The sequence below is a fragment of the Pagrus pagrus genome, assembly GCF_965226575.1.
Source record: "Pagrus pagrus genome assembly, chromosome: 16".
Classification (NCBI taxonomy): domain Eukaryota; kingdom Metazoa; phylum Chordata; class Actinopteri; order Spariformes; family Sparidae; genus Pagrus; species Pagrus pagrus.
In genome coordinates, this window is record NC_140200.1 from 28,900,903 (window position 1) to 29,045,081 (window position 144,179).

General features: G+C 40.5%; 3 protein-coding genes across 3 annotated transcripts in view; 2 read left to right on the top strand and 1 right to left on the bottom strand.

Annotated features, from left to right (window-relative positions):
• Positions 1-11,810: 11,810 nt before the first annotated feature.
• Positions 11,811-83,047, top strand: lama4 (laminin, alpha 4). Its single transcript, XM_084377116.1, has 40 exons — positions 11,811-12,118; positions 18,890-18,991; positions 19,123-19,250; positions 19,344-19,424; positions 31,868-32,082; positions 33,080-33,180; positions 33,930-34,110; positions 34,496-34,579; positions 34,694-34,845; positions 38,051-38,161; positions 38,509-38,620; positions 38,862-39,026; positions 41,766-41,959; positions 47,928-48,044; positions 48,483-48,631; positions 57,436-57,577; positions 57,658-57,751; positions 57,837-57,953; positions 58,374-58,559; positions 58,743-58,882; positions 59,235-59,399; positions 60,180-60,325; positions 61,752-61,914; positions 62,015-62,148; positions 62,606-62,777; positions 64,487-64,618; positions 64,720-64,862; positions 66,590-66,719; positions 68,735-68,872; positions 69,438-69,571; positions 70,960-71,124; positions 71,412-71,556; positions 71,679-71,872; positions 71,994-72,183; positions 72,263-72,418; positions 80,519-80,678; positions 81,132-81,259; positions 81,375-81,468; positions 82,276-82,395; positions 82,482-83,047. Exons 1-40 carry the CDS (start codon positions 12,011-12,013, stop codon positions 82,625-82,627), a joined length of 5,634 nt encoding a protein of 1,877 aa, XP_084233242.1. The 5' UTR covers positions 11,811-12,010; the 3' UTR covers positions 82,628-83,047.
• A 10,899-nt stretch (positions 83,048-93,946) lies between these two features.
• tube1 (tubulin, epsilon 1) lies at positions 93,947-132,311 on the top strand. The gene is made up of 12 exons (XM_084378159.1): positions 93,947-94,096; positions 96,811-96,884; positions 103,728-103,780; positions 103,857-103,914; positions 104,138-104,253; positions 119,488-119,609; positions 119,778-119,965; positions 123,837-124,009; positions 126,718-126,858; positions 129,239-129,379; positions 130,334-130,508; positions 131,784-132,311. Exons 1-12 carry the CDS (start codon positions 94,072-94,074, stop codon positions 131,940-131,942), a joined length of 1,425 nt encoding a protein of 474 aa, XP_084234285.1. The 5' UTR covers positions 93,947-94,071; the 3' UTR covers positions 131,943-132,311.
• ccn6 (cellular communication network factor 6) overlaps positions 132,027-144,179 on the bottom strand; it is a 23,471-nt gene continuing 11,318 nt past the window's right edge. Inside the window, exons 2-5 of the mRNA XM_084378160.1 lie at positions 141,640-141,916; positions 137,230-137,466; positions 132,897-133,090; positions 132,027-132,798 (exon numbers count right to left, since the gene is read on the bottom strand). Of these exons, the coding sequence (XP_084234286.1) occupies positions 132,517-132,798; positions 132,897-133,090; positions 137,230-137,466; positions 141,640-141,916 (990 nt within the window). The 3' untranslated portion in view covers positions 132,027-132,516. The remainder of the gene's footprint in view (positions 132,799-132,896; positions 133,091-137,229; positions 137,467-141,639; positions 141,917-144,179) is intronic.

The window sequence follows — 144,179 nt, forward strand, 5'->3', positions numbered from 1 at the left end:
CCAATCCAATATCATACATGTATCCTTTGAAAGTCGTGCTTTTGCTCTGTCCAGAGAGTTGTAGAACTACCAGTTAGTGTGTGCTATTAAGGTGTTTGTTGTTATCTAGGTTATAGTTTTCTCTGGTATGTGTGGAGAGTGTAAGGAGATACCGCAGGCTCAGGGGAGAGGGCTGACCCACTGAACCCTCTGACCTCCCAGCTTTCTGTAGAGGCAGTCATGCCACTCTCCTTCTGCCCTGATCTGGAGGTGAACCTAAGCTACAAGATGCATGAGTGAGGAGTAATCCAAAATAAGTTTAAAAATAAATTTGAACATGTCATTTATTCCTCACTTTTCCTGTTGAGTATCTCAAAATTAAGTTCCCAGGACAATGGTCTGTAAGCTGTAATGGATGTTTACAATGGATAGTTTTACTGTTCACCTTTGTTTTCTCCACACAACTTTGATTCAAACAGCTGCTGTGAGGTAAGACGCACTTCAGACACAGAAGTAGGCAGGATGTACTTAAAACACGGAAAACAGAGAGGCTTTGACAGCGATGCCGCAACAAACTGATGTGTTTTACATGAAGAGAAACATCTTAATGTATTGTATTTAATACCGAATTTACAAGAAGGCACCAATGATTTTGAATTTGCTGCAGGCATTTCACAAAGTTTGTTAAGTTTCTCCTCATGTGATTCTTAAAATCACGCAATTAGTAAGGGAGTTTTGGATATTGCCGTTATTAGCTACTTCACTTAATTATGTGGTCCACGTCCATGACTTTTACACAGACAAAGCAGAGCACTTCTATCAAGTAGATCACAACAACAATGATTTAATTTTAATATGAAAAGGTATGACAGCGCATACCCCTGAGAGAGAGACTTACATGTCATCGTCACCGTCAGAGAGTATGGTGCATAGTTGCACTTCAAAACATGTTTCTTTCAACCTATTTATATCACTAATGTGAAAATACTCATTGAGAAATCCATTGTTTATGATTAAAATAATAGTTATTGTTGGTAATGTATTAGAGATCCCCACAGATGTTTGATTTTACTGCTTTCATGGGAGCTCCCATGGTTATGAGATGAGGCAAGATTTGAGGTTGGGTAACTGCTATACATTTTTGAGGACATTACACAGTTTGTTACATGTGTCAAACTGTAGCAATGAAACTGACAGATATTGTGTACAGTTAGTAAATCATGAAATTCTTGCTGCAGGTATGAACAAGGAGCAGCTCTGGCTTCTACCCTCATGGAGAGATGACTAGGCCTTCAGAGCTAGAAGATCCTGCTGTATCAATTATACTTATTTGTACCATGTGTTCTATGAAAACTATGTGGCTGTTTGATGAACACGTTTTTTCTCTGCAGTCCATGTTTTTCCGCTATGTGACAATATATATTTTGTTAGTTTTGTATACAACTATTTCTTTACTATTTCTTTCTTTACAAAAATATTCAAAACACTACAGTGTATATATCTTAGCCTGATCATATCAGTGTTCACAATGTATAATAAAAAATAATCCTAACATGTTCTAAAAAGAACAATGTGTCTGAACCAAGCTCATTGCCCTGCAACACCTTTTGTTTTTTTAGGACCAGAGTTCCAGTCCAACCACACCCAGTGATGAATTAACATCCTTATTCTCATTTGCAGCTGTTCTCATCACAAGGTCCCCCCAGTGGACGTCTGTCTCTATACATTACATTAGCTGACATCTTTGACCATCATTACATGGCACATATTTTCTACACTGTCAACTTTTGCACATCCCATGATGAAGAGGTTGGCCCAACACTGTATAGCTTTGTGACTCTAAAACATACATAGTTGCTATAGTATATATTACTATATAATAAGTATTTCCTTGTATTTGTATGGTAATTTTTGAATTCTATATTTATGGTCGTGCAGTAATTAGCTTTAATTTTTTATGAACCAAACACCAAGGCAGATTCCTTCCTTTAAAAAAGGAGTGGCATTTTAATGTCCACTATTGAAATATTCTTGTACAAAAAAAACTTTGTAATAAATGGCAAAACATGAAAGGCTTTTTCTGATGACAATAACTGAATTTTCCGGCCTGCTGGGAAGGGTTTTATGCCAGCTATACTCAAATGTGGGTTAGAATGGCTGTTTAGCATGCCTGCTTACACAGACCTCTGTTTGTTACACCAATAGAATGAGCTGTTCTCTTTAATTTAGTATCAGTGTACACCTCTAAACTTTTTATTTAGCACTTATTGTGGAACAAAATAATACAACGAGCAACAACAGATGGGCATATTGACCTGAATGTAACATTCCTTAGTAATACTAACACAATGTAGTGTCCAACTTTACACTTGTAAAGGTTAACTAAACAATGTCAATCAGCCTGCAAGCTGTAGCCACCAATTTAGCGATCGCTGTTAAAAGTTTGTCACATGTAGAGTTGTTTAGGTGTCTCCATTGCAAACTGGTCTGCCTTTGACGAGGGGGAGGAGGGCTCTCTGCATCAGCTGTGTGCTTGGCCAGCAAGTGGTATTTGAGACTCGACGTGGTCCGGTGGTAACTCAATTCACATCGACAGTAAAAGCAATTAACTTTGTTCCTGTCGAGAGAATCATTTGGCATGGCCTTTGGCCATTCAAAAGATGCATTTCTTCATCCATTTCTGCTCAAGCAGGTTTGTTTTCTGCTTGCCATCCACAATGTTGCTGCTGCATTGCTTCTGGATTTCCAAAACTACGGAGCGGTAGAGGGTCAAAACGTGCATGCGTTAATCGCGTGTCAAAAAAATGTATACAGTTAAGAGGAATTTGCACTGAAGCCGTTATTACCCCTCATCCAAGCTCGGGTCGGCTTAAGGGTTCTGCACAGCATCTCAGCTGCTCCTTGGACTGTGCTCTTCTGGACAGAGATCTCAGATGTTGTTCCTGGAGTCTACTGGAGCCACTTCTTCAATCTGTCGATGGTACATACCGTGGAGGGGTTTGTCCTTCCATGATGTTTCTTCATGCTCTTCCTTCTCCTCCTCCCAGAGTTTCTACTGCCTGAGGTATTCACTTGTCAGTTCGTCACTTGGAGTCATCTTCAGGATGTACTCATGGATGTTTGTTGTTTCATCCTGGATAATGGCTTTGACATTTACTAGTCCTTGGCCTCCTTCCTTCCTCTTAAGCCCTGTTCGCATGGGACTAGTATTACCTGGGGACCTCATGTGATTTAGAAATTACCCCACCACGTCTGTGTTTCGTGCGGCGCATTCACACGGGATAAGCGAAGTTTGTGTTTTAACTCGAATTTACTGACATTATTCCCCGGATATGATGTCAAGGCTCTGCGTAACCTATGTGTAACGATCACACCGGAGCCCTCGTTGGAGCAGCACAACAGTTAGATATGGATATTTTTATTATAATAATAACTGGTGAGCCTGTTGAAAGATAGAAAAATCTTCCTTACCGCATGCCGCCATGCATGCAATCATAGACGTCGGAACTAGGGGTGCGGGGGGTGCGGCCGCACCCCCTCCTATCCACCCATCCGCTTTGTCCTGGTGCGCTCCGAGGCGGAGCGGCGTTTTGATCAGGAAGGACTCCGCATAGCTGCAGGGCGAGAGCAGGCAGTTCTTGAGGCGGCTCAGGGGAAACGAGTGGATGCGGGTTCCCCGGAACTGACCCCCTTTCCACGAGAGCGGTTAAGCCTTGAGCTGGACATACTGAGGGATGTGTGTAGGGGACAAGAAGTTAGCACCATCCAGGATGTTGTGTCCATCCTGCATACCTTGCAGCCCCAAACCCGCTCCATGCTGTCGGAGGTGGAGAAGCTCATTAAGCTGTGTCTGGCCCTGCCAATATCTGTCGCAGCATCCGAGCGCTCTTTCTCAGCCTTGCGCAAGCTGAAAACCTGGCTGCGCAACACCATTACGCAGGAGAGACTAACACATTTGATCATTATGAACACTCACAGTGACCTTATGGATGAAAACGATGTCTCGACCCTCCTTAAAATCTTCTTCCGTAGGTCACCTGACTTGTTTAAAGAAGGTCCACTTTTGGAAATGCATGAAAGCCCTGAGTCAGGAGCGCAGACTTTTATTTTTTTCATTCAAGGGTACAAATAATGCTGTTATGTTCCTTAAATGGCTTGATTTAGTTATCAAAGTTTCATTTTCTTAACAATAAAGATGCCTTGTTCATCCATTCTAGTTCTCTTATAACTGCCTGCTATTATAAAATAACTTCAAATCAAATCCTTAATCATTGATAAGTGTGCGTGCTTCCCCCGCCCCTCCCAACAAAAATCCCGCCCCCCCTCTCAAAAAATATTTCTGACGTCCATGAATGCTGTCAAAACTTTCATTTATAATTGCCAACGCAGCCTCCATAATTCTCGACCTGGAAAAAAATAAAAAACGACCCCAAATCACAGAGATGCCGATTCGCACGGGACTAATATTATCACATGACCTCTGTGTTTGGCGAAATATGGTAGGTAATTTGCGATGGAATTTTTACTTTACAAATTACGGACATGGCAGATTCGCACGGGATTAAGATCACAGACGACCTCCGCAATTATTGCAAATTACTAGAGGTCCCCAGGTAATACTAATCCCGTGCGAATAGGGCTTTAGTGCACAATCTCTGGATGCTGGACTTGGGGTGTAACCCTCCATGCATTGTGAGGAGTGGCCTCTATCCCCTCCTTTGGCCAGCTTATTACGCCAGCGGGGTATCTGGGGGCGTAGGTGTTGATTGCTCAGACCTTGTTCTTAGCATTCAGCTGACTTTTCAGGCCTTGCCTTACTCTATGTAGGTATTTGACTGTGGCTGCTTTCCTATTGACCTCCTCATGGTTTCCATTTGGTTGCGGGACCCCAAGGTACTTGTAGCTGTCTACATCTGCTATGTTGCCTTCTGTTAGTTCAACCCCTTCAGTTCTGATCATTTCCCCCATCTTTGATACCATCCAACCACACTTATCTAGTCTGAATGACATTCTGATGATGTTGCTGTAGATCCTGGTGATGTGAATCAGTGAGTCGATGTCTCGCTCACTCCTGGCATACAGTTTGATGTCATCCATGTAGAGGAGGTGGCTGATGACTGCTCCGCTCTGAAACCGGTAACCATAGCCACCTTAGCGTCCTGTTGATGTTATCCAGTTGCAGGTTATAGACCAGTAGTTAGATGGGATTGCCCCCTTCTGGGGATCCTTCAGGATCAGGACTGTCTGGCCGTCAGTTAACCATTCTGGATGGGTCCCATCCATTAGCAGCTGGTTCATTTGTGCTGCCAGACATTCGTGGAGTGCAGTTTCCTTCTTAAGCCAGTAGGTATGGATCATGTCAGTGCCCGGTGCTGTCCAGCACTTCATTCTTGATGATCTTTCTTGGATATCTGCCATTGTGACGGTTTCTGGATCTTGTTCAGGGAGGTTGCTGTGGTCTGCTCTTAGTTCCGCTGGCCACTGCGCATCGATGTTATGTGATGCCTTTCTTTCCCATATGTTTTTCCAGTATTTTTCAGTCTCCACCCTTGGTGGGTCTGTTCTCATGTTGTTACCCTGGAGTAACACCTTGGATGGTTCATTGGAGAACACCTTGTTTATTCTCCTGGCCTCTACTTCTCTAGTGTATCTCTTCAGGCAGGTAGCCAAGGCTGTGAATCTTTCTTTGGCAGTCTCCAGTGCCTCCGGTATGGACAGCTTGTTGTACTTCTTAGGTAAACCTGTCTTCGACATACCTTTCTGCAGGTCTGATAACTGGCTAACTTCTCTCCATGTTGCCTTGATTTACGCCCTTAGCCTCCTACGCCATGGAGGATCCTGTTTTTTGTCTGTTGTTCATTTTGTTGCCAAGCATCTCAAGAATGAATGTTGCTGTGGTGTATATCAGCCTGTTGTTTCGGTCGTGGACTCAGTAGGTATGGTGTTTAGTGCTGCATTCACATCCTGCAGTAGTTCACACCCTAGCCATGGTAGGTGGCATTGGAGGTTCCAGGTTTCCAGCTTGGTCATGATCTTCAATCTCAGGTCAGCTGCCCTCATGTTAAGCATGTTGGGGCTTGTTGTTACTGGGGCTTGGCACCCAATCTTAGAGTGTGGGGATGGTGATATATCCCCCCTGACCTGTCGTCCTGGCTCCCCCTTGCTGTAGCATGTTTGTTGTACCTCATCAATCTCTAGTTGTGATAGCAGTTTAAGATTGCGGATGTTGGAACACTGAGCTAGAAGTTATTTCTTTGTCAGTCTAGATATTGGGTTTCAAAGTATCCATACGTATCCATACGTCCCACATCCACTGCATGTAACTCCTATCTCTGGGGTTACACGTGAAGTAGCAATCCAGTAGTTCCATATTCTCTGTTACAATCCATGAATGTCTTCCAATAGGTCTTGTTCCTGTTCCAGTAGCCTAACGCAGTCTAATGCACACTTTGCCATGTTGTGCTTTCAGCATATTTTTTGAGCATGCAGTACCTTTTAGGTTATTCTGAAGAATATTCTGGACAGTATTTGTCATTGTTTTGGATTGTTGCAATAATAATAAACATACATTTGCATAAAGCAAGCATATTTGTCCTCTCCCATGTTGATAAGAGTATTAAAAAATGAAAAAATAATTGAAAATATCCCTTTAAGTTACAATTAGAACAGATAAAAAATGTACATAAATTGTTTTCCAGTTTTATTGTTTTTATAAATTGAATCAAGGTCAATATACGAAAAATCTATAAAACAAAAGAATTATATTTTTAATAATTATATAAAAAACTATTTAATTTCAAAGTGAAAACAGATTTCAGCAAAGTAATGTCAATTAATTAAAAATATATAATGTAAAATAAGTGAGCGCACCTTTGGCCATAATCATAGTATTGAGTCTGTGTTGATATGTCTCAATCAGGCTTGCACATCTGGACACTGCAAAAAAAAAAAAAAAACGCTCAAGCTCTATGAAGTTGCATGAACAGCCCTTTTCAAGTCCAGCCACAAATTCTCTATTTGATTGAGGTCTGGGCTTCACTTTGTTGTCTTTAAACCATTTCCGTGTAGCTTTTGCTGTATGCTTCGGGTCATTGTCTTGCTGGAAAATAAATCTTCTCCCAAGTTGCAGTTCTCTTGCAGACTGAATCAGGTTGTCGTCCAGGATTTCCCAATATGTTGCTGCATTCATTATACCCTCTACCTTTACAAGCCTTCCAGGGCCTGCTGCGGAGAAGCATCCCCACAGCATGATGCTGCCACCACCATGCTTTACAGCGGGGATGGTGTGTTTGTGGTGACATACAGTGTTCGTGTCCGTCAAACACAGCGTCTAGTCTGATGGCCAAAAAGCTCCATTTTAGTCTCATCAGACCAAAGAACCTTCTTCCAGTTGACCTTGGAGTCTCCCAAAAGCCTTTGGGTGAACTCTAGTCGAGATGTAATGAGCGTTCTTCAACAGTGATTTTCTCCTTGTGACTCTCCTTCAAAGCTTTGTCTGGTTAAGAACCCGTGCAACAGTTGTTGTATGCAGAGTCTCTCCCAGCTCAGCTGCTGAAGCTTTTAACTCCTTTAGAGTAGTCAAAGGTGCCTTGGTTACCTCCCACACTAGTTTCTACTCCTTAACTGAACTCCCGGGGATGTTCAGTGATTTGGAAGTGTTTTTGTATCCATCCCGACTTATACTTTTCAATAACCGTTTCACGGAGTTGCTTGGAATGCCTTGACCTTTCAAACTGGAAGTAAAGAATTCATTTAAGTTAAGACAAGAGACAGACTGACAGTAAATCACCTGAGGGTTGATGTCATTAGCTGTTGCTATCTCTGATTTAAGAACTCCCTAGGCTACTTACTGATCAAATCCTGGGGTATGGTGCAGGGTGCTGATGTCACATGACTACCCATTACAGCCTGGTCTTTGCCACTGCCACAAGTGGCCCCATAGAAGAAGATAACTAATGCTAACCAACTTATTATTTTACTCTAAGATATTGGACAATATACTGTGTTCAGGGGCAGCATGGCGCTGCCACTAAGGGTTTTTACCCCCTTTTTTACGTTCATTTTCAGTTTGCACATAAGACTGTGGAAACGCCATAAGTTTTTTTTTTTTAACTAATTAAATCACAAAGACATGTTTACACTTATCAAAAGGTCAAAGTTTATGTAATCTATCATAACAAATTCGGACGAAGTGAAATGGAAACAGACTTCCAGTTTCAAGATTAATTTGTCACTATGTAATATAAGATTGTTTGATGAAATTTCTGTCTGTTTCTCAGACAGATTCCCTAAGCTACATACACACAAAAAAAACTATACAAAATGATTAATGAATAAGAATTGAGTCGGAAAAATAAACTATTCATGTTGGAGTGGAAGATCATCATCAGAATGATGATCAGAATCATATTGCCTCAGTGGGCTTTACAATCTGTACAGTGAATGACACCCTCTGTCCTTAGACGTTTGATTTGAGTTAGGAAAAACTTGTCACACTGAAGAAAAAAAAAACTTTTAACAGGAGAAACAAAAGTTCAGTAGAGTTCAGGAGTTCAGGAAACTCAGCCTGAAGAAAGAAGATACTTCTGTATTTTTTGCTAGACAGCAGCAGGGTGTACAAATATTGAATAGTACAATTAAAAATTGCAGTTTTGATAGATGCTTGAACATGGCTCAAGCTGCCACTCCAAATAAGTTATCTATCCATCTAAAGAAAACAAATTGTTGAAGTCTTCCTCAAATAAATACATGACATAAGCATAAATTCTACAGTACCCTCATATTTTACACATGGCTTTCCATTGTTCTAGCTTTAACTTGCATGATCTTCTTCTGCAATGGTTTACTGGCACCCAACTGCAGAATTAGCACCATCAACTGTTTATCTTGATGCCGCCAACCCCTTAAATAAAGTGGCAGGGATGAAGCTTTTTTAGGCTAACCCTGAAGTTAGCATCACCCTGCATTCCTCAACAAAAATTTATAATTATAACATGTTTTGCTCAGCAAGATAGGGCTTTTTCCTTTTTTTTTCACTTTTGAAGTGTAAATGCAATTACTAGCAATAGAGCATTTTCTTTTGCTGGAGATTTTCTTGCGTTACATTTGGAAACTTGACTACAGAACAGGTCTTGCAATACCATGAAAAAAAAAAGAAATATCAGTGGAATGCTGCTACTGTAAGCAAGCTAGGTTCAACACTTTCCACTTTCCCAATAGAAGCTGGTTAACTACATATATGTGTATGTTGATATATACCCACTTATTTATCTTATTTACAATTATTATTATTATTATTAAATTATTATTAGTGCTTTTGTTATTATTATCAATTACCTACATGTGCCTTCTTGTTCTGTTGTTCCTTGTTTTTGCCTGCTAACTTCAACTTCCTGAGTGGAATAGCCCACAACCTTGGGTTTTCCCTAATGCCAAATGTTGTTAAGGGACAGACATCTTAAATAACTAAAGGTAGACTGCGTACATTTTGCGTGGGCCTGTTGAAAGTGGAAAAAGGACTCATACCAACGTTACAGTATATGCAGTACTTGGTTGCGATTTGCTTCATTCAGTAGTGTACTAAGGAGGTTTGCAGCACAGTGGTGTGTTCATAAAGAACGCAAAGCAAATTTTCACATTGCAGTGCTCACCACAGTTTGACCACAGTTTATTTGTGTTGATTCACATTACCTGTATGAGTGTTTTTTCATCCCAGAATACACAACTGTGCATTATCTATAAACTATAGCGAGAAACATCACGTAATGGGGCCGTGTGCATCTATGTGTTTGAATTCAATTGAGCCTCTCAGTGAACTCAGCAATCATCAGAGATTCTGTTTCTCTTTTGCCCCTCTCATCTTTACACTAATGACATGAAGTACAGTTCTCCTCCAGCTCCAGTCAACAGTCAACATTACAGTACATATGCATCCGGCAACTGAGGTATGCTCTGAGCTCTCTTTTTCCGTCTGTGACTGGCTCCAGATCAGAGCAGAATACAATGTGACTCTGGATGTTTATTCTTCCATAAGGCCTGGCCCTGCACCTGACTCTCTCCTCCAAAGCTGGCTGACTAACCATTTTGCATCATACACATCAATTTGTTTGACTTTGCGTTGAATTTACGTTGATTTTTGTGGGAACACACCATAACACCAGCTTGTATATGTTCAATGCAACACTTCAATGCTGTTTCAATAATTCAATAATGGTCTTATTCCTCTTTTGAAAATTGGGAAAATTAACTGTAGTAACATTATACTTTATATTTTCTTTGACAAAAAGTGATAAGAAGTCATTTTGACATTTTTGACACCTGTTATGATTTAAAGCTACAAGAGATGAGGACCCAAATGCAGGCACACGGGTGAGGCAGGATTGGATAGGGAAACAAAAATCGAGCTTTACTGAACAAAGCTGAAATACAAAGCAGAGAAATCTAGACAAACCAAAATGAGTCACGAGGACAAAAATAAAGTAGCAACAAAAAGCCAACACAAAGTGCAAACAAAAGCAAAGTACAAATCAAAAGAGAAACAAGAAACCAAAACCAAAAACATACCAAACGGGAAACACGAGGAGACACTGGAGGACACGGGCGAAGTCGGAAGAACAAGGAACAACACGGAAGGGCACGGAAACAGGAACGGGACATCACGGACGGAAACAGAACTAACTGACGAAGACATGGAGGGAGAACAAAGACTATATACAGACACACTAATGATGGGATGAGGAACAGGTGGAGTGTTCCAGGTGGAGGGAAATGGACAGGTGAGGCAGGAACAGAAAAACACTGGAAAGAGGAACTGAAAAGCTAGACACGACGCAAGAGGGCAACATTTTCAAAATAAAACAGGAAACCAGAGAACATAAACTGGGATCATACCATAACCCTGCTTCTGTTTGGAGTAGTAAATATAGCATTGCCCGAGGCCTTGTGTGGATGACATCTTTGCTATACATAACTGGAATGTGACAACCTGTTTATTAGTCACTTGATACATATAACTACCACATGGTCCTATGGGCCAGCACCACATAACTTGGACATATTTGGAACTGCATACAACATGGTCTTTGTGGAGAAGTCACAACTGTCTTTTAACCTGTGTAACATGCCAGCTTAGAGGCATCGGTTTCAACATAAGCAACAGTACTTGTTGGTGGCCTTCATAGTGTCCAGCAATTCAGATCTAAGGGAACTACTGTTTTCAGTCTATGACAATACGTTCTTTGTCCTGTAAGTGTCACACTCTGGCTCTTCCCATGAAGAGCCTCACATAATATCCTCACATTTAGGAGCTTTTGATGGTCTGACCTTGGAAAAAACAAACAGAGAGCTCATGTATGGGACTGCGAGTTGCAGCTGTTTCTTTTCTGCCTGTGAAGTGCAGAGTGAGTGTTGAAGCTTAGACCCTCTACCCACCCTGGCAAACAGATAGGGGAGGGGAGAGGGGACAGTGGAGTGGGGAGTGCTGCCTGTTGAGCTCAAGGTGAAAGGGTGTCCCGGTCCTGCAAATTGAGATGGGGAGCTAACACTCAATCTGACTCTGCCAGTCAGAGGAGAGATGTGCAGTTTGGATGGTTGCACTGTCTGCTTCAAGCCTGCCTTCTGCTCAAGAGACAGAAGCCCTCTGTTGCTCATTTGCCTCTCTGCCTGTCGTTCTTTCTCTCTCTCTCTCTCTCTCTCTCCCACTCTCACTCTTTTCCTTCAGTTTCCAGCCTTCCCATCTGTATGTGATTTAGGCACAGGCTCAGGGGAGAGGCAAGTCCGCTAGGGGAGTGGAATCAGAGCAGGGAGGGAGGGAGAGAAAGGGAGGAAGTCCACACGAGTTTGTTTTACAGCACTCAGCCTGGGCTGGGACTAGGTGCAGTGCCGCATCTGGAGGTTGAAGTAGTGGAACAGGGAAGCCAACAGGAGCAGCAGAGCAAGAGGAGTTGCCCAGATAGTTTCCTACAGCCAGGAGACATTGACGGAGACACTGACGGAAACACTGATCAGTGCTCCACTTGGCAAACACACAAATATGGCTGCTAAATCTTTGTCCTGCCTCTGCCTTCTCTGCATCCTCCCAGGGATTGTCTACCCAGCTTCTGCCGCCAGGCTTGGGGAACAGCAACAGTTGGTGCTGAAAGTAAGTATGATTTGCTTTAATCTCTTTATGGCTGGTAAACAGCAAGCCCTAGCAAAGCTATGTTTACTTTATGACTTTTTCGGAGGCTGATTATCATGTATGGAAATGTTAAGGTGAAGGATTAGGCAGGTTTGTGAATGTTTTGGGAGGGATTACTTCTGGCTGTCTGGAGAGCCATTTTAGGACGTCTTATCAATGGTGATATGTTGTGGTTTCTTTCTTGTGACAAATGTACTTATTGGAAGTCGCTTTGGACATAAGCATCTACTAAATGCTCTTAATGTAAATGTTCTGTGTGACTGTCTGGACTACACAATGGTCCTGCTTTGCATTCACACATGTGTGTTTGTGTCATGAGAGGCACCCCAAGGCTAAAGCTCACATGGGCTCTGAGTTACAGTCTACACCACTGTCATGCCCCTCCTGCCCCTCCCTGACAGTTCCCTAATGGAAACCAGGTGCCAAATGTTGAACAACACTCCAGAGAAAGTGAGAGAGAAGGAGAGAGCACAATAAACAGTAGGGCATTAGAAGCCATCCAAGACCACTGGCAAATGTTCCCTTGTTTTACTTTACCTCCAAAAGATCTAGGCTCAGAGGCCAAATTTTCAACTGTGCACCAAGATTTCAGCAAAAATTGTAATTATAGTTCTGTTATTTCAATTAATCTGTTTAGATCTACTAAAACTACAGTTTTAGTATTTTCAGTATAAACACCCATTTTTAATGCTACTTAAGGTTGCATTTCATTTTATTTCAATTCTGTTATGCTGCCTCCCAATATGGTAATTTAATAGTTACTAGTAAATCTGTCTTTTACACATGATTAAAATTGAGAACTCACACAAAAGGATTCACAGGAAACAAAGCATGCATGTACTAGATGTTATGGTGCTTGCATGCATTTCGTGTGATGCAGACAGCAACATTTTGGTATCAGTATCACTGTGTCCTTTTTTTTGCCTCTCAGCTCACTGTTGGTTAGTCTGCACTGTAAACAGATAGCCCAACTGCTTGTCTTCAGTTGCATATCTGACAGAGTACAGCTTTTCAAGGCAAATTTGTTGTGTCAATGCAACTGTCATTTTGAAGAAATTCAAAATGAATTCATTTGCATTATGCAATACAATGTAAGTTTTCACAAGAAGTAAATCGTTTTCTCTTTTTTTTTTCACCATAGTGGCAATACAACTTATTGCTACCATCAGTAGCCAAAGGTGAAGTATTCACATAGTGAAGAATGTAACTCTTATAAACCTCAGTGAGGTCACTGAGAGCCCCATTTCTGAGTCATCTATTGTCCACCCCAGTATTTTAAAAAAATCTGTATTATGTAATATGTAGATATAGGATGATTCCGCACTTCAAGATTTTTGTTATTGTTAAATGAAGTGTGTCCTCAATGTAGCAAGGCAGAAAGTAAGGGTGTAAGGTAACAGTGCTGCATGGGCGTGTAGGGTCTCATTCATGCAGGAGACTTGAGTTCACATTGTGTCAAAGAACTGCACTTGACATTTGGTTTTTCATTAACCTACCTGTGATCTTTACATAGACTTCACCCCATAGGCGAATTAGTCCCTAACCTTATTCATTTTTTGAACGCTGGCATTGGACGTGGAAAAAAATCCATTGAATGTAATGTGGTATTTTGCAGTCGACCAATATTGATATTATTTTCTAGCAATATCAGTCTGAGTGAAACCATTCTTAATGCTGAACTTTACAGCACCATCTTGTTCTCCAGATTGTGTGATTTTGTAACACTTGTTTGCAACGAATCTACCCAAAATTGTGTCCTGATTTCTTGCTTCTTAATAAAATGTATTGGTTGACAATCTTTTTGTACAGTTTTGATGTCATGTTAGTCATCAGTACATGTGCTAGCTGCCTGTAGCTTTAAATACGTAGAACACGATGTCAGGTCATAGTTAAACTACAACTTTACCCTTTTACAGAAATGTTCCATAACAATTTGGCTGTCATTATTTGCCGGCTACTTTGGATGATTTTGGAGTTGATTTTTGTCCAATTTCCCATTAGGACTGTACTGGAAAGCCATCATTTTTGGCAACAGAGATCTAAGTAGCTATGCTTTGGTTAGAGCTTATTCATATGAAGAAACATCCTGGGAAAATGGGCTATAGGTCAAACATGTCATAGAGAATGTGGAGGTTTTTCCAATCCCCAAAACTGGCAATGCTAAATTAGTGCAATTTAAACATCACTACATCATTTATTTTTTGTTGTACATTTCTAAGTCTGAGTTATTTGAGTAGGGGGTCCCTAGAGAAGAGGCCTCGCCTCTGCAGCCAGACAGTCTGTCTTATAGTTATTGACTTACGATGAGATTCTCATGACCCAGGGTCTGTAGTGTCCTGAGGATGTTTGGAGGAGTTAGCATGAGTAAATCCAGTGTCTGAAGCCCTCTTCAAGGGCAGTATACACAGCAGCCAGCTCCAGTTGGGAGGCAAAGCGGAAATGAGATCCAACCTTCAAGCTTTAACATTTAATCCACTTAAATCTCCCATTCTGGGAAAACTGTCAGCGAGTAGATGCACTGTACATGAAAACACACACAAGTACACAAGCGAAGGAACAATCACATTTAAAAGTTATCTTTATAAAACTACATTCCAGAGATTTAACTCTCTGTCATAGAGCTTTCCCACCCTGCATGGAGAGAGCATGGCCACAATTTTGGCACTACAGGATTAGAGTGTGTTGACTTTAGACAGCACGCATCTAAAGAGCCAAGTCCTGTTTTTTTGCTTAATACTAGCTCCATTTGTTTGGCTCTGTATCGCAGAAAGCGATTTTAGTTTTCAGTCTCCACACAGGAAATACACTGATAAATACTAACCAGCCCAAGCGGAGCATTAGAAGAGGTTGCTTCACAAGAAAACACAGAGAGAAGCTATGTATCGTGTTGAATGTCATCTTTGTTCTCCACTGTATTGGGCACAGTGTGAGAGCTGCAGAAAAAAATCACATTACTCAGTATGCTCATAGATAGCAGAAAGCTGCAAATATCAGTTGTTTTAATTTACATAAAAGTTTCTGATTAAGTCACCATCATTTCTAAAAAATAGAAAATTGTATTGAATAAATAATTAAAGAAGAAATGCACAGGGGTTCTTTTTCTTTTGCAGTGTAGAGTTTCCACAGTTATTCCAGTTGTTCCACTGTTACCTGGGGATAGCGACCAAGGCAAACAATGCCTCTTCCTGTTTTGCTTCCTTAGTGCTGTAATTTGACCTTCATTTTTCCAGCCCATCGGCAGACTGAAAAGCATAGTAAAAGCGATTTTTATAGGGAATTGACCAAATGCAGATGGTGTTATTATTCCACAGCCATTACATTGTGCAATTAGCATTCACTTCAGAATGATAAGTGATGATAAGTTTATAAGTTTAAAGATTTGTCAAAATACACTTATTTGCTGTGTTTCTGAGAGTAAGATGAGAAGATTGATATCACCCCTAAGTCCGTGGAAGTTAGAGTAAGTCTAGTTTAACAACTAAGGAGGAAATGGGTAGCCTAGCTATGTCCATAATGAAAGTAGACTATGACTACCAACAACTCTAAAATTGTTTATTGGGTATTTGGTTTTTACCCATTGGTTCTCAAAGTGAGGTAACCGGCAGGGTAAACTAATAATAGGCGGTGTTTACTAGAGGTTAACAATATTTATATAAACATTAAAACTATGTCTAGCCTACATTTTTGACAGGGAGAAAACTTAAAACTATTGTGATTCAAGCAAGCATGTTTGTCAAAACCAAAATATAATGTAGCCAAGGTAAACTTTGTGTTTTTTGGGGGGAAAAGTCTGGTAATTTGACATGCATTTTCATTTCACAAAGCTAACTCATGTAAAGGCAAGCATGCATGTCATGTTTTGGACATTGTTATATATAAACAAGCAACCTGACTCACTTTTGTACTTAGATTCTACATGGTTTCAACATATCAACACCTTATAAAGTTTGTATGGCTTATGTGGTCCAAAATAGTTGCCTATTTACACACCCAGAAGGTAAGTAGCAGCATTAGCATTGATTATGTGTTGTGTTTGCAGATACTAAACCAATGCTATTCAATATTCCCTCTCCTTTATGCTCCGTTTCCATCTCTCCAACTTTGTCGTTCCACTGTTTGGTGCTGGGCAGCAAGTGCAGAGTGGATTTATCCGCTTCTTTCAGCAATGTACTGTAGCTGAAATATATTGGGTCGATGGAGAAACTGCAATTTATCAAAAAGTTGTTTCAACGCCCCTTAAACCATAAGGAGTTGTTTTTACATTTAATTTTAAGCTCTGGTTAAATAAATTAGATACCTCTTGTTTAAATGAATTTCCACTCCATACAACTTTCCAACTCCATACAGATTATTTACTAACTTCAGACAACGTTCTGACTCAAGTCTATTTCCCAAAATGTTTAAGAGTCATCCAAACATGGGCTGAAAAAAGGTTATTCCACAAGCTATGGGGTTGTAAACTTGAGATACATTCCTTTAACTTTAGAGGAGTCTAAAGAGTCCATGTCCTACCTCAAGACCATATGCTACAGTTCCCTCTAACCCTCAACCCTACAGTTCCCTGTAACCCTCAACCCCGTGCCCTGTGCTCCCCTGTGTATACATACTGCAGCTGTTTGACCCATCACAAACTGTCACACAGCTAATGGGCCTGAACCATGGCTTTACAAATGGTAACTAGCTCAGAAGTGGTTTCCCATAAATTTGTGGTTTAATAATCCTAATGGCTTGGACCATTTGGAGCCAAAACTCTTCTCATTTATCTGTGAGGACCAAACCCATTTGCATGATTAGCTGTATTTTCAGGATTTGTTTACATGACGGTTTAATACAGTGACTGTTTATATGGTCGTGATGGATGGATCTGGTATGAGTGTATGTGCTCTGGTGGTCAGGGAAGCCACAAGAAAAGGGCTTGTGGGACGAATGCTGCTGTTCACAGGATGTTTCACATTAGACAGCTATAGCAGCATGTCTTTGTCTCACAGCCCATCTGTGAATAAATCAAAGGAAAATGTGAGTCATACTTTAAGTAAGCATACAGTGCTGGGAGTCTATGGAATGTTCCATCTTCTGCCTGTTCTGGATGAACAGCATCAGTGTTGTTCAGTTGACTGGGTGGAACAAGGAGGTCAAACTATGGAGTTCTTACAGACTGCTGCAAACAAAGCGCTATTGTCTGCCTCATTGAATGGTGCTGCTTCAAATGTTCAAAGATGTTCAAGGGCTGTTTGCGTGTGTTTGTGTGTGTGTGTGTGGGGGGGGGGGGGGATAAAGTTGGTGCAGTTTAAAGAATGAATTATAAAATTAAATTATATTACCTTTCAGATATAGACAGATAGCTTCACATCACATAGTACACTTTTTATGCACTTACAGCACGATAGCTATGTGTACAATGGCGAAAAAAAGATTACAAAAATAAGTATGTGTTTGGCCTTGACTAAGGTATGTCATTCAGGCTAAGATTTGTGATTCCTAGTGAGTAAAGCAGATTACTTGATTACCAAGAAGATATGAGTTGGACTGATTTTGAACTGCCTGTAAATTTTAGACTGAACATATAAAGTACATTTTCGACTAAACGGATGGTAGGTCAACAAGGTGAATGAGTTTTGGTCATTTTGTCAACAAGGGGGATGGCATCCCGCCTTGCATCTCCTGAAATCACATACTGTGTATAGCCATGATAACATATTCACCTTGATAATGACCATAATTTCCTCTGGAAAAGTTAATGTTGTAGGTCTGTAAGCCTACTGAGACACTGTATGTCACTTTGAACAATAAACATGAAATTAACTTGATTTTTGTCCAGTTTCTAAAAAAGTTGATTCAGTTCTGTGCTGTTAGTAACTAGCTTGGGCCCTATTTAGATGGCATATAGCATATGGTCTAAAGCGCAGCGCGCTAGTGCGTTAAGGGCGTGCCCAAGTCCATTTTGCTACTTAAACGGTGGATAATCTGGATTCAAAGTTTGGCGCAGGTGCAAAGAGGTGGTATTTAGACTCTGAATTAGTCATGGGTGTGTTTTGGGTGGGACATAAATCAAACCAATCTGAGTGTTGTCTCCCATTCCCTTTAAGAGCCAGGTGCACCAGTGCATATAAACCAGTGGCACTCTTTGCAAAGAAACATGTATCTGCAACAAGATGAGACAAACTTATAGGATATTGTTAGCCTGCAGATGAGAGTAAACCCAAGTTATGGGAATTCCCGGTATTTACTTTCTCAGTCACTGAATGATTTACTGTATGGTTTATAGCCAAAAGATCTAGCTTTTATTGCAGTATTTTTGCTGGCTGCCGATCGGACCTAATGGTGATGATTAGTCAGTGGGTCAGTGTCCCCTCCATTTGAGCACACAGTATAATTAGTATCAAAAGTAAGTTTAGTTAGTCAACCGTTAAAAAGTACTAGCCATGTGCGGATATTGATTGCCAGGTCAACACCTTGGGCTCTTTGTTGTGTTCCTCAGGCCGTTCCTGAGCAGTTTTTGTGGTGTGTCAGGGAACATTGTCATGCTGGGGGGGCCACTGTCATCAGGGAATGCCGTTGCCATTAGGGGGTGTACTTAGTCCACAACAGTGTTTAGATGGGTCATGTGTCTGAAGTGGCATCCAGGACCCAAGGGTTCCCATCAGAGCATTGCATTGTGACAAAATGATCAATGTAAATCACATCACATGTAATGTTGTGGCTGATCAGTGTTTATTTCTTTATCCACTGCAGGTGTGTATGATGGGATTTTTCCGGAGTGAGCAAAACTTGTGCTTACCGTGTAACTGCAAAGGCCATGCAGATTACTGCGATGACGTCACTGGTGTTTGTAAAGTAAGTTTTCTCAAATTAATTGTCATTTAGTATGTATTAGATCAAGCAAGACAATTTAATTTCTTGTACTGTTACAGAGATTTTTCAATTTTATCAAATAAGCCACTCACTTGTAATATACCTCCTTCCAGAACTGCAGGGACCACAGTGCAGGTGATTTCTGTGAAATGTGTGAAGATGGCTATATGCTGGCTCCCAGCCTAGACAGACACCACACCTGCCGACCCTGTGCCTGCCCCCTCTCTGTCCCCACCAATAAGTAAGCCAGTCCATTCTTGTTTCTGCAGCCACAAGACTGTGTTGGCAAGCAGTGGGTAATGTCTGAAATACTTTCCCCTGTGTGTCTGGCCAGCTTTGCAGTGCACTGTGACAGAGGAGGTGCCATTCTGCGGTGCAAGTGTCAAGAGGGCTACGCTGGACATTTCTGTGAGAGGTTAGTGCTGAGACGGCTTTGAACAACCAATCAAGAAGGTAAATAAGTCAATGTAAGCTATGATCCTCTCTGGACACATTCAATACAAAGTAAAGACTGAGGTTGGACTGTATCTTCCATTGGTGATTAAACTTTTTTTTTCCAAAGTTTTATAGAACTAATACAATAACAGGTGAATTGTAACAAGCAGGAGACATGGTTCCGTTTAAAATTTACTAGTTTATTAACAAATAGCAAAAAGGTTGATAAGGGCACTTAGAAACACCATTCACAGACAGAATTAATAGGGCCTCATCAGAGCTGAGACTTACTGGAAAAGGTGTGTCGATGAAGAATGAGAGGGATCCCAGAGAAGAGTCACATGCAGTCACTTACTTTACAACTTGCAGATTGATCAATATATAGAAAACGTGTATAGTAAGACACTTTGTGGCGGTGACCTTTAATTCATGTGACCAAATTGTAGGCTGTTTCTAGCCTAACATTAGTTTTTTACTTCACAAAATTGGTGTTCATCTGTTCGTATTATCTTGCTGAACAAATCATGTAAGTATCATAAACTTGTGTTTGCCACAGAGCTTATTTCAGCAGATTTTCCAAAATCCAATTAAAAATATGTCATTCCTACCCCTATTACAGTAAGTGGGGTGTGATGCTATGCTCAATAAGCTCTCTTAGCTTTTTTTTTTTTTTAAACATATATTTATTGGCAGAGCGGTCGTCTATTGATCGGAAGGTCACTGGTTTGAATCCCGGCTCCCCCCAGTTACATGTCGAAGTATCCTTGAGCAAGATACTGAACCCCAAATTGCTCCTGATGAGCAGTTGGCGCCTTGCATGGCAGCCTCCGCCATCAGTGTATGAATGTGTGTGTGAATGGGTGAATGTGGCATGTATTGTAAAGCGCTTTGAGCTGTCTGAGAGGACTGGAAAAGCGCTATAGAAATGCAGACCATTTACCATATATATATATATAGTATATACATTTTCTTTCCTATTACCTCACTCTCCAAATGCCTCTTCAATATCACCATTCTTTATCAGTTCCATAAACAACTTCCAAATGTTATAAAATTCAGAAGCCCTCTTTCTAACAATATAGGTCAGTTTCTCAAGAGCCACACTTGATGTTAAGTTATTTAACCAGTCGTCAAGAGAGGGGCAACCAACATTCTTCCAACATAATGTAATAGAACGTTTGGCCTGGACTAAACAAAGGTCAACCATTTTTCTTTCCTTACAAGATAAAGAACAGTCATCGGGATAAACGCCTAAAATACATAACTTAGGACATAAAGGTACAGGGGAAGATGTGATCTGAGAAATATATGTTAACACTGAGCTCCAAAATTTTTGAATCTCTTCACACTTCCACAAACAGTGATATAGTGGACCCTGGTGACTGTTACACTTATAACATAGGTCAAGTATATTAGGATCGAATTTATTTATTGTACAGGGGAGATATACGTTTGCATTATCCAGTTAAATTGTATCAATTTCAATCAGGTGTTGATGGTTTGAGTGTGTGTCTTTAAACATATTTTACTCCACTCATTGAGTGAAATGTCTTCTTGTAAGTCTCGTATCCACTCCTGTCTCTTACTTTCGGTGTTATCCTTATGGTGTCCAACCAACATGTTATAAAACTGGGAGACCAGTCTTTTGCCGAAACAATTTTTTGTAACATATGTTTCTAAGATGGAGATAGAAGTTGTTGAACTGAATTCTTTAAGTGTGCCAGAATAAAGCTTCTAAGTTGTAGATATTTGAAGAAGTGTTTCTGTGTTACATCAAACTTTGCCTTAAACTCATTGAATGTCATTAGATTGTAATCCTCATATACATCCTGTAGTTTTACTATGCCCTTGTTCAACCATGCTTTAAAACCCATGTCGTTTCTTCGGTGAAGTGATCATTACCGCAGATTGGGGAGAAACAGGACAACCCTGGGGAGTCACCCAAAATGTTTTGTTCTACATACCAGACAACAATAGTGCTTTTTACAAGAAGATTAGCAGTACTTTTCCTTAATTTCTTAAAAATGCTGAGTATAGATAGCTATTCAGTTACAAACCCTTTGAGGACAGTTTTTCAATTTCTAACCAGGGCAAGAGAACATCCTTAGAAAACCAAAACATTGGGCCGCCCAGTAACACCATTCTAAATTTGGCAACTGTAACCCTCCCCTATCATAAGGTAAATATGAGAGAGAGAGTCTGAGTCTTGGCTTCCTATTGTTCCAAATGAAATTAGATAGAAGCTTTCTGGCCTTAAGGGAAAAATGAAGGAGGAGGAGCTAGTGGAATTGATTGAAAAACATTGAAATTTAGGTAGTATAGTCATCTCTATTATGTTTATTCTTTCCAATATAGATTGAGGCAATGTTCTGGTCTGAGATCTGGTGATCTCTTCAGTCCATTTTGAACCCATGCTAGTAGAATTGTCGGAACTAAGATTACTTATCTTTGAGGTTATTCTGATACCCAAGTATTTAAATCCTTCTGTGACATTCACAAATAGGTGAGATATTACTGGTTTCTTCCTCTTGTTTTCATTTAGAAACATAATATATGATTTTCTTTGTTCACTTTGAAACCAGAGATGCTACCAAATGTATTTATCAACTCTAAGAGGGATGATATTGATTCTGCAAGATGTGATAAAAACACAATAGTAACATCAGCGTACAGTGCTATATTGTGTTCCATGTCCCCGATCTTAATACCATCGATTGAGGGGTGTGATCTAATCGCTAATGCCAATGATTCCATGGCTATTACAAAAAGTAGAGGTGAAATTGGTGACCCTTGTCTTGTGCCTCAAAATAGTGTAAAAGGCTGAGAGGTGAGGTTATTAGTAGATACCACTGCAGAAGAATCAACAAGTATAATTTCAACCCATCTACGAAAATAATCACCAGATCCAAAACGTTTAAGCACCTTGAGGAGATAGGGTCACTCGACTTGGTCGAATGCCTTTTCTGCGTCGAGTGATAAGGTTGCGGTGTCAGGGGACTCTTCGTAAGCATGGATTATATTGAGAACTCTCCTCACGTTGTGGAATCCCTGGCAATTTTCTGGTCCCTGTGTATAATGGCTGCTAGGACCCTCTGTAGTCTCATAGCTAGAACTTTAGCTATAAACTTTGCATCAGAATTCAAGAGTGATATGGGTCTATAAGAACCCCGTTTGGTTGGCACTTTAGCTGGTTTTAGAATAAGAGTGATCAGAGCACTTCATAATGAAGCAGGGAGGCAACTCGTTTTAAAGGATTCCAAATAAACCTCTAACACTGGGCTATTAATTTCTCTTTAAATAATTTATAAATATCTATCAGAAGCCCGTCTGGACCTGATGCCTTACCTCCTTTCATGCTTGTAATAGCGTTAGAAATATCATCCAAATCTAATTGCTTCTGCAATTAAATTTTTATATCCTCAGGAATACAGGGAATGTCCAGTCCATCAAGGAAACGGTTTTGGTTTACCAGGTCTAGTGGGCAGTCAGAGTTATAAATGGTTTTATAGTATGAAACAAAAGTGTTATTAATTTCTGTAGGATCTGTAGATAATTCTCCTTGTTCATTCCTCCTTTCGTTGTATTAATGGCTCTGTCAGACTCAAGCTTCTTTATTTGCCAGGCTAGCAATTTACCAGGCTTTTCACCCTGGACATAAAACGTTTGTTTCAGTCTTAATAGACTGTCCTCAGTCTTAAGCATGGAGAGCTCCTAATATTTTGCTTCAAGGGTAAGTAGTTCTTGTTTTGTTTGCGTCTAATTATCTATGATAGCCACTCTCTCTAATCCTCTAATTTTGGAGTCTAATTCATTCATTCTCTGTTTGAATTTATTAGATTTAGAGCTGGTGAAGCTTATCATTTGTCCTCTAATATATGCTTTAAAGGCCTACCACCTAATGGCTGCAGTTGTTTGATTTGTATTTATTGAGAAGTAGACATCAATGTGCTCACCTACACATTTCATAAAGTCAGAATCTTGTAACCATTTAGGGTGTAAGCGCCAATTAGCCGAGTATCTATTCAATTGTACATCATTGTAAAATAGTGAGGTTGGGGCATGATCTGACAAAACAATGCTATCATATATACAGTTAGTTATACTAGGTAGCAGAGAGGATGAGATTAAACTAATAATCTATTCAGGAGTGGGTTTAAAATGATGCTGTATATTCCCTTTTGCTGGGGTTTTGAGTTCTCCATGGGTCACATAAATTCAGGTCTTTTATATATTGTTGCATTTTCTTTCTAGTTTGAGGATGGGGGGTATCCATCCCTGACGAGCGATCAAGCTTTGGGTCTAAAGTACAATTAAAGTTACCCGCCAATATTATTTTACCAGGGAGGGTGGCCGACAGCAAAAACAAATTCTCAAAAAATGATGGGTTGTCATTATTAGGGCCATACACGTTAACCAAATTGATATTTTCTCTTAAGAGAGTTCCTTGAACCATCAGAAATCTACCAGCTTTATCATAAATAGGGTTGTTAACTTGGAAAGGCACCGAATTGTGAATTAACACCATAATACCTCTAGAGTGGGAAGGGAAACAGGACGCCAGCTCTTTGCCTGGCCATCTCCTTCGTATTTTCACCAAGTCCTCTCTGAGTAAATGAGTCTCCTGGATAAAAACTATCTATGATAATAATCTATGATTTAAACTGCTTAAGCCTTGTAATAATCTGCTTTAGCTTAGCCAATTGTACCATCCCCCTTACATTCCAAGAAGTGAATTTAAAATTCTTATTTGAAGTCATCTAAATTTAATAATACGTCAGAATGTCCAGCATAGTATCAGTTAGTTGTGGGTAAACCTGTTGATTTTCCCTGTGTCATATTGGGAGTGCACCAGTAAAAACCAACACATTGTGAGGAGTACAGAAAGACAAACAAAACATAAAATCTGCCATTAACGAATCCCCTTAGCTGTCAACCTGAACAAGACAGCCCCACGTTCCCTCCCACCCTCCCCTTGACCTCAGGGTGCAGTTAACAGTGTTGCCAACTGTCGCTATATTTAGCGAGTTTTCAGACCCCTCTAGCGACTCTTTTTCAAAAAAGCGACTAGCGACAGATCTAGCGACTTTTTCTGGTGTATTTGGAGACTTGTAGAGACTCTGACGTGAAAGCACGTATCGTTCAATGAGCAGCGGGTGCTGCCGTGGGACCATCCCAAAACACTCACAGGTGGCCCAGTCCTCACGCAACAGTCCCTCCCAGCTGCAATCAGAGCAGGAGAGGTTCACCCCTCGCGTCCAGACTGCGAGTCCCGCATGCGCGAAGCCGCCGCTAGCTGATCCCACCCTGGGTTACAGTCAGGGCTGGATGTAAATGTAAAATGTTCTTTGTCCAAAATAAATCACTGTACTAAAATAAGTTCATTTGTAGTTCTAAACATATTAAGGGTGTTTTTTATTTCTCCCACAACGTTATTCCTCTCTCCTACAGTGTCCATTACAATTAAATGCACATGGCAAGTTATGCAAATTAGGTGATGACGTCATTTAGAGACTTTTAGCGACTTTTAGGACAGCCAATAGCGACATTCCTTACTGAGGAGTTGACAACACTGGCAAGTTCACATACTGATCCAGTGTAAACAAGGGCACAGTTAGACCAAACCAAGCAGTCCTTAAAGTAATAACTAAATAATAAATAAATAATAAGTAGTAATAAGGGAAAAAAACAAAAAAACAGACCAAAACAAAACTAATAGGATATTTGTGTCCCCTGGCAAAAGTACATATTCTATACGAACAAGCATTTATGAAATGTTCAACATAGTCCTTCTGGCAGCCTAATTCTCTTCCCGAAAAGCCGACAGTATAGTGAATATCCACTTCTCCAATAACCAGATGTAAGCCCCTTTCTATTTACAAGGCTGTCTCCTTTCTTTTTAACTAAATTAAAATACCACTACTGTTACAGAAGGATAATCAATGATTCAGCAGTTCGCTTTAATTAATCTGTGTGTCGTTTGTGTTCTGTAAACCTTGGATAAACTTTTCAGCATCTGCTGGGGTTTCAAAGTCATGTGTTTGTCCGTCAGACGACACTCGAAGCTTGGCTGGGTAAATATATATCCCATCAAAACACCTCCTTCGCCGGTGGAGCTCCGTCAATAGATCCGGGAAGAACATGATCTCTTGACCACCACACATTACTTTGCCTTTGGCCCTGGCTGCTCGCATCACTCAGACTTTATCTTGAAAGTTTAAAAACTTCACGATGAGGACTCTTGGGCTGGATTGCACCAACAAGGTTTAACTTTAAAATCAGATTAAATCATGGTTTAAGTTTAAATTCTGTTGCACCAAACTTCATACCTAGTTTAAAATTAAAACAGATTAAATTTAAACCACTCTTTAAACCTCAGTTTAATTTTTACTTTAAACCAAGTTTAAATTTAATTCTGTTGCACCAGAACTTTAAACTCCAATTTAAACTGTGATCGAGAATTAATTTTAAACTGACAGTTGGGAAGGTTTAACTTTAACAATGGCTGCATTTTTGAGGTGGATAGAGCAAAATAATGAAGTTCCTCGAAGAAAACTGAGAGACAGGCTCAATCCTCTTGAATTTTACGATGAAGAGGAATTTTTGGTGAGATACCGGTTTACCAAGGAAACAGTTTTGGAGCTGAACAGGAAGACTGGACCAACTGTCAAACATGGCAGTGACAGAAATGCAGCTGTACCACCGATGCTACAACTCCTGGTTGCCCTGAGGTTCTACGCTACTGGCTGTTTCCAGAGGGTGGATGGAGACCTGTTCGGTCTACACAACTCAACTGTTTGCCGTATTGTCAGCAGAGTGTCTCGGGCCATTTCATCTCTGAAGAACCAGTACATCCGATTCTCTCCAACAGTGGAAACAGCTGCTGGTTTCTACAGGCAAGCTGGATTTCCAGGGGTGCTGGGTGCTATTGATTGCACACATATCCCGATACAGAATCCTGGTGGTGTGAATGGAGAGCTTTTCCGCAACCGTAAGGGATACTGCTCCATCAATGTTCAAGTGGTGTGTGATCAAAAATCTGAAATAACCAACATTGTAGCACATTGGCCAGGATCAACTCATGACAGCAGGATCTTTGACAACAGTCAGCTTTGTGCCATCCTCGAGAACCAAGCTTATGAGGGCCATCTCGTTGGGGATAATGGTTATCCATGCCGCTCATACCTGATGACTCCACTTCTGAACCCTCAAACACCAGCAGAGAGAAGGTACAACTCCCGTCACATTGCAGCCAGAGGAGTGATAGAACGACTCTTTGGAGCATGGAAAAGAAGGTTTCCCTGCATTAAAGATGGACTGCGCACAAAGCTGGACACCACCTTGACCGTCATTGTCGCAGTTGCAGTTCTCTACAACTTTGGAAAGAGGCGTGGAGATGAGCTACACTTTGAAGCAGATGAGGACCTACATGAGGACATAGAGGACAGAGAGGATGACCAGGAGCACAATGCCAATCCAAGTGGGAATGCTGTGAGGCAAACTCTAATACAGAACCACTTTTCAGAATAATTATATAAATACATGTTTTTGTAAATAATTGCTGACATTGTGGTGAAAAGTCAATTTCCACATAATTGAATTACTGCCAACTATGTCTGGTTGAATACTGCTTTAAGCAATATCAATAAACTAATAGTAGCTTGACCTGTCAATAAGTGTCTTTTTCAAACTGTGAAGCACAGAGAAGATGCACATTGAAGAAAAGTAAAAATAGAAATTTTATTTGTAAATATTTCAGTGCAGATAGCTATACATTTTTTTTATTACCATTCATTTTACAATAGGGGTAGGCTACATGTTAAATCAGTGAAAAATATTCTCATTTTATGATAAAAAAGTGGCATCAAGGGTGAAACTGTCGGTAAGCATCTTCTTTTTTTTCAGCAGCAACACTTCCTTCTGCAGCTTTAATACTTCTTTCTGTAGTATGGCATTTTCGATTTCCATTTCAATCTTCTCTTTCTCTAAAACCAAAATTTCCTGGTGTGTCACGTAGGGTCGCTTGTTTCTCCTGCAGCTGTTCAAATCAGATGAGGAGGATGATGACAATACAAAAGAGGAAGCTGCACCGTCTTGCAGATGCTCCTCTTGCTGCACTGGCCGCAGTGTTAAAATGAACTCTATCAAAACAAAAACCAAAATATATGGCGAAAAAACAAATTAATTGGATAGGACAAATAATAACTGATTATTGACTGAGGTCAGTAAAGCGTGACTGGATTTCTTACCATCTTCCCCGGGTGAGTCTGAAGTGAGCTGGTCCAAGATGCCGTCGTCGTCATACGGATTTTGCAATGGCTCCATCTGCTGCGGGATGAGGGAATTGATTTTCTCCACCAGTGAATCATATTTCTTTGGCGGAGGACCTCCTCCTGTGATGAACATCTCTCGTCTCACAGTCGCCGCATCTTTTTTGGCTTTCGTTTTTAAGTTTTTCCAGCAAGCTTTAAGCTGCGCAACGTCTCTTTTCTCCTTCCCTCCGGTCGATCCGTTAAAACTGTCAGCCAGTTGCTGCCAAGCAGTATCTTTCTTTTTCACCGTGCTGTTGTCCGTTTTCTTGTCTTCTATAATTTCCCCATATTGATCCATTAATTCAGTCAGCAAGTTTTTCTCGAAGGAAGAAAAGTTTGAACTCCTCTGCCGAGCCATAGTAACGTTGCCGATCTGACGTTAGGCTAACGTTTTTGCTGGCTAGCAACAATGTAACGTTTAATCTGAAAAGCCCCCGTTGAAACAGTCTCGCTCTTTTTTTATATAAATCCGGGTTCCTGACAGCACGCTTCCGATGTAGCCTATATATTTAATTGCATATTTAATTATTAATTTTAATTTCGATATCCACAATTATCCCTATTGATTTAAATCAGTTTAAACTAAGTTTAAATTCAGATAAATTGAGTTTTATTAAACTGAGATTAATTTTAAATGGTGCAACAGAGCTCTGCTTAATTTTAAACCTGGATTAACTCATTTTAAACCTAGTTTTACTAATCTCTGATTAGAGCTAATCTCAGATTAAATTAAACCTTGTTGGTGCAATCCAGCCTTGGTGTGGTGGATCAATTATGCTGTGTCCGGCCGGGCAGCCTGTAGGCTCTTTCGATGAAAAGTGGTGTCAGGTAGCCACTTCTCCAGGAAAAGCAACCACATCATTCCCTTCCATTTTCTCTGGCACGTTAAGTAGTCGTAGGTTAGATCGGCGAGAGCGGTTTTTCAAGCTCATCAAGTTTGTTCATGAGGCGAGTCACTTGTTTAACCAGCGCATCACACTTGCCTTTCTCCGAGTTAACTGTGTCCTCCACGTTGCTATTGCGCACCTCTGCTTCATCAATGCATGCCGAGAAGTCCCTCTTAACGTCTTGAATTGCTTTCAAGACCACATCCATCTTCGTGGCATTTCTGATCCCGTCGAGTTTCTGAATAACATCCATGTTATGGACCATTCCAGTATCCACATCCTCTGTTTGAAGCATGGGGCTAGCATCACCTGTTGAGTTAGCTAGGCTGTTAGCATCTGAGACGTCGTCCTCGTCAGTTGGGAAGAGTTTGCTTTAAGCTTGTTTTGTACTTTCTTCGTAGGCATATTGTCGCTGGCATACTGTAATAAGTCGCCACCAACGTTTAGTATCGCTGTTCGTGAGGTTGAAGGATAATTTACAGGATTCTACATCAGATATTGCCAGAAGCTCACAAAAAGACGTGTGTCTAGTCCAGCGCCATAACCCTCTCTTCGCTTTTTTAGTCTAACAAATACATACAAAAAATATCAACTCTGTTAAATGCAACATCAAATAAACACAGGTACAATAGCCGCCATGATTGTTCCCATGACGGAAAAAGCTACCTTGTGCAACAGTTATTCCTTACTGCTGTGGCTGTCTGCTTTGAGCTACTGATTTAGCTGCTGAACAACAGTCTGTCACTGCAGCTGTCACCCACTCTTTCTTTGGCAGTAGGGGTTTGATGTGCACTACTGTTATCTAGCTGCTAAACAACAGGCTCAGGGCCTGTGTACTGTGAGCGCAGCGCATTGCTGTCATTGCTTATCATATCCAACTAGTTACCTCATGTCTCAGTTTTAAGAAAACACCTAACATTATCATAGTGAACATGAACCACGGACAAGGCTATTGTTAGTACTTGCCACTTTCAAGCTAGCATGTTAGTACTTGGAAATTTTGGCTGCACTTTCTGTTCAATTCTTCGACTACCTTGCTAATGGCTTTTGCAATATATACACCTTGCCTCCAGTCATGCCCAGTGAAGATGCAGGCAGAGTAGGCAGGCAGGTAGACAGAAAAGCACCTATCCAATATTTCCACACAAGACAAATTAAACAACCAGGCTTATTAGATGCCTGTGACAGCCACAAATACTGGATTTTTTTCTCTTGTTTTTTTTTGTCAGAGCATTTGATTAATTGATAACTGTTGGGATGATAAGTGATTTTCAACAAATGTAACAAAATTGCTTCTAGAATAACTTACCAACCCTGCTTTAAAACTGGAGCCAGCCCTCAAAATCTACAAATATAACAGTTAGACATATTTACATACACAGTCATGTACACACATACATACAAGCCCATAACTCAACACATATCCGTACCATTAAAAACAACTGCAAGAATTTTCTTTGAGCAATTCAGCCTTTAAAGCAACACTAGGTAGTTTGGACTCATTACTACCCCCAGCTGGTTAAGAAGCGCAATTATCTGTTACTAGTGTCGTAAATACTGTCACTGTACGAGTATCCCTGGGGAAAATGAATACATGTGAATTTGTTGACGGAGCCGGCGAAATTGTCTGAAAAAACCTCAATCGAGTGCCAACAACAAGCTAGATTCAGAGATAGCAGTTGGTAGTTTGTTAGCATATAGGCAACACAGCACATTAGCATTCTATAATTATTCTCATACCGAGTTGGTTATAGTGATTGCACTGCCTAAGTTACTTCCAAAACACAACGCTTGGGCGTGAATGTGATTAGTAATGTCTGAAAATATAACTACGTTTTCAGGAGTTACTAAATACAATCGCAAGTTGACGTTTTGTTTGGTGTAATAACTACAACCAACTCGGTACGACAACAGTAAGTAGCATGCTAACGTTACCGATAATAACAATAGCCTAACGTTACCTCCCGACCACACTGTTCAACAATTACGTTGATTATCTGCATGAACTAAGGAATCTGCAACTTTTCAAGACAAGACGTTCATAGTGTTTTAGTAAGTTAGTCATTGTTTACAGTCACTACATGAAAACATGCAAGCTATCGAAACAGACAGCATTAGATTATCTCCCGGCTTTATTACGGTTATAAACTGTGGACAAATAGTGCCCCAATGAACACCACAACAAATCAACTCAAAGTAAAAGTCGGTAAGATAATAAATATGTATATATGTAATATATGACTTACAAATCCAGTAGCATCAAGGCTAGGTCGCCATCAGTCTTGAAACCCATTTCTTACTCAACTCGCGCCACCAAGTGTAAGCTGGTCCAATATTTATCCGTGTCCGGGCTCTGTTCTATCACTTTCTCTTTTTCTTTTCTTCGCCTCCTCAGACAATACTTTCTTGGCTAGTTTAGCTGGCTCGGCCATGGCGTTGGTTTACGAAAAATCCAAGTAGCTGCTGGCTAAATCCACCGACGAATAAACATGTGACGTATGCCGTAAAGCAGGTCGCACTAGATGCCTTTACGTCAGATAGGTTACGACCCGCTCTGTGAAATTACACAGTGCGGTTTCTGCTGGCACGACCCCCCTCGGGCTGCAGAGACGTCACCATTCATCCTATTAACCGTTTTTCTACCACTTAATTGAGTTTAGAAACATTATTTTAAGGTCAAAAAACTACCTAGTGTTGCTTTAATAACACCATATGATACCAGAGAAGAAAGCTTTTAAAAGAAAGTTTGAAGGTTATTACACATTATGGTTACAGCAATACCGAAGGCAGCCTCCCCATATTCTGTCCTATAGGCTACCTTAGCGTTTTTAGGGTGTTCCAGTCTTGGGATCTAGTTGCATATCTCATGTTGTTGGTTGACAAAAGATTATTCAGGTACATGGGAAGTTTACTAATTAGTGCTTTATAGAGAAAGACTTTACCATGTTGCTTCGTCCACTGACCCAGGGCCAACCAACAGTGCTATACGGAACACAGTGGTGCACAGTCTTTCTATTGAGCATGGTTTGTCAGGATTTATTCCTATAAAGAAAACAATTTTAGGTTTAAGTTTGCTCAATAATTTTGAAATATGTGACCTAAAAGACAAATTGTGATCTAGCCAAGTACACCAACAAATGTTGAACATGTTAAATATTAACATTGTTTATAGTAGTTATATATATATATATATATATATAATAAGTTTGTAATATTGTCCCATCCAGGTGTGCTCCAGGTTATTATGGCAACCCAATGGCTATTGGTAATTTCTGTAAGAGATGCGACTGCAACAGCAACTCTGACCCTAACCTGATCTTTAATGAGTGCCACAACGTGACGGGCCACTGCCAGCACTGCTGGGGAAACACCGCTGGTGCCAACTGTGAGAGGTGTGCCCCGGGTTTCTACGGTGACGCCATAAGTTCTAAGAACTGCAGAGGTGGGAGTAATTTCGGCAAACTAAATTTTCATTTAAGAGATGTTTGATCAATCATAGACTCATGACATTAAGAAGAGCTTCCATGTTCAAAGGTTGTGCTTGAGTGAAGATATTATTACTTAATCTTTTGTGAAACCTGTACAATTACACTTGTCCATCTTAAGCGAGCAGTAAGAGGTAAGAGGTAAAATGAAGCATGTAAATTCATTGAGTTTGTTGATGCAGTTGTTCTGGCAGACTGCTGAACATTCCTCTCATACGCCAGTGACAGCAGTTCAGCATTCTTCCAGGATTGTGTAGTACAGCACAAGATGACCTGACATATTACACTGTCACGCAGTGGTAGACTCAGCATATGAATAGCTTTGACGTATTATCTGTTATGTTTTATTTTTTAATCACATTTATTTGTATTTCATCTCAGTTATATCAAAATAATTATATACAATATTTCAGATAAAAACATTTTTTTAAACTTTTTTATTATGCAAAACAAGATTTTAAAAATTTATTTTGTAATTCACATAAACGAACAAAAACAGACTAATTAATAAACAATAATCAATAAATTTACAATAACCAAGTCAGAAAAAATAAACTTTTCATGGTGGAGTGTAGGGTATGGATTCAGGAGTTTCATAAACTGAGGAAAGAAGCTGCTCTGTAGTCTGGCAAAAGATACAGAAGTATCAGCGATAGCTGATACTTCTGTATCTTTTACCACCAGACGTCAGCAGGGCAGGGAGAACAAACTATGGCTGGGGTGGGTGTTGTCTTTTAATATATCCAGCAAGAAATGCAGAGTTCATTTGTCACTATTATCAATTTTGTGTGTGTATTTCACCCCAAAACTAGACAAGGTCACAATTTAGGATCAAGGATTACCATATGCCTTTCAAGGCTGTGCTAGTTCAAAAACAACCCTTTCCACCATGCTTGTGACATAATTTGTCTCATCAATGTTCTTATCAGTGCATGTGTCCTGTGTCTGTCGCAGAGTGCGAGTGCAATAAATGTGGTACCTCTTCATGCGACGACAGAACAGGAGTGTGTCATTGCAAGCCGGGTGTCACCGGGCGACTGTGCGACCAGTGTGAGGTGAGAGGAACTGTATGGACACTGTTAGTCCAGTTTCTTCTAGGAATATCTGGAAATTCACATGAAGCAGCAATACAAGATTGTATAATGACATTTCTGTTTGTGAGTCCCTAAGCTACATACACAGACTAATTGAGAAATAATCATACATATAAAAATTAAGTCAGAAAAATAAGCTATTCATGGTGGAGTGTTGAGGATGAGTTTAGGAGTCTCACAGCCTGAGGAAAGAAGCTGCTCTGTAGTCTGGCGGTATGGCAGTGGATACTGTATCTTTTCTCAGATGGCAGCAGGGTGAGAAGACGGTCGCTGGGTTGGGTGTTGTCTTTTAGTGTCTATTGGACGGACATCTCACTTCACTGATATCACTATATATACTCTGTAGAATAGTACTAATAATGTTCTGGGTGGTTTTAATCACCTGTTACAGAGCCTTCATCTCCTGGGCCATGCCCAAACCAGTTTGTGATGTTTCGAGTGAGGATCCTTTCAATTGTTCCTCTGTAAAAGATGACAAGAATTTCACTCTGAAATTCTTAAGTTTCCTTCAGAAAGTAGAGGCTTTTCTGGGCTTTTTACCAGGGTAGTGATGTGTGATGACCAAGTAATTGGTAATTACTTTAGTGTGTATGATGTTTTCATAACATAAACAACGTAAAACGTAAAAATTATAGCCAAAGCTACCATAGTAGTATAGTAATAGTAGGAACAACGTATTTCATACAGTGTTCTTCATTCATGTTATCTAGGAGGGCTACTCTGGTTTCTCCAGCTGTCAGGGCTGTCAGAGGTGTGAATGCGGGCCAGCCTCTATCCGCTCCACCTGCCATCCTCTTACCCACAGCTGTCCGTGCCGCCCGGGGGCTGGAGGTCGTTACTGTGAGCGCTGCCTCCCAGGCTACTGGGACTACAGCCCCTCCGGTTGCCAGAGTAAGTCCTTTGTCCGTCATATGACATGTCCGATGTTCCATGCTCTTACTCCCAGACCATTTGTGGAAACATTCAATGCAGATAACGCTTTCCCAGAGGAAAAGGCTGCGCTAAGTATTCATGTTCCCACACCCACGACCACAGTAGTGCGCATGATGTCAGAGAAGCATCTGCTGAGAGCTGTTGACCTGTGGCCTGAGACTCGAAGACTTGGGCGGAGAGCTGAATGACATCACCATGCAGCCTAAATCTATAAACACACAGCTGCTAAAGCCATTAGTCCCACAATAGAGAGGCTGACCTGTTTCCAGCTGATCAAGTATTTAAGATGATATGCAAAACTTTCTGTCTCACACTGTGTGATGAATTGCATCTGCTTTTATAGAGTGTGACTGTGAGAGCGGCCATTGTGAGGTGCATACAGGAGAGTGCCTGCCAGAGGCTGCAACAGTCAACCTGTGCAACATCAGTAAGTGGAGTGACTGAAGCAGAGATTCTGCTACAGCAGAGTACACTTTTTAGAGACAAACTATTTGAATTTATAACATAGATGCTGTAATTGACATCTCTTTTTTGCATTTAGGTTGTGATGAGTGCATTTGGCATCTGATTGGTGACTTGCGGCTGTCGAATAAAACACTGGACCAGTTGAAAGTGGGAGTGTTGAATATCTCCACGGGCGCTGCTGCCAATGACAGGCTCAAATACTACAACTACACTGCTCAACGACTGCAGGTTCTGTACATACACACAAAATGAAGACATAAATGCAAGATCAAATAGAATTACAACACACATTCAATTAATGCTCATTATTCATTTTTTATATGAACAATGGATCCAAGGACAATGTGTAGTGTGAAAGTTTTCACTTGTAGACAAACCCACAGAGAATTATCATTCGACTGCAGTTCCCCTCACCTGTGAATGTATTATTAGCCTTTTTTAGCTCATAGTTGTCACACATGCAAAAACAGGACCCAAATGCAGACACAGGAGCAGGCAGATTCCACACAAAAAGCGAGCTTTAATGAACACTGATAACCAGTACAAATCAGGACAAAACACGAGGAACAAAAAAAAAACAGAAACATACCACAGGGAGATACAGGAAGCTGCTGGAAGACATGGGAACAGGCTCAGGTGAACAAAACAGGACAAACTGAACAGATGGACCAACAAAGAGTGAGGGAATACACAGGCTTAAATACAAACATACCTAATGAGGAGATGAGATGCAGGGGAAGTGAGGTGGAGAAACACAGGTGAGGGTATTAAACGGAAAAAACACTAGAAACAGGGAAGGGGCTGATATGTTGGAAAAGCTGAAAAAACAGGCAGGAGGGAAAGGCTAATGAGGGAGATACAGTGCAGGTGTGGAGGGAAAGCATAGAACAGGGCAGGGCTAATTAATCAGATTCAACACAGGTGTGGAGGGAAAATCAGGTTGGTGAGGACCACAAGAAAACAGGAGGGAAGACAGAACACTGGAAAACAGCAAAAGACAACACAAAACCAGAAAACACATATAAAACATGCACAAAATGAAACCAAAATGACAGAACCGTGACAACAGTTTTGGTTAAATTGGACTGCAAATGTTTTGCTTGGTCCAGTGTCATTGCCTTCATTCTTATGTCCATTCAGCATGCATTACTTTTCTGTTAAACCGCTCTAATAGTACACTGCCTGACTAGCACCACATGAGAGACAATATTAGTGACTAGCAAGTGAATGTGGATCATTTAGCATCAAATGGGCAAAGTATTATTGTTAGGAGCTTGGAGAGACCAAATCTATGGAGTCCCCCACGGGTCATATGTTGAAATCTGTACAAACGTAAACATTGAAACAGATTGGTATGCTGAACGCACTGATAACCAATCCACTTGTTAATCTGCTTGCATAGGTCACGTTTTCTGAATTGTTTCCCTTGATTTATTAATCCATATAAACAGACTTCCACATCACTACTGTACATCTTTTTCTACTACATGACCCCTGCCCTGGCGACAAACAAAACAGAGCTAAAAGGAGAGTAAATATTGGACTTCATCAATTCTACTGAATATGTAAACAGGAAATAGTTTGCCAACACACTAACCATATAACTTTACAAGCCATAATACAGGGGTCTCAAATTAGCTTGGGTCACTGCTGGTCTTGTGATCTTGTTGGAGGGCCACTTCAGTTTTCAAGTACTACAAGAAGCACAATATTTCTGAAAATGTAGTTTTTTATTTCCATTATGAACTTAACAAAACAAAAATACAAACAGCCGTTTGTATACATTTTTATATGATTAGTTATTGCAAATCTTTTTCTCTACCCCTAAATGACTTATTAAGACCTTGCACTGAACAAGCAAATGCAATACATTTGTACTTTGTTTTTAGGTTTTAACAGTGTAAATCTTTATTCCTTATGAATAGCTTATTTGAGTCTTGCAATAAGCTTGCTGCATTAGTCGGCATCACCATTGTTACACTGTGGTTGGGGTTACACTGATTACATTACTTGCCCACCCTCGCTTTCATTTTTAATCAAATCACTAGTCTACACTACGATTACAAACTGCCAGAGGCATCTTTTCCGTGCAGCAGTGGGGCCAGCAGCAAAGTTGCAGCACAGAGTAATGGGGTCACAATTCACTTTTAGCGTCAAAAGAGTTAGGAGAGCTGACACACAAGACGATGGCGGAGTTGTCAATATACATATATATATATATATATATATATGGCAATATGTCCGATGTAAACACAGTGATAATAGAGAACCTGATAACGTTAATGAGAGAAACAGAGTTGTAGCCGGCAGCTATTCATCAAACAGCTCCTTCTTTGTCGTTACTCCCAGAGACTGAATAAAACTATTCCCAGACATATTTCAAACTGATCTGCTGTCTACAAATGCCTGTTTTGTTCTGTGGATGCATTTTTGATGAAAGACTGTGGTGCTAACTGAACACATTGCATTTCCTGTGATTAATCTACTTCAAAATAAAAGTCAACTCACTTTTTTTTTAATAGAATTTTGTTTTCATTTCAATTGCATATGAAAGTGTAGTTTAAATTGATGTGAAACAATGAAAAGAATACTCTTTTTCGTCTGTAAGTTTGATCAATCATTAAGTTCACGGTCCACAAAATTACGCTGTAATGCGTTCAACTGCTTCTTTGCTTCTAACATTTCTCCTCAACACTAAACTAAATTCTGGCCCTTAGCAAACATGTTTAGCTCAGCATCGACTATCTAATGTTAACATTAGCTTGCTACTAGCTTTGTAGGTAAAGGAGGTTCACTTGATTAGATTAGCTGAATATTTTGAAAAGATGGGTGTTTGTTTGCTGCCACACTTGTTCTCAGAGTGCTGCTTTGCCATGTACTATAAAAAAGTTTTGTATTTAGCTATTGTAGCAGTGTATTTATGTTGCAAAGCAAAATACAGTTATTCATTTTAAAAGGAAAGCTTTCATTGTGTGTTTTTTTTCATATTGCATTGCAATAGCCTGTTTAAAGAGGTCATATACCAAACAACTAATCAGTGCTGATAATACTCTATACTAATAGATAAAGGAGCGATGATAAAACAGTGCATGCTTTGAATTCCTTAGATATAACTGTGCAGTGTTTAAGCAGACCAGATAGCATGCAGGAGATGAAAGAACGCTCATTACAACCATAAGAGACTTAAGACTTGGACTTGTGACCAAAGACTTGAGACTTGACTTGACTTGCCCCTCAAAGACTTGAGGCTTGACCTTGCAAAAAAAATGACTTGTGAGCATCTCTGGTGAGACAGTGTTACAGTACATAATTCTTGAAATGCAGTGAACAATTTATTTTTCCTTTACATGTTCTTTAACTACACTGAGCTTTTAACCATTTCTAATCCATTACAATGTGGTCTAATAAATAAATGACTTTGCTTTCATCCCAGACCCAGTTTCTAGGCTGGAGACATAAGTCCTCTGTGATGAAGGCCCAGACTGGGGAGCTGGAGGAGGCCACAGAGGCTGTAGTGTTGGACATCAAACAGCTGAGAAAATTGGTCAGTTAAGCCATCAGTCATTTTAAAAGCACATTAACCATTTAAGAGATGGCTTAAAAGTGTAAGCCAATGTTTTCCCCTTGAAATACATGCATGCACTTTTTTAAAATCATGTGCATCCGAACAATCAGACTCTTCAACACCCAGGTTAAACAGTATATTGATGTGCTCCTATACAATCTCAGTCAAATAATATACATTATTTAAACTGCAGTGACTTGACAAAAAGGTTGGACCTGATATGTTCCAGTTATTTCGAATAACTAATTTCTGTAAAAGTCTTTAAAAACAAGAGACCTCGGTCACAGATTGAAGTGTCATTTATCAATTTTGTGGTGGTTTTCCAGGAGAGCATGGTGAAGACTCGGGGAACCAAGTTGGATAACGACACGCTAGAGACCTTCACCCTGGCTGAGCAGCTAAGCACAAACCTCACTGATCTTAACCAGCGCATTGAAGGTACCAAGCAGGTCTACTCAAGTGCAAATTACTCTTCTGTCCTAGGAATCTCTCATGTGTTTGCTGCAATCATGATGTCTTCATACTTGAGAGTTGAATTTGCCAGCTGAATACCGTCATTTTAAAAAACACATTATACACACAGTATCTTTGGAGTGTTCAACCATATCAAATCATATCACCTCTACACTTACACAATGTAATCTGAGTGACTTATGTATTTTGTTTCCCATGTGCACAGAGATGATCCATGACTGGGAGCTGTACAGTGATCACCAGGATGTTGATCCACAGGTGGTCAGACAGAACACTGAGATGGCCCAGGGAATGGTGACCTGGATGAGGAAACTGGATCTGTCCCCACGAGAGCCCATCGCTACTGACGAGTCCACTGAAGCCCATGACTGTGAGGATACATACAGCAATTCACAAAACACAACAGTACAAACAAAACAAACACAACTGCAAAAGTGCACAAAAATATTGTGGATATTTATTCCAGTTCCAGATGATGGAAGTACAGCCAGTAGGGCATTTCAGGGGGATAAGTGAGGATGCTATCCCCTTTGTTAGCAAAATGACCAAAATGCATCACCCCAGCTCACTTGCTATCACTCTCCATCTCCCAAGATCACTAATAGGCAGATCCAAATGACTGACTTTTATTTATTTTATTTTATTTTTTTAACCTTTATAGGGAGAGTGAAGACAACACATCACTGATCGTCATATGCAACAACTCATTTGTAAGCCACCAACATTTTTCCAAAACAGCTGCAATCTTTTTCAAGTTTGAATGCCAAAAAGAAAGAACATGAACAGGCCTGGAAAAGGTCAATTTGTCCAGTCATCGGTTTGAGTGAGGGAGAAAAATAGTGATCTGGTAGTGCTGAAATTACAGTACTGTCCAGTAATGGACCACTATGAACATTAACAGCAGCTGTACTTAGGCTTAGTGGTGCATTAATCTAGATGCAAGGCTTAGTGGTGCATTAATCTAGATGCAAGGCTTAGTGGTGCATTAATCTAGATGCTAAACTTAGCATGCACATTTTCTTATTGTTCACAACATAAATCTGACAAATGTGATGTTTAGCAGGCAATATTTATCATGGTCACCATCTTAGTTTGATGTGTTAGCATGCTAAGATTTTCTAATTAGCACTAAAAAAGATATTTGATCAAAATTATTGGACAATTGATGGTAAGATGGTGGCGCCCAAAGACAGTGAGTGTAACAAGTAGTATATGGACAAATGCAGCACACAGGAAACCAGGATTAGTGACTTGTGGGGCCAAATGTATAAACCATGCATACACATAAAAATTTTACTTATGCCACTTTCCACGCAGGTTTCCAAATGCAAAAAAAAAAAAATCAAAAAAATCTACGAGCAGTGAGAATGTGTGTACTGGTACACATCTTTAACACCGTTTCTTTGCTAAAGCCAGAACTGAAGCCACCCCCCTCCAAAAATACTTTTCATATGTCAGTTTGATCAATTATTACTTTAAGTTCACGGTCTACAAAATTACATTTCCTGTTCAACTGCTTTTTTACTTCTAACATTTCTCTTCAACACTAAACTAAATTGTTGCCCTTTATATGCATACCAGGTCATTGGGGGCGTGTTCAGAGCCATTTATAGTGAATTGTGGTGCTGGTCAGACAGCTTGTGCATGTTTGTATGCATGTTTCCTGTTCTGTGTGTACACAGATTCTACACCTGACTATACACAGAATTTTAAACATTTGGCCCGTGGAGCTTAATGAGACTCAACAGAAACAGAGCACAACTAGCAAAGTCACCAAAATGTCCCTCTACAAAGTCTCTGGCGGATCCACTGATATAGCAGACGGAACAGGGCAGGATAATAGCTGGGTGAGCAGCAGACTGTCCAAACTCACTTGCAGCCCAGAAGATCAAGGGCAATAGGAAGAAGCAGTGGAGAGCAGGCGATGAGCTCATGAAGACGGAAGCCAGAAGGTGAATGTGTATACGGCGTACTCACAGCAGCAAGCAAGGCAACACAGGAGGAGACTCTGATCACCAGGAAGTCACAGGGAAGCACAGTAGAAAACTCACACAGTAGTGAAGCAGCAGAGAGCTTTCGCTGGAGCTTTTTGGGGACAGAAGGCTGGTTAGTTTTCCAGTGATCAAACAAGGCAGGCTGGTTTGAGGCAAGCAGGGTCAGCAACAGGTAATCAGTCCAGAGAAAAGTGCTGGAGAGTCTTGCATGAGGTGCTGGAGAGTCTTGCATGAGGTGAAGAACAGTCTAGCAATGAGTGTCTGTGAGGCTGGAGTATACATACCGGGTTGATTGGTGATGAGGAGCAGCTGTGAGAACAGGTGAGTGGAGTTGGCTGATAAGGGAGAATGGCAGGTGACAGGGCAGGCAGAAATGAGCAGGTGACCAGCTATGCTAAACTGTTACAGTCAGCACATAACTATATAACTAGAAATCATCCTGAGGTAACATGAATGTATGTATCTAATGTCATGGTATAAAAAAAACTTACCAGAACATTTCACACTGTACAAAAAATATCAACCTGCTTGTGGCACTAGATAAAAAGGCAAGGGGTCATGATATTTTCTTTAGATTCATTTTTATTAGATTATTTAAAAAAACAACACTGTGGAAAGAGAAAATGTGATGTTTAAAAGAATAGTTCAACAGCGTTGCAGCATTCTCCTAAATGACTAACGTAGATAGGGAGTTGTTTTAAAATGTAAAATACAAGTCTAAAATACAAACGTAAAATACGAAATAATACTAAATCATAATGAAAAAAACAAACGTAAAATATGAAATAATACTAAATCATAATGAAAAAAACAAACTTAAAATGGCTCCATGCAGCTCTTCCGGGGTAAATCCAAGTCTCTGAAACCCTAAAATCCCAAAATGATTTATTTTTTAGCTTTGGATGCACAATCACATATACACACAGATGAAGATGCAGTACATATTTAGATTGCATTGTGGCATCTGCAGGGATCCAATAACAAACCTATATTTGACTTTGACTCAACAATAGAGTATCAGAGATGGTGTCTACAGCCGGAAGTCAAATCACTTAAATGTGACACAAATTATGATATTGTCAAGTAATGGCTTGTGTTTCTGATTGTGTTTCCAGTGCTGAGGCGTGTTCGTCAGTTGGAGAAGAAGTTGATGATCACAGATGGCCGCCTTCCACCTGTCAGGGAGGTTCTGTCCGGCTTTTCCACCAAGCTGTCTGACGCTCAGGACTTTCTCCAGAATGCAGCCAGCACCGTCCAGGAGACAGACAACAGGAACAGAGCCAACATCCTCAAATTCCGGAGGAATGAGGTGATTTCCCATGACAACACAGGAGACGACCGGATGTTGGCTTGGCCTTAAAAGACGCAAGAGCCTATCATGAGCATGCATTTTACAATTGCACAAGGCTGCAGTGAGAGAGAAATCTGGTTGTTATTTGTCGGGCATGTAAGAGATGTCTATTACTTGTGGTATTTGCTGAGAACAGAAACAGAAAACCATCTGTGGGAGTTTTGGATACTATTATTTTCCCCATGATAATATCCAGAACCTTCACACAGAAACATTTACTTTATTTTCCCATGATACAGCCCACTGCCCAACACACAGAATTATTATTGTACAAAAAAGATTCATCTTAATTTCAAGAAAGAAACCCACTGGCAAGCATTTAACTCCTCAGAAAACACTATTTAGTACGATAGATAGACAGCCTGAGGAAAGAGGCTGCTCTGTATTCTGGTGATATAGCAGTGATGGGCATTGTCTTTTAGTATTCTTTGGGCTCTGTAACAACAGATGCAACAGACCACAGACCTTGCAGCAGTTTTATGTAGGAACTATTTTCTTTCCATGTCACTGTGCAGAAGGAAGTGTACATGTTCGAGAGAAAAGCTAACCAATACTGCTTTTCGACCAAAATTAGTGGGTCTACACAGGTTTTTTAAACGTGGGTACAAAGCAAAAATGTGCCTATTGACCCCATTCCCACTTCCGCAGGCAAAGCAGCCCGTGTGTGATTTTTATCTGAAGCATTACGTTGTATGTCACTGACGTCATGTTTCACGTCACGAATGCACCGGAAACAGTTGTAACAGAAGAGAAAAAACAATAGGACAATTGTCTGTAAAACGTTGGATAACTGATTTTGAGTGTCACAACATTCACGAAATGCCTTGGTTCGCTTGAGCCATTCAGTTCAATAACATTTGGAAAGTCTAGAAGAGTCGCACAATTAAATTATTTTATCCCCCTTCAAGTTAGCCAGGCGAGAAACTGGAAGTTAGCCAACTTGGTCCACGATCCAGGTATTTCACAGCCGGGAAGTCAAGCTTTTTTGGCTTCAAAACACCACTGAGCAGCTTTCATAGGAATGAACGGAGCTCTGCCTCCATCACTGTGTCCAGTAATAAAACGTCCTTGAATAGATGCATTCCAAATTCCTTCTTTATTTACACGCCACCACCGGATGTTGATCACACATAACTACTTCGTGCCACAGAATTTAGTGTGTTCACCTGGGTCTTCCATTTAGATCAAAGCCGAGCCAAGCCGAGGTGATTAAAATGATCATTAATCATTAATGTTTACATCACACCAGCGCTGTTGAATATGAGAGTTGCGACACTCCCATAGACTCCTCTTGAAATTGGAGAATGCAGAAGTGAAGCATGTCATGAGGCTGCCTATAGTTCCAAAGATTAAATAGTTCCAGCACTGAACCGCATTCATTGTCAGTGTTTCCCAAGCACGCTGACTGGCTGACTGCATTTTGTTGACATTTTAACACATTAACTGACCTGTCATGAATCTACACAATAATGGTATTATACATCCAGCTTTGGTTAAGGTTTGTCATAAGGTAATAGCTAAGTAGATAATAATTAAAATTCGCTAGTAATTTCACATCGACAACATTTCATGAGCTAACTTATAATTATTTTTAAAAAGTGTAATGTTTTATAATTAGATGTTAGTTGGACTACATTTACCTTAAATTAATTGCAGTTATTGGCATTGGCATGCAAAGTTTATCTTCGGTTATTAGATTTAAGCTCATAGTGTGTTTAACAGGCCCCAGATTTTCTTCCAGCTGTTGTGGTCCAAGTATGCAATGGCCATTTTCAATCGTTGTATGCCTTTCCTGGCATATATATATATTCAGTCTCCTCTTTAGCAGGTAAAAGGCATGATCAATAGGGTTTAAGTCTGGAGATTGACTTGGCCAGTCTAAAACTGTCCACTTCTTTCCCCTGATGAACTTCTTGGCTGTTTTGGTAGTGTGTTTTGGGTCGTTATCTTGCTGTATGATGAATGATCTCCAGATCAGTTTGGTTCCATCTGTCTTTGATTGGCAGACCAAATGTTTCTGTAGACTTCTGAGTTTATTTTGCTGCTGCCATCAGGCTAATGTTACATTATCAATGAAGATCAATGAGCCCGCCCCAGAAGAAGCAATGCAAGCCCAAGCCATGACATTACCTTCATCTTGTTTCACAGATGAGCTTGTGTGTTTGGGATCATGAGCAGATCCTTTCTTTCTCCACACATTAGCCTTTCCATCACTTTGGTAAAGGTTCATCTTTGTCTCATCAGTCCATAAAACTTTGTCCCAGAACTTATGAGCCTCGTCTCTGCCAATCTGGCCTTACTATTCTCATTGCTAATGAGTGGTTTGCATCTTCTGATGTAGCCTCTGTACTTTTGTTCCTGAAGTCTTCTGCGAATGGTGGATTGTGATACCTTCACTCCTGCCCTCTGCATCTTGTTGGTGATGTCACTAACAGTTGTGTTAGGGTTTTTCTTTACAGCTCTCACAATGTTTCTGTCATCAACTGCTGATGTTTTCCTTCATCTACCAGTTCGACATTTGTTGCTGAGTACATCAGTAGTTTCCTTCTTCACTACATTCTAAATGGTTGTACTGCAATGTTTGTGCAATGGCTCTGATTGAGTTTCCATATTCTCTCAGCTTCAAAATTGCTTGCTTTTCTCCCACAGACAGCTCTCTGGTCTTCATGTCGTACACCTTTTTAACTATAAATGTAGTCTGCAAAGGCAAAACCCAAGTCCAAACTTAGAGAAGACATTCAGGGATATTTATTGTTTGAATAATCAATTAATCAAAATAAGAGCTTTACATTGCACCCCATTGGATTTTAGAACTGGGTTCTTAGCGGGGGGCTTATAATTTGAAAGTAGCGACCATTCGTAGCTTGCCGCTACACAACAAGCTGACAGCAGCTACTAGCTGTTTGGTTGTGTCCGCTAGCTGTCAGCTACAGAGACCGAGGAGAAGCTAGCATCCTGGATCTCAGCGGCTTTCCAGTTGCTCATCTTGACGTCTGCAGATGAAGTGATGGACTGATTGCTGTGATCAGCTGTTTCCTGGTTTTAAAACTCTCCGGCTGTGGGCCAGACACACATCCCATGTATGGAGGTGTTCCTCCGCTGTGTCAATGTGACGTCATCAAACGACTTGTCGACTCGACTACGACTTTATTGACAGATAAGTCGACTTGAAAAAATCTGAAGTCATTAATGCCCTAGTTCAAACAAAAGGTGCTATCTTCTAAGTTTTTTAACAGATCTAGATGTAAAGACCTGGAAATGGACGCCGACATGCAGATCTTTTGTCTCATATTCATCTCAAACCCAAATGTTTTCAGTGTACAGCAAAAATAAAAGAACTGACCTTGCTGTTCCAATAGTTTTGGACGGGACTATATATATACACACATATATATATTGTTTGAGAGCTATATGGTGGTGGTGGTGAGATCAAAGAGTATCCCAACTCTTATATTGAACGGCGCTGCATCACACATGGTCCAAGCACAAGCATCTTGGCCGTAAGTGGATGCATTTTCTGGAAATTTGAGCGCCATTCAGTCCCATTATATTGGAGATATTGGAAAGCCGACATCTCTCACACAAAACTCACACAGAAATAATATGGATTGCAGGATTACCTGCAGTATTTGATCCAAGTGTCCAAGCCTCTATAAGTTTGTGTTTATAATAATAATACTCTAGAGAGGTGTAGACTGCACACTGTGGTTCCCTCCCCCACTGTGTTCCCTCCCCAGACAGCTAACAACCATTCGCACCTGAGCTCACCTAGCCCTAGCAACCCACATGAAGGCCAGTTGGGTCAACGACCCTAACGACTCTGAAACTCAGAGCTCACACTTGTCCTTAATAACTATGTAAGGACACTACCACACAGAGTTTAAAAACCTGCAAACTCCCCTCCAGTTAGTTAGTACTTAAGAAGCCTCTTGGATGAGAGGTGAAACATCTTCAAGAAACTGACACAAGTCCAGCTGCCTACAATACAGCACTTAGAATTACTACAAGAAAGTGCAATATTTCTGAAAATTTAGTTTTGTATTTCCATTATTAACATAATAATACAAAAATGCAAACAGCCATTTGTATACAATTTGATTTGATTTGTTTTTAACAATTGCAAATCTTTTCCCCACTACTCTTAAATAACTTGTTGAAAACTTGCACTGAATTAACAAATGAAATACAATTGTACTTTATTTCTTCTGAGCATTTCTGCTCATATTTTCTTCATATTTAAGGAATGACGATGTTGTTACATTTTTCTCCTCCTCTCTGTCTGCTCTGGATCTTTTAGAGGTTTTGACAAAGGACTAATGAGTACATGAGCCCCCGGTGTGATGACATTTAATGTTCCTAACAGCCTCTGTTTACTCACTTTTCGCAACCGCCTTTTTCATACGCATCAAATATATTTATTTATAAAGTTATGTGATGTTTACCATTGCTATGGCAACAAGTGCCAACTGCCATTAGCACATATTAGCTAGTTTAGCCCCATTGTCTGAAGAACAATAACCCATGAAAATACAATTTGGCGTATTTGAACAAAATCAACTGCAGCTACGTCACGGGTTAGATTGTCAAAATTAGAAAAATAACAGCTTAAATCCCTGAGGAGCTATATCAGCATTAGTGACGGTTGCATCCACAAGTATGCAGTTACCTATAGTTCCTTCAAACAGTGTAATAAAGATGCACATCAGAGGGGATTTAGAAGTGGGTATATTCAATGCAGACTGAAAAATATGTAATAACACATCTTTAGTTTATTTAAGCGCTGTTAAAGTTAAATATTAGCCGAAGCAGTCATATTAACATAGCGTTAGACTACATACATCCGCTTCCTGTGGAGTCAACCAGCCAAAATACAGACAGCACCACTTTGCCATTGCTAAACACATGTGGTCAAACGGGGCGTAAAGTAAATTTGTGTCATCAGGATTTTACTGTCATCATCAGGATTCAAGCACTCTGATGCCACCTGGCATCTACAGTTATCAAGTGCAGCCCCCCCATTACCACTGCGGTGTCACAGTGGTAACGCAGTGGCAAACAGGTCATATGAAAGGAGAAGCATCTGTTAGTTTAGTCATTGCTGAACACATATTTGTTCGAACGATCATTTTCAACGTTATGCCATGTTAAATAAACAGAATTTAAGGTCTTTTGAAAAGGAATACTTTTTTTGCCATCCTGGCAAGCAAGCAGACACTGATACTGTAGTCAAAAAAGCTATTATAAATATTATAAAATATTCATATCATAAATATCCCGTAATTACGTAGTTGATGACCACTAAAATGCAGTAGTCGTGAATGCCTTAGTATTTACTAACATATTATATGTTGTAGAACACAAAATCTTGTTTGATGCATCTAACTGAAAACCCATTCAAAAAGTCAACTAAATTTGAGACAAGGGTAAAAAAATGATAATTTTTCCACATTTAAGGACTCATTCCTTCTGCATTCTCAAGTTTTAGCCTGAACCTCCCTTTTATAGGCACAAACTGTTGTTTTACGTTTCCCCATCATAAAATGATTGCTAATGAGCTTTATACAGATGGAAGGTTTGGACTTCTTAGCCAGGCTAGCTGTAAAATATTGTTTGCGCTCTTCATGCCAAGCTAAACTGATGACCTCCCAGCTTTAACTCCAAACTTAACACACAGATATGACAGTGGTATCGATCTCATCAAACCCTCTGAAAGAAAGCCAAAACATGTGTTGCCTAAATGACAAACTATGCTGAACATGTGATTGAAACGTCCCCTGTTTGAGTCCAGCTGGAGATCCATTTTCTCATTTCATACCTATCCTTACTGTATCCTTTCTAATAAAGACAACAAATATCACAGTTGCATTGGAATAACTTCTGAAGCTTGAATTTTGGATAACTTTGATCTTGTTTCTTTGTGACCGAGGCGAAGCAGCAGAGGCTAGCAGACGACCACACTACTGTCAACAAAACACTGGATACAGCCAGAGGCTTCATCTCTGAAACAAAGAGGACTGTGGTTGAGGTGGATGCTATAGTTCAGGTGAGGCCTACATAACTGTGAGGAAACGATGGCTGTCAGGAAGACAGCCATCATAAGCTTGGGTCAACAGTGAGAGTGGAAAAATCTCCCTGCTGCCCAATAATGCTTAGGTTTTCTTGATAGCTCACTGAAGAAGAAGGTCATGATATAATAGACTGTGATATGGTACTGCAATATCTCTGGATCCTGCATAGAATTTAGTCATTAAAATTCATTCCGAGATGCAGCTTATGTCAGATTCTAAAGCTGGCCAATTTAATTTGGAAACAATTTGTGGATTGCTTAAGTTTGAATAAGCTGTGTTCTCAAACAGCTCTCCCTTTTTAGTCCTCCACTTCAGGTATAAGGATCCTGTGAATGGGACATAAATATAAAGCATTAAAATGTCATTGCAAATTGTATGTATATGGATCTGTGTGTTTGCATGTGACTGTACAGAACGTGACCGGTTACCATGCAGCAATCGATGGCGCCAGCCAAAAGCTGACAGAGAAGACTGAGAGACTCTCTCTGTCTGACAGAGATCTGGTGCAGAGGGCTGACGAGCACGCTGAGGAACTGGAGAAACAGGCCAACCAACTGGAGGAGTGAGTACTAGACCTATTAGTTACAAATAATCAGACCGATGAAAAGAAAGCAAAAGCATCAATCATTTCTCAAGACTTTTCTAACTAGTCTGTGGCACTAACCCCGAAGCCCACTGGATCCTACTAAAGATATAAACCTTTAAAAATTAAATATACCATCTGTTTTCATTTAAAAAAACAGCTCAATAACATCCTGAAATGGGACTGTCATTTTGAGAAAACTTTTCTTGAGGCAACATTATATAACTTTTTTTTACCATAAAATAACATCTTCAAAATCATCATGGTATAGTGTTTTGTAATAGGGGTGAAAGGTGTCTCTGTCACAGCCACTCCGCCCCCCTATCGCTTGTTTCTGCAGTATGTAACTTCAGTGAGAGGGTAGGCCAGGCATGTCCAAAGTCCGGCCCGCGGACTTTGGACCTCTGTCAAGCCTCTGTCATAAAATCAATAATATGCGGCCCGAAAGCAAAAAAAAAACAAAAAACATATGTCCAAAAAAAGCAATTTTATATTTCACCAGAAGATGGCAGCAGACCTGTGGCCGCACTCTAACCGCGCGACTCTTGACCCTTCCAGCCCATTTCTAAAATGCAACTGTAACAAAAAAAAGAAAAGTTGACACTGAGGGCCGCCGCTTCCAGTACAAGTGGAAATTGGAGTATTTTTTTTCTGAAATACACAGCAACTGTGTCTGCCTAATTTGCCAAGAGGCTGTGGCTGTTTTCAAGGAATTCAATATCAAGAGGCACTACCAGACAAAGCATGCTAACTACGACAAGCTAACTGGGAACGAACGCAGTGACAAATTGAAGCAACTGGAAGCTGTTTTAACGGCACAGCAGCGCTTTGTCACAAGAGTCCGTGAGTCAAATGAAAATGCCAGAAAGGCAAGCTACGAGGTGGCAACGCTGATTGCCAAGCACTGCAAACCTTTTACTGAAGGTGAATTTATAAAAGACTGTGTGATGAAAATGGTGGAGAAAATTTTTCCTGACAAGAAGCAAGAGTTTGCCAATGTTTGCCTGAAGACGTTTCATCTGATATTAAGAGACAGCTTGAAGCAAAGGGAGCTGAGTTTGACTTTTTTTCGTTAGCCTGCTCAGTTATTGATTTTTTTGAGAGGAGTGGACAATGAAATGAACGTGAGCGAAGAGCTACTTGACCTCCAGAGCCTTAAGGGCCAAACAAGAGCAACAGATTTATTTGTTTCTGTTTGTTCCGCCATTGATGACATGAAACTGCCGTGGAATAAAGTCACTGGGATTATTAAGGATGGCGCACCTGCCATGGCTGGCACGCGAAGTGGATTATCAACCCTCATCTGTGACAAAGTCAGCGAAGAAGGAGGTAACGCTATAAAACTCCATTGTATTATTCACCAACAAGTTCTCTGCGCCAAACATCTGATGTATGATCATGTCATGAAACCGGTAATTAAGGCTATTAATTATATTCGCTCCAAAGCCCTGTGCCACCACCAGTTTCAACAGTTTCTACTTGACATCCAGGCTGAATACGGAGATGTTGTTTATCACAACAACGTAAGATGGCTCAGTCGGGGGTCTGCACTGCAGCGCTTCTACTCTCTTAGGGAGGAAATCGGACAATTTTTGGCAGAAAAGGGACACCCGATGCCAGAACTATCTGATCCTGTTTGGCTGGCTGATTTGGGATTTTTAGGTGGCATAGCACGGCATCTGAACGTGCTGAACACGAGCCTTCAGGGGAAAAATGCAGTGGTGAGCGAACTGTATTCACACATCAAAGCCTTTGGGACCAAGCTGCAACTTTTCCAAAGGCACCTGTCACAAACGCAGCCCAATACGGCACACTTCCCCGCGCTGCAGGAAATAATGACCAGTTTTCCACAGAACAATTTCAGTGCGCAAATGAGGAGATATGCAGCAGACCCCTGATCCCTGGCTGAGGAGTTTCAACAGCGCTTTCAGGATTTTGCAGCTATTGAAAAGGAGATCACGCTTTTTTCTTCTCCTTTTTCCGTGGACCCCGATGACGCTCCAGACCACCTGCAGCTGGAGCTCATTGAGCTGCAGTGTGACGCCGAGTGTCGGAGTCGGCACCAACAGCTCCCTCTTGTCAACTTCTACCGCCAGCTGGATAAAGGCAGGTTTCAAGAGATTCGGACATTTGCTGAGAAAATGCTGAGCTTGTTTGGCTCGACCTAGAAGAAGGAGAAGACATTCTCGGTTATGAACTTTAACAAGAACTGCGTGAGGACAAGACTAAGTGACTCTCACCTGTGTGACATCCTGCGCATCAAAAGCACTGTCTTTGAGCCAGACCTGGCCTATTTAATGCAGTCGAGATCCCAGTATCACCCTTCACATTAGTGCAGGCAAGTTGTTTGTTTAGTTATCCGAGGTGAATAAATTCTAAATTCACTCAGTGAATTGTTTTGTTTTTTTTGTGATGATCAAAACCACAATTTTGAATATGCACTGAGTCTATGGCCCTCAATGTTTTGTACTTCTGAATAAGATAACAGTTAGTGTTGAATTTAGGAGTTTACAGTGAGCATTTAACAGTGAGTAATGTGCAATGTTTCAAATGATGTTTTTGTGATCAAATGTTTATTTAACAAGAATACAAGTTACAACCAAAAAACATGACTCATTAATTGACAATAGAGACAGTACAAAATTGACTGTTTCAAATGATGTTTAAGCTTCCTGAAAGTTTGCTTTTTTCCCGAGGCAGACTTGCAATAAAAAATGTATTAAATAGTTCATTTGCATTTAATTTTAATGGTTCAAAGGATGTCAGGCTGAATGGTCGGCCCCTACACATATTTACCTTACCAAATCTGGCCCTCTTTGCAAAAAGACACCCCTGGGGTAGGGTCACAGCGTTACATACATGTTTACTTCAAGAGACAAGTTTTCAACTACGTTAAGGTGTAATGACTTTTGTTTATAGTAAGCACCTACATTATGTATGACAATTTTTTATAGATGCTGGATTTGTATTTACGTCAGTGGTGTTGCACTCAGAAACTTTGGGGGGTGCCAAATTGCATAAAATGCCAATTTCTACATGCTTCTTTAAACAGGAGTACTGTTTATACTACATTTGTGGGGAATAATTTTCAGTCCCTGATTAAGACAAATTTGGCACACTAGCAACACATTATTGTCATAATGTCAGTGTTCTGCTGGGAAATCTTGGGTCCTAGTATTCATGTGGATGCCACTTGACAAACATCACCCACCCAAACAGCGTTGCAGTGGCTGGGCTGCTTCTTCCTGAAGTCGACAATGATCTCTTTGGTTTTGTCCACACTCAGGATCAAGTTGTTATTGCTACACCAGCCCACCAGCCCACCAGCTGCTCCACCTCCTCCCTGTAAGCCAGGTCGTGGTCATCCCTGATGAGGCCCACCACTGTTGCGTCGTCCACAAACTTTACAATGTGGTTGGTGGTAGCCCTTGGGACGCAGTCGTGAGTCATCAGAGTGAACAGCAGGGGGCTCAGGACACAGCCTTGAGGGGAGCCTGTGTTGAGGGTGATGACACTGGAAGTATTCTGACCGACCCGCACTGACTGTGGTCTTTCAGTGAGGAAGTCTAGCAGCCAGTTGCACAGGGGGGTGCTGAAGCCCAGGGGTCCCAGTTTGTCTACCCGATGCTGTGGAATGATGGTATTAAACGCTGAACTGAAGTCCAGGAACAGCATCCGGCCCCTGGAGCATCTCCTCCAGAGGCCGGATCTACTAAGATCCCAAATTACTTGTACTAATCTGCTTTCGCAATCTAGAAATTTGCGTGTGGAGTTTGCAGGTGATTTACTAAGAGTGATTGCGTTAATGACAACAGGTGCAAACATGTTGGAGACATGCCTATTTAAATGAGGGTTTAGCGTGTTTCATGGTTTTCAGCATGGCGAGTTTGAGAGAGCGAAAGCGCAAAGTGAAATTCGACCCTTTGGAATTAGAAGTGTTGGTAGAGGAATCGAATAAACATTTCAATGAGCTGCAGCAAAGGAATCTGACGGTCGCGCAAAGGAACGCCGTGTGGGAGAAAATCGGTGAAAAAGTTAATGCTGTTGGAAAAAACAGGCAAGCAGTGGATGAAGTGAAAAGGAGATACCAAGACATCAGAAGAAGAACAAAAGAAAAATTGGCGTATAATAATATAAATATAATAATAATAGTAAACTTGCAAGGAGTTTTGTTATTGCAGGTATTGCGTGACTCCTTCTAGTAGCTGGCTCCAAATCCGCTCTGAGTTCCTCCGACAGCTCCAAAATGGCAAGGCTGGATAGGCGACACGTTCTAATGATAGTTTCCTCATTCATTCCAAAAATGTTCACACGAGGGTGAGAAATGCGTTCTCGGCATCTCCTTCCATTGTTTCGATGTCAACAATAACGGCAGCCATGTGTGCGCAATTATGCATACAAACCGTTTGCACTTCCCTTTGAGACGTGTAAAAAATAGACGCAGTTTCTATCGGCAAAATTGCTTTCAGGTTTGAGAAATCACTTTGCATGTGCTAAATTAATATATTTACATTTTCTCCACCCACAACGCGCACAATTGCATGTAAACGGCCCATGTTGCATATTCATTGCTGCAAACGTACTTACTGAATGCATACGTGCTATTTTGCACCTTTGACAGACGCAACCCTTTTTGCGCACTGTTAGTTAATCAGTTTGTACATTTTTTTGCGTGTGCAAGGAGTTTGCACACGTTTTAATACACGCGAACCTTTAGTAGATCCGGCCCCAGGTGTGCAAGGCTCAAGTGAAGAGCGGTGGAGATGGCATCCTCAGGGGTCAAACGTGGCAGGGAGTCTGGAGTTGATGTGCTCCTTTACCAGCCTTTCAAAGCACTTCATCATAATAGGAGTGAGTGTGATGGGCCGGTAGTCATTGAGTGATGTGATTTGAGGTTTCTTTGGCACTGGGATGATGGAGGCAGTTTTGAAACATAATGGGACTTTGGCTTGTTAGGACACAAGCCAGCTGATCTGCACATTCCCTGTCAGGGCACGGATCCTTCCGTGAGTTGACACTCCTCAGAGACCTTCGCACCTAAGCTATGTCAAGGCAGAGTGCCTTTTCATCCTGATGGGGAACAGTTTTCACAGCAGGAGTGTTGTTTAGTCCCTCAAACCTCCCAAAGAAGTTATTTAGTTCATTTAGGAAGTCCAAGTCATGGTCACACGCAGGAGGGGCAATCCTGTAGGTGATAGTCCGTATGCCTTGCCACATATCCCTTGTGTTAGCGGGATCATGGAAAAAGTATTGGATTTTTCAACTGTGAGCACACTTTACTAGTCTGATGGCACGGTTCAAGTTGGCTCTTGCTGTTCTCAGTGCCATCTCGTCGCCAGACTTGAAGGCTGAGTTCCGTGCCTTTAGCATTTTGCGTACTTCATCAATCATCCAGGGTTTTTGGTTGGCCCGGGTGGTGATGGATTTGCTAGCGCTGACGTCCTCCATGCATTTGTTGATGTAGGCTGACACAGACATGGCATACTCATCTATGTTGATGTGATCGTTGTAAGTGGCAGCTGCTTTAAACATATCCCAGTCAGTGCACTCAAAACAGTCCTGTAGTGCCTCCATAGCCCCCTCAGACCACACCCTCACCTGCCTCACTGTAGGTTTTCCTCTGACCAGCAGGGGCTTATATGCTGGAATTAGCATAACAGATAGATGAGCCAAGAGCCAAGATGGGGGCGTGCGGCTGCTCTGAATGCATCTTTCATGGTGGTGTAAGCCATGTCTAATGTATTTACTCCCCTAGTTGCACAATCCACATGCTGATGGAAATGTGGGAGAACTGACTTCATGTTGGCCTGGTTGAAATCCCCAGCGACGATGAAAAAGCCCTCAGTGTGAGTAGATTACAACTCACTGATAGTCCGATAGAGAACTTTTCACGGCCTCTTTAGTGTCAGTTTACATTCATCTCAAGCTCAATGTCCAGTGAGCAATGGCTTGAGACAAATGTCACGGCAAACACAACCCTGAAGAAAACAATGCTTTTATTGGACTCGCTCATCTAGGGCTTCCAGGGCTCATTCGCCGGGCATGTTCCAAGAAGAGCGTTAGGCTGCCAAACTAGGTAAGGTAACTGGGCTTAACTGTTGTCTCGCGGCCCTGGCACTGCCCTGGTCCGTCATTCGGTCAGCCCGCTCTCTGTGCCCCGCTCAGCGTCGGTACGGTAAGTACAGTTCAATTGTTAACAGTGATACACGTGGACAAAAACTATAAACCAACTCCATGGGTAGAAGGAAGGGCCCCGGCCCTCTCAGCCCCGGCAAACAAAAACTCTCCGGTTCACACACCTGCTCCAAAAACCTCCAGTAATTCCTCCGGGCCGCCCCTTTTCAAACCACCACCGGCTCTCGAGGTAAGCCCACCCCCCTAGCCTAACAGCCATGCAGGACAGCCAATCAGAATACAGTGTGTGCCGTGACACAAACTTAGCATTTATACAGCAGTTGTTGTTGATGTAAATGCATAGACCACCCCCTCAGGATTTACCGCTGCGTGCGCAGCTCCTGTCAGCACGAAAAGTAGCCAGTCCCTCGACGCTGACAGCATTGTCCGGGATTGATGAGTTTAGCCATGTCTCTGTCAGAATTATTGCTCAACAGTTCCTCATCTCTTGTTTACTTGTTAATTCCAGCTGCAGATGATCTATTTTGTTTTCCAGGGAACGAACGTTTGAGAGGAAGATAGGTGGAAGTGGTGTTTTATAGGGGTTAGCTTTTAGCTTAGCTGTTAGTCCTCCCTGACAGCCGCCCTTCCGCCCTCGGTCACACCGCCTCCGCTTGCTCCTCTGTCGGCTTGTGATGATAGGAGCATCGATAGCAATTGGGTCTTGTCGGTGTAGCACTCAGTCACAGTGCCTCCACTTGCTCCTCTATCGGCTTGTGATGCTAGGAGCGTCCATAGCAACTGTGTCTTTTCGGCGTAGCACTCTGAGGCTCCCGATACACTCCCGAGAAGTCGTGTCTATGAAGCCGAAGTCACTGGATGATCGTAATTCCAGCAAGAGATGGCGGTCATATATTCATTTGTAGAAATTTTTGCCTGTTTTTGGCATCTTAGGCGGCAGATTATTGATATAAATATTGTAAACTATCATGAGCCAGTGTAGCCACAGCTGGACAGGGGCGCCACCATCTTGGAGCCTGAAATAGAAAACAAACCTCCATGGATTAAAAATTCATAATAGAAAGAGTGATAATCAGCCTTGTTTGTAGTTCATAATGTCTTGTCAAGAGTTCTCTTTTAAAACGGCAGTCTAAGGGGAAAATGCTTTTTGATTTTTTGCTGCAATAGTGCGAGTGGCCACCATGCCAGATTGGAAGTAAGGCTGAGCGGCATCCTCTGAGGCCTGGGTAGTTCAACCTCTAGCCCCATTCACACTGCCCTTTGAGTACGGGAATCATGTGCCGATTCTCCGCATCGTCCTCTGTGTGAAAGTTTCAGATGCGGAGAGTGGGGAAAGTTTTGCTGCGGCTCTGTGGAGGTAGTATCAGAGCGGCAGTAGAGGCGAGCCGGTGTCTGTGTGAATGGATAAGCCGGAGGCGCCGAGCAGGGCCGTGTCAATCTGATGGTGTTCACGGTCTGACAGCTAAACAGATCCTTCACTGTTAAATTAAAGAGAAATGACCCACAAGCAACGTAATGTGGTAACTGGTAGTGTCATTGGCTACTTACACGAGGAAAAAAATACCACAGTTACACGTGGAGAAGCCTCTGTCATCCTGTCTGTCCTACCAACCCCTGGCACAATGTATATACTGACGTGGCCATGTCCACCACCTTGAGTGTGAGCTCCACAAGCTCACGTCCACCATCTTGCCACTCTCTCTCACTCACTCAAACACACACATATGCTTGTTTGTTGGATGCCTGAGTGTGCCGTAGTGTTTAGTTGCTGTCGCTGAATAATAGATGTTTATGAATTGAAGTATTACTGACGATTGATCGAGTTTGCTAATGATAAATTAACTATCATACTGTACAGAGCAGTTGTCTTTGATTCTTTGTGCATATGTTTTGTGGTAAAAGCTAGTTGTGACAGACAGTGTTCAGATTCATCTCCTTCTCCTTGTTCCTTTAAATGTTAAATATTTCTACAAATATATACATTTTAAATGAACATCCTTCATGGAGACTGTTTTCCCATTTGGATATTGGTCCCTGATTCCAGGGTGGTGCCTCGTACTTATTACTATTAATTAACTATTATCATAAACTAATATTAACTATTAATTTTGTTATGATTATTAATGATAATTACTATTAATAATGATTCATTGCTAACCATAATAACCAAACATGCCCTACCAGCGTACCAGCAGTGTTTTCATGGGATTTGTTGACACTAACAAAAATTTAGAACATTAGAGTTTTGTTTTTTTTTGTTTTGTATTTCGAATATTCACTCTTCATTCACTTTACCAGCTAGTTGCGGGTTCATCAGAGCTCTTTCTTTTTCAAAGAACACCTCCAATTGTGGGTCCAAACCAAAACATAAAGTTGTGGTCACAACAATGAGCTGAAAGATTGCTAAAATGTTATACACAGCCAAGGAGACCTGAAGAGTCACATGATAATACTCTGTAGGTTTGTGACTACGAGCAACCTTTTTGCGTTACACCCAGTCATTTAATCAGCTGTTGATATAAAAACATTGATAAGTGAAACTTGAATTCAATATTATTTCCATGAGCACTGGGGATTCTTGATGGTAGTATGCACAATATGGCAACGCTCACACTAGACTGTAACATCCATCATCTTGTCTCCTCCAGGGATCTGAGAGAGAGTGATGCCAATGGCTTTGTGCAGAGAGCCATAAGTGCTGCCAACGTCTACAACAACATTGTGAAATACATCGATGATGCCAATATCACCTCGCTCACCACCCTCAACTTATCCCAAGGAGCTGAAGATGTATGTAAAATTTCTGAAATACACAGCATGCATACACTGTATTTCACGTCTATAGCTTTGTTATGTGCTCTGTGTTTTAGGCCATCACTGGGATCAATGTGCAGCTTGGGCATCTGCTGACACGGAGCAACAGTGTTTTCAAAGAGTCTGTTTCATTGCACTCAGAGCAATTTGGTATGGGGATTTCACTGAAAGAGATATCTGTCAAATATATTATATTGGATGTCCCTTTGACAGTTACTGTATCTCTCTATGTCAGAGGTAGAAACTGAGGTGGTCGACAAGTTGAAATACATTGAGGAGACCAAGGAGACCATGGATAAAAACACCAATAAACTTGCAGAAATAGTGGAAAGTATTAATGGAATTCATAAAGGTAAGACAATATGTAGTTATCTTAAAGTGACAGTGTGACGTTTGCTGCCAAACCCAGAGACAGATGAGAAAATTTAAAAAATATCACATCTGTGTGTCAGTACAGAGGGAGGTCGGCACTGTGTTTAGCCTAGCTTAGCACAAACAATGGAAGTACTTGCATGGCAGCCTCTTTCATCAGTGTATGAATATGTGTGAATGGGTGACTGTGACAAGTAAGCATTATAGAAATCCATTTACTCTTTATCACAAGAAACAACATTGTTGCCGTTATGTTAAAGACATCTATGAACTGTGGTGCAGAAATGCCTACTGAAGTTAGCATGCTAACCAGCTAAACATTGCCCATCCTGTTTACCATACAGCGTTGATTTTGATATAACAGAATTTTCTCTTTCTCACCCTCTGCATACATTTTTAGACAGGACACCGCAGCGCCTAGAGTTCACCCTAAAGGTGGCTGAGGGAACTCTAAACCGCTCAGCAGAGGTACTTCAAAACATCACCCCCATCACCAGTAAGGTGGAGGAGTGGGCCAGCAACATGAGAAACAATGAATACTCTACAGCTGCTTATGAACAGGCCGTCTTGTCTGCTGGGGAAGCAGGTATCTTAACCACTTCAGTGTGTTCTGCAACACATATGTACATCTTGGATATTTTAAGTAGCTACCATATAACAAACATGTATTAAGCCTGTTATGCATTTTCTCACTTTCCCATTTCCTTGTATATCCTTGTATGTCATCCAGTATAAATTCTTATTTCCTCTTATTTGATGTAATTTACAGTTGACAACCTGAATGTGCTCGTTCCTGAGCTGTTGGATAAGCTGAAGGTAGTTGAGGAGAAGAAGCCTGTCAACAATGTGACTACCAACATCATGAGGATCAGAGAGCTCATAGCCCAGGCCAGGAGTGTGGCCAAAAAAGTTCGTTCATTCCTTTGAACCTGATTTCAACATGCTTGATTTCGGAAAGTCAAATCGTGCTCCCTTTTAGACGTGTTTCCCACTTACTAACCATTAAGGATTCATGCATAGAACAAGACCAAAAAGTTTTTTTATTGCATGCCTTAAGATTAATAGACATCCATTGACTCTGGCTAGCTAACATTACACTTGGAGTTCCAGTGAGTAATGAAACTCAAAAATCAACTTTTCGCATTGGGATTGTAGGATGCATCCGAATGCGTCAGTTTTTGACGAATTGGGAATGACACTCAAAAATGTACTTTTCTTACAAATGGCACCCTTAAGTCATTCTGGTTTGCTTTCTACCCAGGTCCAAGTGTCCATGAAGTTCAACGGTCAGTCCTCAGTGGAGGTTCATCCTCACAGCAACCTGGAAGAACTGAAGACAGTGACATCCATCAGCTTGTTCATGAGAGTGGACCCTGACAAGGATCCCATAGAGGACCGTTTCATCTTATACCTGGGAGACAGAAGTGTGAGAAATCATGGGAAAACCAAAATGGTTGCTTTGCCATTTGGGTTAATGAGTTACTATAAAACAAATGCCTACCAGGAGGAATTCAGAGTGAATACAGATGGAACCCATTACATCAAGTAAAAAAGCTAGTGCATCTGTTGAGTATGTGAGTTCTACTTAGCAAGGAAGTGTTTTTGGCTCAGATCTGACGCTGAAACTTCACCAACTTCCACCGAGAGGCCCAGGGCAAAGATGAAAGGCAGCAAGCAGCTTGTGGACATGAATACTTTGTTGTGGTCATGAAGGCAGGAATGACAGGCTTTGAAATCACACAGTTGCCACTTTCAAAAGGTCTCCAAGACAGGCCTGTGACATAGTGGATGTGTGCTCCTTTAAAGTTGGAGTTCATTCACATAAATAGTGTTTTTTTCCCGCCTACTGTGGAACAGAAAACAGTGCAGCTACCCAATGTGAGGCCTCTTTGTTCTCTTTAATGACACTTCATCTAGTGATTTCACTGCCACTGTAATTAATGCAGTGGCATTTGCCTTGGTTTTTCACTGTGGAATAATAGCCTTAGCATGCGCACTATTAGATGTCGAAAATGAAGGATGTTGGTGTTCTCGATCCTTAAGGTGACTTCACATAAAATATTATCATCTCCATGTTGGAAACTCATGCAGCAGTAGTGAAGCATTGTAAAATGACAGAACAAAGGCCATGATGGGAAAATGAACAGGGTAGGAACTCACCATGATGCAACATATGATGAGGTTTTTCTGCTGTTTTTGCTCACAGGGTAGAAAAGACTACATGGGACTGGCCATCAAGAATGACAACCTGGTGTACGTGTACAACCTCGGGGGTGAAGATGTTGAAATCCCACTGAGTTCAAAGCCTGTCAGCCAATGGCCTGCAGTCTTTAACTACATTAAAGTAGAGAGGTAATTCAATTTAGGTTTGAACTTTAGGCCTATTGCAAGAATCACTGGGACAAGAGGCACATATAATTGATTTAATAAAACTTGTCAAATGATTTTTTCAAACAACTATGATTTGAAAGAATGTGGAATGTTATGTGTTACTGCAATCAAGGACAATACAAATATAAGACAAAATAAAACAGATCAACAGAAGTGTTGGCATAGCAATGAGCAAGAAAGGCAGTGAAGAAGAAGAATGTCAACATGTTTGTTAGACCTCAAGGATACACACAATGGGATTTGGTGAGTAATACTGAATGAAGACATAACTTTTGACTTTTTAAATTAAAATCCAAAGACCACCTTTAATTTATAATGTAAAATATCATTATCATCAGGGCTTGCCAATTTATCAAAATAACTTTGATAAAACTGAGAATTTTTCTTGTTTCTGTGTTTGTTTTGTCTTTCCCATTTTCTTCTTTTTTTTAGACTGTGATTTTGATTGGTCAGTTCAGTATTTGCTACAGATATTTTCTTTTTTTGCCTCGGGCCTCTTTCCAGGTTACTATCCACAAGTTAACATCACCCACTATTATTCTCCAGCCTATCTTGTTCGTCACACCCCCTTCACCAACCCCTTTTAAGTTACAGACCACTTTGCTTCAGCATAGCTTTGCTCTGATAACACATCTTTGGCAGCTGTTGTAACAATTTCCAGCAGCACTACCTGTAGTTCTGTGGTGTTAAATTCTTCTTCCTACTCTTGGTAACATTTTTGAGAACAAACCGTAATGGAACACATAGCTTTATGTAGAACTTTGGAAGCACTGATTATGGTAATGATTGTGTTAATGATCTGATCTCACAGTAGATACAGATTGATGCAGCAGCCAGTTGCACCTTCAAATTTTGCTACATTGTTGGTTTTTTTGGCTTTACTGCTGAAACATGTACAGCCTTTGTCAGAAATAAACTGATCAGCATTGGAGAAGAAAGCGCAAGTTTTGGATTAAAAGCAGAATTTTGAGACGATCACTGTCTATGGCATCTTTTGACCATCCAGCCTGACCATCCGGACTGCCCCAGGGAGGAAGAGAGTCGTGATAAGAGTAATGCTAATCCAGCTTGGATTTTAAGGCTGCTCCTGGCTAATGTCCAGTGGCAGGAAAAAGAAATGGACAAGTGGGACACGCTGGTCAAACAACAGGAAGTCAGAGACTGTTGGGCTCACATCCTTAAAGAGACTAGTCTCCACCACAGCATTCTGGATCAAGCTGTTACACTCGACAGATGGACCACGCTCTGAGCTGACTGAGCGCACATGCTCACATGCAGTCAAAGTGGAAAAAGCAGACTGTATTATCATCACCATCTTGTTGCCACCGTTTACAGTCCCCTCGTGCAATTTAAAAAAAAAAAAACCTTTTGTGCTCTTTGCTTGCAGGCTCGGCAGACATGGGAAAGTCTTCCTGACCATTCCCAGTCAGAGCTCTACAGACGAGCAGAAGTTTATTCAGAAGGGAGAGGCTCCAGGCACTGATTCACTGTTTGACATCGACCCAAAGGATATAGTGTTCTTTGTTGGTGGTGTCCCACCAGATGTCAGGGTAATGGCTTTTCCAAACATTCCTTGATACAAATAAATCCTTATAAAATCATCCTTTTCTTCCTAAATGATGACATGTTTGTCTTTGTTTAATTACACAGCTTCCACCTCCTCTGAGTCTTGCTCCTTTTGTGGGCTGCATCGAGTTGGGTTTGCTGAACAACGATGTCATCAGTCTGTACAATTTCAAACAGACTCACAAAATCGATGTCATTACATCAACGCCATGCCCCAGGTACAGATTTGCATGGCCGTATTAACCAGTTAAAGGGAAAATAACATTTTACAGCCACCATTAATAACTTTAGTTAATAGTTATTTGACTGTTAACAGACAATGTATAAACATCAGCACCAACTTTATAATAACTATCTAAATAATGTTTAAAGATGAAATGCACAGAAATTTACAGTATTAACCATTTACAAAGTATTATAAAGATTAGCTGCAGGATTACAATTAACAATGAATATTGGTTTAGAAACCATTTATTAAGCAATTGTTTAACAGTCAAATCAAATGACAAAACCAACTCACTGATACTCAGTCAACCTGGCACTTTTGGCTAATTCAGCCCTCTCATTTTACTTTTTTTTTGTGTTACAGTATATGAGATGTATACAAATGTATTATTTGAAAAACAATTTCAAAATGTTGAAAGTGTTAAATGATGTTTCTTTCTCTGCCCTCAGGTACAAGTTGGCTTTTTCCCAGAGTCGTATTGCTAGCTACCTGTTTGATGGAACAGGCTACGCACTCATCAATAACATTGAGAGGAGGGGCAAATTTGGTGTTGTAACAAGATTCGATATTGCAGTGCGAACTGTTGCAAACAGTGGTGTCCTTTTCCTCATGGTCAATGGGGTAAGTCGAAAGACTACAAAAGACCTAAAGACACCTTTTGCACTGACATATAAGCACAAGTCTGACAGCTCAGGCTGACCATTTTTACAGAAAAAAATGACCATTTGGTGAATGTTGTGTCACTGTGACCCCTTATATGACAATATTTGACCTCAATGTACTTAATTAAGAGGATCTACAGAGAAATACCCACATATACACACACATATATACACTATAGAGTTAGCTCTTGAAAAACAAAAAAGCAGTAAAATTAGGAAAATATTCCTGAAAATAAGCAAAAGTATCTGCTAATAGAAAAGAAAATTGCCAATTGCTCTTGTCAAGATTTATTTAAACAAGTAAAAATATCTCAAAGAACCCACAGTCAAGTACCTATTACTTGAAACGAGACTTGTTTCAGGACAATCACAAGTGAAATACACTAAATATAAGCAAATAATTCTTGATTCAAGTATTTTTTCATTCTTAATCTTAGCATAATCTCAGAAAAAACATCTTAAAATAAAATACCACATGTCCACATCTAAATTTGAACCCACAATCTTCAGACTAGTAGATATGTTCACTAATCACTGTTCTACCATCCTATAATGCATCATATGGTGGCTTTCATAATAATAATGTCCATCAAAGGGCCTAACACTTACAAATGTTACAAATGTTACAAATCAAAAGATCTTATCAATTATGAGATGGATGGCCATGAAACTTTGTACAGATATTTATGTCCCTCAGAGGAGGACACTCATTGACTTCTACGATCCCCAGACTATTGCTTAGCACCACCAGCAGGTTAAAGTTCTCAGTTATTCAGTGAAATATCTCAATATTTACTGATTGAACATGTGGTTCACATTCATGTTCCCCTCAGGATAAATTGTATTAACTTTGGTGAGCCGAGTATTTTTTAATCTATAGTGCCATTTCAGGTCAAAACTTCGATCCATCCAATACATCGGTTTTTGACCTTTAAAGCTAATGACATTCCCATCAGTGTTCATCTTATATTCAGTACTGATAGTACATGTCAGCATGCTAAAACACTGAATTTAATAATTATACCTATCAAACACCAGCAATGTCACTGTGAGCATGTTAGCCTCATTGATCCACTAGCATGGCTTTACAATGGACACATTTGACCAATAATAATAATCATCATCACTTGCATTTTTATGTGCCCAGTACATCTTTTTTATTGCTATGGATGTCTGATGGCTGACATTATGCACCCTGTGGCTCTTTGCTGCATGTCATCCCCACTTATTCTCTCCTTCCATTTTCTTTCACTCTTTCTTGTCCTATCACAATAAAGCAGTCAAATGGCCCAAAACATTTAAAAAGATATTACACATCCCTCAAGCTTTATGATTTTTATTTTACTTTTATTAACACATGTTGGCATACACATAAACATTGCTGTCTGGCAGAGTGACCTAGAAGTTTGAGCATACTGTACAACTCATGCCTATGCACTGAACCGCAAGATCACCAGATTGAATCCTGACTTTTGGTAAGGCAGTGTGAGGGAATTTCTACAATTCCAGTAATTGCATTTCTGCATTCACACTGCATTTTTAGCAGGAAATGCATTTTCTAGTAACAACTGATGAAGTGTAGAAAGAAGCATATATTTATCTTTCTTTGTTCAGTTTGGCTCAAGTGTCACAGACAGATCTTAATGCATTTTGACCTCTTCTTTTCAGGATAAATATTTCCTTTTAGAGTTAAAGAATGGCTTCCTGCGCCTAATGTACAACTTTGGCTTCAGCAGTGGGCCTCAACTTTTGGAGAACAACTTACCAAAGCTGCAAATAAATGATGCACGATACCATGAGGTAGATTATTTGTTCTGATTTAGCTTGTCAGACAATTTCAACTTGCACTTGTAAATGAGTTACGTGTTGCTGTAACTGTTAGTGTTGGGCTGTTTGTACAGGTGTCAGTGATCTACCATCAGTCAAAGAAGGTTATCCTACTGGTGGACAAGAGCCATGTTAAATCTATGGAGAATCCGAAAACCACTCTACCTTTCTCAGATATCTACATAGGTGGGGCTCCCTCAAGCATTCTTAAATCCAGGTGAGTTTATCTCTCTATAAAAAGATGTATTACACTCAAGACAATAGTAATCTGTTTTCAGGAACATATTTCCAACGTGTAGACCAAAACACTTAAAGGTGAATTGGGCCTCACCCTTTGGATACCTTAAGTGGCAGCTACAGTAAGAGCACATATGAGGATGAGTTCAGGAGTCTCAAAGCCTGAGAAAAGAAGATGCTCTGTACTCTGGTGGTACGGCAACAGATACCTTTGTATCTTTTGCCAGAAGGCAGCAGGGTGAACACATTGTGGCTGGGGAGGGTGTTGTCAAGTCTGGCTCCTTAGCAGCTACAGTCTCCACTTGTTAGATGATAATGTTGTAATTCTGCTGTTTTATGCTGAACAGGGTGTTTACAGTGGGTATAGTGGGTCTTTTCACTGGAAACAGCAATAAATGCAGCTTAGTGTTCTTTATATTATGCAAATAATGAATTAAATATGCTTGTGTAAATGTTATCACTGACAAATCCACAAAGAATTATTACCAAACTCTGCAGCTCTGCAGAACTATTTAGACTCTTTACAAGATCATTGTATTTGTTTTACAACCCTCATATTCTGTGCTCATCAATTCTGTTTCCAGCAGCAGCAGCAGAAAGTTGTTTTCACCCAAAAGGAAAAAAATAAAGCTCTAATAAATAATTTTGCACAACATGCACAGCACCAAACAGCAGACACACAGATGTTGATGGAAACCAAATTGGAGCTGAAAGGGGAGCTATAATTGTCAGGTGGCCAGAAACATGACTCCAAATGATGTTATTTGTCTCTGCTGGATATGTTTGCTAACATGTGTTGTGAAGTTCTTTTGACCCCAAGTGGCCCAAAAAGTATTATTGCAGCCTTTAGAAAGAAATGTTGGAATTCACTTTAAAGGACACGTTTACCCAAATGCTGGGTTCACCCACATGCTGATAGAAAGTCATCGTCATCATCAACAACAACCATTGTTTATTCAGGGAAAAAAATGTTTTACAACAATTCTCTGAATTCACATTCATATGGGCTAGACAAGCACATTTGGTAGTAACCATGGACCAACCAACAGAGTTGATCAACCAAAGTCAGGTGATGTTTCGTTGTCCACAACACAACATTTCTTAAGCTTCACAGCAAAACAGTGTTGTAGCATTGTCCTAAACAACTGAGGTAGATGGGGACTTGTTTTAAAAAGTAAAAAACTGAAAAAGAAAACATAAAATGGCTCCATACAGCTAGTACGGCATTATCCAAGGCTCTAGAAGCCCAGAGATATTGATCTGAAAAGACATTATTTACACCCTTGCGGAGCTCATGCACCCAATTCAGATGTTTGTGCTAACACTTTTAGCTTAGCAGCTATAGTAACATCTTATCAAATCAATTTGGGATCTTCGGGTTTCAAGAGAGGAGGATTATGCCAAACGAGCTGTAAGGACCCATTTTATTTTGCTTTGTGGACTATCCAACAATCTATTGGCATGGGGTTGTGTAGATAATAACTGAATTTTGATTTTTGGGTGAATTTTCCTTTAAAGTTTCAACTCATTACTTCATGTTTGTCAAGAGATTTCCTCGTAGTTCCTTTACTCGACAGTAATAATTTGAGGCAACTATGTGACTCCTAGAGTTTTAGATAAGCCCCACTGACACCACAAGAAGGATATATTTTACATACGAATTTAGAATTTCACTATAAGATATTGACAGTATGTGTATCACCACAGGCCTGAGCTGTCTGCTGTCACAGGCCTGAAAGGTTGTGTGAAAGGTTTCCAGTTCCAGAAAAAAGACTTCAACTTGCTGGAGGAGCCTGGCACCATTGGCATCAGCAGCGGCTGCCCTGAGGAGTCCTTTGTAAGTGCTCCTTCCACCACCACAGACTGTAGCTGCATATGTCCTCCGGCATCAGTGCCAAATACGAATGAAATGCAGATTGCACATAGGGGGTTCTATGTGACACCAAAGTGGCACACAGAGAACACACAGAGACCAGAGGGTCCAGCAGCTGAGACCACCTTGTCCCTCAGTGAAAACAAGTGTCACTATTTATTAGCAATGTGCCAGGTCCTGGTGCCCCTGGTTCATCAAAGGAATGGGAGATGACACTCGGATTGGTTTAATTTGTTACATTTAAAACACACCCATGACTACTGAAGAGTCTACATACAAGCCCTTGCCACCCTGTGCTGTACTTTACGACCTGATTATCTGCTATTTAAAGCAACACTAGGTAGTTTGGACTCATTACTGCCCCCGGCTGGTTGAGAAGCGCAATTATCTCATACCAGTGTCGTAAATATTGTTGCTGTATGAGCATCCCTGGGGAAAATGAATACACATGAATTTGTTGACGGAGCCGGCGAATTACAAAGCCTTGTTTGGAAACATCAACAAGCTAGATTCAGAGATAGCAGTTGGTAGTTTGTTAGCATTTAGGCTGCACAGCACATTAGCATGCTAGAATTATTCTCATACCGAGTTGGTTATAGTGACTGCACCAAGTTACTTCCAAAACACAACGCTTGGGCGTGAATGTGTTTAGTAACGTCTGAAAATGTAACTATATTTTCGGGAGTTACTAAATACAATCGCAAGTTGTGACGTTGTGTTCGGCGTAATAACTACAACCAACTCGGTATGACAACATTAAGTAGCATGCTAACGTTACCTCCCGATCACACTGTTCAACAATTACGTTGATTATCTGCATGAACTAAGGAATCTGCAACTTTTCAAGACAAGACGTTCATAGTGTTTTAGTAAGTTAGTCATCGTTTACAGTCACTACATGAAAACGTGCAACCTGACGTTGTGTTTGGTGCAATAACTACAACCAACTCGGTAGATAACAGTAGCTAAGTAGCATGCTAACATTACCGATAACAACAATAGCCTAACGTTACCTCCCGACCACACTGTTCAACAATTACGTTGATTATCTGCATGAACTAAGGAATCTGCAACTTTTCAAGACAAGACGGTCATAGTGTTTTAGTAAGTTAGTCATTGTTAACAGTCACTACATGAAAACGTGCAAGCTATCGAAACGGACAGCATTAGCTTATCTCCTGGCTTTATTACGGTTATAAACTGTGGACAAATAGAGCCCCTATGAACACCATATAACAACGAATCAACTCAAAGTAAAAGCCGGTAAGGTAATAAATATGTATATATGTAATATATGACTTACAAATCCAGTAGCATCTAGGCTAGGTCGCCATCAGTTCTTTCAGCTTGCACCACCGAGTGTAAGCTGGTCTAATATTTATCCGCGTCCGGCTCATGTTATATCACTTTCTCTTTTTCTTCAGACAATAACTTCTTGGCTTTTTTAGCTGGCTCGGCCATGGCGTTGGTTTACAAAAAATCCAAGTAGCTGCTGGCTAAATCCACCGACGAATAAACGTGTCATAAAGCAGGTCGCACTAGATGACTTCTTTACGTCAGGTATGTGCCGACCCGATCTGGGAAGTTACACAGTGCGGTTTCTGCCAGCGCGACCCCTCTCAGGCTGCAGAGGCGTCACCGTTCATCCTATTAACCATTGTTCTACCACTTAATTGAGTTTAGAAACATTATTTTAAGGTCGAAAAATTACCTAGTGTTGCTTTAACTAGCAGAAGGGAGTTGGACACATCCCAAATGCACTTGCACCATGTGCTTTAGACCAGACCATTTAAATAGGGCCCACAGACTCACAACCATCTGCACACAAACTTTCACTCTCATCTGAGAGAAACTTATTGGCTGTTCTCAGCTTCCACATGAGTCAATTGATATTCCCATTGGGGCTCACTGAACTGTAAGCTGATTGGAGAATTAAAGGCAATAGGTGATGAAAGCTTGGTATGTTTTTATTGTTACAGATGTCCCGAGAAGCCTATTTCACTGGAGAGAGCTACCTGGGTTCAACAGCGAAGATTTCACCCTTCGACAACTTTGAGGGAGGACTCAACTTTAGATCACTGCAGCCCAGCGGGCTGCTTTTCTATCACAGTGAAGGGGTATGCATTAATCTATGTCTGGATGCAAATTCTAGTGCAATTGAATACATTGTGATCTCGTTGATCTGCTCTGTACATGCGACATCTATTGCACGTCTGTCCGTCCTGGGAGAGGGATCCCTCCTCTGTGGCTCTTCCTGAGGTTTCTTCCGCATTTTTTTTTCCCTGTTAAAAGGGCTTTTTTTTGGGGCAAGTTTTTCCTCACTCGAATCGAGGGTCGAAGGACAGAGGGTGTCGTCTCTGTACGGATTGTAAAGCCCTCTGAGGCAAACTGTGATTTGTGAATTTGGGCTATACAAATAAAATTTGATTTGATTTGATTTGATTTGAAATGGCAAACAGTTGCATTTCACAAAGTGGTATAATGCTGAATTTCAAATAGTTAGGTTGGAAGATTGGTTTTTGGTGCAGTTTTAATTTCCTAAAGAATTTGGGGTTAAAACGAGAATTTTCACAATAATCATAAGTCAAGACAAGAATTGACCATTGATATGATTAAAAAAATAGATGAATGACTTTCCTGTGCTGCTAAGTAATAACTATAATCTAATTTTCTACTCTTCAGTCTGATGAATTCAGCATTTCCCTCGAGAACGGAGCAGTGGTGCTGAACTCCAGAGGCACACGAGTTAAATCTCTCAAGAAGCAATACAATGATGGAAGGACACACTTCTTAGTGGCCTCAGTGAACAATCAGAAGTAAGTTTTCACCTTCACAGGTGCAGGGTCTTTCTAACACCTTTTGTGCACACCTGTGTTGGGTTTTGATTTCAGCGAAATCTTCATCGTGTTTCCTCTCAACTGCAACACATTAATTAGACGTCACTTCACTTTAGACATAAAGAGAGAGCAGAATTACTATTAAATAGAATAGTTATTATAGTTATCCCAGTAATTACATTTTAAGATTGTTTAAAGGATAAGTACCGTTTTTTACAACCTGGACCTTATTTCTGGCAAAACATATGGTCATTTACTCACCCAGATAACTTTGGTGTCATTCGGCGTCGTTTGGACGAAATTAGATCCAGTGTAGCGGCGATATATCCATATAATGGGAGAGACGGGGCAGCGACACACAGCCTCTATATAACGCATTATCTGCCACGAAACTAGTTCATTTCATCAATATTTTGTTATGAAATGCTAGCGCTATTAGCCTCTGAGTCCGGGCTCGTCTATTGTCAACATCCGGGGTCTGTAGGCTGATCTACTACCTCTGACCTGGAAGATGTCGTCTCTGAGCTGCGCGCGCACCCGCGACAGCGCGGCTTGTTTACCTGTAGCTGCTACTGCTAGTTTGACCCCGGATGTTGATAACGGACGAGCCCGGACTCAGAGGCTAATAGCGCTAGCATTTCATAACAAAATATTGATGAAATGAACTAGTTTCGTGGCAGATAATGCGTTATATAGAGGCTGTGTGTCGCTGCCCCGTCTCTCCCATTATATGGATATATCGCCGCTACACTGGATCTAATTTCGTCCGAACGACGCCGAATGACACCAAAGTTATCTGGGTGAGTAAATGACCATATGTTTTGCCAGAAATAAGGTCCAGGTTGTAAAAAACGGTACTTATCCTTTAATTGCTCAACACATATGTATATAAGAAGATTAGGGCCGCAGTAAAAAAATAAATTGAGCTCGGACTATTTGTTTCAGAATTCTGACACTTGTTTTTTTGAGTTTAATGTTAAAATATTGATGTTTTTTTCTCTGAAAGAAAAATCCTAATTCTGACTTTAAATTCAGAATTCAGGGGAAAAAAAGGTCAGAAGTCTGAGTAATTCCAGAAAAACTCCTATGTACAACTGAGGTCTAGGTTGGGTTGGTCAAAATTGGCTGACAAATTACATGTGATTATTCCTTTTTACAAAAAACAACCCCACACAGGTTTGAACCATCCAAATATCCATTTTTTGTTCACAAGAGAGCAAACTGATACAGGAGAGACATGTCTGATAGTGATAGTGATAGTGATAGTGATACACTAGGTAGGAAGTTAGAAAAGAAGGTGACTAAGTACTGCTGACTAAGGAAAAGTAAATGTTAGAAGTACTGACTGTTTCAACTTTTCACCTTAGGTATTCACTGTTAGTCGACGACAAAGACAAGCAGGAAAAGAAACGTCCATCATCAGCTACGAGATCCTCATCAGGCTCTGCAGTAAAGACCTTCTACTATGGAGGGTCTCCAAGCAGCAGCTTCAAGAACTTCACAGGCTGCATCAGCTATGCCTACATCAACAGGTAAATAACCACTGAAGAGTCACTACAGCCTAGAATAAGAGTGGTTGAAACTACTTTGCTCTACAGGTTACACCAGGCCAAATTGACCCCTTCATATCTCTTCAGACTGCAAGTGAGTTTACTCTGAGAGCTCTCTGCCCCACCTCCCTCAATGCGAGGAAGAGACTCACAAATAAAGCTGTGAGCGACTAGTAAAGGACAAAGAGTTTGTTTCTATGGTTACGTGTTGGTGTGTTAAAAGCGTAAAGCCAGCTCTCTGCCAGTCACTCCTACCTGTATTCCTGTAGACAGGACCGGGACATTGAACCAGAGGACTTCCAGCGGTACACAGAGAAGGTCCAGACCTCCTTACAGGACTGTCCAGTCCAGCGCCCCCCTGCTGCTCTGCTGTCAAGGCACAGGGAACACACTTCGAGAGCCAAATCACATAAGGTAAAATGAAAAGAATGTCTTCAGTATACCCAGATGAACACTGTTTTTATGGGGATCTATCTTTTTTTTCTTTTGGTTGCAATGATCTTAGCCATCCTGACATCCAATAAACGTTCTTATAGGTGAGCAGGGAGAAGTCCAGCCTCCCTCTGGGCCTGATGGAACTGAAGAGTGATGACCAAAAACCATCAGAGGGGAACACTGAACCCTGCTACCTCTCTACAAGTCCTAGAGCAACTCGCCAAGCATTCCACTATGGTGGCATTGCCAACAGCAGGCAGCACTACACTGCCCTCCCAGACTCCCTTTCTGAGAGGTATGTCAACTCTTTCCAAGTAACCTCAAGGTCAAGTCTTTTTAAAAGCTAACTCTGCACATGTACTTTCAAGGTTTCTTTCTGTCTGCAAACATGACAAAATGCACCTACCACCTCCCAGGTCTCACTTCTCCTTGTCCCTGAAGACACACTCATCCTTTGGCCTCATCTTTTATGTATCTGATGTCCAAGAGGACAACTTCATGGCTCTCTTCCTGGCCCACGGGAAGCTTGTATACACCTTCAACGAAGCAGAGCAAAGAGTAAAAATCAAGAGCAAGGAGAAATACAATGACGGTGCATGGCACAATGTAAGTTCTCTCAATCTGTATGTATGCATGAGTGGATGCATGTTTAGTTATGTGTCAACAATTTCTCTTCTCCCCTAAGGTTATTTTTATCCGTGATGGGAGCATGGGGCGGTTAATAATTGATGGGCTCACAGTGCTGGAAGACAATGCTCAGGGAAGCAACGCCTCCTGGCATGTCAGCAGACCCATTTTTGTTGGAGGGGTTCCTCCAGGAAGAGCCCTGAAGAATGTTCAGGTATTGTTTCAAGTTCAAGAGATTTAACATGAAAAACTATGGAGCCAGAACGGTGACTTTAAAATTTGGCATCCAAAAAAAAAACTGGCATGGAAAACAAAACCAGAACTGAAAAAGGAAACATTGGCATTGAAACATTTGTATTGAAAACAGTTGTATTGGCATTGAAACAAGTATTGGCACTGAAAAAGATAACTAATTAAAAAAATTAAAATCTGAAAATCTTATTATTTTATTTTATTGGGATTTTTTGTATTTTTCAATGACAATCTTCAGATTTTTTCTTCATGTCACTTTTTTTTCAGTGACAGATTTTTTTACAATGTAAGTTTTTTTTCAGTGTCACTGATTTTTCAGTTTCAACTTTCTGTCACTGTTTTGGCGTCGAGAGGGAGGGGTCTGAGGGGAGGGGCAAGTAGAGCGTGGTTTGCATATAATTTGCATATCAGCATCCTGAAGAAGTAGCAACCTGCCATCAGCCCGAAGCCTCTGGCATGGTGGCATTACTAAAATGTCCTGTTCACCGGGAACTTTCAAACCGCAATGAAGTCTGTTTTTTTCTCTGCTATTTACATGTTTATTCACATGCAACCCGGCCTGTTTGGTTAGCTTTTAATGGCCGTTATGCTGTTTTTGTAGAGGTCCGCTGGAACATGTAAGTTTCTAACATTAGCCGTGTTGGCTAACTTAACCTGTGGTTAATGCAGGATCAAAAATAAACACCCGCCAAGCGCCGAACACGGCTAAAAGTCGGTTTTGGCAGAAGAATAAATTAACGTCATGTGTCACTGGCCTGGCGGTAAATAGTAGCGGCTAACAGTAACATAGCCTGGGACGTTAACATTGACATGATGAACAGCAGGGCTTCAGCTGTGTACGTTAAGCTACTGACATCCCCAGCACACGCACACACACACACACACACACACACACACCATACAGCCTCTCATCTTTGAGCCGCTAGCTCAGCTTCAACGCAGGTAGTACACAATAACTCTTACAAGGGCCGCTTCTGGTGACGATAAAAATGTTCCAGCGGACTCTGTTTCCAGCGCAGTCATGGAGAGTCTGAGCAGCTAACTTACTGAGCTGTGACTACCAGCTCTGCTTTTCTCAGTTTACCTGCCACTGGCAGATGAGCCAGAAAGTTAAATGTGGACCCTGGGTAAATGGTAGCTAATGTTACAGTAGTAGCCAACTCGAAGTTCCCCCGATTCCCTGGTAGGACCTCTGCGGGACCATGATTGGTCCGTGGCAGCTCCGTGATGGGCTCCCGCTTGGCCCGTGGGGATAATTTAATCCCCCGCGATGACGTAGTGAATGCAGCCACGACTGTTAACGCCCCTCTGCAGCCTGTGTGAAAATCAGCTGCAGCGCCTCATTTGTCCACGGGAGGAGCAGTGATTTTGACCCGAATTAATCTGTCAATCACTTTTCCTCCTTTCTTTTTTCCCTCAGATAAATTGCCTCCAAAACAGGCGATATCAGTAGCTTCAAAGATAAATAAACACAGAGCACAAATAAAAATGTATATCACTCACAGTTTACTTGTCTACAGATTTTGCATTCTAGTAAATGTTTGCCTTGTGGTGGTTTTAATGTTAACACTGAAGCATACGGTGCGCAAATAAACCCTAACGAATAAATAAACAACATGCCGACGTGTCCGTGAATATACACGCATGAGACTGTATGTGTAAAATGAAAGTGTGGTCCTAAGTGACCGTGTAACGCCCGCCAACGTAATAATGTCCGCAAATGTAATAAACCACAAACGTAATAAAAATCTGCAGCATTTAATGTAATAAACCCACTAATGTAATACATTTTCCACAAGCGTAATAGCCGCTGCCTACTACAAATGTAACACGCACTTTCCCACAAATGTAATAACTATTACGTGTGCGGGGATTTATTATGTTTGTGGGGAAGTGAAAATCTTTATTACAATAACTTCCCACAAATGTAATAATACCATGAATAATGGTTGTTGTGGTTGTTGTTTGTTTGTTTGCCTATACGCCTGCTAATACTACTGACCGTGGTTGCAAAATCCAGCTGCGGACTCTCCGCGCCGCTATCACACAACGGATCCCCCCCCCCCCCCGCTGGCAATAAAAATCTGAAGAAATCTGGATATAGCCTATTGCTCATTTGTAAACACAACACTTATCAGTCTATGGGCAAGAATCTAAAGGTTTATTGATTCAGTAATAATAATAATAATAATAACTTTGAACATTATCACAATTAAGTTATCAATTTGTGATGTAAATAAATAACAAAATTCAATCATTAAAGACACCTTCAAGGTGTTTCAAGGTGTAGCCTATATAAAATACTTTTCTTTGAATAACAATGTGACTGATATAGTTTTTCACACACAAAAAGTTACATTATCTTGCTAAAATCCTTTTCTTTGGTTCAGCACCGCGGACAGCAGTGAGAGAGAGAGAGATGATCCTCAACACTAAAACGGCCAAGATGGTCATTTTGACCGTTTTCAAATGTATAATTTGATAATAATAATCTATAATTAGTTTATAAAATTTGTATTATATAATTGTATGTTGTTTTATTGTTCTATTGCCTAAACTCCTTTCTTGGCTCTTTTTTTGTTTTTGTTTTAGATCAGCTCGTTTCCAGCTTTTTAGATTATTATTTTTTTTATATATATATATATTATTAGGCCTAAGTGTTAAAATAAAACGTTTCATAATCAAATAAGATACTTTTAATTGTTAATTTTCTTGTTCTGAGTTTTATCTATTAAAATCTTGTGTTGATATATGTAATAATTACGGTTTATATGTGCGATGACATGAATATTGATAAATGTATAATTAAACTTGGGGGGATTGACAATATAGGCTAGTGTTATAACTAGTGAATTATAGTGAAAAATCACTACATTTAATCCAGAGGAAGTACAGCGTTAAAGATAAAAATGTTTAAAGCAGGACCTTCTAAAGAAATTCATGCTCATTTTCTAATCAATTCAAAGTCAAAGCAGTAGTGGGGGATGCTTGGAGATGGTGATGCTCTGGAGCAGGTGTGACTGTTCAGTAGTTTAGGGTGTGTTGGGGCTGCATGCATACCTTCCAGGATGATAATCAGAGAGTACAATAGGTTAGCCAGACAATTGTGTGACTAGTGAAATGTGTGAATGTGTAAACACTTTATATTGGAGTAAATTTCCCTAACCCCACCACTTCTCCTACAGGTTATCTACAACCTGATAATATATAAACATTCAATTTTTTTTCCATTTCGGAATGCCACCAGCAAGGACAGATCCTTGTGTGCTGGACAGGGGCGTCACTAGACCTAATACTGTACTGGGGCACACCTGGGGCACAAAGAATTCATGTGAGCGTGCAAAGCGCGCAAGCAAAAACATTTTTAGCACTTATTTATCATAAAAAAAAACATAAATAGTGCTTTAAACTATGAAATCATATCAGATTATGTTGTATGGATCTTTGATTAACCACCTGAAATTAACTAATGCATTTGGCCTACCTGTGCACTTTACTCTAGACTTCTAAACTGCTACTGGTAAAAGCAAAAAGGAAGAGCAATGAATCTTTTTGAAATATTTATTGCAGTAATCATCTGCAAATTGAAGTAATCATCTGCAAATTGAACATTTACAAAAGTAAAACAAAAAATAAAGCACCCCTACATCTCTGGGTTCTTTTATATTATTTCCATTTCCATTTATGGCAATGTGGCAACAAAACCAGATGCTTTAGCTTTAGCCATTTTTCTAGTGACAAAACAAGAATATTTTAGCCAAAGGCAAACCGACTAACAAGACAAGTCCATATTACTGTGCTATTTTATGTGAAATAAATTTGAATGTTTTAAAAATTTGGGTCACGACTTGATGATTAAGGAAAAATGTTTTTCTTCCTGAAGATAGACCATTTGAGAACCACTGTAGTATCCCTAGGCCATATCTGTCAACTAACACAAGCTTACTCAAATTCATCATTGATGCAGAGGTCCTGACCAGAACCAGCTGACCATAACCAACATTATGCCACAGTTAGAACTGTTTCATAAACTCACTGGAAATTCCCCTTGGGTCTGACTGACAGCTCGTCACCACTTTGGTTTTCCCATCCTTATCTAACAAAAGTCACTATCTGTACAGCAAATTAATACGGTTGTTTTGATACAAGGAATCGGTTAGCTAACTTAGCATTAACACAGATTTATGTTGCCTAGCTAGCTAGGACTTACCTCTCTCATTCCTCCTTGCTGCTTTATCCCTGCTGCGAGTGAATGACTTTCTGATATCCATCTACAGGAGTAATACTGTTTTAGTCAAATCGAAATCAAAATAATATATTTACCAAGTTGTTGTCGGCTAGCGTTACGTACCTCATGCAGCGCCTCTCTCTCTCTCTCTCTCTCAGCGGCTTCGAGTTGACGCCGAAGTCGCTACACGTGAATAAGTTACCATTTTAAGTAGCCATGTGCGCATTGTGTATGTGGCGTGAATAGAGTAGCAATGAATTATATTAAGTAGCTATGTGCGCATTCCGTAGCCTATGCTATGTAGACTTAAAACTCTGAAGTGAATTTTTTTACTGGTGAAATCTTTACTGGGGCACTGCAGATCAATACTGGGGCACGTGCCCCAGTGGAATCTGTCTGGCGACGCCGCTGGTGCTGGATGTGATTGTTATCATCCAAAATGGATAGAGTGATGTGGACATGATATTAGACACTGATGCAAGCCATTCAGAGTCAGGTGACAATACCTGTGGACAAGTGGACAAAGTACTGTAAACCAACAAGCCACTTATTGCCCAGACAGGGTGGACATTGAGTCCAACCAAAAAACACGCCATTCTCCATGACTGGTATCACTAGTAGTAATATACATATTGGTCCCAATAATATTCTCTCCGGTCCAGCTCTCACAGAAGACGTAATTTCCCTCCTTACACAATTGGAATACTTCTGGAAGTTTGTGTCTGAACATATGATTTAAGCTCTGACAACAAACACAAATGATGTTCAAATTTGAGCAGCCAGCTGCATTGCAGGATTGCATGATTTGTGTGACAATGGGTGACCAATAGGTGGCCCATTAGCGCAAACAAAAGGTTGAGCAATGATAATGCTAATTCCCTGGTCGAAGGCATGTACTGAATACCTGCAACTGCAAACATCTTCCAAAAGGCTTTTCATCACTCCCTTAGTTTTTCCTCTTTAAATGTAGATTCACAGTAAATAAATTGTGATTAAAAAAATTGACAGTAGGTATTATTAGCTACAACAATTTATTTCCAGATAAAACAGTGGCCAGCGCATCTCCAGCAGCTAGGTCTGTTATATTTTCACTTCTTAAATCAAACATGTACTCGTGGTTCTATGAATTATGTGAATTTACACTCACCGCCAGAGGCCACGCTTTAAATGCCGCCTCTGTCGATATGTACTGTATTCTGTGAGAGAAGCGCCATCCCCTGGTCATGTCCTGTATTTCATTGAATGGGTGGAGTTCCAGTAAAAACTAGTCACGCCCAGGAAAAGGAGGGGGTCACTCCAGCCGCTGGGACTTTTCTGGAGCTCTGCTGGGACTGATGGGAGCAGCATGGCAGCAGGCTGGGAGGGGAACTTCTATGTGGCTACCACTGTTAGTCTCCAGACCTGTGATGTTTTGCCGTTGTGTTTTTCACGAAGACCCTGGCCGAGTTAAAGTTAACTTTGAACGGCTGTTGTGCTGGTTTGGCAGCGGTCCACTGAAACAAATGCTAAGTTAATAGGTGTTGGCTAGCTAATCTGTGGTTAATGATAGTTAGCCGTTCAAAGTAGGGCCCGACCGATATGGATTTTTTGGGGCCGATGCCGATACCGATTATTAGGGGGGAAAAAATCCGATAACCTATTAATCGGCCTATTTTTATTTTTTTTTATAAAGTTTTAAAATTTTATTAATTTAAGCAATATATCTACATATTTACTTTTTTTTTTTTAACAAATGGCTGCTTTTGAGCATTTCAGACACTTCTACAAAGAATTAAAGGCAGAAAAATAATTTCAAATCCTTTTTATTGCTGAGTCAAGCAGCATATTAACATGACAACCATCCAACATTAGGCCTACAACAAGGCACCATTAGCTACTGCTCTTCACGCCGACAGGAAGACCGACTGATCATCTCAGTAATATACCGGATTTATCATGAATCAAACTCGGACCAGAAAAGTGTTTTCAACTACTTGACCACTCTCCTCCGTGCGTCCCTGTCGCTGCCTGCTCCAGATCAGTCACTCTGCTGTGCTGTGAGGTGGTTAGTGGATAGTGGATGGAGTTTGTCATGAGGTCGGTGCGCCCTCTACAGGATAAATAGCCTAATGTCGGGGGATCTTTTCAAATGGGGGAACATTTTCAAAGTAAAACCAAGTCTTATTCCCTGCATTTTATTTCTGAAAATATCGGCGACAATCGGCGAGTTTTGGCCGATTACCGATTAGTCTCAAACGGGTTATAATCGGCCGATTTAATCAGCTCGCCGATAAATCAGTCGGGCCCTAGTTCAAAGTCAACTTTAACTCGGCCAGGGTCTTTGTGAAAAACACAACGGCAAAACATCACAGGGCTGGAGACTTAACATTAGCTACCATTTACCCACGGCCCACATTTAACTTTCTGGCTCATCTGCCAGTGGCAGGTAAACTGAGAAAAGCAGAGCTGGTAGTCACAGCTCAGTAAGTTAGCTGCTCAGACTCTCCATGACCGCGCTGGAAACAGAGTCCGCTGGAACATTTTTATCGTCACCAGAAGCAAATTCGCGGCCCTTGTAAGAGTTATTGTGTAGCCTACTACCTGCGTTGAAGCTGAGCTAGCGGCTCAAAAATGAGAGGCTGTATGGTGTGTGTGTGCTGGGGATGTCAGTAGCTTAACGCCGTTAAAAGCTAACCAAACAGGCCAGGTTGCATGTGAATAAACATGTAAATAGCAGAGAAAAAAACAGACTTACTTGCAGTTCCCGGTGAACAGGACATTTAAGTAATGCCACCATGCCAGAGGCTTCCAGTGGATGGCAGGTTGCTACTTCTTCAAGATGCCGATATGCAAACCACGCTCTACCTGCCCCTCCCCTCAGACCCCTCCCTCTCGACGCCAAAACAGTGACAGAAAGTTGAAACTGAAAATCAGTGACACTGAAAAAAAACTGACATTGTAAAAAAATCTGTCACTGAAAAAAAAGTGACATGAAGAAAAAATCTGAAGATTGTCATTGAAAAATACAAAAAATCCCAATAAAATAAAATAATAAGATTTTCAGATTTTAATTATTTTAATTAATTTCCTTTTTCAGTGCCAGTACTTGTTTCAATGCCAATACAACTGTTTTCAATACAAATGTTTCAATGCCAATGTTTCCTTTTTTCAGTACTGGTTTTGTTTTCAATGCCAATTTTTTTTTTGGATGCCAAATTTTAAAATCACCGTTCTGGCTCCATAAAAAACAAACACAGCAGGGGTAAAATTAAATGCATGAATATTCAATAAAGGTCTGTAGCTCTGAAATAAAATCAGTAAACTCTTACAAAACTCTTTAATTTATAAACTTTTGGAATATTCCAGAACATATACGGTCATACCAGCAGACGTCTAGTTCCACTCAGTTCTGACTGCTCTTCCCACAGACTACAATGTAGCAATCCTAAAATGCAACAGAAGGGCATTCTCTGATTTCTTTAAAACGGTATATACTGTTTTCACATTACATTTATTTGACCCATTGTTAAAGTTCCAATGAAGTCAAAATCGATGTATCACATATATTTCATCTATAAACCAGTGTCAGGCCCAACAATGACAAAAACGTTGTTTTGTGGGTTTTTTGCACTTTTATATAATTTTTTATGCTTTAAGTTTTTGTGGTGCTGTTATGTATGAAAAGAAGGATGCTATCAGAGTGAAGTTTGTCTGGGGGCCAGACCTCAAAGATTACAGTGCAGAAACACAACTTTATAATTTATTTAGTTCAACTTTTTGTTTGTAAAAGAGACCTGAAACTAAGACCTGAAACCTAAAACTGAGTTTAAACATCTGATGTTTGTGTCTCTATAGAGTAACTCTGCATACAGTTTAACCGGCTGTTTGAAGAACCTTCAGCTTGATGGGCAGTGGCTGTCCTCCATGGCAGGGACTTTTGGGGTCACTCCATGCTACGAAGGACTCTCTGAAGCGGGAACATACTTCTCAGAGGAAGGAGGATATGTTATGCTGGGTACAATTCTACTAGTTTTTTAATGAAAAAGAAAAGAGACAGGCTTGTTGTACACCAGCTTCTTACTAAAACTAAGAAATTGTACAATTGTATAAAAGAAAAGTATTGATTTTGTGCAGTCTCAAATGTGACACCATGTGCATCTGTTATATTACATGGCTCATGAGATTCTCCCTTGGAAATCTCACAAGCCCCTCTGGCCTTTTACCATTGTGTGTGCATGAAGAGGGTTTGATTGGGGGAAGTTGAGAGGGAACATGATGCCCTCAGTGCAGCTGTGGTGAAACAGTGTCTCTGGAGGGTGAAGGCCCCAAGGAACTTGGGCACTGAGCTGTAGCTGTTGCACACACGGCAGAGAAACATGGCTGATTAATGTGACAAAAAGGTGAAGTCCAGAGAGGATCAGGTACCCTGAACTCACCTCATCTCGTTCTTTCTCCTTCTCTCCTTCAGATGAAACTTTTGACCTCGGGCTAAGGTTTGAGCTGGTGATGGAGGTGCGCCCCCGTGTGTCATCTGGAGTGCTACTGCATGTGCAGACAGCAGAGGGCTATTTCACTATGTACATTCATCAAGGGGAGGTAAGCCATTGGTACTCTCATCCAGAGAGATATACACATCCAGGTCAAGTTATGTTAATCAAACATGCATCTTCTGTTCAGAAAGTACGGAAACAGTATTGGTGTGTGTTTTCAGGTGGTGGTTTTTGTGAACGATGGCTCTCACGAGTTCTTCACAAAGGTGTCACCAAGACCTGGTGTGTGTGCTGGCAACTGGCACAGAATCACTGGTGAGCTTTTCTGAATTAAAACTGCGAAAATAAATAATGAAAAAGAATAACACTGAAAAGTTGAAAAAAGTCAACAATGGCTGGGATTTGTTGTATAGATATGATGTTTTTGTTGGTAACTTAACACAGCGTTTTTAAATGTGTTCAATACCTGATTCCAAATCAGAACAGGTCACAGTGTTGAATGGATCTGTGTATGCACAATTGGCAGAATAAATGTTGGCAATGGTGGTCTCTGCAAACCATTGATTTGTTAAAACTTTACATTTTCTTATAATGCATTTCTTTAGGTTCATAAACATGTAATGTGAACGTGATATGACATGTTTTGTAGGAATTTCAATATGATATGTAGCTTATGACGCGTACAAATGTGAACGTATCAGTGGTTTGCAAAATTGTTAATTGCCAACATTTTATTTTGGCATCTGGGCTGTAATAATTATACCAAATATAGACCTTTCATAGATCCTGGTCTAAAGCTTTGCAGCAGCATATTCTGCAAGGAGTATGAAAAGTTATCATTGCACAGCTTCACTGTTGTTGTTTATTAAAGTTTATTTTACAGCTCATAACTTTTTAAGAACTTTTTAAGGTAAGTGTCCCCCATCAGCTATCTAGGACCACTTAATCTCACATGTATGTATCTTTGTACTGGAATAAGGACATACAATTTATAAAGACTCATAACAGAAAGTCAGAGTGCTTGTTTTCATTTTCAAAACAGTTGTTTCCTTTTCCAGTTTGATTAGAGATTCTGTAGAGCTTTTTGTCTAATCTGATGCATTCTGTCCTGCTTGATCTCAGTGATCCGGGATGCCAATGTGGTCCAGCTGGATGTGGACTCTGAGGTCAACCATGTGGTGGGACCTCTAAACCCCAACTCCACATATACCAGGAAGCCAATATTCATTGGTGGAACTCCAGGTCAGCCAGGAGCACATTCCTGTTGTTCTCCTGTTTTTCTAACTCTACACATTTGTAATCATGTGATGTACTCTTCTCTCTCTCAGATCTTTTCCTCCCAGAGAGCATCACCACCAGAAAGGCCTATGTGGGCTGTATGAGAAACCTGACCATCAATAACATCCAAGTGAGCTTTAGCAAAGCTGTTCTGGTCAGTGGAGCAGTCAGCGTTGGAACCTGTCCAGCAGCATAACACTTAACTATCCCCAATCCAGCACTGACCAAACACATTAAAAACCCTTTCTGTAAGACATAACCATTAAGAGAATTATTGTCACCGCTCTTTTCACTCTGTGTCAATGATTGTAATTATTTTATCTTTTACTGTAATTTGTCATTTCTTGTTCATTGTTTTACGTGAAAATGTCTCACACCAAAAATATGACCAAATCCCTAAGAAATAAAGAGAATATAAACAGATTTCAGGTTCAGATCCATCCTGAGGGACCTACAGTTTATCCAAGATTTAGACTTCAATTATTTCTTTTAACAGAAGGTCTTTACTTTAATTCTTTATAACCTCAATGGCACATTTTTTGTACAAGCTCATGTTCAAAACTTTCCTTTTTCGTACTGTTTTATTTCTGATGAATAAAAAATATTTAACATCCAATGTAAGCTTGGCATTTTTCTTGTTTATCTTCATATAATATTAATAATAATAATAATAATAATAATAATATTTTAGTAAATGAGAAGGGAAGCGTGTTGTTTTTTGGTAATCTGAAGAAATGTCACTACATGCTTCCTGAAGCACTTCCCACAGGTTGGATTGGCTTGATAGGCACTTCTTACTTCTTACCGTACCCACTGAGCAGCCAACATCTGTGGACGTCAAAAACAGGTTGATATCATGTCCGTCGGGCCAGGCCATGATCTGGACGTCCATTGACAGCCAGAATTAGTCGATAAATGACGTTGAGAAAAGACGTCCAGTCAGGCCATAATCTAGACATCCACTGACATCCAGAATTAGTTGAGAATATATGTTCACACTGGCTATGATCTGGATGTCCACAGACAGACAGAATTAGTCGACAAACGACATATAAACGTCTATGCAACGTCCAGAAAATATGTATAAAAAACTTTCATTCTGGCTCCCCACCTCTTTCAGACGTCTTGGATGTCCATAAATGACCTCTAAAAGACGTGATCTAGACCACTTTTTGCTCACTGGGTTTGGTCATGCAGGCCCTTGATTGTTAGGCCCATGTGGTGAGGTCGCAACATCCCCCTTTGGTCCAAAGAGTGAGTATAATATCTAAAGGATATTGAATAAATATGTGTATTATAGAACACTACCCCATATAAAACAAATAAATAGCCTATGTAGTATTATTATTACTCCCCTTTATTGGCAATGATGTGGGTAATTTATTTCAGATGCCTTTTTGTACATAGCCCCCTCTGAAACGCCCACTTCCATGTGCTGGGCAGAGTTAGGAAGTATTAGGGGGTGGAGCATCAGGAGGTTGCATGCAATGCATCCTGGTACATGTAGGCAGGCTGTGCAAGCAGGAAAACTCTAATAACCCAACTTTCTATTTCAAGATACCACACACTGAGGATTTTATTGCCTCAATCAACTACATTTACCGTCAACACTGATTGTTATATCCACATAAATACAAACACATACATGGCGAATTCCTCTAAGTTTTTTGCAGTGCCCGGTTTGTTAACTAGATGAAGTGAAGTGACCAATAAATGACAGTAGAGAGCAGGGTGGGTGCAACACTGAAAGTCTTCCCCCGCCGCTGTAGGAAACAGCCAGTTGGACGCATTCAGAACAAACGCGGAAGGTTTGAATTTAACTACTGTACAGTGAATGTAAAGTGGACAATGGCAGAGGAATGAGCTGGCCCTAGTGATATAAGGAATAGTGAGGATGACATGTTTTGGGAGGAGGTGAGGAGAAAACAAGTGAGACTAAGATCAGAGTCTAGCAGTAGCAATGAATCTGTAGACACAGTTAAAAGGAGTAAATCTGAAATGAGATCTAGAACCAAGGAACCAGATAAAGAAGTTTGGAAAGTAATCATAGTTTTTATTCAACAAGGAGGGCCAGATCTACACCCCATTCATGTTACCAAAGCTATTGCTAAAGAAATAGGTAAAATCAATCATGCTCGCTTTATGGGAAATGGTAGGCTACTGATTTTTGCAGCGTCTGAAGCTCAGCGAGATAAGATCTTAAAGAGAACTACATTAAATGGGTCTAAAATAACCTCACACATTCCAGGAATAGCGGCAAAGAAAAGAGGAGTCTGGGATCCCAGTTTCAGTATCCATTGAAGAGGTCAAGAGCAATCTGAAAGGAAGAGAGATAGTTGCAATAGATAGATGCAAAACGCCTGACTAAAGGTAAAGAAAAAACAGAGAGTTTGTCAGTTCTACTTTCTTTCAAGAACGAAATACCTGCCAAAGTACAAATGGGTTTTATGAGCTACCCAGTGCGAGAATTCATTCCCCCTATAATACGATGTTTTAAATGTCAACGTTTTAGTCATGTAGCAGCACAATGTAAAGGTAAACTTAGATGTGCAAAGTGTGGAGGGGAACATGAGTATGGGAAATGTGGGGAGAATGTTCAGCTAAAATGCTGTAACTGTGGAGGTCAACATAGTGCTGCCTATGGGGGATGTGAGAGACAGAAGGAGGCGAAAGAAGTTCAGAAATACAAACTGACTCATCAGGTTTCATATGCAAATGCACAAAAGGAGATAAATAAAGCTAAGAAAGACGATAATGTTAACAGATTTGTATCTCCAACAGAGCAAAACGTTTGGACTCCAAGACAGAATAGTGGGAACCATACTGATGAACAGATAAAAGTAGGCCTGCCTAGATCTAATCCAGTGACAGAATGTTGTGAATGCAGAACAAGAATCTCAAAAGAGACTCTGCTGATGAAGAAAACAGATTTCATAGCATTCATATGTTCTATAGTTAATGTCACAATGCAGCACTCTAGGAAGAGTGACAGAATTAAATCAGTTGTGGAAGCTGCAAATGGATTTTTGGGCACCACAACTAAAGCTGATGAAATTCATGAAATGTTAAATTACAAAAATGGAGATTCACAAGCTGGTTAAATATCTAATGGTGCTAATCATTCTTCAGTGGAATGCAAGAAGTCTGATAGCAAATGGACAAGAGTTTAAAAGGTATGTACATGAATTAAATAGTAAACCAGATGTCATATGTATACAGGAAACATGGTTAAAACCACATTTAGACTTTGTCTTAAAAGGTTATACCAGCATTAGGCAGGACAGGGATAAAGACAGAGGAGGAGGGTGTATGACCTTTATTAGAGAAGGAGTGTCATACAGACAGTTGAGTACAGCTAAAGAACATGAATGTACTAATATTTTTAATGGAGATAATGGTAAATACACAATTGTTAATTACTATAATCCATGTAAAACTCTAACAAATGAGTTACTGAGGAACATTATTAAAAGATCTCATAGAGAAGTATGGTGTGGGGATTTTAATGCACACAATAGCTTATGGGGAAGTAAACATACAGATTTAAATGGGGAGGCTGTTGAGGAAATGATAAATGATAGAATGCTAGTAAGTTTAAATAATGGTAGTGGAACACGGATAAATATATACAAGAATGAAACCTCATGTATTGACCTTACCTTAGTTGATAGAAAAATAGCAAGTATATGTGAATGGGAGGTTGAACAGAACACAAGTATTGGTAGTGATCATTTTCCTATCTTTTGTAAAATTGAAGTTGAACTGAAGACTGAAGAAAGTTACATTCATCATAAATGGCATTTTATGAAAGCAGACTGGGAGAAATATTTAACAAATTGCAATGAAGAAATTAAGAATATTCCAAAAGTAGAACAAACTATTGATCAGATGAATGACAATTTAAGCATCCTTATTCTTACTGCAGCTAGTCAGGCCATCCCTATAAGTAAAAGTCAGAAGATAAGAGTCAATGTTCCATGGTGGAATGATAAATGTAAAGAAGTCATTAAAGACCGAAATGAAGCTTTGAAAACACTGCGTAAAACTTTAACTACAGATAACCTTATAGAATACCAAAGAAAGAAGGCTCTAGCAAGGAAAGTAATTAAAGAGGTTAAAAGGGAATCTTGGAGGCAGTTTTGTTCCACAATAGGAAGGGAAACTACCTTAGATAAGATATGGATGATGGTCAAAAAGATGTTAGGTAGATACAAGCCTGCAAGTATTCCTGTGCTAACTGATGATAATAATCTTAAAGCTATATCAGATAAGGAAAAGGCTAATATGTTAGGAAAATGTTTTGCCGATATACATAAAGGAGATCATTTGGACGATTGCTTTAAAAGAAGGAAAGAGGTTATTTTAAAGGCGAATAAAGGTATACTAAATGCTAAATCTTAAACAGGGTCTATACTTGATGATAGCTTTAATATGTCAGAGTTAAAAATGGCAGTAGATAATAGAGGTTACTCCTCACCAGGATGTGATAAGTTGTGTTATGCTATGTTCAGGAAACTGCCTGAGGAAGTACTAGAAAAGATTCTTGAGCAATTTAATGAAATCTGGAAAGAAGGAAAGTTACCTAAGATATGGAAAAAGGCAACAATTCTTCCATTTCCTAAGCCAGGGAAAGATCCTTGTAATCCAGGTAATTACAGACCCATAGCTTTAACTTCACACCTAGGAAAGCTCATGGAAAAGCTGGTAGTGGGCCGTTTGAATTATTTTTTAGAAATAATTCTAAAAAATGCCTGCTTAAAAATTATCAAACAGGATTTAGAAGGAGTAAATCAACAACTTATGCTCTTGTTAAACTGTGTAATGAAGTTGAAAAGTCTCATAGTCATGAAGGAGGTGATGGCAGCCGTTTTCTTCGACATAGAAAAAGCTTATGACACCATGTGGAGAGAGGGCCTATTAATTAAATTGGAAAAAATTGGAATAAGTGGGAGGATGTTTAATTTCATTTTAGATTTCTTGTCTCGTCGTACTTTGAGGGTCAGAGAAGGCAATGATCTATCAGAAGAATATGTGGTGGAAAGTGGAATACCCCAGGGGAGCGTTATCAGCCCTATCTTATTTAATATTATGATTAATGATTTATTTGAGAAAGGAGGCGAAGATCTGTTGTATGCAGATGATGCTGTTGTATGGAAAAGGGGGCGGAATGTTCCATATATTGTAGAGAATTTACAAAAAGAAATGAAAATATTAGAGCAATGGGGAAGAGACTGGGGATTTAAATTTTCTTTACCAAAGTCTAAGGTAATGTTTTTCACCAGAAAGAAGGTCCCAGAGAATTTAAAAGTAATGTTATATAATCAACAACTTGAAAGAGTGAATAAGTTTAAATATCTTGGAATTTGCATGGATGAAAGAGTGACATGGAAGCATCATATAGCACATGTAGAAACTAAACGTAAAAAAGTATTAGTCACTAATGAATATATACAAAGCATTAATCAGATCAACCATAGACTATGGATGCATAGTATATAGTTCTGCATGTGCAACATCTCTCAGGAAACTTGATAGAGTTCAATTTAAAGGTTTAAGGATTGCGTTAGGAGCATTTAAAACAACTCCTACCTGTGCTATATTAGTAGAAGCTGAAGAAACCCCACTTAAATTAAGATTTGATAAGTTGTCTTTAACATACTGGGTGAGACTTAAAGGAAGTATAAATAATCCTGATGGCATATTAAAAATACAGGAAGAAAGTATGGAATTAAAGATTTCAAGTTTAGCCCTGCTCTTGTGTTGAGTTCAGTTCCTCTGTGGATGCTGCCTGTTCCATCCATTGATGTTGAATTGCTGAAGGAAAAAGCAAAACAACCTAATGAAACAAGCCTTGCAGGATGCAGCCAAAGACACCTTCTGTCTAAATATTATTGTTTTATTAAAATTTTTACAGATGGGTCAAAAGATCTGCAAAATGGTCAATGTGGAATTGGGATATATATTCCTAAATTTAACAAAAAATATGGCTATAGACTGAGCAATTTTCTATCAATGTATTCTATAGAGCTAGCTGGAATAGTAACTGCCCTGAGGTGGATTGAAGAAATCAAGCCACTTCGATCTGTCATATGTACTGATTCCTTGGCAGTGTTAATTAGTTTTGAAACAGGAAAATCAGTAAGAGAAGATTTGGTATTAGAGGCAAGACATATTTTATTGAATGTAAAGAACCTTGGAATTTTAGTTCAGTTTTGTTGGGTTCCAGCACATGTTGGGATTAAAGGATAAGTACCGTTTTTTACAACCTGGACCTTATTTCTGGCAAAACATATGGTCATTTACTCACCCAGATAACTTTGGTGTCATTCGGCGTCGTTCGGACGAAATTAGATCCAGTGCAGCGGCGATATATCCATATAATGGGAGAGACGGGGCAGCGACACACAGCCTCTATATAACACATTATCTGCCACGAAACTAGTTCATTTCATCAATATTTTGTTATGAAATGCTAGCGCTATTAGCCTCTGAGTCCGGGCTCGTCCGTTATCAACATCCGGGGTCAAACTAACAGTAGCAGCTACAGGTAAACAAGCCGCGCTGTCGCGGGTGCGCGCGCAGCTCAGAGACGACATCTTCCAGGTCAGAGGTAGTAGATCAGCCTACAGACCCCGGATGTTGATAACGGACGAGCCCGGACTCAGAGGCTAATAGCGCTAGCATTTCATAACAAAATATTGATGAAATGAACTAGTTTCGTGGCAGATAATGCGTTATATAGAGGCTGTGTGTCGCTGCCCCGTCTCTCCCATTATATGGATATATCGCCGCTACACTGGATCTAATTTCGTCCGAACGACGCCGAATGACACCAAAGTTATCTGGGTGAGTAAATGACCATATGTTTTGCCAGAAATAAGGTCCAGGTTGTAAAAAACGGTACTTATCCTTTAAAGGTAATGAAGTGGCTGACAAAATAGCTAAAGAAATGCTGAAAAAAGAACACATAGGAATTAATATTTCAATGGGGAAGGGAGAAGCCAAATCTAAAATTAAATCAGAAGTTCTACTGAAATGGCAAAATGAATGGAAGGTAGAGTACAATGCAAGGCATTATCATTTGATTCAGGAAAATGTATGGAGGAAAAGGATAATATTAGATCTCAACAGAAGGGAAAAGGTGGTTTATAGTAGACTAAGACTGAGTCATACAGGTCTTAATGGTACACCACGGTTAATTGAGAAGAGCAATGGTTTATGTACAGAATGTCAAGCTATAGAAGATGTAGATCATATTTTATTTAATTGCAAAAAATACGCAGAACACAGGCAGCTATGGAAAGAAAGAGAGGCTGAAAATGGGATAGAGAATATCCTTAAGGAAGAAGGAATGCAGAGAGATAGGATCAAATCCTTATTTATTTTTCTGAATGATACAGGTTTAATTAAAAGGATCTAGGATCCTTCTTTTTTTTTTTTGGGAGGGTTTTGTTTGTTTGTTTGTTTTCTAAATTTTAACTTGTCAGCCTTACAAGTAGAAATGAACGAAATGCCATTAGAAATTAGAAGAAACCAGATTTCACTTACATACTGGGCAAACTTAAAGGGCCATAAGGACAGTCACCCCACTCAGGAGGTTTTACAAAAGTGCCAAGAGAAGGAAAGGAGACAGCTGAAGAGCTTTGGTTGGACGGTGGTGGGGGATGCGGTAAAAGAAATAGGGATAGGGGAACTAGAGATAAGCCCCACTGTACTTTTTTCCACTGTCCCACCTTGGCTAGTAGGGGAGATAGAAGTAGATATACATCTGTTAGAGAAGAAGAAAGGAAAAAGTATAAATAGGGATCAGGTAGATAGATATATAGAGGAACAATACTCATCATTTACTAAAATATACACAGATGCTTCAAAGACAATTAGTAACAGAGTAGGAGTAGCATTCACCATACCAGAGTTAAATATTATGTCAAGTAAAAGAATAAATGACAATCTATCAATATTTACGGGAGAAATGATAGCTATTCTTTTAGCACTTGAGTGGGTAGAAAGAAATGGACCAAACAAAGTAATAATAGGATCAGATTCAAGCAGTGCATTAATCAGTCTCAAAAATATGAAGTCAGAAACAAGACAAGATATTCTGGTAGAAATAGCTCAAAGTGTATATAGAATTACCAAAGCAGGAGTAAAAGTGAAGTTCACTTGGATTCCAGCCCATATAGGTGTAGATGGAAATGAAATGGCAGACAAATATGCAAAAGACGCAACAAAAAAAGTAGAAGTAAATATGACAGTTAAATATAGTAAGGCAGAGGTTAAAAGCATAATCAAAGTAGAAATGAAAAAGAAGTGGCAGGAGTATTGGAACAAGGAAAACAAAGGTAGAGTGTTTTACAGTATCCAAAGGGAAGTAGGAAAGATGAGAGAAAATAGTAGAAATAAAAAAGAAGAAGATATAATATCAAGAGTGAGATTTGGGCACACTGGACTTACTAATACGATGAAATTAATGGGGAAACATGAAACTGGTTTGTGTGAACACTGTAATCATACAGAAACAGTTGAACATGTAATTATATATTGTCCTAAGTACCAGTGTCAAAGGAGGTTTCTAAAAGACAGACTAAGTAGGGAGCAAATTAAATTTAGTATTAAAGAAATATTACAACTGAACTCAGGGCATGTAGGATATAAAGCAATATTTATGTATTTAGAAAAGACAGGACTTATTAAAAGAATATAAGTATTAAGGTATTATTAGTATGGTATATGTTCGATAACATATTTATTTAGGTTTTATTTATTTATTTATTTATTTTTATTTGGTTTGATTTATTTGTTTATTTATTTATATTTTCATGGTATATATATATATATATATATATATATATATATATTTGTTGTTGTTTGTTTGTTTTGTTTTTTGTTTTTTCTCATCTACCGATAATCATCAAATTCCATTCTGATCCACACTCCAGTTCAGAAGGTGGCGGAAATGCACAAAAAGTTGTTTGCCAACCGCCATTAAAAAAAAAAAAAAGAAGAAGAAGAAGAAGAAAGTATGCCAAGTCCCTTTGCACACTCCTGTACAGTAGGTGGCGGTATGCACCAAAGAGATGTAATCCGCCAATAAAACAAAGAAGAAGAAGAAGTAGAGCGCAGCGTACGCTTCGGAGCCATGGATCTGTTCGGAGCATACAGCCTGCCGAAACGGCATTCGAAGAAGAAGATGAGGCACTCTACAGCTGCAATTGTAACATCCTTAGTGTAACTCCACGCGAAGTCTGAAGTTGAAGTGTGTAGGGATCGGTCCGGCGTCTACTTTTTTTTTTTTTCTTTTTTTTTTTTTCCCCAACAACTTTATTATTGTTTTACAAAATACACAAACCGTGCATAAACCATATGATGAGCATCATATTAATAACAATAGGATAACAAGTAGACGTGACAACAAAATAAATACATACATAAATAGAAATAAATAATAAGAAAAAGAAAAAGAAAAAAAAAAGAAAAAAGTAAGATACACCAGGGGACGAGCAATGAAAATTAAATTGAATTAAAGATATTAAAGTGGGAGCACAGATTTATAGTTTTGATAGCTTTCTTGTTATTAGCAGAGGAAATTGACTTGAAATACATCTCCAGTTCTTTCATGAAAACACAAAAAATGGGTTTTACTTTGGCAAATTTACACTTGTGGATATAAAACTTTGCAAGAATTAAAATGAGATTAATTAAAAAATATTCTTTTTCAGCTGGAGCGTCACTCTTTATAAATCCAAAAAGGACATTTTGCAAGAGGAGCTCAAAATCACAGCAGATATTATCTAAAATGAATCTACAAATATCTTGCCACAGTTTACGGGTATATTCACATTTCCAAAACAGATGAATAACAGTCTCAGTATGGGAGTCACAAAAGGCACACTTCAGATCAAGATCAACATATTTGAATTTGATAAAGAAGGATTTAACCGGGTAACATCTATGAATAATTTTAAATGACACTTCTTTCACCTTATTAACCACAAAAAAATTTTGAGGAAGAGACCAGATTCTTTTCCAACATAAGTTATTTACACAACTATTCCAGTGAAATATTACAGGAGAAACAGAGGTGATATTACATTGGAAAAGAGCACGAATTTTACGATTGTTCCTACTAGAAGATGGGCTAAAACATACTTTACCAACTGGTGAGTCAGTTACATCAGTAAAGGGAGCATCAAGTACAGAAACAGACATATTACTTTTGAATAACATGAGTACACCAGATGGAATAGCATCAAAAACTATGGCATACTGTTTAGGAGTAACCGGTATTCCATAATATTGAAGAAACTCCTCATAAGAAAACAAAACACCATTGCCGTTGAATAGCTGTCTTACCCAAATAATATTATTGCTAAACCATTCCCCAAAGAATATAGATCTGTTCTTGTAAAGTATATCTTTATTATTCCATATAGAGTAACGGTGTGGTGAAAAATTGTGGTTGTATATCATTGACCATGCAAGCAATACTTGTTTATGAAAGTTGGAGAGACGAATAGGGATTTTTTCTATGTTATAGTTACACACTAAGAGGAATTTTAGTCCACCAAATTTAGAAAAAATATGATTGGAGATACAGTTCCACATTGAGTTTGTTTTTTTCAGAAATTGTTTGATCCAGTTGATCTTAAAGGTGTTGTTCAAAGAAACAAAGTCCAAAAAGTTAAGTCCCCCATTCTCATATGTGTTTATGACAACAGATTTTTTTATGTAATGCGTTTTATTTTTCCATAAAAAGTTGAACAACATCTGATCTATACACTGAATGGTTTTACTTTCGATATGTAATGAGAGGGCAGCATAAGTAAGTCTAGATATTCCTTCTGCTTTTGTTATTAGAGTTCTGCCTCTCAAAGATAGATCTCTTAGCAGCAAGAGATTAAATCTTTTTTGAGCTTTTTCTATAATCCGAATAAAATTTAAATCATTTCTGGCTTTCTGATCTTTAGTGATGGAAATTCCTAAATATGTTACAGTATCTTTGACAGGGATATTCGCTATTGAGCGAGTAGCCGAGTCTTTCACTGCCAATAACTCACATTTGTTTACATTCAAGTATAGACCAGAGGCTTTAGAGAACACATTAATTATATTTAGAGCATGAGGTATTTGAGAGGAGTCTTTTAAAAAAAAATGGCTGTATCGTCTGCTAGCTGACTAATAACGATTTCTCTTTCTGCTACTGTAATGCCTTTCAGAGTGCTTGATTTAATATGGATGGCTAAAAGTTGGGTGACAAGGAGGAAAAGATAAGGGGAGATAGGACAGCCTTGCCGAATTCCTCGTTTGACATCAAAACGTGGGGTTGTGCCAGAACTCAATTTAATAGAGCAGTTACTATTTGCGTATAATGTTCGAATAGCTTGGCTAAAAAAATGCCCCAAACCAATTTTTTCTAAAGCGCTAAAAATAAACTGGTGTTCAACAGAATCACGGTCCGGCGTCTACTGTTCATGCCATTTCCATGGTAATACGTCATCAACACTCGACCAAGCAGAGAGCGGACGCGCGAGTCCAAGGCGCGAGCTAAAAGACGCGATCTGAAGTTTTAATAGACAATTGTGGGCAAATATTACCATAAAGTATGCCTCAGGTCAGCATATTAATTGTATTGTTGCTGCCATGACGCAATCAGTTGTTGTCCAAGGTGAGTAAAACCCGAGTGCAGCTCACTGAACTGAAGAAGTTAGTATCCAGAAACAAAGTTACAGCTGAGCTAGCTGTCATTTGCTATGTTGTGGTATTGTAGATACAGTTACGTTAGCTCCACTATAAGTTGAACAGTCAGAACTTAAATATAGCGTCTCGACTAGTTGAGTTGGTTTACTTAAGCATTATTACACGAGTGATAATGCGATTATACAACAACCACCAATATAAATAAAATATATTAGAAAAATGTGTCTATAATGTGGAACAATACGCTCTCAAAGTGTAAGTGTTTTGCTAGTGTTTGTCCCCGTTTCAATGGAAATACATGACGTCTGGCGTTAACTAGTCCCTGTCAGCTACAGCCAACTTCAGCTTATGCTTTCAAGACTTCGCAATTTCCCAAAACTGAATAAATACCACACATAGGAACACACAACTGCTTTGCTAGCTCAGTCATGTTGTAACTAAGATATCCGCTGGAAAAAATATTTTTTCATGGACTGATATAGTTATTACGTCTGCTGACTTTACAGTCAGTTTAAGCTAGTAATGTTACGGTAGCAGGTGCTGTGTCAACGACTCATCAGCACAGCTGATCTTTATCTACAATGATAAACAGTTATACTGCTTTCATTAATCAGCAATTTTATAGTTTATATGATCCATTTTTAGGCGACATTTACTACATCGTCTCTTACATCTAATTATTTATTGCTTCTGCTTATTCTGCATAGGCTACAATAGCTATATTAATCTAACTGTTCTTCTACTGTACTGATAAACCACAAGGTGAAAATATTAGCCAGGTAACATCCAGACTGTTTAACCACATAACACTTTTATTTTCTACTTTATTATGTACACACATCTCATTCCTGTATGCAACTTCACTATTTTATCTTATATCTTAGATTCTTCTTTGTGGTCGTACATGTGTGTTGTACTGGATCATATTTTATCTCATTTTTACACACCATTTAGTATCCAGTAACTCATCAAGGAGAAGTTATTTGTAGAAATTGAACTGCAGACTGCCATTAAAAGAACAGTTGGTGAAACAGTTATCCATAAAGTCCATACTGGATCTCAGCCGTTTCGCAGGTGATGCTGTAGAGGTGTTTGAGGGGCTGGTCTCCGCCGGCCTGACGTTTCCACGGCTGGTGCACAGCATATTGCTCCACAGTTTTCTATTATCCAGAGAAGGTGCTCAGTAGCTGTGTAATGAACTCTCAGACTTGTGTCCGCTAATGGCCATTATTTCTCTCGTTTACTGTCCGCACTCGGCCAGTTTCTGGATGGTAGTGCTCCTGATGCTGTGATTTGTGTAAATCACTGATGTGCTTGCATTTTTAGAGATGCACTTTAGCATGGAGCCTAGGTAATTTACACCCATCGGTTCCAAAGAGTACCACACCTCCCCTAACCTTTCTCCTCTTTTTGGATGGAGGGAAAAAGCTTTAGCCTCGTTTGGGATTTTAGACAGGTACTTTTCAAATTATGAAACCGGGCACAATTCACTCCCTGGATCTTCAAACATTACCCCCGTCTACTTTGACGATCCCTGTCATGATGTTCTTTGTGGTTTTTTGTATCCTCATTGAAGGTGAATGTCACACATTTGTTGCCTTAAGACAGAAATAAAACCGTAATCGGACACATTTAACCACGTTTCTTCTTAACAGAGTGTTATTATTTTGATACCATTGTGCTATTAATGGCACTTTGCAAGTCCTTTAGCCTATTTGATTAACCCACCTGTTGAATCTCATTTTATTGCGAAAGACTGTGGTGTAAGTTTTCACAGACCCTCTTTTCCTCTCCTCCTAAAATGTAGCTGGATGTCAAACCAGACTTTGTGTACCAAGCCCCGTGGTGTGTTTGGGTTCATTGCCTCCAAGTTCCTCAATATTATCAAGTCCTCTTCGGTGATGGCAGGATGATGTTGAGTGTTGTCTGAGAAACTTTATGAGCCCACTAAATACATTTTTTGACGTAGTGAACTCACTGTCTTTCATGATAGACCATGCGCGACTAAGAGGAGGGTCGTTAAAAAAGCGGTTAATGCCAGCTCTCAACCCGACGTAGCTACTAATGGAGTAATACTGACCCTGGTTATTTCTAACTGAACCATAAAATTCATGGAGAATCTTGTTGAGATCTTCTTTTGTTATAGTTGCAAAATCCACAGCTTGTTTCCTGCTTTTTAAATAGTCCTGGAAACACTTGACAGCCCAAGATGTTGATCGTATGTACTCTTCATTCTTCGACTTCTCTAACTGATTGAGCTCCTCACCCGACAAAGCAGCAAATCTCTTGTTTCTTGGTGTTATGTTCTCCTTTTCATCTTCTTCCAGCCATTCCTCAAAACTCCACCATATAGATCAAAATAAACAGCAAAACTATCCATTTTGTGTCAGGTCAATACAGCCGTTTTAGCTCTATCGTTAGCTAGCTGTGTTTCTTGCTAGCTGCCCCTGCGTAGTTTAAAATACAGGCGGAGTGATACTTTCAGTGATGAGGCATTTTTCATTTGAGCACGGCTAACTGTGCTGTGATGCTCATTTGAGCACAGTCTACAATGTCTGATTGACCAATCAGATTGCTCAGTCAGATCTACGTGTTGTATAATGCTGATTTAACCAGTTGTTAAAACATTAGCATAATGCCAGCCTATGTTAACTAAAGTTTGAATGCGTTTTTTTTTTTCAGTTGGACAATGTGGCAACCAAGTCGGCTGCAGGTTTTGGGATCTTGCTTTGCGAGAACATGCTCATGTCAATAAAGTAAGTGCTAATTCACACACAATGCAGCAAAGGCATTCTGTCTACCTAGACATTACAATCACAAACTACCGTCAAACAGAAACCCACGGGCAGTTTACTTGCAGCCTACACTGCGTTTGCCTAAATTGTGTTTGATAATCTGAGTTTTTGGCCACAATAAGAGGTCTTTTAATAGCAGACATTTTGATGTGTCATAGCAGGAAAGGCACATAGGCAAATGATAATAATGATGGCAGAATTCAGGGGTAGACAATAAGGGAAATTTGCCACTGGCCCTCTGGGGCTTTTGAAGATCACTGGCTCCAACATTGTAACCACTGGCCCAGGAATCGATCCCCAAAATAACGAAAAAGAACAATTTGATTTAATAACATTTATTTTAATACTGCAGTACTGAGGTCAAAAAGTGCAAATACATAAATCAAAAGTGCAAACAGTGCTGCATTACTCAAGCACAATCCGTTCTTCCTCCATCTCCTCCTCAGTTGGTTGATTTTTGAGCCCCCCTCCGGGTTACAGAGCGTTTTACTAAAAAAATAAGATAAGATTTACAGCCTCACCCCACACCAAGTTTAAATATTTGACCAACAGTGTTTTACAGGAGGATGATCTGAACAGCTGTTCTATTCACACTTAAAATGTTTTTTGTCTTTTCAATGTAATTTTCAATCTATGAAATCAATCTGTGCCTTTTTTTTGCCAAGCTTCCCTCAAGTTTTACTGTTTCAAATAATCAACCATCTACAGAACTTTTCAGTACGCTATTTTTCTACTTCTTCTTCTCATCATCATTATCATTAATTATTATTATTAATAACATTGTTTAAAGTGAAAAATACATCATACAAACAGCAACTGGGGCGGCTGTAGCTCAGTGGGTAGAGCAGGTGACTAGCCACCAGAAGAAAAATACATCATACAAACAGCAACTGGGGCAGCTGTAGCTCAGTGGGTAGAGCAGGTGACTAGCCACCAGAAGGTCGCTGGTTCGAACCCCGGCTCCCCTGGGCGGAACTGAGCTACATGCCGAAGCATCCTTGAGCAAGATGCTGAACCCCTAAATTGCTCCTGATGCGCAGTTGGCACCTTGCAAGGCAGCCTCTGCCATCAGAGGGCCCTGGATGAACTGGCGTCTCATCCAGCTGTGTACCCTGGCCTTCGCCCTGTGAGAGCTGGATTTGGCCCCAGTAGCCCCGCAACCCCCCGAAAGGAGGGGATAAAAAGCGGCAACACCCCGCGACCCCAATAGGGACATAGCGGACAAGAGAATGAGATGAGAGAGATGAGATGAGAGACAAACAGCAACTTTTGCAGCCTTGTCAGTCTGATGGCGAGTTATCACCTTTCTGTCATCATTAACATACTGTTAATCAAAGAAGCTCTGAGGCTTTTGTTCTATATGTTCTAATTTCAGCATTGAGCTACAATCAGGCTACATTCATGATTCTGTACAGTCAAACTAACCAAAAACTTCTTATTGATCATCATTATAAAGTTTCAGGGCGTTCCTGTAACCGTGGTAACTCACGGTGCCAGAGGGGAGGGAGAGACGCTGAATGAAGCCATTTACACAGATACACTGCAGACAAAGTCCAGACTATAGTTGTTGTTTCACACATGTAGCACACAACAGGAGACTCTCCGTGTCAGACGAGCTCTCACGTGCTGACTAAACTCAACTGATAACGTAGCAGCGCGACGAGTCCTTGCTAGCTAAGCAGCTAAACTTTAGCGCCGCTCCGTGTTGAGATCCCGCCCTGTGTGGGTCTCTACACTGTCATTGGTCAGGCGCGTACACGCTGTTATCAATACAATTGGCTGTAGAGTGTGACAATCTGTCAATAACAATCAGCCAACTGTTCTCCTCCGATCTACATTGATCTCACAAGTCGCCTCTGTTAGGTTTGAATGACGGAAATCCGTCGTAGAGACGGAGAACTTTAATCCATGCTGGCCCCACCGGGCCAGTGCTTGGAGCGTTCTGGTGGCCCTGACGGTTTTAAAAGTACGTCCGGGCCACCGGGCCATTTATATTGTCGACCCCTGGAATTTCCTTTTCTTCTCACATAGTTTAGGTGCACGAGATCAACATCCTCATCAGCCCCTCCACTCTGGTGTTCTTTCTCATATTTACTCCTACACATTCCTTCCCTGCCAAAATTAAATAATAAAGAAATCTGATACATCACAGAGCAAGTTGAAGATGACGTGGGCCTCTGGGAAATTCATGAGCAATTTTCTGAAATGCTGGAGAACAAACAATCAAAAATAATAATCCACAGATTTGTCAATAATGAAATTATCTCATTTACATTATTGCACGTGTATATAATGAATTTACACTAAAACAAATCCAACTAATAACATGTGATGGTGGTGAGCTAATGAGAGAAGCTGCAATTTAAGGGCACCAAAGCCTAATCTGGCCTAGGTCCCAAAAAAGGGGTAGCACCGGCCTTCTTCTGAATGTGCTGTCAGCAGGCTGACAGGAGAGACACTCCATGTTGCGCCTTGATTTTATAACTGAATTTTATATGAGCAGCATTTTTACGTAATTGAGATATGCACACAATACGCAGATGGTCTGAAATGGTGACCTGCAGATTTTTTTGCTGTCATTATATCGAGTTTCCTTTTATAATTATTTCAATACGAGTTCTAGAGGTGTGAATCTTCACTGGCCTCACGATTCGATTCAATTATGATTCAACGATTTAAATGCAAAATGATTCCTCGATGCATTGTGATGCATCTCAGTGTATGGCATGCTCAGTGATCAATATCACTGCTAATGGCTACTTTTCATCATTTAAATTCCCCTTTTATTCAGAAAGTCCCTCCTATAATCAGACTATAGTAGTCTACAAAATGAAAGCTGCATCTTTTCAATACATAAACATTACAAAAACAATTAAAACCGCAAGCAGTGATGAACGTGCCCTCGCCCCCCCACGTACGTTGGGCTGTGGCGCCGTTGGAGGCCGCGCGCCCAGATGTGTGCTTGCCTGTTGCCTGTCGAAATTTCCTACCTAAATGGGATACGTGTCACACAAAACACAACAGTGGAATATTCAGAGACTGCCTGTGTCCAGTGGGTGGCCCTATAGATATGACACAGTATTGATGCAGAGGCGTATTCAGGGTGAGCTCCTCTACATGTGTGAGCAGTTTGATGCAGATGGGCAAGTGTATGTTGAAGTTATAAGGACTTCCTGCGTATTGGCGAAGGATCACAATTGACCGCACCGCCATGCCCATCAGGTGTAACACAAGCTGTTGAAGGTATGAGGATGCTACTGAGTGAATGTGAAGTCTGTGGTGTTAAATCTGTAGGACGAGTTAGTTAAAGTATGAGGCATAGAAATTGGGTTCACACAGAATGGGAATAGCCATAAGGGGGTCATCGAAATTGAACGCACCGTTGCCACGCCTACCAGGAATAACTTAGGCAAAAGCTTTTGACAAACCATCATCTTCAAGGTACGAGGATGCTACTGAGTGAATATGAAGTCTGTGCTGTGAAATCTGTAGGACCAGTTAGTAAAGCTACGAGGCATAAAAATGGGTTTTAAATGGGAGAAAATGGCGATGTTCTGAACTTTGAACCAAAATGGCAGACTTCCCGTTGGACTGAGGGTATGTGTCCAAGAGGGTTTTTTGTGCGTCTGGTAATGATACATATGTATACCAAATTTTGTTCATGTACATGCATGTAGGAGGCGGGGCTGCATGTTAGAAATATTCCAGGGGGCGCTATAGAGCCATCTTTTCACTTAACACAGTATTGATGCATAGACATAATCATGGCCAGCCCCTCTACATGTGTGACCAATTTGGTGAAGATGGGAAATTGTATGTGGAAGTTATAAGGACTTCCTGCGCGATGGCGAAGGATCGAAATTGACCGCACTGCCACGCCCACCAGGCACAACGCAGGCTGTTGAAGGTCTAAGGATGCTACTGAGTGAATGTGAAGTCTGTGGTGTTAAATCTGTAGGACGAGTTAGTGAAAGTACGAGGCATAGACATATTGGGTCCGTACATAAAGGGAAAAGCCATAAGGGGGGTCATCAAAATTAACCGCACCGCCACGCCCACCAGGGATATCTGAGGCGAAAGCTTTTGAGAGGGTGTCATCATCAAGGTCTCAGGATGATACTTAGTGAGTGTGAAGTCTGTGGCGTTAAATTTGTAGGACAAGTTACATAAAGCATGAGGCGAAAACATGACTAAAAATGAATGGGAAAAGCCATAAGGGGGGCGTTAGGGGGCGCTACTGAGCTGTTGTGCCACCCATGGTGGCAGATGTGGTATCAAATGAATGTACTCATGGGTAAGGAGCTACAGGCCAAATTGGGTGAGTCTGCAAACATCCTAAAGTCCCGAAAACAGCGTCGGAAATATGAAAATTGCCGCACGCCATTCAAGATGGCCGACTTCCTGTTGGGGCAAAGATTCCAACAAAAATAATTCCTGCCTAAATCCTTGAGACCCATGAGTCCTATAAATTTCAAGACGATCCGAGCAGGTTTTGGTCACATGACTTGATGTTAGGTGGCGCTATGGAGTCCCCTGGCCACACCTACCGCCAATTGTGTTGAATTCAGATGTGGGCACGCACATGTGATATATGTTTCAATTTTGATGAGTTTTGGGGTATGTTCAGGATGCAAAATATGCAGTCGACTGGAAGGAAGAAGAAAAAGAAGAATAATAATAATCCTAGCAGATACAATAGGTCCTCGCACGAGATTCGTGCTTGAGCCCTAATTAAAACTGCAAGCAGTGATGAACGGGCCCTCACCCCCGACGTACGTTGGGCTGTGGCGCCGTCAGAAGCCGCGCGCCCAGATGTGTACTCACCCTTTGCCTTTGGAAATTTCCTACCTAAATGGGATACGTGTCACACAAAACACAACAGTGGAATATTCAGTGACTTCCTGTGTCCAGTGGGTGGCACTATAGATATGACACAGTATTGATGCAGAGACGTATTCAGGGTGAGCTTCTCTACATTTGTGAGCAGTTTGATGCAGATGGGCAAGTGTATGTTGAAGTTATAAGGACTTCCTGCGTGATGGCGAAGGATCACAATTGACCACACCACCACGCCCATCAGGTGTAACATAGGCTGTTGAAGGTCTGAGGATGCTACTGAGTGAATGTGAAGTCTGTGGTGTTAAATCTGTAGGACGAGTTATTGAAAGTATGAGACTTAGAAATTGGGTTCACACAGAATGGGAAAAGCCATAAGGGGGTCATCGAAATTGAACGCACCGTCGCCACGCCTACCAGGAATAACTTAGGCAAAAGCTTTTGACAAACCATCATCTTCAAGGTACGAGGATGCTACTGAGTGAATATGAAGTCTGTGGTGTGAAATCTGTAGGACGAGTTATTGAAAGTATGAGACTTAGAAATTGGGATCGCACAGAATGGGAAAAGCCATAAGGGAGTCATCAAAATTAATCACACCGCCACGCTCACCAGGAATAACGTAGACAAAAGCTTTTGACAACTTTTCATCATCAAGGTATGAGGATGCTTCTGAGCGAATGTGAAGTCTGTGCCGTTAAATCTGTAGGAGGAGTTAGTCAAAGTACGAGGCGTAGAAATGGGTTCCTACAGAATGGGAACAGCCATAAGGGGTCATTGCACTGCCACGCCCACCAGGCATATCGGAGGCGAAAGCTTTGCACAAGGTGTCATCATCAAGGTCTGAAGATGATATGTAGTGAGTGTGAAGTCTGTGGCGTTAAATATGTAGGACAAGTTAGATAAAGTATGAGGCGAAAACATGACAAAAAATGAATGGAAAAAGCCATAAGTGGGGCGTTAGGGGGCGCTACTGAGCTATCGTGCTGCTCATGAGGGCAGTAGTGGTATCGAATTAATGTACTCATAGGTAAGGAGCTACGGGCCAAATTTGGCGAGTCTGCGAACATCCTAAAGTCCCGAAAAATGCGTCGGAAAAATGAAAATTGTCGCACGCCATTCAAGATGGCCGACTTCCTGTTGCGGAAAAATTCAGAGAAAAATAATTCCAGCCTAAATCCTTGAGACCCATGACTCCTGTAAATTTCAAGACAATCCGAGAAAAAATTTGCGGGGACAAAACGACGTTAGGTGGCGCTATGGAGTCCCCTGGCCACACCCACCCCAAATCATTTTGAATTATCAAATTTTTCACCACATGTGATGTATGTTCCAAGTTTGGTGAGTTTTGGGGTATGTTCAGGCCGCCAAAAATGCGATCTCGGGGATGGAAGAATAATAATGAATTCCGCCTACAGATACAATAGGTCCTCGCACGAGATTCGTGCTCGGGCCCTAATTATCCATTTGTAGTGCCTAACAAGTTTGTTGTAATCTAAAATAATATTGTTTTCACATAGCAGCTTTAAGATAAGGCATGTATTGGCTGTACACACCTCTCTCATAGTTGGATGGCAAAGTTGACAGAGCCTCCTCAGATCTTGGCTGATTAGCTGGGCTTGCTGTGACAGTTAATATTTATGGCTGCCGACGTTAGCTTCAGGTGAAAATGGTTAACAATTGTTGTGAGGCAGAAGTTGATAAAATCCAGCAAAAATACATGGCAAGTTTTTTTTATCACTCCTGATCTCTGCCTCCCTCCAACATACCTCCTACATAAGTATTGTTAGCCTAAACTCACATAGTGGTTATGATAATATTGTTATTGCTGAGAACTGAGATCACTATCCTTTGAAGTAAGCACGTTCTTTTTGTTCCTTATCTCATCTTATACTAACAAACTTGTTTTTAAAATCACCTTCCATGACTTTTAAGGGAACCTAATATCCTGTGTCTTCTCCTGTTCAGAGAGGATTGTATGATGAGGCCCTCAGTAGCTTTTTCCGAAATGTGGACTCCAGGTAATCACACCTGCTTTCATCCAATAACTGCTACAAGTGCCTCTGTAGCCCTTTCATATTTACTGTGCTTTTCCAGGAAAAGTGAGGGGGAAGCCTGTGGCATCGGTGGAAAAATCCAACATCTGAAGGCCAGGGTAAGTTCTCCCCATGACCAGAAAACAGCTTGAGTGAAAAGTTTATTTTAGAATCAGGGTCAATGTCAGGGTTGGATTCTGCTCAATGAAAGGTTTGGTGTCCATTGGTTAAGGTTAGAAAGAGGAGTTGTGGACTGATGCCACAGGGTCAAAGTTGTGTGCTCAGCGTATAATAGAACAAAATATATGTTCTGTCCTCACACTCACATATTTGAACCCATAGGCGGTGCTGGTGGACATGGAGGAGGGTGTGGTCAACGAGATCCTGCAGGGCCCATTGAGAGAAGTGTTCGACACTGGTCAGCTCCTCACAGGCGTGTCAGGTTCAGGCAACAACTGGTGAGAGACACACTAACCACAGGATGTTGGCGTCACAAACATGGCCAACAAAGGTGCAAATAACAAAAAAAAGACTGCTGGTTATGTCAGCATAGGAGAAAGATGCAAAATTAATGATTTGTTCACATCAATAAACCACTTCAGCCACAGTAAGTCAAAACTCTTACTGCTTACATCAACTCCCTCACTAACTACCCATCCGCTGTGGCGCCTGTTCACCCCAGCACCAAATCAGAGCTCAATGATGATGGCAGTGAACTATCCCTGGACAAGTTGGAGGCTGGGTTGGCTGAACAGCACTTTAGTCTCATGGAGGTTATGTCAACTTTAATTTAGAACTGTATCACTCCTCTGAAGGCATCGGTGGATGCATTCCACAAGACGGTTAACTCCTTCCAGAGACACCACCACAGTTGAAAGTACCACAGATGAAAACCTGGAAAAGCTCGCCAAGGCGGAGGATGACAACCAATTGTGCTGGAAGGTATGAAAATAGACAAGATGCTGTTCAATTTGTTTCTAAATTGCTAAAGGAAATCATGGCCCAAAAGTGTTTGACAAGCCCCTAAACTCAAGAGGGTCCACCACTCTCTCCCTCCCAAGCCTAGAGGAGTAGCTGCCCCCAGAACCATCTTACCTTGTTTTTATTGGTACCAAGACAAAGAATGGGCACTGCGCTGGGCAAGACAACATGAACTCCTTTACTAGGACAACACCATAAGACTTTACCTGGACTTCACTGCAGTCCTATCTAAAAAAAACGTGCCACGTTTAATGAGATCAAGGCCCTGCTGAACCACAAAGGAATACACTTCGGACTCCTAAACCCTGCTTGCCTCCATGTTGCACACAAAGATGGAGAAAATGTTACTTCCTTAGTCTTAGTCTTTCCACACTGAGCGGTTCACATAAACTGCTGTTACAACATCATTATTGTGAACTTCATGGGACTATTTTCCACACAGATTGTGCACTATTGGGACCCTGCTACACCGTTGATTTTGACTGGCTGACAGGTACCCAAATGGAAGACAGAGGAACTTTAATTTTTTACTCAAAAGAATTAAGGGCATCCTTCATTGAACTCTTTAATTTAAATACTGCTAAATCAGTATGATTTTCAGTTTGATGGGACTATTTTGTATGTAGCCTACTTTTCAAAAGGATCCCATGCCATGGTGGTGATTACTGTCAGCTGTTTTCTTTACTTCTTTGCTTGGACCAACTGATTATCACCCATACCTAGGAGCCTTCTCTCCAGCTGCAGGATATTATCCAAGGTATTTCAACTTGTGGTCTGCTATATCCCTGATTCTATGTGGCACAGTGAAAGAATCACCATGTACTGTTTTCCCTCTTTTTCTGATGATATGAGTGGATTAATGCACAAAGCAGAAAAAATATTACCAGCTTGGGACACATGTATTCAGTTGGCTCCATCTGAAACAAATTAACCAATTTAAATATCTTTAAATACACACAAACATGAATCCAACATATTGTAGCGACTGGATAAATGGAGGTAGATGTTATCTTTCAGTCAGAAATGCACACATTCAGCGACACACAGGAGCTCTCTCAAGCTGGGCACTAGTTCACTCACAGCACGAGACTAGCGCTAAAACGCTGCAGCTCCTATCCACAACAGCCAACTACTGAGGCCAGTATATTATTATGCCAAGTGTATGGACATTTTTATTAGCGAAAATGGATCGTTTTGTAACTCGACCAAAAAACTCCACAAGCACAAGAGAGATACCCTCCACCTCAGCAACCACCGGTGAAAATGCAAGTAGCGAAGCGGCACCTGCTGCTGATGTAGCGGCTGATAAGGGTAAGCGCAAACGAGAGAAGATCTGAAAATATACAGATAATTATCTGAAGTTTGGATTTGCCTTCAAGGAGACCGATGGCAATGAATTACCAATGTGTGTCATTTGCTCTACTGTGCAGTCAGACGAATCTATGAAGCCATCAAAGCTGCAGCGTCACTTGGAGACTGTCGTGTTGTTGGGATGCTTTGGGATTGCCGCTACGTTTCCTTTACTTTACAACCAGCAGGTTAAACATGTCTGCCCACGTGAAGGTAACTAAGTGACCACCAAGCCTGTGACCCGGAAGCTCTATAAGCCTGCTCCATGGCAACCCCAGTGTATCCGGCGGCAAAGGATTACATTACACCACATCCCCCTTTCTTTAAATTTAAGTGACCCTTAACTAAAGCTTACACTCAACACAGTTAATGTAATAAAACTTTACCAACTTCTATTTCTTTTTAGCTGACTTTGTTATAACAAATCATATTACTTAACATACCAGCAAATTCATATTTCTTACAAAATCTTGCAACATAACTATTAAGGCTTCTTTTTAGCTGCCTTTGTTAAAACAAATCATATTACTTTACATAATAGCAAATTCATATTCTTGCAACAAAATTATTAAGGCTTCTTTTTACGCACACATAAACCAAATACACAGTCTTTTTATTTTTGTTTCACAGGTCAGAGTTTCGCCCAGAAAACTTGCTAAGCCCGGTGGTAGGGTGGCCCACCAGCGGCCCACCGGTGCCCAAGCATGTTTTTTTGTGTCAGGGGCCTGACCCTGACCACTGACTGATGGCAGGGCCCTATAGGTAACAGATTCATTAATGGAGTAGTAGAATTTAGAAAGAGTGGCTTTAAGTAAGGCTTTAAGATCAATGTTAAAAGTTGACTGGAAATTTGAAAATATTATCATTATCATGTGTTATTATAAGACATTTATGTAAAACCAGGTCTTACAGATTGCACTCTTGAAATGCTGTTCAACCAACCACAAAAATAAATAAATAATAAAAATACTATTAAGATAAATAATATCAACTGTCTGGTGTCTCCAGAGATTTTGATTTTTTTCCTCAGAGATTTTTACAATCTGGAGTCACTTGAACGTGACCATGCGTCTGTTTCCGGTCAGTCGTCATGGAAACGTGACAATCACGGATCTACCAAAGATACTCTGTAATCTACTGTTTGGACCAGAGAAAACAAACATGTAAACGTGAACCGTACGAGCAGAAAAATGAAACTCTGGGTCATTTTCACATCTGGTGAAAGCACCTCGGCTCACAGAAGTCCGGAGCTCTGATGCTGCAGGGGACGACGTGCTAACGGCTAACAGCTACTAGCCGCTACAGCAGCTGGCTGAGCCTCCAGAGCCGAGCTCGGCTCACGTTAATGGCTACGAGGTGGGTCAGCTGGTGAAGCAGTGGGCTGATGAGCATGATGTTTGTGACATGTCCCGTTATGCGCGACGAAGTTGTGACGTTGTCAGGTGATGAAAAAGACACCTGATCAGGTGTTGATGGAGCGCAAAAACTGATTTCAAGAAAATAAATAAACGATGCTTAGCCTGGCGGGGGGGCAAGTAAGACCTGGCGGCCCGCCAGGCTTATAATACACTGGGGGAAACCCTGCAGGTTAAGTCTCTGCGGTTTTACCACTTCTCTGCCTGACCTCGTTCTTACAATGCCAGGCGTATTTTGCAGTTTGGCCACAAAGGTAGGAGTCTCTGAAACTGTCTCTTTAGATACATCCACATCAGGCGGGCATGACTGGCAAAGATTTTGGTACAAGATGACTGTGATTACTCCTCAGTGTCCCATGTGGCCCGCTGACCAGGTACGAACGCGGGGTTGGGTGGACAGATGTCACTGTACCTTGTGCCTTTGCATCAGAGATCCAAACAGAATCTCCTGGCGACAGTTTAGTCAGAGCCTTAACTCTGTGTCTCCTATTGAAACTTTGTGCCACCTCCCAATCTCCTCACCCCCTCCTCCTGACAGAGTTGATGCAGGTCTGGGAGAGCTGGCAGCAAAGTCTCTGGAAATGTCGGCAGCGTGGTGTGAAGGTGACATCCCATGAGTAGCTAGGCCGGGCTGTAGCCATTACTCAAGGGTGGCTCTGTAGGCTAACAAAGCACGATAGGAGTCTGTGGCCTTTTTCAGCAGGCTTTTAATTTTTTGAACAACACGTTCCACTTCACCATTACTCTGAGGGTATTTAGGGCTGCTGGTCACATGTTCAAACCATAATTGTCTGCAAACTCTTGCATGTTGTGTCCAGAGAACTGTGGCCCATTGTCAGGAGGAAGAGACGTTGGACTGAACTGCGCTATCTCTATGTACCTAGAGAAGTACTCAACCACTAGCATATAGGTGCTGTTTCTCAGGGTGAATAGGTCGGCACCTAATTTTTGCCAGGGCCTCTGTGGCAGCTTGGTCGGCATCAGGGGCTCCTTTGTAAGCACTCTTTCTTTGATGCACTCTCCGCACCTTAGGACTAGCTCACTTATTTGATTACTTAGTCCAGGCCACCACACTGTCTGACTCGTCTGCTCCCTGCACTTTATCACTCCTTGGTGGCCTTCATGAATCTTCTATAAGACATTATTTCTCATGTTTGCAGGTATAACTAACCTAGTACCTCGCAGCAGAAGTCAATTATACACACTTAAAACAGCTCTCTCTGGCCAGTAGTGTTTGACCGCTCCTTGTAGTTGGTTTCAGTCTGGCCAGCCCTCCTTACAGTACCTCATGACTTGAGAGCAAACACTGTCAGCACACAGTTGCCCTTGGAGCTCAGCAAGATATCTGTCACTTGTGGGAAGACTATCCAGCACAGACTCAACATAAATATTGGTGTCCTCCATCAGGTCTGTGTCAGCATGTATGGCCCCATCTGTGAGCGGCAAGCAAGATAGCATGTCAGCTGCCTTGAGGCTTTTACCTGGGGTGTGCATTATTGTGTAAGAGTACCTCATCAGGCGCATTCTGAATCTCTGTATTCGCGGTGGCAGTGAGTCCAGAGCCCGCCCCCCCAGCAGACTCACGAGAGGCTTGTGGTCAGTTTCCAGCTTATAATGTAATCCCAGAATGAAGTCATTGAACCTTTCACAGGCCCAAGTAAGTGCTAGCGCCTCCTTTTCCAGCTGAGCATAGCACTGCTCTCTGTCTGTCAGTGACCTGGAAGCATAAGTGACTGCTGACCACACCTCTCCATCCTTCTGTAGCAGCACTGCCCCTAGCCCATATGATGAGGCATCAGCAGATAATTTCTGTGGCTTGTTAGGATCATATAGCTGAAGTACCTTGGCGGAGGAGAGCTCACTCTGCAAAATGCCCTCTGTTGCTCCTGCCCCCAGCACCATTGATTCTTTTTGGAAAGCAAGTCGCCAGGAGATTCTGTTTGGATATCTCGGTCTATGGTTGTAAACTCTAGCTATTAACTCGAGTCTCACCGAAGCTGGTCTGCTCAGTAGCGCCGCACATAGATTTCTCACAACATAGATTTTTGTCTGTGGTGCTCCTCTCTCCATATGATAGAGTCTCTGTAGCTGAGCCCAAAACCAGTAGTTTAACCCTACCAGGACCGTAGAGTGTTTTTTGAGCTTTTTCGAGTTCTTCACCTCTGTGTCTTATTCTTTTGAACGTCTGTTCAGGAATGGCAGTAACATCAGCTCCAGAGTCTAGTTTGAATGTCACTTTACTGCCCCTTACGTTAATGTCAGCTGTCCACGGTTCCTCCCCGGTATCCAATTCTCCCAGAAAAAGTCCACCCATGTCCTCAGCAACTTCATCTACTGTGCTGTTTGACCTGCAGACTCTCCCATAATGTCCACGTTTACCACAGTTATGGCATTCTGCACTCTTAGCAGGGCACTGAGACGCTGAGTGTGAGGGCGTTTTACCACATTTGGGACATGCTTTGTTTCCCACTTTATTTTGCATTGTCTTCTTAAATATCTGTTGTTCCGTGTGTCTGTTCCTTGGCTTTATATCTGTGCTGCTTTCCCCTTTTAACAATCACAACATCCATAGCAGCCTTGGCAGCACTCAACTCCCCTCTCAACTCCCCTCTGTTGTCGTTTAATTTCCTCTGATTGTCTAGCCATTATAACAGCTTTAGTGAGAGTGAGGTCTTTGTTAAGCTGCATCCTCTAACAGTGACGAATCGTTAAGACCCACTACTAGTCTGTCTCTCAAAAGTTCATCATGCAGTTCTCCATACTCACAGTTCTCAAAAAAAGGCTCTGGGGGTTAGATGTTGAAAGTCGCCGCCGGAGGTGCCGCCATCGCCGGCCGAGGTCCCTCTGCAGGTGTCGCTGCCTCGCCCTCCATGAAGCCGCGTAGTCGCTAGCGGTGCTGACTTTCTTCGCGTCTGTCACTCAAAATGATCCCGCTTCTGACACCATGTCGTGTTGAAATAAAGGCGGGATGCTTTGGGATTGGCGTTACGTTTTCTTTACTTTACAACCAGCAGTGTTTCAGAGGTAAGGTGTAGGGCTAGCTCTTTTAAGGTTGTTACAGCGGTCAAGATGAGGTGCCGGTCAGGACACAGTAATGAGGCTTGCAGGTGCCGCTGATGGTGGCATTTTTTGTGCACTCAATGTTGTTGTATAGTTCTGCAAATAGTAACAAACCACATAGCCATTATAATAAATGTATTTAAATAATAAAGGAATAGTAACTGTTTACACAATCAGAAAATATAAGTGTCTTTCCTTTATATGCAACAGTAATGCATTCAAACCAACAGGAGCACAGGTATAGGTTAACTAGGGGTCAATAGCTCCCTCTCCTGGCGAAGCAGGGTATAAACAAAAGACGACACTCAGCGCACATGGCGGCCTACAGCTGATAAATTCACGACCCAAACAACGTTGCGTTACGACAGCTAGCTTGCTGGACACACACAACACTCGGCTACCAGCGTTCACAGTAGATTCATGAACAATGTAAACACCACGGACCTCCATTACCGTCCGGCGGCAGAAAGCACACGAGATTTAGCTAATTGTGCTAGTAAACACAGTATAACACAGTATGCAACGATACTCACTTCGTTCATTCACTTAAACATTTGGAGTGGCACAATAACACTCTTCAAACAAAAAACTACCGTGCTTCAGGCAAAAAATACTATAAAGTCCACAGTGAGCACAGGTGGGAAAAAAGGAGGAAAGGAGAAAGGGAACTCTGTCCGCTCGACGTTTTCGGTGCGCTCTCACTTCTTCACTGGTGGTGACTGCGTAACCTCTTGAGGCGCTCCTTCACAACAAGAGCACGCTCCTTCAGAATAAGAGCCTTTGATACAAGCAGGTTAAACATGTCTGCCCACATGCAGGTAACTAAGTGACCCCGAAGCCCGTGACCCGGAAGCTCTATAAGCCCGCTCCATGGCAACCCCAGTGTATCTGGTGGCAACAGATTATCTTACACCACAGAGACAACCCACAGCCACTTAAAAGACAAACCTGTTGAATACTTCTAAACTAGTCTCAAATCCCTCCAAGGTCAACAGACATTGATGAGAAAATCAGCCAAAGTTGGTGAGCTAGCTATCAAATGCTCTTATCAAGTTGCTCTTCGGATTGCCCAGAAGAAACAGCCATACACACTTGCAGAGGATTTAATATTGCCTTCAGCAATTGACATGTGTAAAACAGTCTATGGGAATGATATTGACATTAATAAACTGAAAACTATTCCAGTGTCGGACACAACCATTGCTTGCCGTATTGATGAGATGGCATCTGATGTGTGGGTGCAACTGATAGAGAAGCTGAGTTTGGGAGATGCACTTGCTTTACAATTGGATGAATCAACAGATGTGTCAAAGGACGCCCAGCTTCTGGCGTTTGTGCGCTTTGTCAATCAAAATGAGAAACAGGAGGAATTTTTGTTTTGTAAGCGGCTTCCTGAATGCACAACTAGTTCTGAAATCTTCAAAGTGATTTATGTTTTTTTCAGAGAAAATGACATTCCATGGTCAAAATGTATTGTGCTGTGCACTGACGGTGCAAGAGCCATGGCTGGTTTAAAAAGTGGACTAATTGCGCTTGTAAAGGGTGTGGCTCCGCAAGTGATTTGGACGCACTGCATGCTACACAGGGAGTCACTTGTTGCCAAAGACATGAGTGCTGAATTGTCAGATGTCATGGACTGCGCCCATGGTTGTGAAAGTTGTCAATATAGTCAAGAAGAGTGCTTTGCAAACGTGTCTCTTCTCTAATCTCTGTGCTGCTGAGGGAGAAGAACACACTGCGCTACTGTACCATTTATGAGGTTCGATGGCTTTCACGTGGAGGAATTATGCACGTCTATTCGGGGGTTTTTACTTCTCCAAAAGCGCACAGAGCTGGCAGCACTTTTCATTGACAATGTCTGGGTCACCAAACTTGCATATCTTACTGACATTTTCGCTGAGCTAAACAAACTTAACAGTAGATGGAGGGAGCGCGTTGGGAAGGGAATATTTTCCATCTCTGCGAAGTGGATTTTCCTCACTCACCTAATTACTACATTGAACGCATATTTATTAAAAAATAACCAAATAACAATATCTTATAATAAATAAAAATCTTTAGCTTTTCAAAATAACATCTGGTACAACAATACAAATATACCATAAATAAAGGGCAATAAACAGCAACTTAAACAAGAGGGTTTTGTGCAATTTTAACAGCAAAGGGTGCAAAGAATTTGTGCAAATAACAAAGTGCAACAGCAAGGTAGTCAGACACTTATCTACTTATGGCAGAGCCGACAAGTAGCATCGCTACACGCTATTCTCCTCGGTGTGGAGAAGAATTTCTCAAGGGCCCTGTTGTAGTTCAGGTCTTTCACTGGAGGACCATTTATGCTAATCTTCATGCAGGCTGCCAGACTTTTGCCCTGCAGCCTGTTCCTCAGGTCTGTCTTGATCTATACAGTGAATGAACTGAAGTTTAGTATTTGATACTTTTGTGTAATAATTTTGATAGAACCTAAGACTGAGAGATGATAATGGACTTACCCTGTTCGTTGCAGAGAAATCCCTCTCACAATTGACGCTGGAGACGGGTATTGTGAGGGCGATGGCAGAGAGGAGGGACAGGTTTGGGTAGAGTAGATGGAGCTCATCATACCCTGATGCCATTGCTGTCATCATCTCCAGCTGGGACTTGTCCTGATGGATGAGAACATTGGTCAATGACAGATATGCATGAACTCACATAAACAACTTAATATTGTGTTAATGACTGTCACTCACTTTCAGTATTCCGGTTGTTATTAGGACTCTGTAGCTCTGCCACTCTTGGAGAAGTGCCTTCTCTGGCCAAGGGAACTGCTTGGCCAGTAGTTGTAAGTCTGAGACAGTCTGACTCTCATCAGCTTGTGGTCCTTGTGGTCCCAGGGAACTAAAAGCACCAAGAATCCCAAGCTGCTGGAACCTCAGCTCCAGGTGCTGAATGAGTCCATCAATGTAGGGGTCCATGACCTATTCACATTAGATGTGAGAGAAAATTCAAATAAAAAAGAAGGCTCATATTTCAGGCGGGTTATTATTGTTTATTCATTCTTGAGCTTGCTTACTTGTGTCTGAAAACGTTCCCATAAGGTGGTGATGGAATGAGCTGTCCCACGTCTTGTCCTCTCCTCTTCTGCATCGATGTTCCAGACGGGTCACCTTCTCTTCAACCTGAGCTAGAAAGGAGCCCTCAGGTTGCCGTTCACCAGCTGCTTTAATTTTCCTCAATGTCTCAATGGTAACAGGAATCTATAATAGACATGCAAATTAAACATGATTTTATATTTCCAAAGGAAAATTGACATGCATTAAATAAAGATCAATGTGACATCACAACTTACATGGTTCTTGATTGCCATGAAATTGATGTTTTCCTTCTGGAACAACTTTGAAAGCTGGGCCAGGTAGGGCAGGATGTCTGCTTGCAGGTGGATAGCTGCAACAAATCTGTAAGTTGCATAGTAGGTGTACAACCCCCGTGCCACAGGGTCCTTCTTTAAGTCTGCCTCCTCAGCTAGTGTAGCAAGCACTGCAGGTAGATTTCTCTGGAGATTTGAAATGGCCTTCTCTTGTGACAGCCACCTAGTGTCTTTAACCTCCTGGGGTGGGGGATAGGGCAATTAATTCAATATTTATCTCAGGAATATGATGTACTTCACTTCAAACACCTGATGTTTTCACTTACTGTGACTTTCAGGTCTGCTACTCCAAGCACACTGGCAGCTGCTTGTAGAGCGCTGGTGCGGTTTGCGCTATTCCTAAAATAAAGGTGCAGGTCTTGTAGGTGCTTTCTGAAGATTTTCATATATGGCACTCCATCTGCTGCATCTTTACATGCTAGTGCCAGGCGATGAGCAGCACAGTGCACTGACACTAATCCTGGCCAGGAGTCAGTCAGCAATTTTGCTGTGCCATTCTGTCTTCCTAAAATAAAAGTAAAAAAAAACAAAAAACAGGTATTAGATCAAGGGAACCTATTAGTTTCGACATTAACTTAGCCGTCCTTTTCCTTAATTCACTTTACTGGTCATCACTGCGGCTCCATCTGTTCCAAGGCCAAAGATGCGGTCCTGGGGAATCTCTTTCTGTGTCATGACCTCCTTCACAGCTTCAGCTATAGTTCTAGCTGTGCCATCTGGAATGGGTACAAGATCCAGGAATTGACAGAACATCTCTCCTTCCTTGTCTGTGTACCTGGAATATTAACAAAAAAACAATTTGTCTTACCTGGTTTTGTTACACACACAGGAAGACGCCATCATTGAACCATTTAAAAAATGAAGAAGGTGACCACTACTGTACCTAACATGGACATCTAACTGTTTTGTTACAAAGATATCTGTGGACTCGTCAATTTCAAGGCCAATAGCCTTTGACGACTTGATGGCCTCTAAAATGGGCTCCTCCACCACTTCACCAATGATTTGGAGCATTTCGTCCACAATCCTGTGGGACCTATAGTTGGTCCTCTGATCAATCTAGGGAAATAATATATCCTTAAATTATAGTTAATTCTACTAGAAACAGATGACAGCAAAATACACTGTAATAGATATATATTTTTTACCTTCAGTTTGGCAAAATATTCGCAGCGTAGGAGGTCTGCCAGATCCAACAATGTCGGGTAATTTGCATGGTGCGCAATTTCATGCTTTACCAGCCAGTATAGACATTTAAAGCCACCAATTATGGCCTCATGCTCCAAATTCAAAATGGGCTGAAATGCCTCATTGATTGGCAGACCTAATACACAAACATTAAACAGTCACTGTTAATTTAAATAATGTAATAAATATAATTTAATCACCCTGTTTTTTTTTGTTTGTTTTTTTGTTATTCCTGAACCACTCAGAAACACTTACTTCGGCTTGATTGGGCTGCAATGCCCACACATGAAACGTGATTAGTTGAGCTCAAGTGCGAGTCCAAGGCATCACGTCTGTAGTTAATGCAGGGGACCTCTATGAAAGGCCTTTGAGAGGGGCCACGTGATGCCCTTTGACGGTGCATCCTGCATAGGGGAGGCGATGCAGAGGGTGAAGTAGGCCGGCTTCGTCGCATGAAGATTGGCTGTGTACATTTGGCTGTGTACATTGCGAGAGAAAATCACATGCAAACGTCAAAAGCAGGCTAGGCTATAATACAGCCACGTGTAAACGTTAAACACAATTAGCCTTGATAAGAAAACATTACGCCTATCAAAATAATTCCAGGTAGCCTACTACGAACGAACAGTTGACAGACTATTATTAGTATTTATAGAATTCAATAATAATCTTACCTTGATGCGACAGGTTGATTGTCAGGGTCAGCTATCCAAATTCCATATGAACGTCTTTCCGAAAATCATTTGTTTTTCCCCCAGATGAGGGATGGTGATCGAATGATGATAGATGGCACAATGACATACCACCAGATGCCGCTGTTCGGACGCATCGCGCGATTCAGAGGCATTCGGACGCATAGGCCCATTTTAAAAAGTTTATTTTATTTTTATTATTATTATTTTAATACGTTTTGCAGAGAAGGGAGACTAGTGTCGGACACGGTTTGAAATGAAAGGGAGAAAACATGACAGAGTAACACGGCGAATATCGCTAGTATATAGATTTTTTTTTTTTTTTTGAAGACGTTAGTTTAGGCGGCAGCCCTTTAGTGTTAAGGCGGCCACGTTAACAGGAAAGCGCTGCGGGAAACCCTGCAGGTCAAGACTGCAGCCTGAGGCTGATATGACCCTCTGCCTGACAACCTCCATCCATCCAAGGATAGATAAGTTGTGTGCTACTCATCAGGGTTAGACATCTCACTAATGTGGGAGTAGGCCTATGTGTGCCATCCACAGATGGCTTGAGGATTCACTGTCCCCCTACATGTATAAATGTTAATGTTAAAAGAAATGTTTTTAAAAAATCAAAAAAAATGAATCTGTCCATTATTTTAATAGCTCAGTATTTTATGCAAGATAATAGGTATGTTTATGCATGGCAGTGGCACTAATAGGTCATCACTCAATTTCGTTTAAAATAAAAATGTCAATTTGAGTAGCTTGTATGCATGATTATCATGCGATTGACAGACAATGTTGATATTGGCATTTGTAGGAGATACACTATCAATAAATGCAATGTATTAATCACTGGCGATTAATAAACACTTGTTAATGGGGCACCACCTCCGATGTTTTGTCTATTTGAATAATCCGGAGGTAATTAATCAAATCCGACTAAACAAGGTTAACTTGTATCAACTTTAATCAATTTCAAATCAATTTATTCAATCTCATAAATGAAGTAGTGAATTCTACACAGTTTCCCTCGGTTCTCCACATTAACCACCTCCACATTACAGCAGACTATAAAAATGAGAAAAAGATCAACACATGGTTGATTCTGCGGAGATCGCTGTCTTGGAGCGTGTTGCAAAGGGAAGTAAAAGTAAAGTAAAGTAAAATTATAAAGAAGAGACCGAGTAAAAATAAGAGCATAAGAGAACATAAGGGTACAATAGTAACAAGAGCATAAGAGAACAAGAGTAACAAGAGAGTGAACGCAAGTGGTCTCAGCCTTTTTGTTGCCCCGTCTGGTAGGAGGAACCCAAAGGCGGCTGACAGCGTTGACGCCTTAAATGATATTATAAGTCTAAACTTGCTGACTTAATTAAACTAAACTATTGTTTTAAATGTTTCAAGATCGTGTTTCACCTTTTACACAATTTCACCATGGCAAAATATGTGGACTTTGTCTAACAATGAAATAAGATTATGTCATGATTAAAAATCACTGAACACTTAAAAGGAATTAAAACTGGATCAAAAGTAAAAACACACTTGAATATACAGTAGAACTGGTAGAATTGATCACTTATACGTATTCCTCATAGTTCTAGCTTAATATTTGTTACAACAAAATATATCAGAGACATTTACTGGTGATAACAATAAACATATTAAACAGAATATTTCTTAAACAGCTCGTCCAACTTTACCAGAACTCACCATCAGGAGGCGCTGTGGTTCCACCAAACACAAGTCTTTAAATTTTTATAATCATCTGTTGTATCTTTGTCACATAACATGCTGGCACCATATTAGTTTGTGAGATTGAACCCTAATAAACTTATATCAAGTTGGAGTAGTAATTCCATGTATGTTTTATGTTATGTTTTATGATTATCAATTTATACAATTAATCATTCATTATGGAGCATGTTTGATCTTTGTATCTTTGGGCACGCCAATGAAAATCCAGCCCATAACCACATCAACTCAAAGAGTTTAAAAACTGTGATGAGTGTAGTCTCTCTGGATCAGACAAACTCATTCACAGAGCTTTTAGCTTGCAGGTTGCACTCTTCCATTACACAGCAACATTTAAATTATTTTCTCTTAGGGCTGATTATGATTTAAAAAATGATTTTGCATTATTTTTGACAGATAATGCAATATGATTCTGGACTAGTGGGAATGATCAGTTTTGCATCACACATCATGAAGCTTCTGTCCTGCCTCATCAGTTCATTAGTGATTTAGCAAATATTGTCATGAAAAAGAACTACTTTAATTTCAATGTAGACTTCTATTTACAAGTGTCTGTGACCAGTATTGGCTCTATCTGTGCGCCTAATTATGCCAACCTTTTTGTATTGTTGTTGTTTTTTTTTTTGAGAGAGAGAAACTTTGTTTTGAATCCTGAGAAAAACACATTTGTCTAAAATTTTGAAATCGTATAGATATATTGATGTATTTTGTCTTTTTCAAGGTAATGGGGAAGAATTACATGATTTTTTTCACTCTACTAAACAGCTTCAATGATAATCTGAACTTTACAATGGACTACAATGGTGATAAGGTTCATTTTCTAGATATGTGGATAATAAAAAACAATGGCATCTTATCCACTACGCTATACCGCAAGGAAACTGATAGAAATGCTCTTTTATCCATGAGCAGTTTTCATCTCACCCCACTGAAGAGAGGTCTTCCCAAAAGTCCGATTTTTAGACTAAAAAGGGTTTGCAATACAACAGAATATTTTGTTGAAAAAGCTGAAGACATGAAAGTGAGAATTACCGGGCCGCTGTAGCTCAGGAGGTAGAGCGTGTCGTGTAGTAATCAGAAGGTCGCTGGTTCGAAATCCCCGGCTCCACCAGTTGCATGTCGAAGTGTCCTTGAGCAAGATACTGAACCCCAAATTGCTCCTGATGAGCAGTTGGCCTCTGTCATCAGTGTATGAATGTGTGTATGAATGTGTTTGTGAATGTGAAAAGTGTTGTAAAGCGCTTTGAGCGTCAGTAGACTGGCGCTATAGAAATGCAAGTCCATTTACCAGTTTTCCAGTGTGGGTACCCTGCTCTGAATTGTTGAAAAAAAAAAATAACAAAACCGCCTATTCTTCTCAATCGCATGTCATTAAATCGTTTTTTAAAAACACTGGCATATTTTAAAATCTGATCCCGAACTTGCCAAAACTTTTAAAGAGTTGCCCCTTTTTGTTTACAAACGGGGAAAAAACTTAAAAGACCTGTTGGTTCATGCAAATTTTGCACACCAAAAACCCACGCAGTCCATACAACAGAGGCTACTAAGCCCTTTACCCAACGGCAACTACTGTTGTGGGATCTGCGCACAGTGCAACAACACCTATAAAACCACTAGCTTTTCTCAACCTCACATACTTATATATATATATATATATGTGTCTGTTTCTGATGAGAAGTATTATGTATTAACAAACCTTGGTCCTGACTTTTCTAATTTGGGTCAGACACTGGAGAAATATTTTCCATTTTGCAAACCATATATAGTTTGGTATAGTTATACCATTTGTTGCTCCAGCTCATGGCTCAAAAACCAAGACTTGGTTTTACATCTTAGCCTTTCATTGATACGCTTCTTCTTTCTCAGGGCAGTTGGACACATGACGTATGGCTCAGCCTACAGGGAACAAATAGTGGATCAGCTGAGGAAGGCAGCAGAACACTGTGACTGTCTGCAGTGCTTCTTCCTCATTCACTCTATGGGAGGAGGTAAGACACAAAGACAGTTGACCCTGCCCATGTAAAGACGCATTTATAAATGAAGAAGCTTCCTGACCGTTTGTTTACCTCTGTAAATGACTATTGCACAGATGGGAGTGTGTGGATGCGTTTACTTTCATTTGAGCAGAAAGTAAATACATTGATCTGGAATTTTAGGTACGGGCTCTGGCCTAGGGACCAGAGTGCTGGGCCTGCTGGAGGAGGAGTTCCCTGAGGTGTGTCGAATTGTCACCTCCATCTATCCGTCTGCGGAGGATGATGTCATCACGTCTCCCTACAACAGTGTCCTAGCCATGAGTGCCCTCACAGAGCACGCTGACTGTGTGCTGCCTGTTGAAAACCAGGTTTGTACATTTGTAAATGTTTTTTTTCCCCTCTCTCTGCTAACATACGGCTCAGACCTCCGTCCGTGCTCATTGTCGGATCATCCATGGTCCGACACATCACCCTGCCCGCGGCTAAAACACTCTGCTACCCGGGTGCCCGCGTCCAGGATATAGACTCCAAAATCCCACAGTTGCTGGATGAAAACCCGTCTGCCACCACTACTATTATCCACGTCGGAACTAATGACCTCAGGAACAATCAATCAGAGACACTTAAAGAGGACTTCATGATGTTATGGACAGTCTTCTACAGTCAGACCGCAAGTTCGTCATCTCCGGCCCGCTGCCGTGTCCCAGCTTTGGAAACATAAAATTCAGCCGTGTCCGTCAACTTCATACATGGCTCAAGGGATACTGCTGCTCGCTCAACATACCGTTTGTGGACAACTTTGGTACCTTCTTAAACCGCCCATACCTCTTCAGACATGATGGAGTACATCCAAACTTTCAGGGATCACGTCTCCTCGCTATGAACATGGAACTCACATTAAAATCCTCTCTTCACTACTGATGTTTGGTGAGTCCAACCTGTTCTACTAACGGTAATGACTGTCATCTTGCTATACAAATTCCTGTATTAGTAAACCATAGACCCACATCCAGAAATGTCCCTGTAACATACAGGAATCAAAACAATTTATTACTGGTTCGGACTCAAACTATCAGTCCCCCACAAAGCCATGCACCTCAAACAATAAAAATGGCTTTATTAAATGTCAGGTCACTAACTAATAAGTCATTTATAGTTAATGACCTTATAAGCACTCATAACCTGGATTTCACTCTACTGACTGAGACCTGGCTGGACAGAAATGGCACAGTTGCACTCATTGAGACAGCACCTCCCAATTTTAAATTCCTCCAAACCACCAGACCTGATAAAAGAGGCGGTGGGATAGCTGCTCTCTTCCCTGATTTCTATAGCTGCAAGGAAATCCCCCTCGGGGAATTTACGTCTTTTGAGCACCTTGCTATATCTATAAATTGCAATGCTCCAATTTTAATCATCACGGTCTATCGGCCACCAAAATCTAAATATGGCTTTCTTGATGAATTCTCTGAGCTACTGTCCAAGGTCTCCACCGACTATGATAGTATAATTATATCAGGTGATTTTAATATCCATGTTGATAATAAAACAGACCCAGATGCTCAAAACTTCATTAGCTTATTGGAGGCATTTGACTTCACTCAGCATGTCTCAGGGCCCACCCACAATAAGGGCCATACTCTGGACTTAGTCATATCAAAAGGACTTAACATGACCGTACCCTGTATCATGGATGTTGCTATTTCAGATCACTGTTGCATATTCTTTGATGTGTCTGTTTTTCCTGTACAACAGAAGGGTACCCGAACAATCAAAAAACGTATCATTAACAACAACACCATTGAAACCTTCAAGAAAACTGTGAATGAGTTATCGTTGTTCATTGCCTCATCAACTGAGGATCCTGTGAACAACTTCAACTCAAAAATACAAAATATCATTGATAACATTGCACCTGTTAAAACTAAAAACATAGAAAAACAAAAAGCCCCCTGGAGAAATGGAGTGGTTGTTAGGCAGCTTAAGAGAGAGTGTCGCCAGGCAGAACGAAAGTGGAGAAAGACCAAACTTCAGGTTCACCATGAAATCTACAAGGATAGACTCAATCATTACAACAAAGAAATTAAACAGGCCAGACAGTCCTTCTTCTCTAAAATCATTAATGAAAATATCAACAATAGTAAAGTGCTCTTCTCCACTGTTGACCGACTTATTAATCCACCATCTACAACCCCATCAGAAATGCTGTCCACTGAAAAATGTGAAGAATTCGCCACATTTTTCAACGATAAAATTATAGCTATCAGACAGAACATTAGTGCATCAACATCCAGAAATGAACCTACCCTCCAGTTCTCCAGGATTATGACTGCTACCATGTCCCACTTTGTCCTGTTAGACCAAAAAAAACTAGACGATATCGTTGGGCAGCTCAGGTCCTCCACCTGCTGCTTGGACCCTCTCCCTACCAAATTCTTTAAAACTGTTTTTAGCTGCTTAGCACATGAAGTATTAAACATTGTTAACTGCTCTCTTCAATCAGGTATATTTCCTGCAGCACTTAAAACAGCTGTTATTACACCACTTCTGAAAAAGAGCAATCTTGATGCAACAGTTATTGCTAACTATAGGCCCATCTCCAACTTACCATTCCTCAGCAAAATACTTGAAAAAGCAGTTTACTTCCAGCTTAACAACTATCTAACATCAAACAGCCTACTAGACTTTTATCAATCTGGTTTTCGACCTCACCATAGCACAGAAACAGCACTTATCAAAGTTGTGAATGATCTGCATATAAACACAGATTCTAATAAACTATCTGTCCTTGTGCTCCTGGATCTCAGTGCTGCCTTTGACACTGTTGACCATGATATCTTATTAGAGAGACTAGAACAATGGGTTGGCCTATCTGGCCCAGTTCTAAACTGGTTCAGAACTTACTTACAGGACAGGCAGTCCTTCGTGTCCATTGGAGACTTTGTCTCAGACAAAGTAGGTGTTATGTGTGGAGTACCCCAAGGCTCGATTCTTGGACCATTATTATTTAATCTTTACATGCTCCCACTCGCACATGTTATAAAGAAACACAACATAAATTACCATAATTATGCAGATGATTCACAACTGTACTTATCTATATCTCCGGATGACCTACATCCCATTCACTCCCTAACTCAGTGTATTGAGGACATCAACCTGTGGATGTCACAGAACTTTTTACAACTGAACAAAGATAAAACAGAACTACTCATCTTTGGTGCAAAGGCTCAGAGACAGAGAATTGCAGCTCATCTCAGTTCTCTGTCCCTGGAGAGCAAAAGTGAAGCCAGAAATCTGGGTGTAATCATAGACAGTGATCTAAACTTTAAGAGCCATATCAATCACATCACAAAATCCGCTTTTTATCATTTAAAAAATATTTCAAAATTAAGAGGCTTCCTGTCAAAAGCAGACTCTGAAAAATTAATTCATGCATTCATAACAAGTAGACTAGACTACTGTAATGGTCTATTTACTGGCCTCCCAAAATCAGCTGTACAGCGATTACAGTTAATTCAAAATGCGGCTGCACGCGTTCTCACTGGAACAAAAAAGTTCGAACACATTACACCTGTTCTTAGATCCCTACATTGGCTCCCCGTCAAAACTAGAATTGATTTTAAGATTCTGCTACTTGTATATAAAGCTCTAAATGGCCTCGCACCTCAGTATATAAAAGACATGCTCATCAGATATGAACCAGCAAGAACTCTCAGGTCCACCGGCAGCAGTCTTTTAACCATCCCTCGTACTAACCCTAGAGCAGGGGAGGCTGCCTTCTGTATCTATGCCCCAAGTAAATGGAACACCCTGCCTGAGGACCTGAGAGACGCTCCTACACTGAGCATTTTTAAAAGCAGGTTAAAAACCTTCCTTTTTTCTAAAGTTTATGACCAAGTTTCTGTGTGTGTGTGTGTGTGTGTGTGTGTGTGTGTGTGTGTGTGTGTGTGTGTGTATGTGTATGTGTATGTGTGTGTCTGTGCGTGCGCATGCATGTGTCTGTTCTGTATATTGTAAGATTTGTAAAAGCTGCATGCGCTGGTTCTTTGTATAATTGCACAGACTTTCTGCACTTGTCTTGTATTCATGTTGTCGCTATGTATAAAGCACATTGTGTTACATTGATTTGTATGAAATGTGCTATAGAAATAAAGTTTGATTGATTGATTGATTGATATGTGCAGTTTGTGCAGGTCAGTTAAAATGAGTTTCTGTTCTCCCTCACTTCTCCTCCAGTCATTGGTCGACATTGTGAACAAGATCAAACGTATGTCTCACAGTGGAAAGCTAGGGTCGGTGATCAAGACAGACAGCACCATCATCTCTGGGCAGGGTGGCCTCAGTGGGGCAGAGAAGCCCTTTGATGCCATGAATAACATCGTGGCTAACCTGTTGCTCAATATTACCAGGTAAAGTATCACTGTCTGCTCGTATACAGTAGACCCCTATATGTTTAGGGAGAGGGGCCAGTCTCGTAGTGTTTATTTTACTACTAGACATGCTCCCATGTAGGGCTGTCACTAGGGATGTCCCGATCAGGTTTTTTTTACCCCGATCCCGATCCGAGTCATTTAATATTTAGTATCTGCCGATACTGAGTCCCGATCCGATACTTTATTATTTATTAGCCCTAACTAATATTTTCCTAGATAATACAGCTGCATTAAGAGGAAAAATTACCTGCATCCAAGCTGTTCCTTAATAGGTTTTTTTATTTTGTTGAAACAAAGTAAATACTTTCATATGGCTCTTTCTTATTCTGCATATGCTATTGCAACATTGGTTTTCATTTGTTTTGTTTTTTTTAACAAAAACAACCAAGTAAACAAAGTCAGTAACAAAAAAGTCTTTGGCTCTCATCAATTCCACTTTTAGTAAAACTCTTGTCTGTTAAATCACCTCGTAGGTGGTCACGGACTTTGCTGTACATCTCCGGTAAGGCGGTATCCGAAATGTAATGCCGAGATGGTAGATTCAAAAACTCCAGAAGACGGCGAAAACCCTGATCCTCTACCACGGAGATGGGCTGGTTATCCAAAGCGATGAATTCAATTATCTTCTCTGTAATATTTTTGGCCATGTTGCTGTCTCGATGATATTTCTCTTTCCTTTCGAAAGTATCCATGAGTGTTTGTTGCTTTGGTGCCTTTGCCTGTATTGCTTGAGTGAACTCGTTGTATTCCTTTCAGTGTTTGTTTTTTATGTGCCGAAACAAATTTGTAGTATTAAATGTAGCTCCTTTGTTACCCCCTCGCGAAACGGTCGTATTGCAGATGTTACATGTCGCCAGTGGATTGCTTTCGCTTTCCAATTTAAAATATTTCCACACTGCAGACATTTTATCCACAGGTTTGCCAGAGTAACTTTACGCGCCCGTCTGCATTCTGCCACAAATTGTGCTCCATTTATGACAGCTGACGTAAAAATAATCGGGCTTGGGTCCACGTTCAAAATTGCCGATCCAGATCAGTTAAACAATGCCTATATTGGCCCCAATCCCAATCCCACAGATCGGCTCAGGACATCCCTAGCTGTCATGATATTACTTCTAAACTGAATATCGATTAAATTAGCTTATTCTTGGTGGAAGAACTCAGCTGATGAGAACTGATCACATTTTCAGAGATCCTTTAGTCACTCGCTGGCGAAGAAGGCTTGCTTGCCACAGATTTGAGAAAACAAACTTTGTAACAATCTGAATTCCTATCTTTTGTTGTTTATTGCTGAATGACTGAAGGGTGGTATTTTTTGTTGAAGTCTGAATTATATTTGAACTTGTACCCTAACCTGCAAAAAGGCATGAGGTTAAAGTCAAGTCTGTTGTTGTAAACTTTTTAAAGGTGAATTTGAAAATGTAATTGACAGTTGTCAGGGCCTTAAACCAATGATCTTTACAAATCTAGATGTGAGTCTAACAAAAGCATAGAGGTCAATGCTGAAAAATACTGAAAATTGAATCAAATTGTGACCCTAAAATCACAAGTCTAATTGAATCATCATCAGTTACAGTAGATAATCGTGACACCCCCTACTTCCAAAGTATTGGTATGGACGTATTTTGTGTGTGTTTGTGAGCCCTTTTATTTTGAGGCGCAACTTTTTAAATTAAACATTCCTTTCTGGTTGTAGGATAACTTATTTATGAAAATATTGATATACTACATGATATAGAAGTAAGTGCTCCCAATCCTGTGACTTTTTCCATCAAAAGATCAAGCCAGATTCATACTGTTTTATGAACAATAGCAAGAGTCAATTTTGAAAAGAACACAAACTGTTTAGTGGTAAACAGCTCACCCTCAAATGGACAGCATCATTGAATTTTTGAGTACCTCCTCCTGTGTTTAAGCAATTCAGTTAAGAGCCAGCAAAACTGGTTCTCACCCCTTAATTCCACTGGGCACATCTCTGTTACATGCCGTGTGCAAAGCTGTTTTGTTCCGACTGGGAGCGTTTCAGAATCAAAGCATATTTGTCTGTTTTAAGTGTGTTTATTGTTAATATTTCCGACTTTCTTGTGCTGTAGCTCCAGAGTCGTGACTGGGTGTTTCATTTGGTAAATTGACTGGATGCACTATGCTGTTCCGCCATTTGTCCAGGCCTGATCTGCTCTGTGTAGCTTGACCTGGCTGCGTCAGCTTCCATCAAAAATAGACTTGGCGTATATTCTCCGTGGAGCAGAGCAGACAGCAACTTCTGGGATCTGCTGAAACGTGCCAAAGTGCAGCCAGTGGAAACACAAGTATTGTCTTGAATGGCCACAATCGGCTCTGACAACAGTAATCTGGCCATAATGCTGGCGAGATGGGCCCAGTGGAATCTGGCAGGGGGGGAGATATTGTATGTTGATTGTATGTTTCCCTGCTCATTTATATCAACTTTGACCCACCAACCTGTAGTTTCCTGTCTGAAGTGAGTGAGCGTAATTTGATTGAAGATTCAAGCGCACATATGAGGGAGGAATTGTTAAATTTAAGTTTTTTTCCAATAGTTATCACTATATAATTGAGCATTACATTGTTATAAAGTGAGTGTCTCATAATGTAATTGCCTTTTCCTGCTAAATCAGTATCACTTCATCATTTTTCCATGTCTCTATATGTTTCCTTCGTTGCAGCTCAGCTCGTTTTGAGGGGTCGCTCAACATGGATCTGAACGAGATCGCCATGAACCTGGTCCCCTTCCCTCATTTACACTACCTGGTTCCCAGCCTCACCCCTCTCTACCCGCTGGCTGATGTCAGTGTTCCCACAAGAAGGTCTGCTGTCTGGCTGTCACTGCAGCTATTTTTACCACAGTTCTTTTGAAATCCGCAGAGGTCAGGGTACTGAGCTCACATGAGCTCCATCATTCCCTCAACACGTGCCTCATGTTGACTGCAATGATCAATAAGAAGGGAACCCCCTCCAGTTTTGACCTCACTAGTTAGAAGCATGTATTTACATTGTTACATCGAAACACCATTGTTCTTGTAGGACTGGGGGGGACAAAATGTAGATAAGGTATATTGTATCTCGCGTTCTTGCAGTACGATTGATACACTGATGCCAAATATTGATATTTTTATTAAAACAAGCAGGGGCTCTTAACAGATTCCCATGACTGTTTGACTTACCAGAGTCACTACTTTATGACTTCTTGTGATGTACACTTCTGTAAACTTAATTTACACTGACTAAAAAGAAGTTAGTGAGCCAATGTTGTATCCTTCAGTTAAGGAGTTCAACTCAATTTGTTGGTTTCCTGGCACAGACTTGTTTCGTCAGCACAGTCCACATGTTCTTGATGAGGTTCAAGTCAGGACTTGGGAAGACCATTCCAAAACCTCAATTCTAGCCTGATTTAGCCATTCCTTTACCACTTGATGTGTGTTTTCCTGAAGAATTTGGAGATAATCCTCCCTCCACATTATTCCATTTACCTTCTTTGGAGCAGCAGATCCACTGGCTGCAAAACAACCCCACAGCATAATACTACCACCACCATGCTTGACAGGTCTTGGGGTTGAAGGCCTCACCTTCTCGCCTCCAAACATATTGCTGCTCATTTTGGCCAGTGTGGGCAGTGCACTTTATACTTACAAACAGATGTTTGTGCAGTTGATCTTGGGACCTGTAACTGCTTTGTAATGGCTCCAAGTGACTTTCCCGACTTGTTCAAATCAATAATGCACTCTTTCAGATCAATGCTGAGCTCCTCAGACTTTCCCATTGTAGTGTTTGTAGCTGAGTCTAGTGGGTGTATCAAACAAGGCCTATTAAAATGGGCCCAGAAAAGTCACCAGCTGTTATCAATCACAATCACTCAGAAGAAGTTAAGAGGCCATGCTGCAAAGAAAATGATTCACACAACTTTCTATAATCTCCAAAATTGATTGTTCTACTTACTGTATGTGTAATTTTGACCCATCAGATTTGGTCACATTTTCAGAAGACCTATAATAAGTTTAGATTTGAAGCCAACTTCATGAATGTGTTTTGTGACAAAGTAGTGTGTTTCTCTCATTCCATTATAGAAAATGAGAGCTGTAGAAATCATTGGAAGTGAAGACTGCCATGATATACATTTTCTTTACAAGTGTATGTGAACTTTTGACCACGACTGTATCTATCTATCACCCTTAATGTGTTGCAGATAGGGCTTGTTACTTTTTTGGTTTAGATTACTGAATTTAGTAAAATCATAACATTATATATCATGACTGATGTAATATGATCTACTCAAATACTATTTGAAAAATATGTACACTGCCCTGCTGGGGCTGGACATTAAATAATTACATTACATTACATCACTTTGCTGTAATGCAGCCTTTAAATCCAAGAAAACACAACAATTATGCCATAATGTGAGTAAGTAGTCTCATGTTACGATAACGGTATACATCGTATATTTTGCCCAGCTCTATGGCCTGCCCAGTTTTTCCTTCAGAGATGATAAAAGTGATCTGAGTGCTATGCTTCTGCATAGAAGAGCTCCCAAAACAGAAGGTTTTTCTTTTATTTTTCTTTCTTGTCATTAATATAAAACATAGAATTTTTTTTTTGGTCTTATCCATACCCTTGTGTTATGAACAAGAGGCACCACAAAGGCAGCTTTCATTTTATCACATGGGATGGTGGCAACTTCAAGTTTAGGCAGCAGGCTTGTGACAGGAAAAGCACCATTTGATCCTCCCACCTCCTCCCCAAAAACAGCTGGCATAAAAGTGGCCTTGTGTGAGCCATATAGACCTCATCTGCTACAGAGAAGCTGCTCATTGGTCAAAAAGAGTGGTGGTTGTATTGGGCAGCTCCCAGAGGTGAAAATATCTGACTGTATGAATGCAGGGTGTTGCTTAAAAATACCTCGCCTGCTCAGCAGAATATGCCTGGGTAAATACAAATTTTAAAATTCTTCTTTTTCACTCATTGCCCCGTTGGCCCCTGGTCTAATTCAAGTCCCTGAAAGGCCGTTTCTGGAAATACAGCCAGTAAAGCGAGACATTACGTGATAAACAAGCAAACAACATAGGCAGTTATGTGTCAGGATGTAAATGTAATATATGGAAAGAACTTGCTGCACTGAGAATTTTTTTCTGTATTGTGAAGTGTATGTCATGGTGTGAACATTCTCTCTCCTCTACCTGTGCCCTCCAGACTGGATCAGATGTTCAGTGATGCCTTCAGTAAAGACCACCAGCTCATACGAGCCGATCCCAAGCACAGCCTCTATCTGGCTTGCGCCCTCATGCTCAGGGGCAATGTGCAGGTGTCAGACCTCCGCAGGAACATCGAGAGGTCAGAGCACTTTCTTCCCACTCTACCTCATTCTGCACCAAAACAGCAGAGGAGTCAGTACACCCACCCTGATAGGCGCATAGATGGCCTTCACATTCACTCTCCCAAATAGTAGCCCCATTCAGTACTGACAGAAATGATTCATGACTGCTCCATTCAGCACCCAGCTCTGCACTGGCGAGAAACTGAAACAGAAGCTGTTGTGAGAGCAGAGTGCGTGACCATGGTGTAACAGGAAAGGGAGGAGGAGGAGGTAAAGCACAGAAATATTGCCTAAAAGACTCTTAAGAGCACACTTAATCTCTGGATGTACTGCAGCATATTTTGCTGTTTGCAAAGTTGGCCTTTTTTGTGAAACAAATAAAACATTAACAGTATACCTATTCCTGAAAATTTCTATAGTGCTGACAAAAAATGAATCCCCAGTGCGTTTGACAGAAAAATCGTTCTGTCTTTTATCTCCTAACAACCATTCACACCTGCACTCACCTAGCCTTAGCAACCCAGATGAATGCCGGTTTTCCATCTGCCTTCACGTCTCCATTACAGACCAAATTTTGTGATGTATAATTTTTTTTCCAAGTCCTAGCGTTATTAAGTACTTTGAGGAGACTTAAAAATATCGAGGTATATATCGTGTAACCCAATATGCCCTTAAAAATATTGTGATATTATTTTAAGGTCATATTGTCCATCTACATCGTTGTTTAGGACAGGGGTTCCCAACGTTTTTGAGGACATTGGACCAGACATGGGCTATAGGTTTTCTATAACCCTGGTATAGAAGAATACTGCAACACTGTTATGTGGTAAACTTCACCCAACTTTCAGTCAGCATGGGAGTGAGTAGATAATGACTGAATTGCTACTAAGACTCTTGTAGATAGTGTAAAATGTCCTCTTCGCTGCACGATAAACACTGTAATTTGATCTGTTATTATCTCCTGGCTCTAGACTGAAGCTCTCGCTGCCCTTTGTTTCGTGGAACCAGGAAGGCTGGAAGACAGGCCTGTGTTCAGTGCCTCCTGTGGGTCACTCCCACTTCCTGTTAGCCCTGGCCAACAACACCTGTGTGAAGGCCACATTCATGGAGCTGAGAGAACGCTTTACTAAACTCTACAGGAAGAAGGTGCATTTCAACTCATTCCATGTTTTTAGCAAAGGAATTAATCATTCATCAAGTGAAACCATCATATACTTTCTGGGAAAATTTGTGAAATGTGAGGATTTACTCGTTTTTTTCTCCACTATCTTAGAAAATTGCATGCTTTGGACTTTTGGACAGATGGTTAGACAGTATAAGTAGATATAAGACATAAAGTAGCTCTCTGCTAGGGTCAAACAATTATTATGACATTTTATTAAAATCAGAATATGGCCAATGCAACATCTGTATCACAAGAGCTGCTTTTTTTTCTTTAAAAAGGTAAAATGTGTCACAACATACCATTATAAATTAAGTATTCTGATGTTACAGAGATGCCAATGGCCTACAAATCATACTCTCCAGACGTATGGGAACATGCTTGTTTGGTGCAGAACCAGCAAAAATAACATCAGTCTGTCAAAATAATACTCAAAAAGCATAGTAGTGCAATTAATAGATAAATAAACAACCACATTAATTGGTAAGTGAGTAATGTAATGATTGAAAGATGTCATTAGTTGCACTCCTAGTGGAAGCATGATTTGCAGTTCTGAATCTGTCTTTATGCAATTTTTTATTTTTTTTATTTGAGTATTTCTGAAAGTACATGTTAATATGAATCCAACATATTATTAGCAAAGATAAATTCCTAAAAAAAACATTGATGATAGTCGTGTAATCATGTTACAAAGCTTCCATAACGTTAGGCTACATCATCTTGCAGCACCTATCCTTGACACAACTAGTCAGCGAGCTCCGTATTATTGTAACATTGTAACATTTACAATTTTACAACAGCCAGTTATCTGTAACATCACCACAAGTGTACAGAAATTCTTGTGGGCCAGAATGGATCATTTTGTAAGTTATCAAGCAAGAAACTCTGACATACCCTCCACCTCAGAGACTTAGTAGCTATGGATAAACCCAAAGTAGAGAAGACCCCAAAACATATTAATACATGTGTATGTATTATAGGAAGCATGATAAGAAGGATTGTTTATACATGGCACTATGGGCTGCTCTACACCATATAAATAGTAGGCTTATGCATCATCATTTTCCACAGTAGGGGGTCCCCTCTCCATTTCTGTCAGCTATGGGGTCCTTGGCTGGTAAAACAGTAGACCCCTGTTCTACAATATGGGACTTTTTAAAGAGTGAGAATGCAGAATCTAAACCAGATTGGAATACCTTTGTTTATATTCTGATTTCATAACTGAAAAGCACATTGTGCTCTTTCTCTGTTTTCTGAAGGCTCACTTACATCACTACCTGCATGTAGAAGGGATGGAGCAGAACATCTTCTCAGAGGCCATCAGCTCTCTCAGTTCACTGATTGAAGAGTACCACCATCTGGATGGCACAAAGGGGAGACTCATGCCTGATGCACACAGACTCAGCATTGCCAGATGAACGTCCCCTCTGTGGTCAGCTGTCTGTCTTCGTCTGTCTGCTGTATAGCAGTGATTATCTTTCAAAAATGACTTCACACAACAATATCTTTTGTACATACCTTTATAAGTTATATATCAACATTGTCTTATTTGTGACCTGATTAAATGTGAAAAAAAATAAGCAGTAAAAACATTGGTTAAAAAAGGGAGGATTCAGTTCACTCTATATTATGACCTGATATGCCAATTCTAGGCGCTGTGACCATAATGTTCTGAGGTACGGTTTGAGGTATAAGTCAACATCTGCTGTTCCTGTACTAGCCATGTTCCTTGTTGTTATTGCACATACATGTCCTAAAGACAATGTTCATAAAAACTTTTATCATAACTAACAACATATTTCTTCATTTATCCACTTATCCCAGTCATTCTTTCTTCTGAAATAAGGTTTTGTAGTTTTGTCTTTTTTGAGATTTCTTAAGGCACATCTCCGCTGCTAAGAAGATCTTAATCAACGTATGTTTCAGTCCTTAGACTGCAACAGCAGGGCTTGTGACCTGTGTCTCAGTTGCTGGACTTCTTTGACAGATCTGTTAGAGTAACTGCAGGTCAGAAAACATGTCATCTGGATCACTGCACTTCCTTTGACACACGCAGGATGTTATCCACTGCATCTTCCAGTGTGTGTTGGAGCCCCCCTTGCATGTAAAGTTGACCTTGATCATGTGTGACTTGTTGGGGACACAGCAGCGCTTGTCTGCACAAACACCGCAGTATGTGGGCTTAAACTTCTTGGTGCTGGTGCAGCCTGAGAGTGTCAGCTTCTCTGCTTTCTTTGCTTGGAATTTAGGCCGGCAAGTCTTTCCTTTTGGCATCTACATGTATGAAGGGAAAACAGTGATATAATGTGTACATTTCTTGATATTACATAAACTTGTGTCAGTACTTGAACAGGATTTGACTAACTTGTCACCTTAACACTCTTCATCACGCTCTTCTCACATGGCCGCAGCAGACACAGGCGTTGGTCCTTCCTCATGTCACACTTGCTGTTGTCATTGTTGACACGCACAGAAATGCCCAGGCCGCAGGTTTTGGAGCAGGGGCTCCAGGGAGTGGTCTGGATCAGGCAGTTCTTCTTCCAGGCTAAAGGAGGATCCCTGTAAGCTTTCAGTATTACATTTAAAGGGCACTGTGTCAACAACATCCTGCACAAAGAGCTAGTCTGTGTGCCAGCATACTGCCAAGCAGACCACCAAAAGACTACAGATATCCATTTCCTCTAACAAGTCAATACTGTAGATCAGGGGTGGGCAACGTTTTTTCCAGATCGCCATACTGACTTATAAAATTTAAGCAAAGGGCCACAAATTGGGCAATTGTATATAAGCATTAAACACATAGTGCTGAATTACGTTAAACTAATTCTCAGTACGAAATGCAGCACCAAATGAAAAAAGGATCAGGCCAATATGAACTATTCATGAATAAACATGTCAGGTCCTACGGCCCATGTCCACATCGCATTTTCTTTTTCAAGCAGAAATGCGCTGGCTGTGTGCTCAGGACCGGTAAGATGAAGCATTTTCTGTGCTGAGGGGAAAAAGCATTACACGTGCGTCTTGTCTCTATGACAACAATCTCTTGACACACTTTTGTGTGGATGTCTCTTGAATAATAGTACCAGTTTAACTTTGTTGTACATTGTATGATATGTGATCAAATAAAGATTCTTCCATTTGTGGGAGTTAATTGTCTGTACACTGAATGTTTCTGATGGTGAGTGTTGTGCTTTATATTGCCCTATGTGTTGTAAGCTTTTAATTAGCTGCGTCATCAGCCCTCTATTACTGTAGTCTAACCAGCTTCATCCCAGTGCTGCCAAGCGCACTGCCAGCGCTTTTCTGTCCGGAAACAATGCAATTTGGACACGGGCCCTTACACAAAAGTTCTAACAACTTCCTGTTTCTCGACAAATTATTCTCTGCTACTGAAGAATCGGCATCAGATGAGAACTCTGAGAATGAGAATCTTAACTTCACTTTTTCTTCCTGTTAAACGGTTGACATTCTCTCTCAAACAGAGAATCAGGATGTGGCAAATAGTCATATGTAGTTATAGAGTAGTGTAGAGATGACGTATTTTTGTAGGCTAACCCGGGAGTTAGTATCACCCTGGTTCCCTCATCAAAAAGCCTATGGGATTTTTCCACAGGATTTTGGAATATCGCCCAAAATAAGCTCTGTGATACTTAGACATTTTGTTGAGTAAGATAATCTTCACAGATGACCACCACTTGTGATTTTTGAGGTACAGTATAAATTAAATCGTTAGAAGTGAAAAAACTGTTGTTGGGCTATAAACAGACTATATTGCGGTCACATGATTTAAATGTCACCACAACTAAGCATCTTACTACACAATTACTAAACACGTTTTCTGTAAATTGATCAATCTTCAAATTGCAAAGTTAGAGTTAGCATAATTTGTGACTGAAGTCCGCCTGTAAAGACTAGTGAGTAGTGTTTGGCATGATGACGTTTAATGTCCGTGACAATGTCTGTAGTCTCATTTAGCCACTTGTGAGCAACTGCCATTTTTAAGACACATAAGCGTATTATTATTAAATTGTGAGACATTTAATGGTGTATTTTATGTTGTGTTACAAAACGTGTAAAGAGCTTAAGCCTGTAGAAATCACAGACCTCATTCAGACATTTAACCGAAAATCAATTAAAAAACCTCAAACTTTGAGATGATTGAACAGGATGTGCAAAAATGCTAACTGATTTCTGGGTTTGTGGGCTACAAATTACACCACTCTATTACCATCACAACCAGACTGCCGTTCTAACAAGATCAACATCACTAGCATGGATTAGCGATAGCATCGATATTAGCATGGACAAGCAGCATGAATATTAGCAGGGATAGTGATAGCTGTTACTCAAACAGAAGTTCTTGTGTATTGAGGAGCTGCAGAGTTTACTTCTGGTCAAACTGTAACCTGAACTGTAGATTTACTGCCCATAGACTACTTCTCTGCCAAGCTTTCACCATTTTACAATCACCACAGCTATCTCTCCTCTTGCTGGAGCACTCACACACTGCGCACTGCCCTGTTACTTAAAGGAGCCATGCTGTTGTAATAACCCCTATTGGAGGATGACTGATGACTCAGATTTTACTAGCGTCATATTTCATTATTCCATATTAGCAACAGCTTAAATTTAGTGAGTTTGAGCACAAAATTAAGTTATATGTCAAAAAAAAAAAAAAAGGCAAACTGTATGGCTGATCAACATTGCCAGGAAAGAACTCAGAAAATCATGAAATATCAAAATACACTTGAGGGGGACTTTTATGGAAGTGGATTTAGTCAACCTGCATAGAAGTGAAAAATAAAAATACATGTTATTTCCTGGCACTATTACTTTAAGTCAAATTTGGTGCAGTAATGTGTTCAAGCCTTAAGTGTTTTCTCGGCAGTTCTGAGTTGGAATGCTGGAATGCTCATACAGCCAGGAGGAGGACCTCGCCGTTTTAAAAAGAAGGGATTTCCTGCTGCCACTAACATACGCTGTGACTGTAAGCGAATATTTTTATATAAATGTTTTCTGGCCAGGACACTCATAAAAAGTGTAAGTAAGGGCAACTTCCTGTTTAATGGTTAATCATTGATATTTGCCACTACGGCTATGTCCTTCAACGAAAACTCAAGCTTTGATTAACTTTGCATCACAAATGTGTTTATATTGGCCTGTGAAAATTTGACATCCATCGGGTAGAAGCTGTAGGAGAAGTTTGTTAAACTACAACACACGTAAATTGCCAGAAATGGGCACTTAATTCAAAATGGCCAACTTCCTGTTAGGTTTACCTCATAGCACCAACAGACTTTATTGTAGGTCTAAGGGTGATACACACATACCAAGTGTCTTAAATGTGAAAGTAGTTCCCAGGGCTGCCTTTTAGGGGGCGGTAGCAAGCCATTTCGCCCCGCTTATCACCGGAACCCATAACATATGTGAACTTCCACCATGTTTGAATTTTGTGCAAAGTTTCATAACTTTTTGAGTATGTTAAGCCCCTCAACAAAAGCAATGCTCTTTGGCACACAGACAGACAGACAATTCCCTTGCATCACAAGAGAATTTCATGTCACCATTATCCTGGCCAAAATAATTGTAATTGACATTATTATCATGATAATCATCAAAATATGCTTATAAACCATACACTGAAAAAAAAAATTGCTTAAAAAAGTAACAAAGTATTTCAAGTACATGTAATTTTTCCATATATTTCGATTGCATAGGTTCAACGTTAGGGGTCAAATTTTATATTTTTCTATCATGTTGAGTCGATGTGCATAAATTGAATAACTAAATGTGTGATTTATTATAGGAGACAGAATAACCACCTTGAAATGTATTGCTTTTATATATAATACTTGTGTTTTTTATATAATAAACACTACACAAATATTTATGTAGAAGTTCTGTAATAATTGAATGAACACATAAGGTTTATGTATAAGTCAGCATTAACTGAATTTAATCAAACTAAGTTATTGAGTTTATATGATTGAAAACCTTGCATTAAATATGCCACATTGAACTTGTGTGACAAAATTAGATGAAAATATTACATGTAATTGAAATACTTTGTCAAAGCTTTTGGCTAATTATTTCTTGAGTGTATGAAATTACTCCAAACAAAAATATTTTTATTGCATCACAGTAGGGCTGGGCAGTATATACAATATATATAGTTATCTATATCTATAGTTATTTTGGATATCGTTATATCATGGTATGGCACAACTGGTCTCTTTTCCTGGTTTTAAAGGTTGCATTACAGTAAGTGGTATAATTTTCCCAACTTACCAGACTGTTCTACTTGTTCTGATACTTGTCTTGTCTCCACTTTAGTCATTATATCCACTTTAATGATGATTATTGATCAGAAATGTCATTGTATTAATATTTCGTGAAAGAACCAATAGTCACCCCTAAAATATCAGCAACACTGATATTGAAGTAGGGCCTATTTGGTCCAAAATATTGTGCTGTTTGATTTTTTAAAAATCAAACAGCATTATTAAATACAGTTATTAAATACTTTGAGGAGATTTAAATATCAAGGAATCCCAATATGCCCTTAAAAATATTGTGATATTATTTTAAGGTCATATTGCCCAGCCCTACTGCACAGAGAGGACATCTTGTTTTAACATTCTTTTTCATGAAAAACAAACTGAATAGGCTGGCCCTTCTCCACAGGTTTACTCTATAAACACACACCTGACATGTAGATAGTGTCCTGCTGGTTCTTCTTTGGGCTCTGGGCACTGCGAAGGCCGGCTGGCATGTTGCCCATCAGCGAGGCAGGGCCTAAGAGTCCTGCAGGCTTCTGGATGAAAGCAGGGGTACAACCAATGGCTCCAGCAATACAAGTGCACTTATAGAGGGGGCTGAGCTGGAAAGCTTCTCCATTCTCATAGTGGACCCCATTCAGGTCACAGCCTACGGCCATCATGTCTGAAAGAAACAGGGAAACATGTCAGGGCTCTGGTGATCCCTGATGGAGGCAATGCTCCTCTCTGGATGATGTTACAAAAGGAAGCAAAGGGGAGCATCAAAGCATTATCATCGTGTCATTGTGATTTTCTTATTTATGTGTATTAAATATTCAGAATTGTAACTAAAAGTAATAGAATAATTGCCGTGTTGCAGGTATTGGTTCCAAATGTTGAAAGCAGTGTTTGCCCTACCCTTGGCTTGGGGTGCTATGGTATTAGCTGAATTTTTGCCTACCATGAGTCTAGTATTTAGACCTGGGGCCATATTCATAAAGCTTCCTCATACTATGAGTTGCTCATAGTGACGAAATTCTTAGAATATTCTTAGAATTATTATGTTTTCAAAGAATTTTTCCTTAAAATTAAGACTAGAGCCTAGTAAAGAAAAAAAGATATTCACAAAGCATCTCAGCCCTAAAAACGCTCCTTGAGGTCTGGACAAACTTTTTTCTGGGGACCCGCATTTTTTAAAATGACAAACCGTCATGACCAATTAACTATGGGCCTTGAAAGTGAATTTGTGTATAAATCAACATTCCTGTTCCCTCATTTATAAAACTGTGTGTAGGATTCACTTCAAAAGGTGTTAAAAAAAAAAAAAAAGTGCTTACAAATATATTCAGATTTATAACACAGTGCACGTACGTCCTATGCCGGTTTCCCTTTATAAATCACAATCAGCTCAAAATGGGGCGCACATTTTGCCAGCTTCATGTAATGCCCATAGTTGGTAGCCTATAAATAGCCAGTAAAACGCTCCTACGTAATATTGATTCACACTGAAGCAGAGAGACAGGGTAAAAGGACATTTCACACAAATCAAAGGTAAAATCAAAGGTCTTGCTGTAGAGGTTGAGACTAGAGAAAAAAGATGTTGTTTGGTGGACACATTACAAATGCAAAAAAAATAAGTGAGTCGCAACATGTGACATATTTCTAAGTCGTAGGCAACTGGACTTGTTTCAGTTTGTTGAAGACGGTTCACCTCTCATCCAAGAGGCTTCCTCAGTTCTAGCTAACTCTAGGGGAGTTTGCAGGCTTTTAAACTAAGCTGTCTGGGAAGGGAACTCACTACTGCATTGTATTCTACTACCAAGCAATGTCGTTGAAAATGTCTCCAAGTTTGTTGAGAAGGCAGAACAGCTACAGTTGAAGGTATCAGCCACTCTTGCTAATGCAAAAGCACCCCCCACCAACCTCACTACTGAGGAAAGGAAGGCCCTGGCATCACTCAAGAGACCGGAACATCACCATCTTGCCATCAGACAAAGGGAGATGCACTGTAGTGCTAAACACAGCAGACTACCACACCAAAGTCACTTTGAGATACTAACACCTATGACATCCTACCAGTAGCCTCAAAAATAAGGTTATAGAATATCTGCAAAAACTGGAAAAGGACAAAGCCATTAACAAGCAATTATATTACAGACTGTACTCACCCCATGTATCTATGGACCTTCCAAGATATACAAGGAAGGAGCACCACTCAGACCCATCACCGGCAGCATTAACTCAGTTACCTATAACATATCCAATGACTTAGCCAGTATCCTAGCTTCTTTGATCGGTAGGAAACACTGAAGTGTACAGAAAACCTACACACACAGATCAATACTTGCTGTTTGACTCTCATCACCCACTGGAGCACAAGCTGGGGGTCATCAGAACCCTAAACCATTGGGCTGAGACTGTGCCCACTAAGTCAGAGGGGAAGGAGAAGGATCCAGAGCAGACAGAGAGGAGAAGACAAGAAAAGGTAACAACACCATCATTCCCTATGTTGCAGGAACATCTGAGAAACTCAGGAGGATCTTCAACAAACATCATATCCCGGCTCACTTTAAACCTACCAACACACTAAGGCAGAAACTTGTCCATCCTAAGGACAAAACACAGGCATAAACAGAGTAATGAAGTTGATGCTGTTTAATGCAGCCAGGAATGTACAGATTTGTACATTGGGGAGACAAAACAACCTCTCCGTAAATTAATGGCACAACACAGGAGGGCCAGCTCCTCAGGTCAAGACTCTGCTGTCCACTTACATCAAAAGGAGGAAAATCATTTCTTTTAGGACAACAATGTGAACATCTTGGCCAGAGAAGACAGATGGTTTGAAAGAGGAATAAAGGAATCCATCTACATCAGACTGGAGCGGCCGTCTTTGAACAGAGGAGGTGGCCTAAGACATTACTTATCGCCCACCTACAATGCAGTACTGAGTTATCTCCCCAGACAGCTTAACAACCATTCACATGAATGCCGGTTGGGTCAACGACCCACAAGTGGCCCTAACAACTCTGAAACTCAGAGCTCACATTTTTCTTTAACAACTCTGTAAGGACACTCCCACACAGAGTTTAAAAGCCTGCAAACTCCCCACCAGTTTGTTAGAACTGAAGAAGCCTCTTCAAGAAATTGAAACAAGTCCAGTTGCCTACGATACAGCACTTAGGACCTGTCACATATTTATATTGTTGGGGCTTCACATCTGAATCCTCACATACCATTTACCACAAGTTTTTGTGTTGTTAAGTGTTTTACAAGCTGATTTACTTCAGTCAAATTTTAATATAGACAGCAATTATTTATGGTGTGCTGTTTATGATATGAATGTGGACTATTTAGTCTCCACACTGGCCACACAGCATGTATTCTGTTAACAGAATAGCCTAAACTCTCCAATTTAGTAAGAAAAAAATGTTTCTATAAAACTTCATGTAGTTGAGTCAACATCCAAGCCAATCAGCTGTAAGATCAGGCGCCAGGCATTTGCAGTCGGTGGAGAGTAACTGCAGCAGGCTTGTTCGAGATCAGCCAGTCCTATGCAGATTCGATCAGCGGCGATCGCCGCACACTGCATGCCGGTTAGATTTGTGTCCGACCTGATGCAAGGACGTTTTATTGCAACTTGATCCCGACTTGCTGTGATGTCATGCACATGTGGGCAACGATAATCTCGGCTGAATGTGAGTGTTTCTGTGACTTCCTGTACAGACTGAATGCTGCTGGGAAACTGTCCGACTCGATTGCAGCTTTTTGGCTCTGCCCCCTGTTGCTGCCGCCTTGTCTTGTCCACTATCCAGCCAAGGCGCAGTTCATCTCGAACAAGCCTAAGCGGCAAGGACATTTAATTAAATCTGGACACAGCCATGGAGACAGCGTCCTTTTCATTCCTATGAAAGCTGCTCAGTGGGGCAACAGGTTTTATGCATGTGTAATTGAAAACATTTATATAAATTAAATACTGTATTAAGATCATATAAATGCATTTAGGCAGAGTTAACAGGCTTATTGTTTTAAATTTCTGTAAAACTACAGCAATTTTAAATATAAATACTTCTACTTGTAAATCGATCGTTTGCCTGTTTGGGATGCATTTCAAATCTGATTTACTAAATGATTATGAGCCAGCAAGTGGGTGTTTGTCCTGTCCATAGTACTGAAACAGAGGGTAGGAGATAGACAGATGGACAGACAATACATGTCAGTTTAGTTCTCTTTAGGTCTCTTTCTTAGCCTGCTTAGCTGCTTTTCGTGGTTGTAAACAGCTGTTTCTACGTGCCCCTCTCCCTGCTTATTTTAAGTGATTATTGTGAATGCTCCGATTGGCAGATGTACTCTATACAAATAATGCTCTGTTTATGTTGACAGTTTAGGTTTGTTCACTTTTAACAGCTAGCACCCAGGCGTTGTCAAATGTGCTCAAGGCACTGTGGATAAATTCATTTGGCAACCAAAATATAGTCTTCTGCAACCAATGTGTGTGTTCGGACCCAGTCTTTGTGAATGACTGCAATAGAAGAACAGCTGAGTTTCAATAAAGTTAAAGTCACTCAAGCAGTAGTCAGCACAGCAGTAAGACAGAAGACAACAAGGATAAGACACGCATGATTTGGGTTCACCTGGGTGGCTTTTTATGTATGTGGGATGCCTTAAGTTGAAATGTTCAACTTTACATAATGTCATTGCTCTCATGAGTGACCAGTCACAGCCTGGATAGGGCAGGACAATTCGGCCAAACAAATTTTCTGGAGGAAAACCTGAAGAAGGGGTTTAGGTTGAAAGTGAAAGATAGCTTATTATTACCATATTTGGACATATTAAAGAAAAGAAGAGAGGCACTCACATGCACATACTCCAACTTCGTATCTTGGCTGGTCAGCTGAGAAGTCACAGTACATGCCCTTGTGTGGGTCACAGATGTCCCTCTCATTGCACGGCTGTCCAAACTGCCTGGCACAGCTCTTGCAGCAGCCACACCCATCCAGGACAGAGCTCACCCCCGGGGCACAATAAGGTCTTTGCTGACATTTGCAGGGCCACTGGCAGAACTGCCGCCTCTCAGCTGCAGCCCTCCTGTCTCCAGAAGCTAGCTGCCCATTGTTTTGAGCCCTGCTGAAGAACTGTGTGAGGAGGAGAACAGAAATCTGTTTTGAGTGTCCTGACAACCATTTGACTGGTGAATTCAAATGGAAGATTTTGGAAAGCTATTAAGCATGCTAAAAGTAATGGTCTGAACTCCACAGTACTTTCTGCAGCCTTTGACCAGGTGTACTAAAAAGTGAAAATTGGCAGAGTTCCAGGTGGCACATAGAGTCTGTTTATTTTTGACACAGCACTGCTGCTACTGTATTGAATTTCATCATATAACTAGCTTCGAGAAATAAAGATTTGATTTGATGTATGTTTATTAGGATCTTTTTATGCTCACTGGCTAATCTTCCAAGATTAAAATATATATATACACACAAACACATATATTAGGGCTGTCAATCGATTAAAACATTTAATCGCAAATTCATTGCACATTTTGTATCTATTCTAAATGTACCTTAAAAGGATATTTTTCAAGTTTTTAATACTCTTAACAATATGAGAGTGGACAAATATGCTTGCTTTATGCAAATGTATGTTTATTATTGTTTTAACAATCCAAAACAATGACAAATACTATCCAGAATATTCTCCAGAATAACATCAAAGGTACCACATGCTCAAAAAAATATACTGAAAGTATAACATGGCAAACTCAAGCCCAATAAACAACAACAGATGGGCATATTGACCTGAATGTAACATTCTTTAGTAATAGTAACACAATTTAGTGTCCAACTTTACACTTGTAAAGGTTAACTAAACAATGTTAATCGGCCTACAAGCTGTAGCCACCCATTTAGCTAGCTACCATTGTTGAAAGTTTGTCACATGTAGAGCTGTCCAGGCGTCTCTGTTGCAAACGTGGTCTGCCTTTGGTGAGGGGGAGGAGGGCTCTCTGCATCAGCTGTGTGCTTGGCCAGCAAGTGGTATTTGAGACTCGACGTACTCCGGTGGTAACTCAATTCACATCGACCTAAATGCAAATAACTTTGTTCTTGTCCAGAGAACCTTCTGGCAGGGCTTTGAAGCTAAACTTGGAATGCAAAAGACCCTTTTCTTTATCCATTTCTGTCAAAGAGGTTTGTTTCTGCTGCCATCCACAACGTTACTGCTGAATCGCTTCCTGATTTCCAAAACTACGAGGCAGGCCGAGTGTAAAACATTAACAGTGTTAAGATTAATTGGCATTAACACATTATTATCGCATCAATCAATCAATTATGGCATCAATCCCTTTGTCATCCAAGAACTGCCTATAGGCCTACACTCTGGCCGCATGAAGCCGGGTATTGTCCTGCACCAGGAGGAACCCAGGGCCCACTGCGCCAGCATAAGGTCTGACAATCGCTATGACATGAAAGTCTGTGCAACCCACCAAGGATATGCTTCCCAAGACCATCACTGACCCACTGTCTAACCGGTCATGGTGGATGATGTTACAAGCAGCATAACGTTCACCATCATGTCTCTCTCTTTCACAATTATCACATGTGCTCAGTGTGAACCTGCTCTTATCCCTGAAGAGAACGGGGCGCCAATGACGGAATGACGGTGTTTTCTCAAGCTCGGCTGTGAGCACAGGTCCAACTAGAGGTCGTCAGGCAACATCAGAATGTAATCCTGACCTGGAAGCAAGAACTCTTTCTTTATCCCTCTGAGATATTGGTTGTTGGTCAAGTTAGGGAGAGCATTTGGCTTTGATTGTGATTTTCCTCGTGAATCAACACCTTGTTTTTTTGTACCATTTGAAAAAGATTACAACTCTCAATACATTGAATACACCTTGTCTTGTTCCCATCTGAGTGACTGCTTTTGAAGTCAATTTTTAAGTCCCCAAGAATAAATAATTCTCTTCTTTCAACCAGAGCAAGATCAGTGCTTTTACATATTTTGTCAAGGTATAATGTGTTTGATTTAGGGGGCCTGTAAACATATCCGATTAATACTGGTTGCTGGAAAGGAAGGTGAATTTGAACCCACAGGCCCTCTAGTCCATCCACACATACAGTAAATCATCCATTACTTTGAACCGAAGGTGCTCTTGAATGTATAGGACAGGCCTATTAGACTGGCGGCCCGCGGGATGTCAATTAAATGTTACAATTGTTTACAATTAAATTCATAAACCTGAGAAAATTGGTTGCGCATGGCACTAATGTCACAGGCTTGTAGATAGCTAGCAAGAGTATCCAGAAAACTGATATGGGCCAATGTCAATGTTAACGCTGAAGAAAAGTTGATGTAACAGCCTGTAGACGCCTCCTATAGCCACAGACAAGTCCCTGAAGT

Coding starts and splice junctions, on each gene's coding strand:
- lama4 (XM_084377116.1), top strand. CDS start 12,011: ATGGCTGCTAAATCTTTGTCCTGCCTCTGCCTTCTCTGCATCCTCCCA. Junction 48,632..57,435: donor CAGGCCAACCAACTGGAGGA/GTGAGTACTAGA, acceptor TGTCTCCTCCAG/GGATCTGAGAGAGAGTGATG. Junction 71,125..71,411: donor AGCTATGCCTACATCAACAG/GTAAATAACCAC, acceptor GTATTCCTGTAG/ACAGGACCGGGACATTGAAC.
- tube1 (XM_084378159.1), top strand. CDS start 94,072: ATGACGCAATCAGTTGTTGTCCAAG. Junction 103,781..103,856: donor TTCCGAAATGTGGACTCCAG/GTAATCACACCT, acceptor GTGCTTTTCCAG/GAAAAGTGAGGGGGAAGCCT. Junction 130,509..131,783: donor CTAAACTCTACAGGAAGAAG/GTGCATTTCAAC, acceptor TGTTTTCTGAAG/GCTCACTTACATCACTACCT.